We start from the raw sequence: 128286 nt of genomic DNA on the forward strand, positions 1-128286 counted from the left end.
TTATTTTAATAACTTTATTATATTTTATCTTACTTTATTTTATCTTACTTTATCTCCTTTCTTTTTTTCCTTCCTTCCCTCCTTCCTTCCTTCCTCCCTCCCCCCTCCCTCCCTTCTTTCTTTCTTTCTCTCTTTCTACTTCTACTAATTCTTTCTTTCTACTTTTTCTCCCTTTTATTATGAGCCATGTGGATGAAAGGCTCTTGGTGCAGCAGCCAGGAGTCAGTGCTGTGCCTCTGAGGAGGGAGAGCCAACTTCAGGACACTGGTCCACAAGAGACCTCCCAGCTCCACATAATATCAAACGGCGAAAATCTCCCAGAGATCTCCATCTCAACACCAGCACCCAGCTTCACTCAACGACCAGCAAGCTACACTGCTGGACATCCTATGCCAAACAACTAGCAAAACAGGAACACAACCCCACCCATTAGCAGAGAGGCTGCCTAAAATCATAATAAGTCCACAGACACCCCAAAACACACCACCAGACGTGGACCTGCCCACCAGAAAGACAAGATCAAGCCTCATCCACCGGAACACAGGCACTAGTCCCCTCCACCAGGAAGCCTACACAACCCACTGAACCAACCTTAGCCACTGGGGACAGACACCAAAAACAACGGGAACTGCGAACCTGTAGCCTGCAAAAAGGAGACCCCAAACACAGTAAGATAAGCAAAATGAGAAGACAGAAAAACACACAGCAGATGAAGGAGCAAGGTAAACACCCACCAGACATAACAAATGAAGAGGAAATAGGCAGTCTACCTGAAAAAGAATTCAAAATAATGATAGTAAAGATGATCCAAAATCTTGGAAATAGAATAGACAAGATGCAAGAAACATTAAACAAGGACCTAGAAGACCTAAAGATGAAACAAACAACGATGAACAACACAATAAATGAAATGAAAAATACTCTAGATGGGATCAATAGCAGAATAACTGAGGCAGAAGAACGGATAAGTGACCTGGAAGATAAAATAATGGAAATAACTACTGCAGAGCAGAATAAAGAAAAAAGAATGAAAAGAACTGAGGACAGCCTCAGAGACCTCGGGACAACATCAAACCCACCAACATTTGAATTATAGGGGTTCCAGAAGAAGAAGAGAAAAAGAAAGGGACTGAGAAAATATTTGAAGAGATTATAGTTGAAAACTTCCCTAATATGGGAAAGGAAATAGTTAGTCAAGTCCAGGAAGCACAGAGAGTCCCATACAGGATAAATCGAACGAGAAATATGCCAAGACACATATTAATCAAACTGTCAAAAATTAAATACAAAGAAAGCATATTAAAAGCAGCAAGGGAAAAACAACAAATAACACACAAGGGAATCCCCATACGGTTAACAGCTGATCTTTCAGCAGAAACTCTGCAAGCCAGAAGGGAGTGGCAGGACATATTTAAAGTGATGAAGGAGAAAAACCTGCAACCAAGGTGACTCTACCCAGCAAGGATCTCATTCAGATTTGATGGAGAAATTAAAACCTTTACAGACAAGCAAAAGCTGAGAGAGTTCAGCACCACCAAACCAGCTCTACAACAACTGCTAAAGGAACTTCTCCAGGCAAGAAACACAAGAGAAGGAAAAGACCTACAATAATGAACCCAAAACAATTAAGAAAATGGGAATAGGAACATACATGTCGATAATTACCTTAAATGTAAATGGACTAAATGCTCCTACCAAAAGACACAGATTGGCTGAATGGATACAAAAACAAGACCCATATATTTGCTGTCTATAGAGACCCACTTCAGACCTAGAGACACACACAGACTGAAAGTGAGGGGATGGAAAAAGATATTTCATGCAAATGGAAACCAAGAGAAAACTGGAGTAGCAATTCTCATATCAGAAAAAATAGACTTTAAAATAAAGCCTATTAGAAGAGACAAAGAAGGACACTACATAATGATCAAGGGATCGATCCAAGAAGAAGATATAACAATTGTAAATATTTATGCACCCAACATAGGAGCACCTCAATACATAAGGCAAGTACTAACAGCCATAAAAGGGGAAATTGACAGTAACACATTCATAGTAGGGGACTTTAACACCCCACTTTCACCAATGGACAGATCATCCAAAATGAAAATAATTAAGGGGACATAAGCTTTAAATGATACATTAAACAAGATGGACTTAATTGATATTTATAGGACATTCCATCCCAAAACAACAGAATACACACTTTTCTCAAGTGCTCATGGAACATTCTCCAGGATAGATCATATCATGGGTCACAAATCAAGCCTTAGTAAATTTAAGAAAATTGAAATTGTATCAAGTATCCTTTACGACCACAATGCTTTGAGACTAGATACCAATTACAGGAAAAGATCTGTAAAAAATACAAACACATGGAGGCTAAACAATACACTACCTAATAACGAAGTGATCACTGAAGAAATCAAAGAGGAAATTTTAAAATACCTAGAAACAAATGACAATGGAGACACAATGACCCAAAATCTATGGGATGCAGCAAAAGCAGTTCTAAGAGGGAAGTTTATAGCAATACAATCCTACCTCAAGAAACAGGAAACATCTTGAATAAACAACCTAACCTTGCACCTAAAGCAATTAGAGAAAGAAGAACAAAAATCCCCAAAGTTAGCAGAAGGAAAGAAATCATAAAAATCAGATCAGAAATAAATGAATAAGAAATGAAGAAAATGATAGCAAAGATCAATAAAACTAAAAACTGGTTCTTTAAGAAGATAAACAAAATAGATAAACCATTAGCCAGACTCATCAAGAAAAAAAGGGAGAAGACTCAAATCAATAGAATTAGAAATGAAAAAGGAGAAGTAACAACTGACACTGCAGAAATACAAAAGATCATGAGAGATTACTACAAGCAACTCTATGCCAATAAAATGGACAACCTGGAAGAAATGGACAAATTCTTAGAAAGGCACAACCTGCCAAGACTGAATCAGGAAGAAATAGAAAATATGAACAGACCAATCACAAGCACTGAAATTGAAACTGTGATTAAAAATCTTCCAACAAACAAAAGCCCAGGACCAGATGCCTTCACAGGCGAATTCTATCAAACATTTAGAGAAGAGTTAACACCTATCCTTCTCAAACTCTTCCAAAATATAGCAGAGGGAGGAACATTCTTAAACTCATTCTACGAGGCCACCATCACCCTAATACCAAAACCAGACAAGGATGTCACAAAGAAAGAAAACTACAGCCCAATATTACTGATGAACATAGATGTAAAAATCCTCAACAAAATACTAGCAAACAGAATCCAACAGCACATTAAACGGATCATACACCATGATCAAGTGGGTTTTATTCCAGGAATGCAAGGATTCTTCAGTATACGCAAATCAATCAATGTGATACACCATATTAACAAATTGAAGGAGAAAAACCGTATGAGAAAAACCATATGATCATCTCAATAGATGCAGAGAGAGCTTTCAACAAAATTGAACACCCATTTATGATAAAAACCCTGCAGAGGGTAGGTATAGAGGGAACTGTCCTCAACATAATAAAGGCCATATATGACAAACACACAGCCAACATTGTCCTCAATGGTGAAAAACTGTAAGCATTTCCACTAAGATCAGGAACAAGACAAAGTTACCCACTGTCACCACTCTTATTCAACATAGTTTTGGAAGTTTTAGCCACAGCAATCAAAGGATAAAAGGAAATAAAATGTATCGAAATCAGAAAAGAAGGAGTAAAGCTGTCACTGTTTGCAGATGACATGATACTATACATAGAGAATCCTAAAGATGCTACCAGAAAACTACTAGAGCTAATCAATGTATTTAGTAAAGTTGCAGGATACAAAATTAATGCACAGAAATCTCCGGCATTCCTATACACTAATGATGAAAAATCTGAAAGTGAAATCAAGAAAACACTCCCATTTACCATTGCAACAAAAAGAATAAAATATCTAGGAATAAACCTACCTAAGGAGACAAAAGACCTGTATACCAAAAATTATAAGATACTGATGAAAGAAATTGAAGATGATACAAATAGATGGAGAGATATACCATGTTCTTGGATTGGAAGACTCAACATTGTGAAAATGACTCTACTACCCAAAGCAATCTACAGATTCAATGCAATCCCTATCAAACTACCACTGGCATTTTTCACAGAACTAGAACAAAAACTTTCACAATTTGTATGGAAACACAAAAGACCCCAAATAGCCAAAGCAATCTTGAGAACGAAAAACGGAGCTGGAGGAATCAGGGCCCTGACTTCAGACTATACTACAAAGCTACAGTAATCAAGACAGTATGGTACTGGCACAAAAACAGAAAGATAGATCAATGGAACAGGATAGAAAGCCCAGAGATAAACCCACGCACATATGGTCACCTTATCTTTGATAAAGGAGGCAGGAATGTACAGTGGAGAAAGGACAGCCTCTTCAATAAGTGGTGCTGGGAAAACTGGACAGGTACATGTAAATGTATGAGATTAGATCACTCCCTAACACCATACACAAAAATAAGCTCAAAATGGATTAAAGACCTAAATGTAAGGCCAGAAACTATCAAACTCTTAGAGGAAAACATAGGCAGAACACTCTATGACATAAATCACAGCAAGATCCTTTCTGACCCACCTCCCAGAGAAATGGAAATAAAAACAAAAATAAACAAATAGGACCTAATGAAACTTCAAAGCTTTTGCACAGCAAAGGAAACCATAAACAAGACCAAAAGACAACCCTCAGAATGGGAGAAAATATTTGCAAATGAATCAACGGACAAAGGATTAATCTCCAAAATTTATAAGCAGCTCATGCAGCTCAATAACAAAAAACCAAACAACCCAATCCAAAAATGGGCAGAAGACCTAAATAGACATTTCTCCAAAGAAGATATACAGACTGCCAACAAACACATGAAAGAATGCTCAACATCATTAATCATTATAGAAATGCAAATCAAAACTACAATGAGATATCATCTCACACCAGTCAGAATGGCCATCATCAAAAAATCTACAAACAATAAATGCTGGAGAGGGTGTGGAGAAAAGGGAACCCTCTTGCACTGCTGGTGGGAATGTAAATTGATACAGCCACTGTGGAGAACAGTATGGATGTTCCTTAAAAAACTACAAATAGAACTACCATATGACCCAGCAATCCCACTACTGGGCATATACCCTGAGAAAACCATAATTCAAAAAGAGTCATGTACCAAAATGTTCATTGCAGCTCTATTTACAGTATCCCGGAGATGGAAACAACCTAAGTGTCCATCATCGGATGAATGGATAAAGAAGATGTGGCACATATATACAATGGAATATTACTCAGTCATAAAAAGAAACGAAATTGAGCTATTTGTACTGAGGTGGATAGACCTAGAGTCTGTCATACAGAGTGAAGTAAGTCAGAAAGAGCAAGACAAATACCGTATGCTAACAGGTATATATGGAATTTAAGGAAAAAAATGTCATGAAAAACCTAGGGGTAAGACAGGAATAAAGACACAGACCTACTATAGAATGGACTTGAGGATATGGGGAGGGGGAAGGGTAAGCTGTGACAAAGCGAGAGAGAGGCATGGACATATATACACTACCAAACGTAAGGTAGATAGCTAGTGGGAAGCAGCCACATAGCACAGGGAGATCAGCTCGGTGCTTTGTGACCGCCTGGAGGGGTGGGATAGGGAGGGTGGGAGGGAGGGAGACACAAGAGGGAAGAGATATGGGAACATATGTATATGTATAACTGATTCACTTTGTTATAAAGCAGAAACTAACACACCATTGTAAAGCAATTATACTCCAATAAAGATGTAAAAATATAAAATAAATAAAATTATTATGCATAAATGAAAAAGAAATGAAAGGTGAGAAGGGGCTTCCTGAATCAGATATGTAAAAAGAGGTACTACAAAGCTATAATATTATAATAATATGGTACTGACATACCAATATGCAAGTAGACAATAGAACAAAATAAGTAGCTCAGAAGTAACAAGGTGTATGGGAACTTGATATTGATAAAGATGGCACTATAAAACAATATGGAAGGACAGGTTTTTTGTGGGTTTTTTTGCAGTATGTGGGCCTCTCACTGTTGTGGCCTCTCCCGTTGCAGAGCACAGGCTCCAGACACGCAGGCTCAGCGGCCATGGCTCACGGACACAGCCGCTCTGAGGCATGTGGGATATTCCCGGACCGGGGCACGAACCCGTGTCCCCTGCATCGGCAGGAGGACTCTCAACCACTGCGCCACCAGGGAAGCCCTATTTTTTAAAAAGCAATTGGTGGGACTTCCCTGGCGGTACAGTGGTTAAAACTGTGCTTGCACTGCAGGGAGCTCGGGTTCAATCCCTGGTTGAGGAACTAAGATCCCACATGCCATGCAGGTGCAGCCAAAAAAAAAAAAAGAGAGAGAGAGAGAGAGATTGGTGAAAAAATGGTTTCAAATATGAAGAAAAATAAAGCAGAATTCCTACCTTACAACTTAGAGAGGAACTCCACATGAATTCAAGATATAAGTATAAAAAAACTAGGAAGCTAATGAAAGAAAATATTGGGGAATAGTTGTGATATAGTGATGAGGAAAGGCTAAAACCCCACATATCAAAAGGTTAGAAAATGTGATGGATTTAAGTATATCAAAATGAAGAACTTCTGCTCAATGAAGGGCAGATTACAAACTTGAAAAACATAATTGCAATGTTTAAAGTTGACAAGGAACAAACATACAGAAGTCCTGAAAGCAATTAAATAATACAGGAAATCCAAAGAAAATTAGCAAAGTTTCTCGATAAGTAATAAGGGGAAATGTGAGTTGTTACCAAGTATTTACAGAGATGCTTCATTAGTAATCAGAGAGATGCAAATGAAACAATGAGTTACCACTTTAGCCTGATAAAGATGGAAAACATTAGAAAGTTAGGTAATACCAATTTTGGTGAGGATGTGGGGAAATGGGAACTATAGACTATAATCCATTACTGCTGGGGGTATAAAAGGCACAGCCATTCTAGGAAACAATAATGAAGTACATACAGTCAGTTCTCATTATTTGTGGTAGTTATGTTCTATAAAGTCCCTGTGAACACACTCACACTCACTCTTCTAGGGGGAGTACAAGATTAATTTCCTGTGAGCCTCTGGTCACAACATTTTCGTCAACTAATGTGATCAAATACATAACCTTGTTTTATGCGTGTTTCTGATCGACATATATACACTACTATATATAAAATAGATAATTAATAAGAACCTACTGTATAGCACAGGGAACTCTACTCAATACGCTGTAATGACCTATATGGGAAAAGAATCTACAAAAGAGTGGATATATGTATATGTATAACTGATTCACTTTGCTGTACAGCAGAAACTAATACAATATTGTAAATCAACTATGCTCCAATAAAAATTAATTTTAAAAATCCTCATTTAGTGTATATTGTTGATTCATTAACATTGAACTCATGGCCAACAGCACTGTAACTCATGCCTGAATGAAGCTTATCTAACACATGTATTTTCTCCAGAAGGCACATCACAGACTTTTCATGCCTAGGAGCCCTAGACACCACTTGAGCTCTATGCTTGGGTACCAACTTAAACAGGGAAATTACCAAAAACTAACAAAAATGCTAAAAACATGGCAAAAATAGATCATGGAAAGGACACCTGTCCACAGTATGAGTTGAAACAAGAGGGCAGAGTGTTGCCTTGTTAGACCTCAATTGGGAACATGCACATGGTGACTCAGATATTTTGCTGCTCTGGGCGTGTCCCTGAGTGATCCTGAAAGTGTCATGAGTATTGGTTTTAGGGTTAGTGAGTAAGCAAATATACAAATACAGAATCTGCAGATAATGAAGAGGGACTATGTTTAGGTAAAGTTAATGCACACCCATGACTAACCCGTTTGACTCCTTGTTCCATATTTCAGGGAGAATTCTCCATGGATTCATACAAGGACATACACAAGGACATTTATCAAGACAGTGATAGCAAAGAGTTGGTGGCAATTAGGTGTCCTCCACTAGAAAAGTGAAATGTAATGAAATCATACTATGGAATATCAGTAGGAACCAATGAAACTAGATCTATAAATAGCAACACAGACAGATCTAAAAAACAGAACTGAGTGAAAATGTAAGAAGTAACATAACTCTTTTTATGTCAATTAAACGTGTACATACATGCACACAACAACACTACCTACTTTTCAAAGATATGCTTATACTTAAGGACATACAGCAAACGCATCAGAGTGGGTGCTTAAGTGAGAAAGGGGAATGGAATGGGAATTGGGAGGTTGGAGCTAAAGGGGAAGATAAAACAAGCAAGGAGCCTACACAGACTAATAGATATAATGAGCTCAGAACTCTTTTCTCCTAATGTTCAAAAATTTAAAAAGTTCCATGATGGGGGAATTATAAAGTGCTAAGGGGACACATACAAAGGGCATCTACCTCACTTTTCAGGGTGAGTTACCAGGGCCAGCTCCCCTGAAAAAGTGATGTTTCAGGAGAAGCCTGACTAAGATTTCAGCTGAAATGGACAAAGAGGAAGAGGGCTTCAGGAAGAGAGAAGAGTGAGTTATTGGTGAGAATGAGAAGTTGGTGTGTTTGGGAAATTGAAGTTCAGAATTGCCATGAGGGTAGCAATGGTGAGATGTGAGGTCAAAGAAGTCATTTAGGGCCAGATCATTGAGAGCCTTTAAGTTATATTGAGGGTGGTAAGGTGACCAGGTTTGTATGTCAGAACACCCATTCTGGCCATTTATGAAATGGAGGGTGGGCAGAGGGATGAGGGGAGAGACTGTTGTGCTCATTCAGGAGACAGAAGGTGGTAACATCTGCACCAGGGTGGATGAAGTGTAATGGAGAGGAATGCCAACTGCACTGCCCTGGACATTTCTGCTCTCAGAGACGCAGTGGTAGCTGCCGGTCCCAGGTGAGGCAGAGCAGGGGATTTGAGGGGCAGAAACGTAGAGGGCTGAAGCCAGAGGGGTCCTAAGGGAGCCATCAAGTCTAACTCCCCTCTCCTCCATCCTCCACCCCACTGCTTTGCAGATGGAAAAAGGGATGCTGAGACCCCAGTGGAGAGGTGGCACATGGCTTTTCAAACCAACTGGTACTGGACTGTCCAACAGGCAGACCAGGCATGTGCTGGGTCACCAGCCAAGCAAGAGAACCAAAAATACTTTTTGAAAGAATTTAACATTTAATCTTTCAAAGCACCATTCAGTTGGCCCATCATAGGAAATACCCAGATTTGGCTGGACTGTCTTACACTATTTTACAGATTAGGATTACACACTACGTCTGAATGATGTAGACGTGCTTAGGGCCTAATGGGTGCTGTTTCCTAGGGCACAGAACTTGCCCCAACAGGTTCTCCCTGTTGGGATTGTCTACAGGCCAGTTATAGTGCTTGGTGGGGACAGGGAAGGACAGAAAATCACTGAGTGTCCAACCTGATGCTGCATTTTTTTTTTACTGGATGGTTTAATATACCCTTTTGAGAATGTAAGAAGCCAGTTACACAGAAAACCAAATATATAGCAATAACATAAAAGATTTAAATAATGCATCATCAAAAGCTTAAATGTTTGTGTGTAAAAATGTTACATGTATGTAATTTTCATCTCTATAGATAATGCACATTTTTCTTTTATCCATACTTCCCTTACAAATACCTATCATATACTTTATTACAATACTCTTATTTCGTTCCAAAGGGTAGATATTTTATGTTATAATTTAATGAAACTTAAAAATCAAGAATAGAAACATGATCAAAGGAGATATACACTTTCTTTTTTCAGAAAGGAAGAAATATTGTTCTTATTAAGTTATGATCACTTCTTTTTTTTCTTTTTTCTTATTAGTCATCAATTTAATACACATCAGTGAATACATGTCAATCCCAATCGCCCAATTCATCACCCCCCTCCCCCCGCCGCTTTCCCCCCTTGGTGTCCCTATGTTTGTTCTCCACATCTGTGTCTCAATTTCTGCCCTGCAAACCGGTTCATCGGTACCATTTTTCTAGGTTCCACATATATGCGTTAACATACAATATTTGTTTTTCTTTCTGACTTACTTCACTCTGTATGACAGTCTCTAGATCCATCCACGTCTCAACAAATGACCCAGTTTTGTTCCTTTTAATGGTTGAGTAATATTCCATTGTATGTATGTACCACATCTTCTTTATCCATTCGTCTGTCAGTGGATATTTAGGTTGCTTCCATGACCTGGCTGTTGTAAATAGTGCTGCAATGAACATTTTGGTACATGACTCTTTTTGAATTATGGTTTTCTCTGGGTATATGCCCAGTAGTGGGATTGCTGGGTCATATGGTAATTCTATTTTTAGTTCTTTAAAGAACCTCCATACTGTTCTCCATAGTCGCTGTATCCATTTACATTCCCACCACCAACAGTGCAAGAGGGTTCCGTTTTCTCCACACCCTCTCCAGCATTTGTTGTTTGTAGATTTTCTGATGATGCCCATTCTAACTGGTGTGAGGTGATACCTCATTGTAGTTCTGATTTGCATTTCTCTAATAATTAGTGATGTTGAGCAGCTTTTCATGTGCTTCTTGGCCATCTGTATGTCTTCTTTGGAGAAATGTCTATTTAGGTCTTCTGCCCATTTTTGGATTGGGTTGTTTGTTTTTTTGATATTGAGCTGCATGAGCTGTTTATATATTTTGGAGATTAATCCTTTGTCCATTGATTCGTTTGCAAATATTTTCTCCCATTCTGAGGGTTGTCTTTTCATCTTGTTTATGGTTTCCTTTGCTGTGCAAAAGCTTTGAAGTTTCATTAGATCCCATTTGTTTATTTTTGATTTTATTTCCATTACTCTAGGAGGTGGATCAAAAAAGATCTTGCTGTGATTTGTGTCAAAGAGTGTTCTTCCTATGTTTTCCTCAAAGAGTTTTATAGTGTCCGGTCTTACATTTAGGTCTCTAATCCATTTTGAGTTTATTTTTGTGTACGGTGTTAGGGAGTGTTCTAATTTCATTCTTTTACATGTAGCTGTCCAGTTTTCCCAGCACCACTTATTGAAGAGACTGTCTTTTCTCCATTGTATATTCTTGCCTCCTTTGTCATAGATTAGTTGACCATAGGTGCGTGGGTTTATCTCTGGGCTTTCTATCTTGTTCCATTGATCTATGTTTCTGTTTTTGTGCCAGTACCATATTGCCTTGATTAATGTAGCTTTATAGTATAGTCTGAAGTCAAGGAGTCTGATTCCTCCAGCTCCGTTTTTTTCCCTCAAGACTGCTTTGGCTATTCGGGGTCTTTTGTGTTTCCATACACATTTTAAGATTTTTTGTTCTAGTTCTGTAAAAAATGCCTTCGGTAATTTGATAAGGATTGCATTGAATCTGTAGATTGCTTTGGGTAGTGTAGTCATTTTCACAATATTGATTCTTCCAATCCAAGAACATGGAATATCTTTCCATCTGTTGGTTTCATCTTTAATTTCAGTGTCTTATAGTTTTCTGCATACAGGTCTTTTGTCTCCCTAGGTAGGTTTATTCCTAGGTATTTTATTCTTTTTGTTGCAGTGGTAAGTGGGAGTGTTTCCTTAATTTCTCTTTCTGATTTTTCATCATTAGTGTATAGGAATGCAAGAGATTCCTGTGCATTAATTTTGTATCCTGCAACTTTACCAAATTCATTAATTAGCTCTAGTAGTTTTCTGGTAGCATCTTTAGGATTCTCTATATACAGTATCATGTCATCTGCAAACAGTGACAGTTTTACTTCTTCTTTTCCAATTTGTATTCCTTTTATTTCTTTTTCTTCTCTGATTGCCATGGCTAGGACTTCCAAAACTATGTTGAATAATAGTGGTGAGAGGGCTTCCCTGGTGGCGCAGTGGTTGAGAGTCTGCCTGCCGATGCAGGGGACACGGGTTCATGCCCCAGTCCGGGAAGATCCCACTTGCCGCGGAGTGGCTGGGCCCGTGAGCCATGGCCGCTGGGCCTGCGCATCCGAAGCCTGTGCTCCGCAACGGGAGAGGCCACAACAGTGAGAGGCCCGTGTAACCACAAAAAAAAAAAAAAAAAAAAAAAAATAGTGGTGAGAGTGGACATCCTTGTCGTGTTCCTGATCTTTGAGGAAATGCTTTCAGTTTTTCACCATTGAGAATGATGTTTACTGTGTGTTTGTCGTATATGGCCTTTATTATGTTGAGGTAGGTTCCCTCTATGCCTACTTTCTGGAGAGTTTTCTTAATCATAAACAGGTGTTGAATTTTGTCATAAGCTTTTTCTGCATCTATTGAGATGATCATATGGTTTTTCTTCTTCAATTTGTTAATATGGTGTATCACATTGATTGATTTGCATATATTGAAGAATCCTGGCATCCCTGGGATAAATCCCACTTAATCATGGTGTATGATCCTTTTAATGTGTTGTTGGATTCCGTTTGCTAGTATTTTGTTGAGGATTTTTGCATCTATATTCATCAGTGATATTGGTCTGTAATTTTCTTTTTTTCTAGTGTCTTTGTCTGGTTTTGGTATCAGAGTGACGGTGGCCTCATAGAATGAGTTTGGGAGTGTTCCTTCCTCTGCAATTTCTTGGAAGAGTTTGAGAAGGATGGGTGTTAGCTCTTCTCTAAATGTTTGATAGAATTCATCTGTGAAGCCATCTGGTCCTGGACTTTTGTTTGTTGGAAGATTTTAAATCACAGTTTCAATTTCATTACTTGTGATTGGTCTGTTCATATTTTCTATCTCTTCCTGGTTCAGTCTTTGAAGGTTATACCTTTCTAAGAATTTGTCCATTTCTTCCAGGTTGTCCATTTTGTTGGCATAGAGTTGCTTGTAGTAGTCTCTTAGGATGTTTTGTATTTCTGCCGTGTCTGTTGTAACTTCTCCTCTTTCATTTCTAATTTTATTGGTTTGAGTCCTCTCCCTCTTTTTCGTGATGAGTCTGGCTAATGGTTAATCAATTTTGTTTATCTTCTCAAAGAACAAGCTTTTAGTTTTATTGATCTTTGCTATTGTTTTCTTTGTTTCTATTTCATTTATTTCTGCTCTGATCTTTATTTCTTTCCTTCTGGTAACTTTGGGTTTTGTTTGTTCTACTTTCTCTATGTCCTTTAGGTGTAAGGTTAGATTGTTTATTTGAGATTTTTCTTGTTTCTTGAGGTAGGGTTGTATAGCTATAAACTTCCCTCTTAGAACTGCTTTTGCTGCATCCCATAGGTTTTGGATTGTCGTGTTTTCATTGTCATTTGTCTGTAGGTTGTTTTTTTTTTTTTGATTCACAGGCCTCTCACTGTTGCAGCCTCTCCCGTTGCGGAGCACAGGCTCCGGATGCACAGGCTCAGTGGCCATGGCTCACGGGCCCAGCCACTCTGCGGTATGTGGGTTCTTCCCAGACTGGGGCACAAACCCGTGTCCCCTGCATTGGCAGGCAGACTCTCAACCACTGCACCACCAGGGAAGCCCTGTCTCTAGGTATTTTTTGGTTTCCTCTTTGATTTCTTCAATGATCTCTTGGTTTTTTAGTAACGTATTGTTTAGCCTCCATGTATTTGTGTTTTTTACGTTTTTTCCCCTGTAATTCATTTCTAATCTCATAGCATTGTCATCAGAAAAGATGCTTGATATGATTTTAATTTTCTTAAGTTTACTGAGGCTTGATTTGTGACCCAATATTTGACCTATCCTGGAGAATGATCCGTGTGCACTTGAGAAGAAAGTATAATCTGCTGTTGTTGGATGGAATGTACTATAAATATCAGTTAAATCTATCTGGTCTATTGTGTCATTTAAAGCTTCTGTTTCCTTATTTATTTTCATTTTGGATGATCTGTCCATTTGGTGTAAGTGAGGTGTTAAAGTCCCCACTATTATTGTGTTATGGTCGATTTCTTCTTTTAGAGCTGTTAGCAGTTGCCGTATGTATTAAGGTGCTCCTATGTTGGGTGCATATATATTTATAATTGTTATATCTTCTTCTTGGATTGATCCCTTGATCATTATGTAGTGTCCTTCCTTGTCTCTTGTAACATTCTTTATTTTAAAGCCTATTTTATCTGATATGAGTATTGCTACTCCAGCTTTCTTTTGATTTCCATTTGCATGGAATATCTTTTTCCATCCCCTCACTTTCAGTCTGTATGTGTCCCTAGGTCTGAAGTGGGTCTCTTGTAGACAGCATATATATGGGTCTTGTTTTGGTATCCATTCAGCAAGCCTGTGTCTTTTGGTTGGAGCATTTAATCCATTCACGTTTAAGGTAATTATCAATATGTATGTTCCTATGACAATTTTCTTAATTGTTATGGGTTTGTTTTTGTAGGCCCTTTTCTTCTCTTGTGTTTCCCACTTAGAGAAGTTCCTTTAGCTTTTGTTGTAGAGCTGGTTTTGTGGTGCTGAATTCTCTTAGCTTTTGCTTGTCTGTGAAGCTTTTGACTTCTCCATCGAATCTGAATGAGATTCTTGCTGGGTAGAGTAATCTTGGTTGTAGGTTCTTCCCTTTCATCACTTTAAGAATATCATGCCACTCCCTTCTGGCTTGTAGAGTTTCTGCTGAGAAATCAGCTGTTAACCTTATGGGAGTTCCCTTGTATGTTATTTGTCATTTTTCCCTTGCTGCTTTCAATAATTTTTCTTTGTCTTTAATTTTTTCCAGTTTGATTACTATGTGTCTTGGTGTGTTTCTCTTTGGGTTTATCCTGTATGGGACACTCTGCACTTCCCGGACTTGGGTGGCTATTTCCTTTCCCATGTTAGGGAAGTTTTCAATTATAATCTCTTCAAATATTTTCTCAGGTTCTTTCTCTCTCTCTTCTCCTTCTGGGACCCCTATAATGCGAATGTTGTTGTGTTTAATGTTGTCCCAGAGGTCTCTTAGGCTGTCTTCATTTCTTTTCATTCTTTTTTCTTTATTCTGTTCCGCAGCAGTGAATTCCACCATTCTGTCTTCCAGGTCACTTATCCGTTCTTCTGCCTCAGTTATTCTGCTATTGATTCCTTCTAGTGTAGTTTTCATTTCAGTTATTGTATTGTTCACCTCTGTTTGTTTGTTCTTTAATTCTTCTAAGTCTTTGTTAAACATTTCTTGCACCTTCTCGATCTTTGCCTCCATTCTTTTTCCAAGGTCCTGGATCATCTTCACTATCATTATCCTGAATTCTTTTTCTAGAAGATTGCCTCTCTCCACTTCATTTAGTTGTTTTTCTGGGGTTTTATCTTGTTCCTTCATCTGGTACATAGCCCTCTGCCTTTCACCTTGTCTATATTTCTGTGAATGTGGTTTTTGTTCCACAGACTGCAGGATTGTAGTTCTTCTTGCTTCTGCTGTCTGCCCTCTGGTAGATGAGGCTATCTAAGAGGCTTGTGCAAGTTTCCTGATTGGAGGGACTGGTGGTGGGTAGAGCTGACTGTTGCTCTGGTGGGCAGAGCTCAGTAAAACTTTAATCTGTTTGCCTGCTGATGAGTGGGGCTGGGTACCCTCCCTGTTGGTTGTTTGGCCTGAGCCAACCCAACACTGGAACCTACCTGGGCTCTTTGGTGGGACTAGTGACAGACTCTGAGAAGGCTCACCCAAGGAGTACTTCCCAGAACTTCTGCTGCCAGTGTCCTTGTCCCTGTGGTGAGCCACAGCCACCCCCGCCTCTGCAGGAGACCCTCCAATACTAGCAGGTAGGTCTGGTTCAGTCTCCCCTGGAGTCACTGCTCCTTCCCCTGGGTCCCGATGTGCACACTACTTAGTGTATGCCCTCCAAGAGTGGAGTCTCTGTTTCCCCCAGTCCTTTCAAAGTCTTGCAATCAAATCCCACTAGGCTTCAAAGTCTGATTCTCTAGGAATTCGTCCGTCCTCCCTTTGCCGGACCCCCAGGTTGGGAAGCCTGACATGGGTCTCAGAACCTTCACTCCAGTGGGTGGACTTCTGTGGTATAAGTGTTCTCCAGTCTGTGAGTCACCCACCCAGCAGTTATGGGATTTGATTTTACTGTGATTGCGCCCCTCCTACCATCTCATTGTGGCTTCTCCTTTGTCTTTGGATGTGGGATATAGTTTTTGATGAGTTCCAGTGTCTTCCTGTCAATGACTGTCCAGCAGCTAGTGGTGATTCTGGTGTTCTCGCGAGAGGGAGTGAGAGCACGTCCTTCTACTCCGCCATCTTGGTTCCGATCCCTGATGCTGCATTTGATGTGTATCATCTCCTCCCGTCATCCAACCCTGCCAGGGGGTGGTTATGCCTTTCAACATATGAGAAATTGAGGGTTGGAGAAGGACAGGCCTTTGTTCAAGGCCATGGCTGGAGGGGGGTGAGAGCAAAGTCATTCTGGAGCCAGTCTGCTGTAAAAGAATCTTGCCTGGCAACCAGAAGTCCTGGCTCCTGCAGCTCTGCCACTCGCTTACTTCCTGTGACTTTGGTGTATGGCTGTTAGCATAACTGACGCCATCTTGGCCCTTTTCAGTGTCTCCTGACCCTAATCAGGATTGTACTGTGTGCTGTCATCAAAGGCTTTGTAGTTAATAGATATTGTTTAATACTCATTAGGACCATGTGGCCTCTATGCTGTTAGTCCCCAAACAATGCTGAAAATCTTCTCTGATATATTCCTGGTGCCCATGAGACTGGTCACCCATTCATAAATCTTGACTTAGGAATGCACATGCTATCTCCAAGCACTTACCCCTATACACTAGGTTAACTATAAAATTGTCCCAGTGGCCCCTCTGTGGTGTGTAGTGCAGCTGCGAATGCTTCCTGATCATCATCCACCTGATCCCAATCCCACTCTGTGAGTAAGTTACCCTATAATAAACTGATCCATTGATTACATGGAGCTGCCTGCCTCATTTTTCGATCTCAAGATGCCTTCTCAATTTTAGTTCCCTCCATGAGAAAACACTTGGTTTTCTCACCTGCGCAGTGAAGGGTTTGGAGGAAAAGTTCTCTGAGGGGTTTCCAACCCAATGAACTGTTTCCTGTGTCCCCTCTGGGTCTGGCAGAGCACATGTCACATGGTCCATGCTCCAGAAGGAGAGGGCGAGGGCTTTCCCACCTAGCGAGTACCTGCTGCCAGTCAGGGGCTTTACCTCCATCATGTCCTGTGGACCTTAGTGGTCCAGTGTGTGCAACTATGAGTCAGAAAGGACTGGGTTCCAATCCCAGCTCCTACCTGCATCTCATTTCCTTCTGGGCTCATTTCCTTCATCTGTGACCCCCTGGGGTTGTTGTGAGTCCTTGCAGAGAGAATGCTTAAACAATGCTACACAAGAGCCTGGAACAGGTAGGAACTCGAAGTGTGCTAGTGTTTCCAATGTTTCTGCCACCATTAGCCTTGTTTTCCCATGGGAAGGATTTGGCCAAGATGACATGAATCCACCTCTGAGCACACAGACCTGCCAGGATATGTGGTCCAAGGTCCAGCAGCCCCACATACACACAGCCAACCTGGATCCTGGACGCCTGCCTCTTGTGCACACCCAACCAGTCTTCCTGACCCCTGGTCCTGGTTCTACCTTCCCCCCAAATCCTTGCCCTGTCTCCCCACTCTGGTCTTTGCTGAGCTTTGGCACTTCACCCCCAGCTCACTCACCTTCCAAGCCCTGTCTATCTTGGTGCCTCTTGTGGTGTCTCCTTTGCGTCTTCCAACCCGGCCAGGCAGAGAAGAGTCAGGTAGGTGCTGGGCTGTGGCTCATTAACCCCCTAACCACTCCTTTCAGTCAGGCCTGCGGGGGTCCTCTCTCTTTGGGGCTCCTTTGAGGCACTGAGCCTCCACCCCCCAGTCACCCAGGATCAACTTCTTGGTCCCTCCTAGAGCACGTGTTGGGAGGGGACTTGCCTCTGGGATTTGCTGATAATGAGAACAACATTGTTAAGAGCCCTCATGGGTTCCAGAACTTTCCAACCAACGGGGCAGCTTTTATTGACATTATTCCATCTGGTCCTCAGAACAGTCAGGGGAGACAGGCAGCCCAAGAAGAGGAAACTGAGGTCCAGAGAAGTGAAATGACTTACTGATGCTTATACTAATGTTTAGTATCAGAGCTGCAAGGCAGACCCAGAGCTTCATTCCCAGGCCTGTGCTCTGCATATGGGTAAGGGCATAGGGTCTGAAGAGACAAGTCCTGGGTATGAATACCAGTTCTAATATATTTTAGCTATGTCACCTTAGGCATGTTACTTAACCTCTCTGAATCTGAGTTTCTCCATCTGTAAAATGGAACATAACAATATTACCCATCTCATCGAGTTTTTGAGAGGATTTAGGACATAGTGAAACATGATTTTTTGAAAATGACTCCAGGGGTTTGGTTTGTATTATCTAGCAACAGCCAGAGGAGAGGCTGCCTGCATATATTCTATTTCCCAGGGGACTAGTGATGTTCATCTCCTGCAGGAGAAGATACAACTTTCATGGGCTCTCAGAGTCTCTAGATGCCAAACAGCTGGCTTCACCAGGTACTACTGTCAACAGCTGGCATCTAAGCTTAGACTGCTTAGTACCCAGTAGTTGGTTTTTTCTGCTTATAAAGTTACTCTCTTTCTCCCTTTCCCCCCGGAAGGAAAGCAACAAGGGTCAGGGCCATTATGCCTCTGTCTTAGGGTATACGTGTGTGAGTTATTAGCAGTCAACACTCAGCTGCCAGAGGGAAGACCACTAACTGTGTCTACTATAGTCTATCCCTTGAACCTCTCGGATTCATTCACTTTTCACAAGTTCACTCCATTTGGACATAGGGTTTCCAGGATTCTGATTAGTCACAGTTTCAAGGGAAATTTATAAGAGAAGGGTTAGTTGGATTAACGACTGCCCTCGCTGCTGCAGTCAGTCCCAAGGCTGCAAGTGACACTTCATCATCCCTCTCCTCTGCCACCCATTCTAGATTCCCTTCCCCTTTCCCTTCAGTGGGTCTAGATGGATTCCCTCCTAGCATGACCCAGACCCTCATCCCTGACAGTTCTGAGCCCCTGGTTACTCTGCCTCATCAAGCTATAGTTGCTTTAATTGTCCACTAAGAGTTAAAGCCAGAAACCAGAAATGCTCACTTGCCTGAATGCTGACCTCCCAGCCCCCATTATGTAAGAGTGGCTTTACTTCCTCCTGAAGATCACGGTCAATTGCCCTTCTAAATATGGTAACTCCTTTTTCTGACTGCTGATCTGCTTGCACAGTGGGCTTAAAATGACCAGGCAGAAGCTGTAGCTTTAAATTTAGTGAGATTTACTGTGTCTCCTGGTGAATCCGGACTGCTTAATCCACAGAGGCCAGAATCGTCAGGACTGCAAGTACAAATTCCCCCAAATAGGTCACTGTGGATAATGGTGGGTGGAACCACTGTAACTTCCACCCACTGGTTCTTGGCAGGAAGCATCACTTTTTAATGGGCATCCAAGCTGAAAATGGATCCATCACATTGGATGGGAACATGGACCTTATTACCGCTCCCGATTGGAGCAGCTAGTGGTTTTCTTATGCAATCATTTCCAGCCTTCCACCCATCTATATTGCTGATACATGAGTATTTGCTAACAAACAAGTGATACCAATGCCAAAAATATAAAAACTTACAGGAGAAAATTTTAACATTCAATCAAATGCTAACTTCGTGGCTCCCACAGCCCCCTTTGCTTCTCTCTGTCCTAGCACCTTATATTATCTCTCTGGGTCTGACTCCCCAGTTAAACTATGGATACCTGAGGGCAGCAACTATGTCTGCCTTATTTCTGTCTCTAGCAGTCCTAGGAAAGACTTTAAATATAAATGATTGGATGATCAAATTTTATTCATCACATTAATGACTGATGAAAACTGTGAAAACCAATCATTCTATAACACCAATGGGAAGACCTCTGGATCCGGTATTTGAGGACCGGGTTTTAGCTGTCTGCTCAACTGAATGAAGTCAATTTGGGTTGCTTTAATTCATTTAAAAATATTTATTGTGTTTATTCTGTGCTGGGTGCTGTCATTGGTGTCCAGGGAGCTGAATTATTTGCATCTAAGGATCAAGGGTCCCAGAATTCCCTGGGCCCTGGGGACATGCCATTTTGGTGATGGCTGCTTTGACAACCTTGTTCCTCAGCGTGTAGATGAGAGCGTTGAGGACAGGTGAGAGAATAGCATGCACCACGTTGCCCATGATGTGGAAGTCGAGGGGTAGGTCAGCCCTGTAGGCCACATAGGCTATGGCAATGGATGAGTAGTAGGTGCCAACCAGGAGGTGGGAGCTGCAGGTGGAGAAGGCTTTTGAGCGTCCTTCTCGGGAGCTGACGTGAAACACTGAGGCCAGGATGTGGGCATAGGAAAGAAGCACCAGGAGAAGGGGCAGGAAGGACACCACCATGGTGATGCAGAAGCCCATGAAAGTCTGGGGCATGGTGTCAGAGCAGGAGGCCTGGACCGCAGCCAAGAGGTCACAGAAGCAGTGGTAGATGTGAACAGTGTTGTCAAAAGCCATGTGGAAGGTCTGCAGCACTGCTGGGATGGGCAGAAGGAGGGCAGTGAGCCAGGCACTGGCTGCCAGTGCAGCATTGGTCTGTGGGGTCATGAGGACAAGGTAGTGCAGTGGGCGGCAGATAGCCACATAGCAGTCATAGGCCACGACCACCAGGATGAAGGCTTCAGGGCAGTTAAGGCCATGGAATAGGTACATCTGCAGGAAGCAAGCAGAGAAGCTGAGGTACTGGTCCCCAAGCAAGAATAGGGACAGCATCTTGGGGACAGTGGTGGTAGTAGAGAGGATGTCCAGGGCTGAGAGGTTGATCAGGAAGAAGTACATGGGCTTGTGGAGGCTGGGCTCTGCCACCACGGCCACCAGGATCAGGGTGTTACCCACCAGGATAAGCAGGTAGAAGGACAAGAAGATGAAGGAGACAGGGAGGAAGAGGAACTCCTGTAGAGAGGGGATGCCCACCAGGTAGAACACAGGTGAGGAGTCCTTTGATTCATTACAGGTAGCTTCCATAGTGGGTCAGGGCTGGTTATTTTGCAGACAGACACTGGAAACATCAGTACATATCTGGAAACCAGAACAACCAGGGAAACATTAACTAGAACATGCATCTTTTTGTTTCCAACCATGGATCTCAATCCTAACTGTTTCTTTGTGCCTGGAATTTCATTGCACAACTAAGATGCTCAGGATAGTGAGTTGTCTAATGAGCAATGGTTAAAAAGCTGGTCCTGTCTGGTGGGCAAGAGGGGTGAACATAAACACCTGAAGGGCTGTCATGGGACAGGTACAACACTTACAAAGAACTGGGGCCAGTATTAGCAGCTCCAGGGACACAGAGAGCCCCACATATGGAATAAGTTTCTTACAATTAGAACTATCCCATAAGGCAAAAGACTGGCTTGAGAATGCGTGAATTCCTTATATCTAGAGGTAGGCAAAGCTGGGGTCTTTTGAGCTGAAATGGTGCACAGGAGGTTTAATATTTAGATAGGAGCTAGATTAAAAACCCTTAAGCAAACTTCTGACCCTAGATCCATTGGTTCTTTTAAAAAAAAAAAAGTAACATAAATGAACTACATCAATCAGATTGTGGAGGATTCCCTTTCTATGATATCTTATTGATAGGAAGAGCTGCTTCCCCCCAAGGGCTGCTACAGAATGCAGTCTGCTTCAGACAAGAACAGCTCTCCTTTCTGTGCAGCTGCTGCTGGGACTCTGTCTCAGTCTAACCTGGGTCCTTGTATCCTGTCTATTTGTCATATCCAGAGACCAATCATCCTGATTTGCCCAGAACTGCCTGGTTTTAGCACTGCAAGTCCCATGTCCCAGGAAATCCCTTAGTCCCCGGCAAACTGAGATGTCAGTCACCTTGCGAGGGCAGAGGCATTGTATATGCCTTTGGTAGAAGGAGTCATTTCTCGAAAGGAATCCAAGTGGAAGATAGATTCTCCCCCCGGTGGGAAAAAACAAACTCCAGGGCACTTCCTGGGTCACTCCATGGTCTTCCCCCTCCTGGCTGCTGCAGCTCAGCAGGTGTCACTGTTAAGCCACTGCATGCCCAATGCTCTGGGCCCCAGCTCAGAGGGCATCACGGAGAACTGAAAAGTCTCAGAACCAGTGTCAGGAGAGAAGACCAAGCACTCTTCAGAGAGTAACTCCACTCCCAGAAGGCTGTTGAAGAAGGTTACTGTGCGTGCACGGCAGCCCAAGACCCCCGCAGTGAGACTTTCCAACCCCCAGAACTGAGCTGAGGGAAGTGTTGACTCGACCTTCACCTTGACTAAGTGATCCAGGGCCAGGTTACGTTGATGTTCAGATCACTGCCTCCCTGCCCCAGGGACCCCTGGAGCAGATCCACTTGGTTTTCCAGGACCACCTCCAGCTTCTCCCTCTTCTGACAAACCCTCTCACGCCACAGAATACGTAAGCGTGGAAATGGCCTGCAGATAGTTGAGTCCCTGACCCTTCCTTTCACAGACGAAAAGTCAGGCCGGGGAATTCCCTGGTGGTCCAGTGGTTAGGACTCTGAGCTTCCATTTCACGGGGCGCGGGTTCAATCCCTGGTTGAGGAACTAAGATCCTGGAAGCTGGGAGGCCAAAAAAAAAAAAAAAAAAAGACAAGTCAGGCCGGGGTGGGGATGGGCAGCTGTCCCCGGGTCAACAGCTGGTCTGTACCAGACTTGGTCCTGGAAACCAGGCCTCAGGCTCTGGTCTTGGACTCTTTCCACCAAGCCAGGCCACCTGGAGGATTTGGAAGCTCTGGTTTCCACCTGGGGAAAAAATAGGCCAAAAGTTTTACTTTCCTCTCTCCATTTCTTAGGCTAATGTCAGAGACAGTTATGGATTTCTGTTTGGTTCTGAGGGCGTTTTCAAACAGTTTCAGATGGTCTGGTTACTAAATAGAGGCACTACAAGGCTAGAAAAAAAATGCTCTTTTCAAGAAATGACTTAAGGAAGAGGTGGACTGGGCACATCTGCATGGAAAAAAGTCATGACAATCAGGTCCCGTGTCCTGAGCAGAGCGGTTGTATACCTGGTGCCTGGTAGCTGTGGCACATATACACAATGGAATACTACTCAGCCATAAAAAGAAACAAAATTGAATTATTTGTAGTGAGGTGGATGGACCTAGAGTCTGTCATACAGAGTGAAGTAAGTCAGAAAGAGAAAAACAAATACCGTATGCTAACACATATATATGGAATCTTAAAAAAAAAATGGTTCTGAAGAACCTAGGGGCAGAACAGGAATAAAAATGTAGACATAAAGAATGGACTTGAGGACACAGGGAGGGGGAAGGGTAAGCTGGGACAAAGTGAGAGAGTGGCAAAAAAAAAAAAAAACAAAAAAACCCTACAACTACAGTTTCAGTGGTTGTGGCTCACAGGCTCTAGAGCACAGGCACCAGGCACCTGGTACCTGGCTCATAATAAACCCTCAAAATATTTTTTTAATAAATGAATTAATTAATGAAAGGGTTAACCTGAGTTAAACTGAACTTTTCCCCATAATGGACTAGTCAGCAGGGATTTTTCTTCTCTTTTCTTTTAACATCTAAATTGACAGAATGCACATTTCCAGGGAAGCTGCTGCAATTCTGAGATGCTGTCCCCTCCACTGGCTGGGCCCATGTAAGCAGGTTTTCCAAGGTCTGCGGGGCAATCCCAGAACATCAGAGCCAGAAGCGTCCTGAAAAGCAAGCAACGTAGTCCAATCCCCACAGCCCTCCTCCCATTTTTCAAATAAAATAACTCAGAGAAGGGAGTGACTTGCTCAGTCAAGGTCACACAAGGAGCTGGAAGTCAGACTCCAGGCTCCCTGCCAGGTCTCCCAAGGGTCCACCACAGGAGCGGCGCTGAAGCTTCCCTGTCTGGCAGCCCACATCATTCTTGTATCCCTCACCAGCCTGAGGATTCCTTGGGGCTGGAGACTGACCCTGACTCCTTTCCTATAAAACGAGGATCTCAGTGTGGCTCAGCGCCTGGCTTCTTCGTGTTTCCACAGAGCTGTCCTGACGACCTCAGGGCTTTCCCTCCAGCATTCCTGCGGAATCACACACTTCACCCTGTGGAAAGCTTCTTGTCTTGCTCCCCTATTGTGGCTGATACGGAGGAAGAGGCTCAGAGAGGGGCTATGCCTGGCCAAAGTCACACAGTTAGTGAATCAGCAGCCAGCCTGCAATGCTGTAAATTGGGGCAGAAAGATTTTAGCCCATCTCCCTTCTCGTAGGGCCCCTCTCATAGTGGGGTGATGGTCCCTAATTGCCTGTCCCCTTAAACTGTGCCCTTCCAGAACCCTGTCCCTCCTTGGGCTCTGACAGGCTCTGGGCACTTCCTTTGCAGCCTTCATGCCTACATAAGGGGGGGCTCAGCTCACCTGCGACCCAGGCCACTCCAGCTGCCCCTTCTTCTCCCCAAGCCAGCGCTGCCTCAGTGGGGAGGACAGGTTGGGGCTGAGACTGGTTCCATTAAACCCCCAGGCCCTCCTGTCCCTAACCTGCTGGGTCCTTTCCCCTGAGGTCAGTTTCTAACAGGGCCCTGTGTAATGCTTTTCTGAGGACTCCCAAGTGGCTGGCTAGCAGCTACCACTGGGCTTGGCAGATAGTAGAACAACAAGATTAACAGTCTTCACTGGGGCACAGAACTCTGTGGTCTATGGAGGTTTTCCCACCTATTGAGCAACAGTTCACAGCCCCGCGTGACAGGTGAGGAAACCAAGGCTCAGAGGTGAAAGGAATTGCCCAGGTCACACAGCAGGCCGAGGACAAGGCAGGATGGAGGTCTCAGATTTGCTAACTCTCAGTCTAGCCTCTGAGCCAACCAACCACACAAATGAGACAAAGGTTGTGAAAAATCTCTATATAACTGTAAAGTGCTGTGCTGTTGGCCCGGGGATGGGGGTGTGGGGACACTTCAAGTGTTTTGAAGCTAGAGGAACAAGTGTGACAGAGCAGAGAGCCACTCAGGTTCCCAAATCTTCACTCCCTCTCACTCGCTTGCCCTCTCTTACTCTCACTGTTTCTTAGATGCCTTATAACTCCAAGTCCAACCTCCTCCAGGGAGCCTTCCGTGACTTATCTTCCTCCAGCTCCCAGGGCTGTTGCTCTCCTCTGGATTAACCAGGCTGACTGCCTATGCTGTCCACTTTAAAGATTAGGAGGGGACTTCCCTGGTGGCGCAATGGTTAAGAATCCGCCTGCCAATGCAGGCGACACAGATTCGAGCCCTGGTCCAGGAGGATCCCACATGCCGCAGAGCAACTAAGCCCTTGCGCCACAACTACTGAGCCTGTGTGCCACAACTACTGAAGCCCACGTGCCTAGAGCCCATGCTCCGCAACAAGAGAAGCCACTACAATGAGAAGCCCGTGAACCGCAACGAAGAGTCGCCCCTGCTCGCTACAACTAGAGAAAGCCTGCGCGCAGCAATGAAGACCCAATGCAACCAAAAATAAATATAAAATAATAAATGAATTTAAAAAAAAATAAAGATTAGGAGAACTGAGGTTCATCGTTCATTCCACATTGAATGAAGCTGGCTTCGTGCTGGGTGCCTGAACACAGTGAATTGACAGAGTCCAGTGGGGGGAGCCTATGGAAAAAATTGACCACCAATCATATCCAGTGTGATCCGTACTACTATAGAGTTGAACGGCTCAGAGGAGGGAACAAAGTAGGTTTGCATGATGGAAGACAACTTTCAGGTGGGTTGTGAATTATAAGCAGATGAGGAGAGCTCTCCAGGCCAATAAGGCAGGGACAAAGTGAGGAAAGTGTGGAAAAGTAGGTGTGTTAGAGGGGCAGATAGAAGTATGTTTGGGATGCAGTATAGAGGGAGAGACTGGGAGTCTCAAAAGATGAGGTCGACAGGGGCCAGAACCAGAAGGGTCTCGAATTCCAGGCCAAGGAATACGAAGCCAGCATGAGGACGTTGGAGAACCAGGGGGCCCTTCAGGCAGGGGGTTAACAGATGCTCGTTTCCGAAAGATCCCACGCATTGCCACGTGGAGAAGGGATTCAAGCGGGAGAGGCTAGAGGCAGGGAGGCCAACCAGGGAGATGGGTGGTGAGGAGAGAAAGAGGGAGAAGGAGCAATGATAATGATGACAGAAGCTGCTGCCCTTTAGTGAGTGCTTACTTGTACCAATGACTGTGCCCTGGTGGTTACATACTTGGTTTCAGTTCTTCTGATCAGTGGTTTTTATTACCCTCGATTTTATTATCCAAGTGTCTTCAAGGCCTACGCTTCTTAACTATCAAGAATCAGATAGATCTCCAAGAGGCAGCGTTGTCAGAATTTGATAACTGCATATGGAAGAGTGCGAGACGACGCTCGGCATTCTGGCTTGGGCGATGAGGCAGATGGCGGTGATGTTGGCTGAGCTGCAGAACATGGCGGTGGGCAACGGGCAGTGTAGGTGAGAAGATTTTGGAGGGAGATGATGAGTTTGGTTTTGGACATGTTGCATTAGAGGGACCCATGAGATATCCAAGTGGGGTTGTCCAGCAGGTATTGGAGGGTTTAAGTCTGGAGCTCAAGAGAGAGAGCTGAGTTGCTGACAAAGACTTGGGAGGGCTATGCTTTATGGAGCTAGGGAGAGTGTAGAGTGAGGACAGAACCTTGGAGGAAACCAGCATGAGACAGAGGCAGAACAAGAAACGTCTGCAAAAGATGCTGGGAAAAAAATGGCCAGAGAGAGTGAAGCAAAGCCAGGAGAGTATGATATCACAGAGGCTCTCTAAAGGGCACATGTGGCCAGCAGCAGTAAAAGCTGCTGGTGGGACAGGAAGGATGAGAAGTGAAGAGTGTCCAGGAGATCCAGCAAGGAGGAGGTCAATGGGGACCCCAGGGTGAACAGGTCCAGTGGAACGATGGGAGTGGAAGTTTGGTGGTGTGGACATTTGGGGGGTAAGTAGAGAGAGTGGATAACATTTTCAAGATGTGTGGCTGTGAAGAGATGTGGATGGTTGGAGGGCAAGGAGGGATCAGGGAGGATTTTGTTATATTTTTAAATTGGAAATATTTGAGCAGATGTCCCACCATTTGTTGGTAGGAGTTAGCCAGCAGAGAGGGAGAGGAGGAAGGAATGGTCAAAGAGGAGGAGAAGTGGATCTTCTGAGCCCAGTGTCTGGACTACTAGTAGGAGAGAAGGAGGTTTAAAAGAGAGAGAGAGAGAGAGAGAGAGAGAGAAAAGCAAGATTGCAGATTTAGTGGTGCAGGGGTAGGGGGGCAAATTTCACTTAAGACAAGAGTGGCGGGAGAATTTTGTGAAGAGGCTGAGATTGCAGGGGTGTTTTTTCTCCATCGAATGGGTCTGAGAGGCCATATAGTGGATATGTGCTCAGATCCTGGTGCCAGACCAGTCTGTGTTCAAGCCTGGCTGGGAGCTCTCTGAGACTCTGTTTCTGCTTCTGTAGAACGGGGGTTTGTTTACTGAGTGCAAGCTCTGTGCTAGTGCAGCGCAGGTTGAGAAGAGGTGAAGGGTGCCAGCAGGTGTCAGAAGCGTCTTCTACCCAGGTTACACAACCCTGTCCCTCTCTCCTGGGACCATGGGGAGGCCCATAACATTCCCAGTCCAGGTCTCACCCACCTGAGAAAGTGGGGAGGTCCAGAAATGTCTCTAGGAGGAGTCCGTGTATCTCAGGAACATTTTTGAGCTCAGAACAGAAGACAGCCTGGCCCTCTATATTCCGCCTGAGCACAGGCCGGCTGCCTAAGCCGCTCTGCCCTGGAAAGTCGTCAGTGACGCTCTGTCTCTCTCTGTCTCACCCCTGCTGCCCGTCACCTTCACAGGTGTCAGGCTCCCACAGATGCGAGAGGCTGGAAAAGGAAGGTGCCAAAGAGGAAAGGGAAGTTATAAATACGTCCAGGGAGAGACTGGGCTGCCTCCCGGTGTGGGCAGGAGGCTCCTGGAGCTCTGGGGAGGAGAGTCCAGAATCAGGGACCACTACAGGGGCCTCCAGCATGCTCATCACTGTCACCATCTTTCCTGCCACCAGGAGGCAGTGTGGCATCAGCTTTGGGGGCCAAACGCACTTGGGTTCAAATCCCAGCTCCTCCATTTGGGCAATGACGTCACTTCTCTCTGCCTTTGTCTCCCCTTTCTGAATCGGGGCAATAGTGCCAGCAATATTGGCTGGAATGAAGGTTTAGTGAAACACGCCAGGTGAGAGTTCTTTGCAAACTGTGAAGTGCTGTGAAGAAGTTTTCTATACCATCACCACCATAGCCACTGAGAAGTTACCCCCTGGATGTCTTCCCCTCTGAGATTTTTCATCCTGGAAGTCTGGAAGCAGAGGACCTGGCTGAGGAAAGTTCCCTGGGGGTATTAGCAGTCTGTTTAATACTCACTGACGAAGGTCATGTAGAGAACTAGGATATTATCCTGACCACATCCATGTTCTTTTGGGAACCCAGTCAAAGGTGCTATACTCAGAGCTCAACTCTATATAAAACCTCATGGCTTAGTGACTGATGGACAGATGACTGAGTCCTCAAACTAGTCCTTTGGGACAGTTAAGTGCCAAGGTTAGGGAGCTCTGGGACCATACAGTCTAGGTTAAAAACTAGTCTGCATTTTACCTGCTGTGTAACCTTGGGCAAGTCTCCTAACCTCTCTGTGCTACCGTTTTCTCCCCAGGTGCAGTGACTTGTGGTCATGCCTGGTGTACTTGTGCACTGCTGGGCCAGCCTCCTATGGTGAGGGGGCCCATGGTATCGGCCACGTCAGAGCTCAACGGGCACTGCTTTCACAGCCCCCTCAGGTAGGCCACTTGTGGTCAGTGGTCACGTCTGGGGTACATCTGCACTGCTGTCACAGCCTCCTCTGAGGGGGGGACTTATGGTGAGCGGTCAGGTCTTAAGTACAAGTGCACTGCTGTCACTGCCTCCTGAGGTGAGGGGACCTGTGGTGACCAGTCACCTCTGCGGTACCCCTGTACTGCTGAGACAGCCTCCTCTGGTGAAGGGGCTTGTGCTATTGGTCACAACTGAGGTACATGTGCACTGCTGTGACAGCCCCCTCGGGTGAGGGGAAGAGTGGTTAGCGGTCACGTCTGAGGTACACATGCACTGCTGTCACAGCCTCATCAGGTGAGGGGACATGTGCCCTGTGGTCAGGTCTTAGTTAGACGTGCACTGCTGTCACAGCCTCTTCAGGTGAGGGGGCTGTAGTATCTGTCACGTCAGAGGTACACGTGAAATGCTATGAAAGCTTCCTCAGGTGCCGGGAAGTGCAGTGACGGTTCATGTCTCACCACATGCCTCTGGCCTGTGGAGCTGTGACATCACTGCATGTGTATCTCAGACCTGTGGAGCTATGACATCACTGCATGTGTATCTCAGACCTGACCACTCACTGCACAACACTAACCTGCGCAGGGTAGGACATGTAAGGTTATCATGGGTAGTTGGGAACATTGACTAAGTTGATACAAGTAAAGTACTTTGAACGGTGCTTGGCCTGTAATGAATGTCAGTCATAATTATTGCATTCATTTTATAGTCAAGGACACTGAGGCTTAGAAAAATGAAGCAACTGTCCAGTGCCACGTAGCTCGTCGTTTGCTGAGCTCAGGCCCAAGGGACTCCAAAGGGTGGATTGGTTTGCTTATGCTGAACTGCCTTCTTCCCTTGTGGCTATTTCTAGAAGATAGTTGATATTTCTCACTCAAGAGAGAGGAGTCCCCAACCTAAGGACCCTTAGGAGGAGATTCTGTGGCCCTCTAGGGCCCCGGTCTGGGCCCACCTCTGATTCAGACACCACCGTGAAACCCGCCTGCTGGAGAGATCCACCCCTGCCCTTGCCAGAGACCAGGCCTGCCCCACATGGGACACCTCAGGCCTGGTCTCTCCCCTCCCCGAGGAAGACACGTCTATGTTCCACTCAGAGAACAGAAAGACAGAGCGGACAGGCATTCTAATAAGGACGGTACCACTTCAATGGTGAGAGAATTTTACACATGAGTGCCAGGAACAGTTGGAGTGAGTGAATCTAGGAAACATGTGTGCAGAGTGGAGGGAGTGGGTGTGCTTGGGGTGGAACATGAAAAGGAGAGAACCAAGCAAACTGTAAACTGACAGTGCTCCAAATAAACAGCCCTGAGGAAAATAGCTTAGCCTGTTCCAGCTCCTCCTGAGAGACTTAGAACAGAGAAAAGTTGGGTGTCCCACCCTGGCCCAGACTGGGCCCTACCACCAGTCAGAACCCTCCTTGCCTGTACAGTTGTCACTGGAGCATCTGTGGAGGACCAACCTGGTCAAGAAGCAGCTGCCCATGCTCAATCTGCTTCCTGCCTTCTCCATCTCCAGGCTCATAACCCCATCAGGTGAGGAAGTGACTCGTCTTCCTAGATGAAGCATGAAGCGTGCTTCCCCAGCAGCTGTCATAAACTCTGCCCGAGTCACAGAAATGAATCCCGGGCAGTGAAGGCCCTGGATGTCTACAGATAACCCCTGCAGTCCTGCCACACTTACTTTCCCCCAGAGAACAAAGTGGTAGTAATGTTTGTTGAGTACCTATTAACTACCTACCAGGCACTGTGCAAAGTACATCCACTCATTAGCCCCATCCTGCAGATGAGAAAACAGAGGCATGAAGAATTAAATAACACATGGGTATGAAGTTTCGCTTTGGGAAGATGAAGAAGTTCTGGAGATGGATGGTGGTGATGGTTCCACAACAATGCAAATGTACTTAATGTCACTGAACCATATGCTTAAGATGGTAAATTTCACGTTCTGGCTATTTCACACACACATTTCACGTGTGTATTTCACATACACACAAAACCCCTACAAACAAGCAAAGAATGAACACAGCTACCAAGTGGAGAAGCCTTGGTAGAAGTCCTGCCCCAAAGGTTTGTTCTTGTACCTTTTCCTCTCACTTGCAAGTGGAGATTCTGATCTCGCAGCAGACAGAGAGGTAGGGGGCACTCCACATCAGGCAGAGAGAGATGGGTTTATCCTGAGCGCTGGGGAGTGGGGTGGGAGCAGGGTTTGAAGAAGGGAGGGGCATGGTTAGATTTAAGGGCTGGAACGTTCCCTCTGGCTCACAGGAAGATGGAGACCGGAGGTGGGGAGGAGGCTGGGACACGGCCCGGACCAGAGCTGCTGGTGGCCAGGACCAGGGCAGTGACAGCAGCATAGGAAGAAGCGGGCCGGTTTGAGAGACGGGTGTGGAGGAGAGGGAGAGAGGGGAGCAGGCGGTGACTGCTCTCACTGGGCTCCTTCTGGCCTGTCCATTTCAGCCTCCTCTGACAGTCGTCCTTCCCGCCCCTCCTCCTGGACTGGAGTCTTAAAGGAAGAGCCTGGGGCACCGACCTCCTCTCTGGCCCCCAGGGGGCAGTGTTACAAAGTCTGCAGGGCGTTGGGGCCCTGGCAGCCAGAGGCAGATGCTTGCTCCCCTTGGTCTCCACTCCCGGCCTCTGCTGCCCCCCTTCCCCCATGTCCTCTCTCCCAGGAGCCAAATCATTAATAACCGTAATCCCTCATCTCCTGCACTTGACACTTCACTAAAGCAGTGGTATATCCATTAGCTCATGTTCCTTCCCCAAAGACGGGGGTGGGGGTGGGGGGGGCAGAGCAGAATGAGACCTACCCCCACCACTTTATAATAAGGAAACTGGGGACCAGACAGGACATAGGACCTGACCAACGCCAGTGTGCTGCTGGCAGAGGCAGGGCTGGGAGCCACCAGCCAGCCAGTGCCCGGTCTGGACCCTGTGAGAGGGGACAGCCTGCGGCACCCACAGAACAACAGCTGTTAACAACTTGAGTGCCCTCTCACCTCAGAGGGCCTTCCCAGTGATTGAGTCACATGGGGTCGTCAGTGAGGTCAGAATGATCTGGCCTCTGATTTACTTCTATCGCATCCTCTGCTTCTAGAATTACAAGAGTCATCGCCATTACCATCGACACCATATTAATAATAATGGCTCATGTCTGCTCAGCTCTCAGACTTAGTAAGCACTAATCCATCAACTCACCTGAGCCTTAGGACAGCCCTGGGAAGGTATTTCACAGACAAGGGCCCTGAGGATCAGAGACGGCAAGTGACCAGCCTCAGATCACCCAGCTAGGTCTCCAGGGAGTTTACAGTCTCCTGGGAGAGCTACGCACATACAGAGTGAGATGAGTGAGATGATTGGGTATAGCGCAGCCCTGCCAGGCGGTTTCCCATCATCTCTACGGATGAGGATACTGAGTCTCAGAGATCTTCTTACCGGGTCAGGATTGAACCATCTGATGCCCACACTCATGCCCTGTCTGGGCACAGGGCTGCCACTTTCAGGGAGGAATGTAGAGTTTCCAGCAGACACCCACCTGCCTGCAGACCCATGATTCTCCTCACCTAGTTGGGAAATTTGCTGCGTTCTGATCCAGGAGCCATGGCAACAAAGATGGGAAAGTCCTGAACCCTTGGCAGGAGGGAGTCTGTTTCTCATTCACCAGAGGGAGAAACTGAAGCCCACGGAGAGACTGGGACTTCCCCGCGGTCACGACCCAGCACGGCCTGCCTCTCTCCAGCCTCAGTCTCCCAATCTGCAAAAGGGAGGGGATGAATTAAGTGAGCTCCAGGTTCCTTCCTCCTCTGACCTTCTGAGTACCACGGGTCCATCCTTGCTGTCTTTGGCTCAGACCCCAGTCCCGGCTGTATCCTCCACATGTAGCCCTGGGCAAATCACATGGCCTCTCTGAGTGTCAGAGTCCTCATGGGTGAAGTAAGTATGCACTGCCCTCCTTGGGCAGATCTAAGGAGCCATGCATGAGAGCATGTCGGCACAGCTCGGGGTCTGACCCCCAGGCAGCATCTAGCGGTAGGGATGGCTGAGGCTCCGACCGAGGCCGTTACGTGTCTGCCTGGCCGAGGGCCCATTTATAGATATCTGCTCTCTGGCTGCCAGGCCAGAGGGAAGTAGGAGCAATGGCGCTGATGTGGCAGTTTAGAGCCTTTTTCAGGAAGGAGCCTCCGGCCCCCCCTTCCCCTTCCCCCACTGCCCTGCCCCCGGCATCTTCTGGGCATCCTCACAGTGACCCTCAGAACAGTCCTGAGGGTGGGCCATTTGATATCACCATCTCCATTTAACAGGTGAGAAGACTGAGGCCCAGAAAGGAGAAAGGATGTGCTCCAAGTCCCACAGCAAGGTAGTTACAGAGCTGGGACCAGAATTGAGGTCTCGAGGCTGGAGCCCAGGACTCTCCCCTTGTACCCAAATTCCTCTTTTGCCTGGCTTGCAAAAAGGCATTTCCCCACGTGGGATGACTTAAAGAGGTAAAGGCTTGGGTTCTGTGAACGGCTTGGGGTTTCAAAAGCAGCAACAGGCTCGACACAAGACACAGGAGTGTGCAAACATCATGGGGCCCTGGAAGCCGCAGAGCTCTGTAAACTGTACCAGGCTTTGCCAACGGTATGGGACTCTAAAAATTAGACATCAAGCTTTGCAAACTGTGGGAATCCACAGATGGTGCTGCGATCCACATACATCACGGGGCTCTGTAAAATGCACAGGGCTCAGCAAACATCACGCTGGCAAGTGGCAAAGGTGGGGTGGAAACCAGGTGGGTTGAACCTCAAGTTGGGGCCACCCAGAGTGGAACCTCACTGCAGGATTAACCCAAGAGCTATCTGAAGGCCTGTTAGCTTAACTCCCAGAGGTCCCAGGGATTGGACTTGTGCTCTAATTCCACAGCTGGGTTCGGGAATATTCTTGGACCTGTGTCAGCCTGGGGAGGCTGAGGGGATACATGAAGGCTGCTCATGCCTGAGGTTACTGTATGTTCTGTGCCCTGTGGGGTGCTGTGCATGCTTTTACTCAAAGATTGGTGAAATGAACTTAGCCAGCCAAGCTGGTCCTAGCATCTTCCCACGTGCAGAACTTCTGCAGCCTCTGGGGCCAAGAATGGGGCAAGTGAGCCTCCAGAAAGTCGAAAGGACCCTTCCCTCTCTCGACCATGCACTGTAATTTGCAGTCTGGAAGGCTGCACCTCTGCCAATCTCTGTGAGGACTCACAGTACCTGTCTGAAGGATTTAGAGAGAGAGAGAGCCAATTTGGTTTTCTCGAGCAGGATTGGGGTCTGGTTTTCTATCAACACAAGCCAACGGTTGACCTTTCCCTGGATGGTAGTCCTGCATTCCCATTTCTGGTCTCTCAGAGACTCACTCACACCACGAGTATCTAACAAGGGCCTACTATGTGTCAGGCCTATCTGCGATTATTTCAGATACTCCCCCTTCCTTCTAGCATCCCATACAGCCACTGGGAGCCAAGTGGGGCTGATGTGTGTCTCTCTGTCATTGCACCCCAAAAGCTGAACTCCACTCCCACATCCCTATATCATGCAAAAACTCTACTGGATCTGGGTCGGTTTCACTTCTGTATGTTGGATTTGGGGAAACCCAGAGGTTTTCCTCAGAAAATGCAGCCTGGGTAGAGGAAAAAGCCTGGTCCCTAGCATCAGAGGTTCAAGGCATGATCCCACAACCTACTAGCTAGGTGACTTCTGGGCGGTTACTGAGACTCAGTGCCTCATCTGTAAAATGGGAGAATAAGTACCTGGCCCACAAGGTCATTAGGAGGGCCAAATGGAAAGTGAAAGTGTGGAGCAAAGAGGAAGACCAGGTTCCTTGCCCTCTCACTGCCCAGCTCTGAGTCCCACCTCTGCCATTCCCTTCTCTGAGCTCCAGGCCTCAGGCTTGGATTCTTTTTCCGCTCACTGAACTTGCACAGTAGCCCTGTGAGTGAGGGCTATTGTCCCTTCTTGATAGATGAGGCAGCTGATGCTCAGAGAGGTGCAGGGACTTGCCTAAGGCCACTTGACTGGCGAAGGACAAAGCTGAGATGGGACTCAGGTCTGTCTGGCTCCGAGGCCTCCATCCTCAGTCTTCAGTGCAGAAAACCCTGGGAATCTCATATGTCCTCTTCTTCTCTCCACCCTCCCTCCACTGAGATGGCCATACTCTTTGGAGCTGCTACCACAAGTCCCTGCCCTCCCCCAGAGGCGCTGGCCACTGTGATTCCCAATGGATAGAGTCCCTCCTTGCTCTGGATCTGAGGAGCTCAGAGAGGAGATAGGGGATCAGTGAGAGAGGATGAGAGCTTGAGGGGGACAGAGGTTCAGTGAAGGAGGACAGTGGGGGAAAGTGGCTCTGTATGGGGTTCCTGGAGGGTGAAAAAAGTTCTGTAACTGGGACGAGAGCTCGGTGTGGGAAGAGGCTCAGAGCAGGAATGGGAATGCAGAGTGGAGACTGGAAAATCAGGACTGAATGACCCCAGGGCTGGGAGGGGCCACCCGTCCACATTCCCTCTGCCCCTCACCTCCCCACTGCTCGCAGGAGAAAATATCCAAGGGAAGTGCCAAGCCAAGAGGCTGTGAAGGAACAGGCTGAGGGGAGGCTAGTCAGCAGCCTCCTCCCATCAGCGGGGCTGGATCTAAACAAACACATCCTCCTCCACGACTCTGGCCCTGGGCTGCCCCAGCCAGAGATCAGAGGAATTCAGAGAAAGAGACGGAGAGAAGGAACTAGTGACTAAGGGAGATAGGCACTTGGAGGGGCAAGTTTGAGCAGGGCTTCCTAACCCACTTGGAAGAGGTGGCTGCTGTCCACCGTGGCCCAAAAAGCATCGATAGACCCGGTGCCTGGAGTCCCCACGTTGGCGCATCCCTGCTGTGGTTCCTTGGCTGCTGTCTACAGAAGCCCCAGATAAGTTCTTACTCCCTCTCTCCCACTAAGCTCCAGTCCTGAGATTGAAATAGGGGCTGAAGTTCACTGCGCCCACGAAATCATGGGACCCAGGATAGGTAAGTCTGGACAAAGTCAGAAAGGGGCATTGGGAGGGAGTCTGGGGCCCACGTTCCCAGGGCGAACGGTGAGGCTGTAGGGGTAACTTGTGCGCACTGGGGTGGGGCAGGGGTTCGCAGTTCCCTACACTGAGCCAGACACATGGCCAGACCTAGTGAGAGTGTGTTGAATGAATGAGTGAATGACGAGAGGGGCAGGAAGGGACACTGTTTACTCAGTTGGAGGCAGGGCACCCAGCTTAACCTCCCTGATGAGACAGAGAAACGGAAAGGGCAATGGGAAGGGAGGCCCCTGGATGCTCTCCAAGCCCTGTTCTCCCTTTGAAGTAGGCAAAGATAGAGACAGACAAAGCAGACAAAAACAGAGATAGAGAGAAGTATAGTCAGACCCAGAGCAAGTCCAGGGACACTCAGAGTCAGACAAAGCCTGAGACAGAAGGCCAGAGACAGCAGGAGAAAGCAAAGATCAAGAGGTGTCAGCTGGAGCAATGCAGGGACAGGGGCGACCAGCTCAGAGAGAGGGCTGTGGAAGAGACCAGGAGAAATCAAGAGAAGCAGAGACAGTGAGAGAGAGAGAGAGAGAGAATCAGACAGAGACAGATCAGGTGAGAGACGGGCCTGCAGACAAAGAATCCGAAAGATCACAGAAAAGAAACCGATTCAGAGAAAGACCTGCACAGACCTACGTGCGTTTGTTGGTGGTGGGGCGGGGAGGAAGCGGGAGGGGAGGTGTCTTGAAGCCTTGAGAAGCCAAGTCTGGAGCGTGCCCAAAGCACCATGTGGAGAGGGCGTTGGTTCTGGGAACAGAGCGTCCTGCTGAGCTTCTTGGGCAGGAGGAGGAAGGTGGAAGAAACAAAGGGTCTTCAGATAGGGTGGCCCTCGGGCTGGATGCCCTGCAGTGATCACCTCTGGCCTTCTCCCCTGTCTGTGTGCCTCACACCCACCCAGACAAGGCCGGACTTGCTTCGGGGAGTGAGGCATGAGGGCTTCCTGGGCCGAGCAGGCAGACGCAGCTGTGTTGCAGCCACGGCGTGGAAGGAAGGGTGGGGGTGGATGCTTCCTCTGAGGCCCTTGCAGGGAAGATGACAGTGAGAGTGAGTTGATTTGGAGACCGGCCACTGACAAACCAAATTTCCAGTCAGCCTTGGCCTGTTATGGGATCTGAGGGTTGGTGATCCTACGGGAAGAAACTAGTGACTTTGGCTGTACGACACCTGTCCCCCAACTGTGATTCTGACCCCTGCAGGGCTCAGCTCTGGAATATTCTCTAGCTGGCCCTCCGCTTCCCACACACACAGCAGGAGGCTGACCCCAGCTTCTGCCCACTGAGCCACCCGAAGCCACCTCTGGCCTTTCTTCCTGAGCCCCAGTCTGAGCTATGGCCAGGCTTCCCCCATGCTCTCTTTCTGGTCTGAGGGATGTGGGGATACAGCTGGGGCAGGACACAGAGCCTGGAGCCTGGTAAGAAACCCACACACAGCTGGCCCGAGGGAGAAGGGCCAGCAGTCCCAGCCAGGGGCAGACACCAGAGAAAACAGTCAGGGTCAGACCTGGCCATCAGCCAAGTCCCAGCACCAACTCGCCATGTGCTTTTAGGTAACAGGCAGAGCTTCCAGGTCTGTGGGGGAGGCGCTGAAGAAAATGATCTCCCCAGACCACGCCCATTTTGTGATTCAGGGAAGCTGCTTTCCCACCTCTGCACCTTTGCTCAGCTTTACCTCCACCCGGAAGGCACCTGCCCACATCCCATTCTCGTGAAATTTGTCCTGTTTTCTAAGTCCTCCAAACACCAACTCTTCCAGGAAGCCTTCCAGACTGATTCTCCCAGCTGGAAGTAATCTCTCTCCCATATGCTGTTTGACCCTCTCTTTGCAGTTCGTCCTTCCTTGTTCCTGGTATTGTCTCTGTTGTTCTCTCCAGTCCTAGGTTCACATGTGGGCCAACCCAGGGCAGGGAGGTGGGGCAAGGGAAAGAACCAGCTTCAAATTGTAGCTCTGCCTCACTAGCTTTAGGAGAATGCAGTGACATTCTCCCACCCTTTTTAATAAGTGAGGAAACACATGCTCAGAGAGGGCAAGTGACTCGTCCAAGGTCACCCAGCAAGCAAGCTGCAGAGTCGGGGCCAGAACCAGGCCTGCCCCATGCCAAAGCCCTTTCCGTTCTGTGCCATTGCCCTCGGGGCTTTCTCTTCCCTTCACACATCCCACGCTGCTGAGTCTCCACCCACCTTGGGCACTTCTCCACTGGTTCCAGACAAAGCAAGCTGTTCTCTGGGAGCTAGTGACTGGGGAGTGGGCAGGGGATTTATTCCTCCAGGCCGGGCCTGGTCCGATGCGCCAGATCTTGGGCAGCTGGGAACCACATGGCGAGCTTGCCTGGACTCCACGATCGGATGCCAGGTATCCACTGCCCAGTCTGCTTGTATCCCTCCCTGGGAGTCACTTTCTCCATCTGTGCAGTAGATGGTAGGGGTCGGCTGAGGTGGTCACTGGGTCCCTTCCAGTGCTGAGAAGCTCAGTTTTCTGCCTCTGGAGAGAGCAATGGAGCAGAGGCCTCTTGTATGGGGCAGGCTTGGCTATCTCCAGGGTGCAAGCCTGGGCCTAGCCACACCCTGGGGGTGGAGAGGAGGTAAACTTGGTTCCTGCTACCCCTCAATGGCTGCAGCCCAGAGCCCTAAGCACTGATGCTTGGAGTGATGGAGAACAATGCCCGTCTCCCCAGACTGGGAGCTCCCTGGAAATGGGGTCTGATTTGATCCGTTCCTGAGGCCCCAAAGCCTGGCCCAGGTGGGGCAGAGGTGGAGTATTGGGGAAGGCTCAGCGCAGAAGCTCTCCTCCATCCTCCTCATGCCCCCAGCAACCCCGGCCCCATGACGTTCCTTCCCTCCCTCCAATCTGCTTTGAAAGCCTGCTCTTATTGAGGACTGGAGACTCGTGATAAGGAGTGAGGTGTGGTACAATGGGGCCCTCGGGGAGTAAACAGGAAAGCACAGAGAGTGACAAGCTGGGACTCTTGGCTGGAGGAAGCAGTGTGGCCTGGGCCAATTGGCACATGTCTCTGAGCCTCAGGCTCTGTGTTTTAGGCCTAGGGAGGCCAGCCTGGATTCCCTGTGGGCTCAGGGCTCAGGACTCACCCTCCATCCCCCGGCCTTCATCACTATTTTTAGGGTCATCTCGGGTCTAGATGGGGTAGCCAGGGCTGGAATCGGGAATAGAAAGTCCCAGCACAGTGTCTCTGACCCAGCTTGGAAAATACCAGAAAGCAACAGCTGGAGGCCAGTAACATGCTATTGTCCTCCCAACAGACCACACAAGGGTCCTGCTAGGAGGAATTTCCCAAAGATGACAGCCAAGCCCAAGGCCCAAGACTGCCCCGCCCCAACTTCCTGTCTTTGATTCTTCCCCTGCGGAAGCCTTGTGGGACCACACGGGGAACTGAAGCCCTCAGGGGCCCCACACTCCCTCCACCCCACCCCAGGCTCATTCTGCAGCCCCCCGCTTCCCCAGACTCCCACACTCCACCCTTCTCCCTCACTCTGTTTAACTCAATTCAAGAATCGTGTTTTTAAGCCTGGCCTTGAAAGATGAGAAGTGGTTTGCTGGGGAGGCAGGACACTCCAGGCTGAGGGTACAGCATGTACAAAGGCTGAGAGGTGGAAAAGAACAGGATGAGTTTGGGGAATAGCAAGCATCTACTGGGGCCAGAGAAGAATGTTCACTAGGGGTGGCCCTGACTTCTTGGAGGCTGTGGCGTCTGTACTCACGTGCGCCAGATGGGGTCCTCAACTCACCATTGTTGAGGGTCACAGTGTACCAGGCAGGGCATTTTCCTTTAATCCTACCAAAACCGCTGTGTGCCAGAGAAGGCGGCTGAGGCTTAGAGAGGCTAAATAAACTGCCTAAGGTCACAGCCACAATGTGGCAAAACAAATATTTGAATTCAAAGTCTTCTGTCCCAAAGGGTTTCAACAGGGACCCGATATGGTCCATCACGACCCAGGAGAGGACAGCCTCTGCCCGGGGGAGTCCACTGGCTAATCTGGCAGATAAGAGGGGGACATAAGTGATGCAGGAGGGTGACCAGCCTGGCATCCCAGAGAAAGGGCTGAGGGAACTGGACCAGGAGGGGCAGGGGAGGTTTATGGAGGGAGAGAGAGCTGGCATGGGCTGCAGGAGCTAGGCCAGGGAGCCAGCAGGCTGAGGCAGCCCAGGGCAATCTAGGAGGTAGGAAGGGCTGGAGGCGAGGGTTAGCCACGAGGCTGGCCTCCTACACACACGCCTCCAGAGAGAGGTATCTGGACAAATGGATTGCCCAGTGTCTGTGGCTAGGAAGTCATCACAGCTCAGGCCGTGGCTGTGTGAGTGCTGGAGGTTGGTAGGTTTTCCAGAAACCTCCGGGCTCCTTTTGACCCTGCACCGTCCCCTCAACCTTGGCACCTGAACATGGTTCCAGGATGGGTGCCTCCTTTTGCTCTGCTCTCCTCAGTCAGGGCATATGGGGGAGGCTTCTCACTCTCAAAGGCAAGATTGCCCTCGTGTGGCTTCTGCTCCCTTCTCTCCACACATGCCTTCCAGACTAAGAACCAGACTGGCTCTGGCCCATGTCTTCTCATGGGCTGTCCTGGAGCCCACGATCTCCTAGGCATCTTCCCCTGGGAGCCCCCATGCCATCCCAAACTCACACATCCAATGCTGAGCTCACTATCACCCTACAATCCTGCCTTAAATGGTGGTACACCCAGACCAAAAGCCTTACCTCTCCCCACTCCCCTGCCCCCAGGACTTCTTGGCCTCCTGCACTCCCCATCCACCTGCTTTTCCATCCAGTCCTGTCCTTCCCATCTCCCCACTGTGGTCCATCAGCTCGTTACTCTATATCCCCACTGCCACCACTTGGCCCAGACCCCATCATCGCTCGCTCCCCTGGACCCCACTCCTGCATTCTCCCTGGTCCTGGCCCACAGCCTGACTTCTCCACTCTCTCCCAAGAGGCACGGAGGTCTTCACAGGAGGCCAAATGAGACCTCATCACTGGGCTCAGGACAAAACCCAGCCCTCCAGCCTGGCGTTCAAGGGTGGTCATAGCCTGGCCCCTCCAACCACTCCAGCCTCACCTGCCCACCTTGACCCCAGTGCTCCAGTCTTGCTGGACTTCCTTGCTGGATTTCCTCCCCCGGGAATCCTTCCAGAACCTTTAAATGTAGTCTAGGACCTCTTCACTATGTTTCTATAGTCTTGGAACTTCTTGTGTCACACAGTGAGCACATGTTGTGATTCTGTATTAGGTGTTTGCCCTGCCATCACACACACACACACACACACACCCTGGTAGCTCCCTGAGAGCGGGCACCTGGGCTGCTTGCTTCCAGGACCCCGGCCACCTGTCTTGTGGAGCTGACAGTATGTGTGGAAACAATCTTCATTCTTACTCCTAGAACAAGCAGAGACAAGGTCCATCCCCACCGTGGTGACCCTGGGCAAGTCATGGCCTTTTCTGGTCTTGCTGCCTCACCCTTCAAAGGGTTAACTCAGCCTTGGTTTCCTGTCCAGCAGACTCCTCAGGCCCAGGGTTGCTGTGGGTCACAGATGGGGAAGCCCACAGGCAGGTGAAAAGGGTCCTGAAGCAGGCCAGGTGGGCCCAAAGAGGCTCTAACAGGGCAAATTGCCACATGAAAGGCAAGCATCTTAGACCAGCTGAGTGTTTCCATATAGGAAGGTGGGCCCAGTGTTGCCAGATCTGCTAATCTTTCAAGAAAAAACAAAAATCGGGAGTTTTGTGTGAAATTTCCTAATTTTTAAAATGCTGGCAACTAACTTAAAAACACTCAGCGAGCCAGCATTGTACAAGCCAAATAAAAATGTCTAGGAGTCAGATGTGCCCCCAGGCAGGACTGCCGTCCGCCCCGCACAACTCCAGAGGGTGCCGTTCACTTCACGGCGCGCAGCTCACGCAGCTACACATGGGGCCTTTGGCCAGGGCCTTCCTGTTGTAACCTCTGCCCTGTATTATCTCTCTGCCAGTTCCTCTGACCACCCTGGCAAAGCGTGTGTGGTGGCAGGGGTAGGGGAGAGTCCTTTCCTTCTCTTGCACAAGGAAATTATCAGAAAAAAAAATAAAGGTAGGTCTTTCCTGGTGGCGCAGTGGTTGAGAGTCCACCTGCCGATGCAGGGGACACGGGTTCGTGCCCCAGTCCGGGAAGATCCCACATGCCGCGGAGCGGCTGGGCCCGTGAGCCATGGCCGCTGAGCCTGTGCGTCCGGAGCCTGTGCTCCGCAACAGGAGAGGCCACAACAGTGAGAGGCCCGTGTACCACACACAAAAAAAATAAATAAATAAAATAAATGTCTTGGAATGCAGCAGGTGAGGATGGAGAGGGGAGGGAAGACAAGGAGACAGCAGAGGGAGGCTTCCAGAGGGTTCTGTGCCTTTCAGGGAACAGGAGGAGGTGAGAGAGCACTGCTGGGCTGAGTGTCCCACTGCAGGACAGTAAGTTCTGAGGCCTGGTGGCCAGGCCTGGAGATAGCTCCCTGGTGAGTTTGGGGCAAACACTGACAAAACTGACACTGTGCAGCATCTTGGAGTTAAAGGATGTTATCTGTGTGACCCTCATGCAGGCTTGAGAGGTAAGGCTCATTATTCCTATTTTGCAGAGGCTCAGAGAGGTCTAATTGCTGGCTCGAGGCCACACTGGGTCTGAGTGACCCTAGATCGTGCTCTCTCTGCTGAGGGACAGGCTGGAATGTTCTGGAGAAAAAGTGCCCTTTCCTTGTCCCTCCTTGGTCCAAGCCCTCTTCCTCCATCCTCAGGATATGAGAATTCTCCCAGGCTCTCTCGGCATGTCTCAGCCCGTCCCTCCTCAAAGTTCAAATCTGGGCCTTGGTTATGAGTCCTGAACTTTCACCACACTCAGGTCCCCTGGACTGAGGGCCACATGTCCTTCTCACCATATTTCTCTGTCCAGCCTTGCCCTGACAGTGCTCTCTGAGACCCTCAGAAGAGGGTGTTGACTGACCAATGACATGACTAACTGACCAGCTAAAGAATCAGCTGGTAGAATGGCCGACTGTCCCCATACAACCACCTTTGACAATTAACTGGAGGGAAGCGAGGCCAGAATAAGAAATGGCTACATGGGGATTATTTTTCATAGGTTCTAAGGCCATCATTGGCAGCCACCGTCTCATGGTTGCTGTTAGGGGCCCAGGTGTCAGACAGACCTGAGTTCCAGTCCAGGCTTTGCCACTTACCAGCCCCAGGACCTGGATAAGCCCCTTCCCCTCTCTGTGCTTCAGTTTCCTCATCCGCATCATGGAGTCACAGTAGCTACCTCAACCGTTTGCTAGGAGGCTGGGTGAGTGTGGCCAGCCCAGCACATAGGGTGGCCCCAGGACAAACTCCTCCATCAGGCCACTTCCTGTAAGGGTAGAAGGTGAGCCAGAGATCTGGGTCTCCCAACCCCCCACCTCCCTGGCCCTTCAGGGCTGAACTTTCTCCTGGTTCCCAAGTTCTAGATGTGGCAATGCTCCCTGCTGTCCCAAAGCAAGTATGAAGGCAGGCGGGGGTGGGGGGGGGTTGTACCTGACAGGGAAGAAAACAATGTTCACTGAGAACCTGCTATGCACCGTGTCGGTGCTGGTTCCCCACATGTTAGTGACACAACCTGCCAGTAAGACAAAGTCTATTATTTACCCAGACAAGGGACAATACCACTTCTCAAAGCTTTGGCAGTATCTCGGAGTGGGGAGGAAAGGTCAATATTTGTTGAGAATTTGGAAGTTTGTTTTACAGCCAGTTCTTCAGAATGGGGAGAGAGGTGGGTGAGGGAGGGATGACCAGGATTGGGTAAGAATAGTGATACCACAGTCCAGGGTTTTCTGGTAGAAACAGCAAGGTGAGGATCTGGGGGGCAGAGATTCGAAGAATCTGAGGTGCACACCCTGTTGATGGTTTCCCTTGAAGAGTCGCTCTGTCTTTTCGGAAGTTCCTGTCATAAAAAATCAAGCCATTTGCTGGGGCTGCTCAGTCTAAGAAGAGTAAAAACTAAAAATGCTAATGAAGACAGTGGAATAGCAAAGTCAAGTTAATGTCATCGGTAAGGTGTGGTTTGGGGCCTCTAGTGTCCGGGCTGAACATGGCGGGAGGGTCTGATTCTCGGGGCGCTCTCGGCAGTGGGCAGTAGGGATTGCCGGCCCTGCGTTGAGGATGAGGAAGCAAAGGGGCCGCTGGTCTAAGGGATCAAAACCAGCTGGGGGATTAAAACCTGGGCAACTGCCTCCACAGCTAGGGAGTGTGCACGGCGGGAAGGGGTCCAGGTCCTCAGGTCTTGCGGTTGACTGGGGCTTGGATGGGAAAGAGAGAATTGATCCAGAGACGGAATGATTGGAGCTGTCGGAGGGAGGAACCAGGGCTGCGTGGAAGGAAATGGGTTCAGGTGGGCCTGTGGCCTGAGAGGTACTTGAAGATTATCAGGAGAGGGGAGAGCATTGGCCCTCAGGAGGCCTACTGTGTGCCAAGCCTGAGCCAGGTGCCCGAGATGCCTTACCTCCTTGAGTAGATGCTATATCCTCGCCTTACAGAGGAAACAGACTGAGAAAGATAAAGGGGCACATCCAGGCTCGCGGCCCCATATCTGCCTGAGATGTGCTGTTTATAGCTGGGAGGTGGCTGGAGTAGGCAGGCCCCTGAGCCTTTCCAGGAAAGAACGGGCAGGGAAAATCAGCCCCTCCTGTCAGGCTGCTCTCTGAACCTTGCCCCTCATCCCCCAGACTCAGACTCCTGGCCATGGAGGGGGTATGCCCACAGCCAGGACCCCGTGCCTTGCACACATCTGGAGTCTCTGACTGAACTGAAGGTCTCTGGCTGACAGACTTTCGGGGCAACTTTCTGACTGGCTTTCTGAGCAGCTGCTCTACAGTGAGTGGGCAATTGACAGCCCGAACAGACAGGTCTCCTGAAGGCCAGTGGGCTAGTGGACCAGTGACTTACCAGCTCTGGAGCCGCAGGCTGCCAGCCCTTGGAACCCCCTGGCATATCTGGGGCCCCCAAAACTGGCTACCCAACTAAGAGAGGAAGAGGCTGGAATTTTTTCCTGGGACCTGGTTCCCTGCCTCTCTCCTTATTTCTACAGACCAGCCCAGCTTAGCCCAGGTTCACTCCCTCAGCTGCCCTCTCTCCTGTCAGGGCTGGCCCTTGAAAAAGCCTTCAGAGGACAGGAAGGGCCTCAGAGACAGCAGGTGAGGTGAGGTGAGGTGGACACACAGCCCTGGATTCAGGACCCTCCTTCCAGGGGGAGTTCTATCTCTTATCAGGGAGTCAGACTGTCTGCTGCCAGCCCCCCTATAGAGGTGTCCAGCCCACGGGAAGGGGTCAAAGGGGACTGACAACCGATCTGACCAGCCCTGTTCAGTGACCGACTGGCCACCCAACACACTGACTGGTGGCTGCTCTCAGAACCCAGGGGGAGGGCCCAGGGCCAGGGCTTCCCTCCTCCACCCAGAGGCTCACGCTATAGACTGGGTCACAGGAGGGTGGAAGGTCCTGAGCTGGTCCATTGGCCTTTGCCCCCTCCCTCATCCATCCCCTGGGTTTCTTTCAGAGCTGGGGATCCAGGTCAGTGACTTCTGACCTTCCAGCTTCAGCTCCAGCCTCATCATCTGGTTGGCCTGGCCCCTTGGGGGCGGACACTGCTGCCTTCCAGGTGGCCTGGCTAGGTGTGGTTGGGCCAAGACAGAGAAGAACATTGTGCTTCTTGCCCTCTTCAAATCTGTGCAAGGAGCACAGAGTGACATTGAGATGAACACCTCAGCTCTTGTTCCTGCACCAACATGAGTCAGCAGAGCTAGTTACCTGTGAGCCTTGGTGTCCTCATCAGAAGCATAGAGATCATGAGGTCACCAAAGGCATGGAGTTGTGGAGATGCTTCACGAGCATGCAGAATGTGCGTGCAAGCCTTTACATACATGGACAGCATGTAGCACAGCCTCTGTGCTATAGTAGGTGACTGGTCTCTACTGGTGAGAGGAACTGGGGTTCAGAAATCATCCTGTCAACCTCCTCTGGATGAGTTTGCTTGGAACCCCCTCACCTTCTCTTCTCCTTCAAAGTGACCTCCACAGAGCCTCGCCCCAACTTCCCTTATCTAGACCAACCCCTTATCTCCTCCCTGTCAGGTGTCACTTTTGTTTCAGCATCTCCTTATTTCCTCTGAGTGTTCATACCCCACCAAAGGGACTCCTTCCCAACCACACACACTTCCATTTCCTCAACCAAATTCCTCAAGCTATTTGTTGTTTTTGTTTTTAATTAATTTATTTTTCAAAATTTATTTATTTTTGGCTGTGTTGGGTCTTCGTTGCTGCGCGCAGGCTTTCTCTCGCTGCGGCGAGCAGGGGCTACTCTTTGTTGCGGTGCGCAGGCTTCTCATTGCAGTGGCTTCTCTAGTTGCACAGCATGGACTCTAGGTGCACGGGCTTCAGTAGTTGTGGCACATGGGCTCAGTAGTTGTGGCTCGCGGGCTGTAGAGCGCAGGCTCAGTAATTGTGGCGCACGGGCTTAGTTGCTCCGTGGCATGTGGGATCTTCCTGGACCAGGGCTCAAACCCGTATCCTCTGCATTAGCAGGCGGATTCTCAACCACTGTGCCACCAAGGAAGTCCCTCCTCAAGCTATTTAAATAGACATTTTCCCAAAGATTTGGCCAATAAGCAATGAGAAGATGCTCAACATCATTAGTCATTAGGGAAAATCAAATCAAAACCACATGAGTGTTATTTGTAGTGAGGTGGATGGACCTAGAGTCTGTCATACAGAGTGAAGCTAAGTCAGAAAGAGAAAAACAAGTACCATATGCTAACACATATATATGGAATCTAAAAAAGAAAAAAAATGGTACTGATGAACCTAGTTGCAGGGCAGGAATAAAGAGGTAGACATAGAGAATGGACTTGATGACCCAGGGGTGGGTGGGGTGGGAGGGCGATGCTGGGGCGAAGTGAGAGTAGCATGGACATATATACACTTTCAAATGTAAAATAGTTGGCTGGTGGGAAGCAGCAGCGTAGCACAGGGAGATCAGCTTGGTGCTTTGTGATGACCTAGAGGAGTGAGATAGGGAGGATGGGAGGGAGGCTCAAGAGGGAGGGGATACGGGGACATGTGTATGCACGTGGCTGATTCGCTTTGTTGTGCAACAGAAACTAACTCAGTATTGTGAGGCAATAATACTCCAATAAAAGTCTATTAAAAAAAACCACATGAGATATCATTTCACACCCATGAGGATGGCTATAATCAAAGAGACAGACAATAATAAGTATTAGCAAGAATGTGGAGACGTTAGAACCATCATCCATTGCTAGCAGGAGTGTAAAATGGTGTTAGAAAACAGTCTGGCAGTTCCTCAAAAAGTTAAACATAGGGCTTCCTTGGTGGCGCAGCGGTTGGGAGACCGCCTGCCGACGTGGGAGGCGCGGGTTCGAGCCCCGGTCCGGGAGGATCCCGCATGCCGCGGAGCGGCTGGGCCCGTGGGCCATGGCCGCTGGGCCTGCGCGTCCGGAGCCTGTTGCTCTGTGGCGGGAGAGGTCACAGCGGTGAGAGGCCCGCGTACCGCAAAAAAAAAAAAAAAAAAAAAGTAAACATAGAGTTACCGTATGACCTAGGAATTCGACTCCTGGCTATATACCCAAGAGAACTGAGAAAAAAAATGAATAAATAAATAAATAAATACACACACACACACACACACACACACACACACACAAATTTGTATATGAATATTCACCGTACCTGAAACAAACGTCCATCAACAGATAAATGGTAAACAAAATGTGATTGATATGTAGCCATACCCTGCAATATGATTCAGCCATTAGAAGGAATGGAGCATAGACACATGCTACAACGTGGATGACCTTTGAAACATTATGCTAAGTGAAAGAAGCCAGTCACAAAAGACCACATATTGCATGATTCCATTTATATGAATGTATATGAAATGTCCAGAATAGGCAAACCCAGAGAGCCAGAAAATACATCAGTGGTTGTCAGGAAATGGGAGGAGGGAGGAATGGGTACAGGATTTCTTACTGGGGTGATGAAAATATTCTGGAATTAGATAGCAGTGGTAGAGTATGACTTTTTGAATGTACTAAAACTACTAAATTGTATACTCTGAAAGGGTAGGTTTTACGGTGTGTGAATTATATCTCAGTTTTGAAAAATTCCTTAGGCTCCCAGGTATCTTGTGTGAGGAGCACAAAACCCTCACTGGCGGTGGCAGGCCTCCGTAGTCCCTCCCTGAGTTTGCCTTCCATCTCCCTGGAGATGGGGTGAGAGGTCCCACACCCCCTCTCTGTGTCAGAAGTGTCCTCAGGGCAGTTTTCAGGCTCCAGCGGAGCTTGTTGAATGAGCGGAAACTCCTGCCAGATTGAGAGGCATCTGAGACAATGGAGTGGCTTCTGCAGGAAGCGGGACCCCAGAAGGGGAGGAAGGCCAAGGAGGCCTGGGCTGTGGGGGGGGGCGCAGGTGGTTTTCATCTAAATGGAGGGGTGAGGTCCCCCAAGGCCAGGCTTCCAGGCTTGTCACTGAGATTAAACGTCAAGAGACCCTGAGAGATGCCTCTGAAGGGACTGCAGTGAGTGGGAGACGGACATGGTTACCATGGTTACCATGGGAGAAAACCAGGCACACGTAATGGGGCCAAGAATCCAGGTTCTAACCTAGCTCTACCTTCTGAGTCATCTCCACACATGGGGCCTCAGTTTTTCAAGGGTTAAATGAGAGGGGTTAAATGGGATGACCTCTTAGTGCCCTTTCTGTGCAGACCAGCAACCTGGTTCATGTACGATTTGGGCATTGGGCTGGTTAGTTCTGTGATTATAGCCAGGGTGGTGCCCTGTGGAGGTGTTGGTATCTGTTCCAAACTACCCCCAGGAAAAGCCTTTATGTCCTGACTTTGGACCAAGACTTGACCATGCACTGGACCCCAGACCTCTGATCCTAGACTGAGTCAGACAGACACAGACCCAGACCCAAAGTCAGCCTCCAGGAACACTGGATGTCTCACAGATATAGGCCCCAGGGGGGCCAAGGCTGTGCATTTCTACACCAGGGCCACAGCTTAAAGGTTACGTGGCAGCATCAGAAACTTCTCCCTAGAAGGAAGCTTTACGCTGGGAATGGAATGAAGGTGTGAATAGGTGGTCCCAGTGGGATCTGACCAGCATGGGCACATGGAGCACACACACACCCTCTTAGGAACGGCTCTTTCAGCACCTGGGACGCAGGAAGGCTGATGGTGCTTTGACTCAGATTCTCACCAACCCCTGAAACACCTTGGGCTACCCAGTCAGGGCCATTCTCTGGGATTCCATCTCCACTCTCATGCCCTGGCTGTCTGTCCCACAGGGCCAATTGGTGAGGAGCTCCAGGTGCCAGACAAGGACACCAAGGCCATGGTGGGCACAGAAGACACACCTGGAGGCAAAGCCAGGCCAAATCCTCAAGATTTGCGGCCAAGTGTGTTTCACAGCATCAAGGTACCTCTCAGGGCCTGGCAGGAGCAGGGCCATCCAAGCCCAACAGAACAGGCTCTGCCACTTACAGGCTATAAAATGCCAAGCAAGTTGCTGCCTTTCCCTGAGCCTCAGCTTCCTCATCTGTAGAATGGGTAGCTGTGATCTACAGAAGCACTTAGCTTGGTTTCAGGCACATGTTCTCTCCTTCCAGAGAGGCTGCTCTGTGGGCAGTGGGTGACCAGTCTTCTTGGCTCCTGTTTTTCTAGCAGGAAAGAGAAGGACCCCAGGGATCCTGAACCTGTATGAATACTGGGAGTGCTGGCTCCAAAGGCAGCCCTAAACATCCAAGCCTCCACCAGCACCTACAGGGTGCCAGGCCCCGTGCCGGAAGCTGTCCCCGCATGGTCTTATTTAGTTCTCATAATAACTTGAGGAGGCAGGGGTGTCTTCCTTGTTGCACAGATGAGGAAACTGAAACTCAGAAGAACAGACACTCTATTTTTTAAGCTCTGGCATAAACACCCTATTTTTAATTCTTTGAAGCAAGCTTTTTCTTCTCTTAGGAATTCTGCCAGTTTTTCAGTAGGAGTACAGGCAGGGAGGGTGTTCGGGTGAGGCTGAGTGAGGTGGGGTGGGTAGCTTGGGGGTTTGCTGTGTGCAGGTGGTCTCCCAGGGGAGCTCCAGGGGAGGACTGGGTGGGGTGGGATCTGGGGAGCTTCCTGGGGAAAGGGGCAGGGTGGTGGAACACGGAGCGGGATCCAGTCCAGCCTGGGGGACCTCTGGGGGTCAGAGGGGCTCCTGTCATCCTTGGCCCCATGAAGACCCTACTCTCAGTCCTGTGGATTTCAGGTCGCCCCCGGGCTCCTGGGGTACCCAGGACAGCTTTCCTAGTTTTTAGGCCTGTGTGAGAATCCATGCATTACTCCAGTATCTCTCTCTCTCTAATTGTTCTGGACTCTTCTTCTCTTCCTCTCTCTCCTCCTGTGTGACTGTCTCCTCTGACTCTGGTTCTCTATCTCATGGCCTCACTCTCCCTCCCTCTCTCCAACCCCACCTCGTCTATCTACCACCCACCCGCCGCGATCTCCCCGGCCCTCCGCCCACCCGCTGCCATCACCACGGCCCCTCCGACAGTTCTTCGTGCTGTGCCACAGCCTGCTGCAGCTGGCGCAGCTCATGATCTCCGGCTACCTCAAGAGCTCCATCTCCACGGTGGAGAAGCGCTTCGGCTTCTCCAGTCAGACCTCGGGGCTGCTGGCCGCCTTCAACGAGGTACTGGCCCCGGCACAGCCGCAGGGGGGAACATTGAGGGAGGCTCACCCCCCTCCCCCTCCCTCACTGCCCCAACATAAACCCTTCCCCCCAGTGCCACATGCAATCCCATCTTAGCTCCTTCCTATCCCACCTTTGGGGGTCCCTCTTGGGGGACACGGAGGATTTTAGAGCTAGCCAGGGTCCCCATGTCCCCCCATTCTCCTTTTGGTTCCTTCACCTTTTCAGGCACCCGGCTATTGTCTGCCCCAGGAAGGAATCAGAGGAAGCCAATTCAACAGTAGTGAGAGAGGTTTAAATTAGATCAAAGGCAGAACTTTGGGACCTTGGCGTGGTTGGGGGAGGGGATGACTCCACAGCGTGGAGTTGCCCCGGGATCCACAGGCCTCTGCCTCTGGGATGACAGCCAGACAGCCAGGAGTGGACAATCCGCTTTGGGTGGACTGGGAGATCAGAGTCCAGCTGTGCCCAACCCCTTCCCCAACAGATGTTTTCATCCTCAGAAAAGGTCACAGTCCTGAGAACACTCTCTTTCTCCCTGACCCCCAGTAGATCTCTGTGAAATTCTCTCTCCCTTGGGTGATGTGTCACATTCCTCCCAACCCAAGGCCTGTGGTCTACACCGAGTCCCCAGGTGTTCCTTAGCACTCCATCCTCAGATCTCAGAGGTGGGAAGAGAACGTCATTACCTGGGGTCTTGGGCAAGTCACTCCCTGACTCTAGGCCTGTGTCCCATCTATAAAATGGAGAGTGACTGTCCTTCCCAGGATCAGTCCTCCCACTGACCTTCTGCTGATACTGCCCCCCTCCATCGGCAAGGAGGTGAGGGGTAAGTACCTCACCCGCGGTCACCAACCAGTGAGCCGCAGAGTGGAGTGCACATCCCAGCTTCTGACGGCAGAGCCGCCCTTCCCTGCAAACTCTTACGTCCCCTTCAGCACCCACATCCGGGGGTTTTGATTCTAAGGCTCAAAATCCAAGCCTTAGCCCTTTGGCTTTAGACTTTATTTGTTTCTCATTCATGACTTCCCAGAAGTTCTAACACGGGGCCCAACCCACATTCTAGAATAAAATTGAACTTCTAGCCCTGTCCACGCTGCTCTAATTTCTCTCCTCGAATGGGACACTAGGGACCTTCCTAGGAGGACCCAGAATCTGTATTTTTAAGACGGACCCAAATGATTCTTATTCAACCAGCTAGTCCGTTCTACAGAAGGGAACACTGAGATTGGCGATGGCGACAAGGCCGGCCCTCTGGCCCACTTGAATGGGTCCTCTCATCCCTTTGCAGGTGGGGAACACGGCCCTGATCGTGTTTGTGAGCTATTTTGGCAGCCGGGTACATCGGCCCCGCCTGATCGGCTATGGAGCTGTCCTCGTGACCCTGGCGGGCGTGCTCATGGCTGTCCCACACTTCATCTCAGAGCCGTACCACTACGACCACACCAGCCCCGGTAAGAGCAGGAGGGGCTGGGCTGAGGGTATATCTGAGCTGCTGCATTACTGTGCACAGGGCCCCGCCCCAGGTCTCCAGCGGTTAGGATGGGCCCAGCTTCCCAGAACACCTACTTGTCCTCCCCACACCCCCCACTGCCTCCTTCAGCCCGGGTGGGTCCCTCAGGCAGCCCTGGGCAGTGGGGTAGTGGGTAGTCCTGGGGCAGAGGTGAGGCCCTCTGCGCATCGCTTGGTGAGGGCCTGCTTTTATTTTTGAGGTGAGGGTGGGTTTACAATGCAGCCCACTTTAGGGCCTGGCCTGTGTGGGTCCTCAGGAAATATTTATGGATAATAATATATAACAATTTGTATATAATAATAACAGTATCACACACCACTTACTAGGCACCGCTGTTCTAAGCCCTTGATGTGTATTGAAGCATTTAATCTTCACAAGAAGCCAAGACATTGATGAAAGAAAGAATGAATGAGTGAATGAACAAATAAAACCATGAAAGAATTTGGGACAGGAATAGGGAAGCCCCTGTTGAGCCCAGTGGGATTTTGTTGAGAGTCAACTTGACAGATGGATGCCTGTCCCTTGGAGAACGACTCAGGCAGCCTTCCCTGTCCCATCCACCTCTCCACCCATTCACCCATCTACCCATCCATCCACCTACCCATCTACCCATCCACCCATCCATCCACCAACCCCTCAACAATCCATCTGGTGGTCCACCCGAGAAACCCTTAGTGCTGCCTATTTTGTGCTGGACCCTCTCAGGGGACTCAGTCCTTGCCTACTGGGAGCTCCCAGTCTGGGAGAGGAAACAAACAATACCTCCCCTTCCCCCACGCATTGTATCAACTGTGTGAGGAAGGAAGAACAGGACCGAAGGAGCCCAGGGAAGGAGCCCACGGCCCAGCCTCCATCATGGAAGGCTTCCCAGGGGAGGAGCGCTGTCAGAAAGCATCCTTCCTCCCTTGTCCTCCCATCAGCTCAGACCCCGGAGCTCCTACTCTGTGCCAGGCCCAGGGGTGGAAAGATGGAGCAGGTACAACCAGCCCCGAGAAGCTGCGAGGGAGCGTGGGTTGGCGTGAGCATGGGCAGCTCTGCCTCAGGCCAGAACGTCCAGCACCAGACAGCCAGGGGGAGCTGGTAGAGCCCAGAGTAGGGGAAGGATACTGGAGGCTGGAGTGAGCTGGAGGAGGTGGCAGTTGAGAGAAGGTGGGCATTTCAGGTGGAGGGAACTGCACAGGCAATGGCTGGGAAGTGGGGAAAGTCCAGGAGGAAAGCAGAGTGGTTATCTAGGCCTGAGTGGAGAACTGTCAAGAGACCTGACTAGGATGCTGAAAAATTACACTTCCTCACATTCCTCCGTCCAGAATCTTCACTTTAACAGGGATTTTCCTGTGCAGGGTCACACACATTCTTCACCCTCACTGCCATACAACACCCTTCTGCTCCCCATGAAACCCCAAGCAGACCTCTTCTCCTGCCTGAGCCTCAGTCTCCACATCTATACAATGGGTGGACTGGACTTGGTGACCACCAAACACCCACGCTGCTCTGACATACAAGGCTATTTCATTCACTCGTTCCTCCTCATTAATGAATTACTTATCATTAGTATTTATGTGCCAGGCCCTCTGCTAGGTACTGGGGACCCAGGGGTGGAAAAAAAAAGATCTTATTAAAGGTCCCCATAATAATCCTCATATCTAATGTCTTGTAGGCACTGTGCACAGGCACCAATCACCACTCCTAACGCTTACAACCCTTTGAGCAGGTGTTATCATTATCCTATTTTATAAGTGAGGAAACTGAGGCACAGAGAAGGAGGTACTTCCCCAAGGCCCACAGCTAGTCGACGTGCCCTGGTAGCCTGGCCCTAGAGCCTCTGCTCTGAACTACTGAATTATTCTGCTTCTGAATTCCATATTTGTGTAGAGCTTCCATCCTAGGGGGCTTGTTCAACAGATGACGGACGAAGCCGAGCCCAGAGGGGCTGAGGGCCTCTCTGCCAAAGTCTCACCGTCTTCAACCCAGGCAGTCTTGGTTGAGGGTCCAGGTCCTCGACCTTGGCTCACATGGCTTGTTCCAGCCCTAAAGAGTGGCTCTCTGGGCTGGGTGGGCATGGCTCAGAGTTCCCAGAAAGGGCTGGGCCAGCCGCAGAGAGAAGGCCACTTCTACACCCGCATTCGGGATAATAATAGTATGAGGGTCTTCTTAAGTTTGCTCAGCAAATATTGGTGAGCTACAGGAAACAAATGTCTGGTACTAATTTAAGAAATTTCCCTTTATTGCACTCTGCATCTGTGTCCCGAGCTGACACCGAGCCTCCCCATAAGGAAGGTCAAGGGCGCCAGAGCCCTCCACAGCCCAGGCCCAGTGTCCCCGCTCTTGCCTGGCCCTGCTTTCAGCCCTGGCCTCGACCTTTACACTCTGTGAGCCAGCCGTGCTGAACTTCTCAAGCTCTTGGTTTTGCATGTGCTGTGACCTCTTTCTGGAACACCCTCCCCCACCTTCCCTTTCTGGAAAATCTTTTTTTTCTTCTCCACCCAGTTCAAACTCCACACCTCCTCCGACCGCCCCACCCCTTCCACCTAAGAGTCACTGTTGCCATGGCACTTCCACATACCTCTGGTTTAAGAGCATGGACTCAAAGCTGGACTGCCTGGGTTCCAATCCTGGCTCTAACCCTTGCTAGTTGCTGTCTGAGCGTCAGTTTTCTCATCTGTAAAATGGGAATAATGAGAGCATCCCTTCCCTGGGTTTGTTGTAGGGGTCAGATGATTTATATACAGGGCATTTAGAACAGTACCTTGCATCAGTGAGTGCTATATAAGTCTTAGGTATTGTCCTAATATTTTTTATCATCTCTCAGCAGACATGCCACAGGACTTTGAGGCCTCCCTGTGCGTGCCCACCACTGAGGCCCCAACCTCAGCCCCAACCCCATCCAACAGCAGCTGCTCAGGCTACACAGAAGTCCAGCATCTGGCCGTGGTGGGGATCATGTTCACGGCCCAGACCCTGCTCGGTGTGGGCGGGGTGCCCATTCAGCCCTTTGGCATCTCCTACATTGATGACTTTGCCCACAACAGCAACTCACCCCTCTACCTCGGTGAGGACCTGTCCCACCCCTCGGGCTCTGAGGGAGGGCACGGCCCAGGTCAGGCTAAGTATGAGTCCCTGACCTCTGCCCCATGTGGCTGGTAAAGGGCCTGAGAGGCCCTGGAGAGCTCTCCGTCCCTGACCAGGGGAGATGGGCTGCTCTTGCCAGTTGGAGGCTGGGCAGGCACTAACCTGCAGAGGGAAGCCGGGCTAGAGGGGTCTAACCTAGGCTTCCTGTTACAGGGATCCTGTTTGCAGTGACCATGATGGGGCCAGGCATGGCCTATGGGCTGGGCAGCCTCATGCTGCGCCTTTACGTGGACATTGATCGAATGCCGGAAGGTGAGCCTCAGAGCACACAGTTGTCCCCGGGGGCACATAGACACAGCTGACTGACCACTGGTCTCATAGGAGACACTGAGCCAGGGGACCCATGTTCAAATCCCAGCAACCCCATGACCTTGGACATGCCTCTTTCTTTCTTTTTTTTTTTTTTTTGCGGTACGCGGGCCTCTCACTGTTGTGGCCTCTCCCGTTGCGGAGCACAGGCTCCGGACACGCAGGCTCAGCGGCCATGGCTCACGGGCCCAGCCGCTCCGCGGCATGTGGGATCTTCCCGGACCGGGGCACGGATCCGCGTCCCCTGCATCGGCAGACGGACTCCCAACCACTGAGCCACCAGGGAAGCCCTGGACATGCCTCTTAACCTCTCTGAGCCTCAGCTTTCCCATCTTTGAGATGCTCTCTGTCCCGCCCACCTCCCAAAGCTGTAATCACAATGCAGTGAGAATGTGGAGATAAGCTACAAGGAGCCGTCAGATGGCGAGGTATAAGTGTTGTCACTATTGTTACGTGTCTTCACCTAGTTCCACCCCTGAGCTCCCCCAGGCCCCCAGCCCCCTGCTCAGATACCCCGTGGAGCAGACAGGGCCACATACTCTTCTTGGCCTGTGGGGCACTCCCATCTGTCGGGGGACAAGCCTCAGGACACAGAGAGGACACTGGCGTGCCGGAGAGAACTTTGGAGCAGGACTCCGCTACATTGGCCATCTCAGATGGGAAATCCACTGGGTGACCTCTAAGGACCGTTCCAGCTCTGACCACTCAGAGCCTGACAACCTGTGCTGAGGACACCGTTTGGGGAATAGCGGTCTCTGATCCAGGTAGTGGTCAGTGTGGGCCAAGGAGTGGAACTGAAGCTGGGTCCGAAGGCAGCCAGGAGGGAGGAGTGTTGGGGATCCCAGAGTCCTGGCACTCTGTGAGGAGTGGGAGTGGAATTTTTTTAGAAAAGGTCACTCTGGCATCTCAGCTGCCTCTGGTCACACCAAGTAGCTCTGAGCTCCCAGCTCTGCCTTCTGCCTCGTGGTGCTCAGATGTCCCATCCCTCACCTGGAGATTTTCCAGCAAGCCCTAGAGGCCTCAGGTGACACATGTACAGGTAGATGGACAGGCAGATTCTGTTTCTTGTTCTCTGGCTTTTGCCCACGGGTGCCTCCAGTCAGGACAGGCCTGGGCAGCTCTGAACAAGAGTCGCTAGGGATAACCCTGCCCCACCTCCCTTCCTTCTAGAAAGCTGGGCCAGGAGCCAAATGTGGACTCTGGTTGTAACTCCTCTCTCCCTATGGAACAGTCTTAGGAGTCAGGAGTCAGTTTCCCAGACACACCCCAGCACAGGGGATGGGGGGATGTTTCTGACTCTGTTGACATCATCCTGGCAGCTATGCCACCTTCACAGGCAGATGTGGCATTCCTGTGGACCAATGTGCCACCTCCCTAATCCTTCTTTCTCTCTGGGGCATTGCATGGGTTGGGCGGGTCATATCCACTGCAGGCACAGACTGGTATGGGAGAAGCGGATCTGAGCTGTGTGTGTGAGTTCCCACCAGCCTGGCACAGAAGCCAGGGGAATAGTAAGTGGAAGAGGGAATCAGTGCAGACGCCAACTTTGCCCCCATTTTTACAGATGCATTTGCTGAGTGCTGACTGTGTACTCTGGCCCCTGTCCAGGAGGAGCTCAGGATCAAGCCCCTGGGAATCAGCCCCACTCCTGGGGTTGGTGTCATCATGCATCTGTATTGTTAGAAAGTGTTTGCAGACGCTCTTGAAGGAGGAGGTACCCAACTCAGCCTTGGGGTCAAGAGGTCTGTTGGGAGAGGGGGGCACTTCAGTCAGGAGGTACACCTGGGATAATCTTGCCCTAATTACACCTGGAGGGGGATCAAAATCACCTGGGGAATTTTTTTTTAATGTTTTTTTATTGTGGCAAAAGTCACATAATATAAAACATACTATTTTAACCATATTTAACTGCATAGTTCAGTGGCATTAAGTACGTTCACATTGTTATGCAACTCTCACCATCCTCCATCTCCCGAATTTTTCACCTTCCTAAACTGAGGCTCTGTCCCCATTAAACACTAACTCCCCATTCCCCCTCCTCACCTCCCACTCCCACCCTCACCCTTACCCCCCTGGCCCCTGGCATCTACCAATGTACTTTCTGACTCTATGAATTTGACTTTTCTAGGTACCAAGTATAAGTGGAATCAAACAGTATTTGTCTACACCTAATGTATATTGGAATGCATTTTTAAGATTAACTTAATATATGTCTTGCAAAGATTGTACCTTCTTTTTTTCCTCCCTGTGCTATACAGTTGGTGGGGAACTTGTTAAAGGCACAGATTCCTTGGTCACCTTCCCACCCCATCCTGTGGCAGTTCTAAGCTGGTCATGGGTAAGGCCAGGTGTTTTTGACAAGCACCCCTTGTGATTTTGATCATCGTGCAGGTCTGAGAACCACAAAAGTCATCCTAGCCATCAGTTTCCTAATAATAATCACAGTAGTAACAGTGAGCAAAGAGAAAACACCCATGTAGACATTCTATGTGCCAGCACTATTCTAAGTGCTTTACACGTATTAGTTTCTATGATTCTCACATCAGCCCTATGATGTAAGTGCTACTAATATCTGAACTTTACAGAGGAGGAAACCGAGGCACCAAGAGGTTAAATAACTTGCCCAAGGTTACGTTAGCAATGGAATTCAGACCCAGCGGTCCATTTCCAAAGTCCATGACCTTGACCACGACACACATTGCCTTAATAGTTGAAAAAGCTGAGGCCCAGGAAGGGTCAGGGACTTGCCCATGGTCACACAGGTATACTAACTGGCACAACTGGAACCCAGATCTCCTGACTCCCAGCACAGGCCACTTCATGTCTCAAGAGGCCAGTCCCAGGGTGGTGGCCAAGAAGTGACAGCCCACCTTGACCCTAATATCGCATGGTCTTCTCTTCCAGGTGGCATCAGCCTGACCTCAAAGGACCCCCGATGGGTGGGTGCCTGGTGGTTGGGCTTTCTCATCTCCGCTGGCACCGTGGCCCTGGCTGCCACCCCCTACTTCTTCTTCCCCAAGGAGATGCCCAAGGAGAAACGTGAGCTTCGCTTCCGGCGAAAGGTCTTGGCAGTTTCAGACCCACCTGTCAGCAAAGTAAGCCCCCTCCACGCCCCACTCTAGTCCAGGCTCCACCCCCAACCCACTTGTCCTCCTTGATAACTTTAAACTCCATCCCTCCTGGGCACTGCACATCACAGCTTGCAAAGCCCTCTCCCCGACGTCCCTGCACAGTGTGTATTTCCTGCCCCTCCACGGCTGAGGAGCTCGAGGGCCAGAGATGGAAGTGACCTACCCAAGATCACGAGACCAGCAAGGACAGTGCTGGAAGCAGAGCCCAATCCTGTCTGAGCCTACTCCCCTCATTCTAACCACTACCCTACTGCCTCTCTGCTTGTTGCTTAAAGTGTTTGGTAGATTCTGAACGTGCTATAGCAATGTTAGAACTGGGAGGAGGTGGAGGGTTTGCAGGAGGGTCTGGGAAGGCTTCTCTAAAGAGAGGGGAGTCGAACTGGACAATGAAGGACGTGCAGAAGCATGGAAAGGAAAGGGAGGGGCATTCTCGGTGTGGAAACAGCCTGGGCAAAGGATTTGGCTATAGAAATGAACCTGGCCTTTTCAGGGACAGTGAGGGGACAGACATGTACTGAGTGCCTCCTTGAGGCCAGGCGTCAGGCTGGACCCTGGGGCTCAGCACATGGTCTCCACCCTTACTTAAACCAGGCATAGCCTAGACTCTGAGGACGGAGTCTCTTTAAGAGACAGATAAGTTGTTAAGTAACTGGCGACGTACTGCAGGGGTATCTCACTGAACTCTTCTGCACGGCTCATGGTCTTTCCTCAGAGGACGGCACAGGCCCAGGAGGTGCAAGGATGTGCTCAAGGTCACAGGTAGTTGGAGAAGGCAGGACCATGTGAGGCCACTGGGCAGGAGAGATGATTCTGGGCCAGGGACCTCTAAGTTTTCCAGGGACCCACAAAAACACGAGGCCTGAAAAACAATAAATTGGCTCTAAAATACAAAAGAAGACAAAATAGAAATGTCTTATAAAAGCTCAATTGTATGTCACTAGCGTCAGCTTCAGAACACTCATACACATTTCGTTACATTCTGAAAATTTGTGCATTAGACTTTCTTTTTTCCCAAGTCTGGGAGTATAAAAGAAAAACAGTCCTGTTTTACCTGTCCCCACGTAAGATTTCTGTGGATTTGATTGTTTGCTGGAGTGGCTCACAGAACTCAGCAAAACACTGACTTATGTTCACCAGTTTATTACATAATAAAGGATATGGTAAATGATACAGATGAACAGCCAGATAAAGAGATACACAGGGCGAGGTCTGGGAGTGTGCCGAGCACAGGAGCTCTGTCCCTGTGGAGTTGGGTACATCACCCACCTGGCTGTGTTCACCAACCTAGAAGCTCCCTGAACCCTATACTACTGGCATTTTTTATGGAGGCTTCATCACGTAGGCATGATTGATGATTAACTCCCTTTTAGCCTCTCTCTCCTCTCTGCAGAATTAGGGGGCTGTGGTGGGCTGCAAGTTCCAAGCTTCCAATCATGGCTTGATCTTTCTGGTGACCAGCCCTCATCCAGGAGCCCACCAGAGTCACCTCATTAAAACAAAAGACGTTCCTATCACCAGGAAATTCCAAGAGATTTCGGGGCTCGGTGTCAGATGCTCTTACCACTCAGGAAATTACGAAGATCTTAGGAGCTCTGTGTCAGGAACCGGGATCAAAGACTAAATATTAGATCAAAAGATTCTCCTAACACCCTTATTTACAAGAGTTTTAGGACCTCTGTGCCAGGATTTTGAGAAATCACAGTCATAAATTAAGGAAGTTAGTTGTTGCTAAGTAGTTCAATTTCAAAGGGACAATTTATAAAAATCCTGTCAAATATTTTGCAGCAAGAATAATTCAATTTCATGTTGCAGGTTGGTGCATTTGAATGTTTGCTGTAATGTGAGATTGTGCCTCATCCTTAGAGCAAGAAAATTTAGGCCTAAGAGGAAGGGCTGAAAATGTCTCTGCCTGGAAAAGCTGGGACTTGACCCCAAGTCATTCTGACACCACACCTGGCTGCCTTCACCAGCCCATCTCCCACCCGCTGCTGCAGCAGAGGCTATAATATACATGGGGTTGCGGGGGACCAAAGAAAATTGATGTTGGGACAGCCAGCAGAGGCCAGAACACGAAAAGGCTTGCCTTCCAGCTTCAAGAGCAGTGGGTAGCCCTGGAGGGAGTCCTACGGCTTTAGCACCAGGTGCTAAGAACAGAAGGGATTGGTAGGGACAGGGGAGTGTGCAGAGAGCAGCTGGGGGCAGGGAGATCGATGTGACAGCTGTGGTGTTGGTCCAGGCAGGAACCAGTGCATTGGCAGTAAGGCAGGGCGTGAGGATGAGTCCAAAGGGCCACGCAGGAGGGGGACCACACAGACCTGGATCTTGCTCTATGGGATGGGCATCCAGAGGCAGTGAAGGGCTGATGCTGGCTCAGAGGCGGGCAAGGCAGGCGTTGGAGAGAGACCAGTTTCAGGGGAAGAAGACAGCTTGGAACCACAGATGGTCCTTCCTGGTTCTGCCTAGCTCACGCCAAAATATGAATGAGAAGAAATTCCTGGAACTTGGGGAAGAGTTCTTAGAAGCAAGGGTGATCCCAGAGGAAGGAAGGGAAGAGACTGGGTTGCCAGTTACGGACAGTCTCCAAGCTGGGTCTTGCCACAGAGAAGCGGCACTTCTCTGTTCTGAATTTGAACAGAGAAGAAGTTCATGGGGCCATGGGGTGGAAGAGGTGGAAGAAACAAGGCTGAGCCTCGGCTGTGCTGGGCTCGGTCATGTGACCTTGAGCAAGTCACTTCCCCATTCTGTTCTGTTGTGTACGATGCTGAGTTGAGATTCCTGGAGCAGTATTCTGTGTGCCTCAGATTCGGAGAGTGCACTATTCCTTGAGCGGGAGCTGCTGTGATGCAGAGATTCGGATTTTTAGAGCTGTGTCTCTGTGATGACTTGAAACCCTGGCTCCCTCGCTGTGAACCTGTCTGGCTGTTTGGATTCATTCTCTCAGCACATCGGGGATGGGGAGTGAGGAGGGAAGGCGGTGAGAGGTTCTTAAAAAAGAACCGAAGGCTGAGAACATGATGATCTGCTTCCAGGCAATAAATATTGATGTGGGAGGAACTGTTCCCCCGCCTCCTGAGGCTGCCTAGGCTGGGTCTGCTTGCAGTTGCTTGGGCTGGCCCAGCCCACTCAGGCCACTGGTGGGGAGGGAGATGGACCAGGAGGAAGGGCCCAATTAGGCAAAACTGGCAGCCAGAAAGCCCAGGTCCTCATACATGGGATGTGTATCTTCCATGGGGAGTTGGAACAGGCAAGGGGAGAAAGTGAAGTGGGGGACTATTTCTGAAGTCCCTTCAAGCACCCCCTCCCAGGCTCAGGGGTCCTCTAAATACCCCCCTAGAAGTAAATGCAGCTTTTACTGGTATCCAGGAGATAGTGGTAGATTATATAAGGATTGCGTGACCCAGAGGAGGTCTCTGGCCTCAGTCTCCCTGTCTGTACAATACGCAGAAGACTGGACAAAGTCTGCTATCTCTGGCAGGCTCATTGGTGTCTCCTTTAAGTGGCTCCCTGCCTATGGGGCAGTACATGAGCACTTTTACAGGAGGACCGAGGGGTGTATCCCACAGCCCTTGCCCCAGGGAGCTCTCAGGTAGTGAAAGAAGCCCAGGAGCAGGCAGACGGAGGATGACTGAATGACAGCTCAGGTTTCTCCCATGGCCTGTGCTTAGAGTTCTCTGCCAGGGGGGAGGGGATTAATAGTCTCCACAGAAAAGACTATGGGATGGGGGATGGGGGAGGCCATATCGGCATGGGAGGGGCAGGAGCTCTGCTTCCCTGCCTTTGTCTCTGTCCACGTGTCTGTGACCTCAGAGCTCAGGTGGCCACCCAGACGTCTTTCTAGAAGTGAACCAGGGCAGGCCTCACCTCTCTCAGGCCTCAGTCTCCCTGTCTACGATTAGCCAGTTTCTAAGGTCCTGTCAAGCCGCCGGGCTCCTGGCACATGGCTCTGCAGAGCCCATAGAGTAAAGATGGTCTCTTAGGGGCTCCCTAGCAGGTCAACTGGGCCCATACAGCTTTGTGGCTGTAAGATCCCATTCAGCCAGCAGCCCTCCTGTGCTCTCCTTAGGCCCTTCTGAGCTACCCTTCAGGCTGGACCAGGGGCTGAGAAGAGATCCCCTGGAGATCCTGTGTCCCCACTCAGACTCTGAACACCACTGGCCTCTGTCATATTTCCCAGCAGCCTCAGTGTCTGTTATTCTGGGGTATCTCCCAGAGTCTGGGATTAGAATATTACCTGGTTTTAAAGTTCTATGTTTCTAGTAGTTGAAGATTCTCGAGTATTTATGTTCTATTATTCTAAGATTCTGCGCCTCAAATGCTGTGTGACTCCCAAAATTCACATTTCTAAATAGCTACAATTTTGGCCTGAGTCTATGAAATCCATTGTCTCCTAGTCATTAACCTCGATGTGCTTCTTTGGGAAAATGTTCAGGGATGGGGACAAGAGTGGGCAGCGGCAATGGCCTTGAAAACCTAGGACTTAGGGCCCGTCTGTTGGGGTCTGCCCAGGCGGAAGGCCCCTGTTCCCCTGGGACTTTGTGCTGCCACTGCAGCCCCTGTGAGATTCGGGGTGACACAGGTCTTCCCTCTGCCTGGAGTCTCTCCCTTGCTGGCATTGCCTCCAGAGCCCTCCCAGCCAGCTTGGGAGCCCTCTTGTTTCCTTCCCCATCCCAGGTGACCCAAGCCTGTGACTCCACCCTCACCCCACCTCAGCTCTCTAAGGTAGAAGGACCTGTGTGATCGTCCACTTCAACGCCCACTGCCTCTTACAGACAGAGGGACTGAGGCCCAGAGAGGGTCAAGGCTGTGCCCAGAGCTTGGCCATCACCACCTCCCCCTGCACCCGTCTGTACAAGGCCAGGTCTTGGCCCCAAAGGTCTGAAGAGAGCCTTCCTCTCCCTGGCCTGGTATAGATCAGAGCTTCCTCATACACTGGGGCTGGAAGGTCCTTTGGAGTGATCTGCTCAAGTGGTTTTCAAACTGCACCCCACAGAACCCAAAGGATGCCACCATAGGGAGACTGAAGAAGGGGGTTCCCCAGCAGGGCTAAGGACCTTCCTCTCCTACACACACACGCGCGCGCACACACACACACACACACACACACACACACACTTCAATCAGACCAGTTCTACTTTTCGGTGTTTTTCTACCAGTCTTTTGAGTGAGATTTCACTTGGGAAAAGGGTTCTGTTGCAAAAACCAGTTTTAAAAACATTGGTCTAGTCCAATACCACCAAATGATAGAGGAGGAGACTGAGGCTAAAGGAGAGAGGTGTTTGGTAGCCTATCTGGCCCGTGAGGCACCGTGGAAGCGTTTCCTTAGTGTCTGCGCTGGAGGCATCGCTTAGTGGCAGGGAGGAAGGCCAACAGCAGCTTTGTCTGCACCGTCCTGACCTGGGTATGAATTCTGACTCTGTCACTTACTAAGTCTGAAATCTATAAAATGGGTATAACCATACAATCTATATTTTGGGGGGTTTGTAAGAAGGAAATGGGGCAAAGTGTTGAGGTGGATGGTTCAATACCTGACATGCGGGTTCAGCAACCAGGAGTGCTTGTTCTTAGCATGGATTAGGCCAGCTTTAAAAGGAAAAATTACCTTTTTTTCCAATTTTCTTCTTAGATGCTTTTCTATATCCTACTTCTACTATATTCCATAGGGCTCACACCAAATACATGTACAGTACTAGTAAGAGAGTGAGAAATTAGGCCAACATGTACTGCCTACTCTGTACCATCCACTGTTCTAAGCCCTTTGTATTAATAGCCCATTTAATCCCTGTAACCCACCTATGAAATAGCTGTTACCCCCATTTTACTCCCGAGGGACCGAGTTACAGAGAGATTAAATAACCTGGTGGAATGGCTAGTGAAAGGTGGAGCTGGGATTCAGGCCCAGGAAGAACCATCGCAGGGCCTGTGCTGAGTCACTCAATCAAGACCAAGACCACTCATTGAAACACTTATTGGGTCCTGAGCTTTCTGGTAGCCACAGGTAAAAGAGGTGTGGCCAGTTGCAAGAATCCCATTGTAAGAGAGCCAGGAGCACACCGTTCCCTCAGAGAAGCTCAGATGTCCAGGACCTCTGCTAGAAGACACGATCTCCCTCCCATAGAGGGTAGGAAGTTAAGCAGATAACCCCATCCCTGTGGCTGCTTCCTGGGGCCAGATGTGACGGAAGCCGAGGGCTGGCAGAGAGTTCCACATGACCCATCAGGGTCAGCGCTGGCTCTGTGGGGCTGGGATCACAGCCCCGGCCCAGAGCCTTCAAGGAACACAGCTTCCTTTAAGGACAGCTCCTGGGTCCCCTGAGGCCCCACAGGCAGTGGGACCTTCCTCGTGCTGGACCACACAGCGTCCCGGGTCCCACGGGCTGCAGCATTCAGCACACAGCCCGAGAGGGGAAGTTCTGGCCAGCTCCCTCAGGCCAGACATGCTGACCTGGGGAAACAGCTCAGATTGGTCATACTCTGAGCCCCACTCTGAGCAGAGGCTCGATGATTCCTGTTTCTGGAGCCCACTATTAGTCAGGAGTCCTCAAAACAGATGTGGAGAGAGAGGCGGAAACTTCTGGAGGGAACAGAGACAGGGGCTGGAGGTCAGTGTACCCAGCACCCACAGAAGAAAGCCCAAGTCCCTCAGCCTGGCCCTCTGAACCGCCATGCTCCTCTCCCGAGAGGTTCTTGGCTGTCGTCAGTTGGCTCCTCCCACCTCCCAGACACCTCTCTTCCCACCCCTGCCCTTCTGCTAGTATGTGTCCCTGTTTCAAATAACCGTTCCCTTCCTATCTCTCCAATCCCAGAGCTCACCTCTGCCTGGATGCCCTCCTGACCCCGCAACCCCTGAAGGTCTGTCCCTCCCCTCCCGTCCCCAAAGCCCAGAGGTCAATATGGGCACAGGGGGTGGTAATAAAGCCTAGTCTGCCAATTACTCCCTGGGTGACACTTGCCCTTTGGGGGCCTCCACTTCCTCTTCTGTGAAATAGCTGCAGTAATCGTCCCCACACCAGACTGTTGTGGGAATTAAATGACAGGGTGGATGTGAAAGTGCAGTGTAGACCACGTAGGGTTATACATGCGGCAGCAGCTGACACTGTGGTTGTTTTTACTGTTTACTTGGGGACAAGGAACCCCAGGCAAGGAACTCACAAGATGTTGCCTGTCTGAAGGGCAAGACTGCCTCTCCCTGATAGGAAACCTAGGAGGTTGTCAATCTATCCCCCACCCTTCTTACTTCCATTCCTGGGGCAGCACCCCTCTCGCTCCGGGACCCTGGACCTTCCCACACGCTCTCTCACAGCTTGGCTAGGACTCAGAACAGAGTAAGGAGATTCTCTAGCTCTCCTTAAGGCAGCATATCCAAAAGAAATACCACGTGAGCCACAAATGTTGTTCTAAATGGTCTAGTAGCCACATTCAAAAGGAAAAGAAATTAATTTTAAGAAGAATTTTCTTTAATCCGCTATATTTAAAACATTCTCATTTTAGCATATCATAACTATGAAAAACTAATTGTGAGATATTTTCCGTTCCATTTTTTATACCGAGTCTTTGAAATGCAATGTGTATTTTACACTTACGGCCCGTCTCAATTTGGACCGGCCATTGTTCCAGTGTTCAGTGGCCACGTGCGGCTGGTGGCTGCAACAGACAGCACAGCTCTGAGATATAAATGAATAATAGACCCACAGTGCCTCATCCAGAGAAGCAAGACTCAGATGTCAGGCCCCTTCACATCACCCCACGAAGGTGCCTCCTGATTCCGCCAGTCCTGCACCAGACTTCTGATTCACAGGGCTTGGTGCATAAAGTGTAAGTGTTCGACTCGGGCAGGCTTGAGCTCAGATCTTAGTTCTGCCACTTGCTAGTTGTGTGATGTTGTGCAAGTTACTGTCGACTGAAAAAAAGAAAAAGCACAACATGAGAGTTGTGTATTAAGTTTTATTTGGAGCAAAATGAGGACTATAGCCTGGGAGACAGCATTTCAAATAGCTCTGAGAAACTGCTCCAAAGAGGTAGGGGGGAAGGTCAGTATGTATGTGATTTTGGTGAAGCTGGGGGAGGAGGTGTGGTACCTGCAGTCAAGCACACATTTCTGTAGAAGGTTGCTGCTAGGAGCAGACGTCACCATGAAGGATTTTAGTGCTTTTCTAGGTATGAGGAGATGCACAAACTGGGCTCATAAAATCTTCTCCTGAAAATATCTAACTGTCTGAAGGCCTGTTCTGCCAGTTTTTCCCAGAGCACAGCGTGTCTTATTCCTGGTCTCCACCCTGAACTCCTTTCAGGGGATGTTGAAGGTCGGCGGTCACAGCGGCTTGTGATTTAATCCTTGTAGAGGCAGACGGCAAGTACCAGGTTTTAGTCAGCATTACCTAACCTCACAACTTATTTGCTCCTGTGTGGCGTGTAAGTCTCCTTCCCTTGCAGGTCCCAGTGAGGCTGGAGCAGGGGCCACCAGCCCACATACCAGTGGCCTGGCATGCCTGGAGTCTCCGTTCTGCTAGGCCCTGGGGGCTCAGTGTGGACCCTTTGCCCTCCCTTGAACCAGCAGCCATCTCTGAGCTTGCTGCCAGCACTATAGCATCTCCCGTTGATGTTCTTCTCATTTTCCTTCCAAGAGCCTGGCGTTGCCTGCACCCACTGCCTGTGGGAGCCATCTCTTGCACTCCTTCTTTTCATAGATGTTTCACAGACATGCACTATTTCACTCCAGGCCCTGTGCTAGGCATCAGAGTTTCAACAGAGAACAAGGTAAATGTGGTCCCTCCTCTTGCAGAGCTCAGAGTTCAGCAAGGGAGAGACACTGAACAAGGTTTTACTCAGACCCTAAGTGTGTATAAGATGGATAGTTATTTTCTCTGAAAATCAACTTAACTTCTACTCTGAATGCCCATCCTCCTGGCTCAGTAGGAAACTCAACTTCAGCCTTTCTCAGGGCTCCCCCACCAAGGTGAAGCAAAGGTCCTGAGGTCTTACAGGGTGTCCAGGCACCAGGGAGGTCCTATCCTCAGCCCCACCGCACCCCTAGCAGGTATCAGCCTCAATCCATCCTGGCCCATGTGGCCCGCCCTTAACCTGCTAGGAGTTGAGAAGCTCCATGTGGCTGGGAACATGGGGACCCAGCCTCCTTAAGTCCTTCTGCAGCCTGCCCCTCAGAAGTGAACTTCTTCCTTGGGTACTGTCGCAGAGGCTATGTGGCTTCCTGCTTCTCAGGGAACCCCTCTCTCCTCTCCCTCTCCAAACAGCCCCCCTCCCCATCCCCCAAAACACCCAGATTAATCTTCTCAATGGCATCAGGCTTTGGAAACAAAAGCCAGAAAGGAAAATCTTGCAACCATGACTTTCTGCCCTGCCACGAACTTCCCCTGAGGCCAGGAAACCCAGAGCCCAATACCTGCTGGAATAAAAAGTAGAGACGAGGAAGGGAGAAGCCCACGGGGGACAAACACACTTGAACGGATGTTTGAATGAATTTCCCTGCTGGGGCAGGGCCAGCCTTGAGCCAGCCAACACCTGCAAGTGAGGTGGAAGAGGCTTGGAACAGGGCACTCCCAGGGTGGGGGCCCTCGTGGAGGTCCTGAAATGTGGGGAGATCCAGTATTTGCTCCCTTAAAAAAAAAAAAGATGAGAGACAGAAGAGAAGGTGTCAGACACCAGCCAGAGGATGAAGCTTATGGGGACCTCACAGAGGCTCTGTGGGGAGAGAAGAGGCAGAACCAGAGACCTCAGATGAGCTCTCCAACCCAACCCACCCTTCCCCATGGTATATAGCACCCCAGACCAGGGCGAAGTCAGTTTGTGCTTGCATGCTCCTAATGATGGGGAACTCACTTCCTCCCAGGGCAGGCTCATCCAAGCTGCTCGTCACATTGGGCTTCAGTCTTTCTCCATGGAACTTGTTGCTTCTAATCTTGGTCTCGGGCTGCACAGAAAAATGTAGTAAAATCAGACCCCACTTGATCACTTATACTTGAATGACCCTGTGCCAGAAGCAACTTCTCTAAGACTTAGTTCCTCATATAAAAAATGGGTACAGTAATAGTACCTGCCTGAAAGCACTGCTGTATTGGAGTAAGGCAGGCAGAATACCCAGCACTTAGTGTGGTTCCCTCAGGGCCTTGGTTCCCCCTGCCCTTAGGGTGAACCAGCCAAATGCACACAGGCCCTGGAGTCAAGCTGTCGGGGTTCAAATCCTAGCCAAACCACTTACTAGTTGTGTGACCAGGCAGGTTACTTCATCTGTCTGTGTCCCAGTTCTATCTCCTGAAAAATAAGGATCACAATGGTACCTACTTCAGAAAGTTGCTGTGAGGTTTCCATGAGTTAATGGATTTGTCATTGGAACAGCACTGGGATGGTAGTAAGTGCTTAGTAACCATTAACCATTATCTATCTTTATTTCCTTCCCTCTTTGGCGCAATCAGAAGACCATAATTGTATCACCCCTAGCCTTCTCTTTTCTGGGATCAGAGACCTTTTTTTCAGGAGTTGCACAGAGGCCATCCTCACCTAGGTGGAGGGGCACACTACAGGGTAGCCATGAGCTTCCTCAGTCGCAGGGCTGAGCAATCCCCTCTGGGTGTGGCCTGACTCATCCAAAAGGAGGAGGGGGCTGTTGCCTCTTGGCTCTCCCAACCCACTTCCCTTCCTGGCGCAGCAGACAGGATGGAACAGGATGGGCACTGGAGGCCCCTGCTCATGGTGACTCTCCAGGTGATGACAGCCATGAGGGATACGGAACTGAAGATAGCGGGATGGCGATAACCTTGGATAGAAGTTGGTGATGCTGCTGATGGTGGTGAAGACAGTGGTAGGGAGAACAGTGATGTGAGAGACGGCGATGATGATATTAGTGATTCCGATAATGATGTTGTTGCTGGTGATTCTGAAGGGTCAGGTGACAGTGATGATGTGATAATGATTGTGAGATTGCGCAGACAATTAGTGACCTTGACAGAGACAATGACAATAGTAAGGACTACATTGGTTGTTTACTTATGATGATATTGGCGATGTGAATGGGGGTGATATTTAAGGTGATGGGAATAACGATGATGGTGGTGGTTACGGTGGGAATTTTCACGGTAGTGTCGGTTATTACGATGTTAATAATGGTGATGACAGAGTTCAACCATTGGAATTTCATCCATTTTTTCAAAAACTACTTAAGTATCTATGGGGCCAAGAACAAATGGGTCACTGCTGGCAGTGACAGACCCCCGCCCTCTCCTCTCCCAGAGCCCCCTTCCCCAGCCCAGAGCATCTTTGAGCAGAATGCCTGGCCTCCAGCTGACTGCCCTTGGCCATGTGTCTTTCCAGGGTGAGGACGCCTCCTCTGAGCGGAGCCCTGGGGAGTCCCCAGAGAAGAAGGATGGCCTAGCCCAGATTGCCCCAGACTTGACTGTCATCCAGTTTATCAAAGGTGAGTGAGCTGAGGCCAGAGGTGGGGCCAGAGGGGCACATGGGACTGTACAGAATCCAGCCCTTCCAGCCTTTGTTGATTCACCTTCCACAGCTACAGGCCCTTCATGAGCACCATATATTCCTGGTCAGTCTTTGCTCAAAGGGTCCCCTTTGCCTGGAACATCATTTTTTTTTTATCGCCACCTATTAAAATCTTTCTTGTCCCTCTAGGTCAAACCACTCTGTCCTTCCCCCAGCCTGGCTCTCTCTCCTCTAGGCTCTCCGAACCTCAGGACTCCTGTGTCAGCTCAGATCTGGACTGTCCAACCCTTCTACCAAGCAGTGAGCTCCTGAGGCTCAGGGCCTGTGCTGGCTCATCTGTGACCCTTCTTCTCCTCCCACCATGGAGCCTGCAAACAGGAGGCTCTCAGTAAATATTTATTTTTATTAAAGTTCTTGGCTGTGGCATGGGCCAAAGGAGCTCTGGGCTGAAGTCCAGAGATCTGGGCTTTTGTCCTGGGCCCTTGCTCCTCTCTGGGCCTCAGTTTCTCCATCTGTACAGTGAGAGGTGAGATCCATGTCACTCTGACCCTGAGACTACGAACTCAATTGATCAATAACCAGGGTCCATGTTGTGACCACACCATCCTTTCTAAACAGTCTGATCCCACAAACACTGAGTGCCTGTGGTGCACCAGAGCACTGGACAGCGAGTCAGAAGACCCGGTTCAGAGGCTGCCCCTGACACTGACCCGCGTACGATCTTTTACAAGTTACTTTCCTCCTCTAACCAGAGTTTCCTCATCTGAAAGATTGGGTCAGTAATCCTTGCTCTGCCCCTCTCAAGGACGGTTAGGAGACTCAAATGGGAGGATGAATGGAAGGTCCTTCATATGGATTAAAAAAGTGTGCTTATATTGATACGATACAATTATTCTTTCAGTCATCACCCCTGCCCTCCTGTTATAATTCTGACCATATCCCAGGACAGTAAGTTGAGTTGCCTGTGGTTTAGGAGGGCGATAACCACAGAGTTTGCTTGAACCACCCCCCATCCCCAAGGAATTCTGCAATAGGAAGTTAATTAGGCCCACTTCTTGGGGCCTAAGTTTTGATGCTGAGGTGCCAGTGATCTAGCCCCTGGTTCTCCAGTACTCTCAGGGAAAGGGGGGCCTGGAACCCAAGAGGCTGGGCCTAGAGGCAAGGGCTTAGACTCCCTAACCTCAGGTCACCCCCAGCTGCTAGAAGGCCCTAGTGTGCTGTTCCATGGAAGAGCTTGTTAATCATTGCTTTGGCTTCAGCCCAGAGGAAAGCTGGGGCAAGTTGCTGAAACTGGATCCTGGAGCAGGTGTCCTGGGCCAGATTATCTCTGATGGTTTCAGCTCCTGCATGATCCTAGGGGAGACCACGGCATGGCTGGCACAGGCCCTGTGGCTGGTCAGCCACCCTGGCTTCTGGGCTTTCTGCTGAGCTCCAGAGGTGCCAGTCTGATCCAAAGGCTTGGCCTTGACCACCTAGGACCAGTGGGGAGGCAGAGGGAGGAGGAAACATGGTCCTTCTGCTGGAGGAGTCCTAAACTCAGGGGAAGACAGTCTCTGAGCTAAGGAAAGGCTATCTGATGGGGGAGACATAGTCCCTGAGCTGGGAGAGGCCCTGTTTGATGGGAGAGACACAGGTCCCTGTCTGATGGAGGGTACATAGTCCCTGAATGGAGGGAGAACTTGTCTTGTCTAATGGAGGAGACCTGTCTGATAAGGGAGACATAGGCTCTCAGTGGACAGAGGCCCTGGCTTGTCTGATGGGAGGAGACATTGTGCTGACTTAAGGGAAGCCCCTGTCTAGTGGGAAAGAAAGTCTCTGAGCTAGAGACAGCCCTGGAGTTCCCCTTCAGGCATCCTTATCTAAACTAAAGGCATAGCCCTGCCCTCCAGAAATTTTCCATCTGTTCTAGGGACAGGTTGCAGATGCTGAAGAGAGATAGAGGATGGGGACAAAGTGTACTCTGCACGGGAGAATGGGATGGAAACAGTCCATGAGATGGAGCCCTCTGGAGTCAGGCAGCCAGAGGCACGAGAACGCAGGACGGGGTGGGAGTGGAGGGATAGAAGGGACAACGACCCTTACACGAGGAGCCAGGAAGCTCCCAGCAACTCCTGGCCTGGCCCAGACCTTCCTAGACGAACTTGGGCGAGTCCCTGCCCTCTCTTGGCCCTACTTGCACCATGAGGTCACCCATACAGCTTGGGCCAAGCCCAGGCTGCTCCTGGCCAGGACAGCTCAAGGAGGGAGGCAAGCTGGGGCAGCTCACTGGGGTGAAGGCCCAGCGTCACTCCCTCCCCGCTCCAAGTGCCGCTGAGTGCACTGCGTGTGTGGCAAGGAACCGAGGACGGGAGGAAGGCCTGGGACAGGAAGAGGGGGAATTCCACAGCCCCAGCTCCCAGCCACCCTGCCCAAGAAAACAGTTCTTGGCCAGGCCCAGGGGGCTAGGGAACCAGCTGGCTTGGCTGGCCATGCTCTGAGGACAGAAACTCCCTGGCCCTGAAGCTGCAGGAACTGAAGGGAGCCCCGCTTTCACCCCCACTCGGCCCAGAGGAGCCCATGGCCATCTCCCCCCACCAGCCCAGCCTGGCAAGTGTTTAAAGCTCCTCTGGTGCCTCTTCTTCTTTTTTTTAATTTAAAAAATTTTTTTTTATTTTTTTATTGTCTGTGTTGAGTCTTTGCTGCTGCACTCGGGCTTTTGTCTATCTGCAGTGAGCGGGGGCTACTCTTCGTTGTGGTGCCCGGGCTTCTCATTGCGGTGGCTTCTCTTGTTGCAGAGCACTGGTTCTAGGCATGCGGGCTTCAGTAGTTGTGGCACGTGGGCTCAGTAGTTATGGCTCGTGGGCTCCAGAGCGCAGGCTCAGCGGCTGAGTCACACGGGCTCAGTTGCTCCACGGAATGTGGGATCTTCCCGGAGCAGGGATCGAACCACTGTCAGGTGGATTCTTAACCACTGCACGACAGGGAAGCCCCGATGCCTCTTCTTAGAAAGGCCTTTTCTCCTCTCTCCCTCATACCTTATGTCTAACTTCATCTCGCCTCCTGAGGGCAGAAACACATCTTTCTCTTTTGTTGTTGGTGGAGAGAAAATCCCACAAAGCCTTCTGGTCCAGTCACCTCGGCTACCGCTGCTGATGAAGGCCCTGAAGCTCAGAGTTCAAGACCAACCCAATGTCATGTGCCCTTCAGTTTAGCAGACTTGCAGCGAGGGAGACCTGTACACAGGCATTGGTTTAGGAGGCAGCATGGGAGCGGAGGGCTTCAAAGCCAGAGCCGTCTCGTCTGTTCTTGTTTCCATGCTTTTGCCCCGCTGTGCCCCTATAGGAATTCGTTCCCCTCCACCTCTCCAGATCCTCTCATTCTTCAGACCCTACGTCTGTCCTACCTGCAAGAAGCTGCCCAGCACCAGGCCTGCTGAGCTTCCACCTTCTCTAGAGGTCTTAGGTTCTGCTCTAACATTTTGCTATTTGATCACCTATTAGTCTGTATGTCCATTCATCCATTCTCTCGTTCATTCATTCTCTCACTCATTCCATAAGTATACTACTATATACCCTGGGCTGTGGAGATGCAACGATGGACACAACAGATAAAAATCCCTGCTCTAAATGAAGCTTACATTCTGCTGGGGTGACAGTAGAATGGCTAAATGAATAAAATGTATAGTATATTAGGTAAAGTGCTGTGGAGAAACATAAACTAGGAATGGGGAAATCAGGGGAGTGGGCGCTGTCCCATGTTGGGGACACAGAAGGGAAAACAAAGGCCTGGGTTGGCTTGGAAAGAGCTATTGCAGGACAGGATGGAAAGGACTGAGTGGAGGTAAAAATGAGATGAATAAGTAGAACAGAAGATATGAGATGGGATGAGATGAATGAGACAGAATCAAATAGGATGGTGTAGAAGGGAACTACATGGAATTGCATTTTGAGTAGAACTGAGTGGAAAGAAGTGCGATTGAATAAAATGCAGTCTAACTCAGTGGAATGGAAAGCAACCGAATTTCAAAGATGGAATATTATTACATGGAAAGGAGTCAAATGTAATGCGATGGAACTGAATGCAACAGAATTAAGTGGAATGAGATGGGATGGAAGGAATGGAACAAATTGAACAGGCAGGATGGGACGGAAACACGTGGCGTGGACAGTCCACTCTGACCTTCCCTCCCCTCACCCCAACAGTCTTTCCCAGGGTGATGCTGCGGACCCTGCGCCACCCCATCTTCCTGCTGGTGGTCCTGTCCCAGGTGTGCATGTCGTCCATGGTGGCAGGCATGGCCACCTTCCTGCCCAAGTTCCTGGAGCGCCAGTTCTCCGTCACAGCATCCTATGCCAACCTGCTCATAGGCTGCCTCACCATCCCGTTGGCCATCGTGGGCATCGTGGTGGGGGGCATCCTGGTCAAGCGCCTCCGCCTGGGCCCCATGCACTGCAGCACCCTTTGCCTGCTGGGGGCTCTGTTCTGCCTGCTTCTCAGCACGCCCCTCTTCTTCATGGGCTGCTCTACCCACCAGATTGCAGGCATCAACCACCAGCCTGGGTGAGTACGTGCAAGAGCCTGTGAGTAAAAGCTGCAGGAGGGTGCCAGGGACACGGGAGGGGGTGGCCCGGATAAGGCCAGATCAGCGGGGCGCCCCCCACCTCAAATCTCCCCTCCCCTCCCCTCCCCGCTTGGCTCAGCTGTGAACAGTGGGACTTGTCTCCTGAATGCTCCAGGGAAGGTGTCAGGCACCCCTAGGTAGGGACGGGACTTCGTGGGCAGGACAGCTCAGGCCTGGGGCGGGGTGGAAGATGAGGCAGGACAAGGCCACTTATGTGGACGGCACAGGTAAGAAGGCCCCTATCAGGAGTGCTGCAGAGGGGACTTATGCCCTAGGAAGGAGTTGGCCTGGAGACTTCAGAGATCCTTGGTCCTTAGAGGCTGGGAGCTAAAATTCTGCTGTTCCATGAGAGTTCTTTTCCACATCTGTGGGGCAGCACCTGCCTCTACCCTCCAGGGGGGAAGCCTCTGATGCCTATCTCCCTTCTCCTTCCCCCACCCCGCCCACAGCCCTCCATAGACACAGACTCTCTCCCCCGGGAACTGTCTTGGAGAGAGTGTTGGAAGTTCCATTGCTGCCTCTTCTCCGGAATGATTTTGTTTTTCCTGGGAAACTGCTCCAGGCTTAGGTTGGTCCAACACCCAGCTAGAATCCCCCAACTTGCTCTGTTCTCTCCTCTCCCTTGGCATCTCCTCCCTCCACCCAGGGGCCAACTTTCCACACCTGGGGCTCCTTCTGTGTGACTGCGGGGGCCTCAGCCCAGGAATGCTCAGCCCTTGCCCCTTCTGTCCCAGCTCCCACCTTGACGACCTCTCCCCCATCTCCCTTCCCTCTCCCCTCCTTCCCTGTCCCTTCTCCTTTTCCCAAAGGTCCAGGGTGGGTCCTTCTGTCTGCAGAGCCTTGTTCTAGGCACCGAGGTGGGGCTTCAGCCAGGCCCTCGTGAAGCCCCTGGTCTGACGAGGGAGCCAGGACATTTTCATGATTTTTAGAGTAAAAAGTAAATGAATATTTCACCACAATTTTTTAAAAAAGCAAATGGGGAAAAGTGAGCCTACCTCACATGCCTCATTTGTCTCTTCTTCTGAAGCCTCTCACCCTGACCCTGACATCTCATCTCATCCAGGTTCTCATCTATATTCTTGCAATTTATTCAGCTTTGGGTTATAATTCATTGAAGAAGCCTTTGGGGACCAACTGAACAAACTGAGAATTTCTCAAACTCCAGAACAACTAATGGTACCAACAGCTGCTGAGAACTGAGGGTCTCCTACACGTCCAGCTCCTCCCATATTCCGTATTATTAAACCCTCACGGGATCTCCGGGATGGGTCTTACCATTATCCCCATTTCACAGATGAGGATAGCAAGGCTCAGAGAGGTGGAGTCACCTCCCTTCTGATCTCCTGCCCCTGGGCATCCCTGTCCCCGGTCAGACTAGAGCGGAGTGACTCCTGGGACTTGGGGGCAGGCCCCCAGAAGGGAGTCAGGTGGGTCTAAAATGTGCCCTAGACAGTGAACAGGGCAGTGAGAGTGAGGGAAAGGTCGTGAGACTGCAGGATGGCGATGGGAAGGGGAACCTGCAGAGCTGACAGAGAAACTGAGGCCAGAGAGAGGCAGGAACAGGTCGGAGATCCCACAACTACTCAGGTACTCTGACTGGGCCCCTTACATACAGTTCTAATTTTCCCAGAAAAGGAAGCAGTCCAGCTCGTTGAGATAAAGGCACTTTTCATCTGAGACTAAATTCTGAGAAGAATTTACCTCATGTTCCCTAAAAGAAAGGGTCATTGAGGAGCAGAGATGTTTGCAGAAGCAGCTCAAAGACTTGTAGGGTCTTGGGGCTGGAAGGGGGTCTCAGAGCCTCTGGTCCAGACTCTGCTCCCCCCTTCTCCCATTGGAGGCCTCTTGCAGCTTCCACTGCAAGGGGCTCACAATTGCCTGTCATGGAGCAGCTCTGACAGTGAAAAACTGTGTGGAGCTGAAATCTCTGACCATGGCCGTCAGGGGAGGTTTCAGGGCTGAGGGAGCCCTGGCTCGTGGCCTGAGGGAGGGAGAGCCAGGCCAACCTTGCCGGCCTTCTCTCCCACCAGTGCCCAGCCTGGGCTGGAGCTGTTTCCAGGCTGCACGGAGCCCTGCTCCTGCCCGTCAGACGACTTTAACCCTGTCTGTGACTCCAGCGCTCGGGTGGAGTACCTCACGCCCTGCCACGCAGGCTGCAGGAGCCGGGTGGTCCACGAGGCTCCGGACAAAGGCCAGGTGGGTCAGGCCTCTGGCCGCTCCCTCTGCCTCCCATGGGCTCTGCCCTCCCCACCTCTGTGCGCCTGCCCCGCTCCCAGCTCTGAATGGTCTCACTCTGGCTCGTCTCTCTGTCTGTGTCATCTGTCTCCTGCTGGCAGATGTAGAACTTTATTCTTTCAATAAGCTTTCATTGCCAGCCTGGGCCCAGCCGTGTGCCAGGGCTCAGAGCACAGAGGTGAACCAAATCTGGCCCCGGCTGTCTATGCAGGGGATGGGCAGAAGGAAGTAACTCAGGAATTCCAGGGGTGGTGATAGGCGGGAGAGGTGGTCCCCACAAGTACAGACAAGGATGCAAGGAGATACATCCCACCTGGGAGGGTCCCAAAAGGCCTCACGGGACGTGGCAGGTGTGTTGGATCTTCAAGCATGGGCAGGCAAACTAGGGAAGGGCTTTCTAGGCAGGGAGGGCACATCACATGGTACACACACACACACACACACACACACACACACACACACACACAAATACAATGTTTCAAGAAACTGCAAAGAAATTATCGGAGCAGAAGCATAAGGGTTCATGGAGGGAAAGCAAAGCCCAGACTAGGAAGGGCCTTGAATGCCAGGCCACGAGTGGGGCCTTCATCTGGAGAGCAGTGCGGAGACTTGGGTGGGTTTTAAGCAGGGAAGTGACAGGGTCAGACCTGTGTCTGATCACATTTGAGGCCATAGTGCAGCGGAAGGTGAACAGAATGCAGGCCAGGAGACAGGGAGACCAGTGGGGAGGCTGGAGCAATGAGCCCATTCAGTCAGTCAGTCAGTCAGTCAACAAACCTTCGTGGAGCCTCTCCTTTGTGCCAGGCCCTGTGTTGGGGGCTGAGGACAGAGCCAGAGCCAAGGGTCCCTGCTGTCAAGGAACTCCCGGGGATGCGTTTGTGGGAGAGAGGAGGAGTGGAGAGCGTAACCAGCAGCAGTGCGTTCTACGTGAATCTTAGAAGGACCACCAAGACCAGCTGGTTCCTCCTCTCCTTTCCTCTCATTGCCCCCAAAGGACAAGTGGGGACAATGCTCACCTTCCTCAGGCCACCCCCCACCAGCTGGAATAAAGCATGTGTGTGTGTGTGTGGTGTCAGGCTGGTTGTTATGACAACGCCTCCCTCTCTCCGGAGACCCCCACTCCCATCATGCAGAACCCCTGCCATTGTGTGCTGCTGGGCATCCGCATCTAAGCCCAAGACTCCTACAGGGAGAGACCTGGGCCCCACGGGCTGGCGCAGAGTAAAGCACCTGGTTGACGTTATTTCAGAAACCAGCCAGGCACCACCTGAGCTGTGTAAACTGTTCGCATTTGGAATAATCGCAATCCAGGCTTTCGAGCCTCCTAGCACTTACTGTCCTGACTTGGTTTGATCTCCCTGAGACCCTTCCAAAGTCCCCCAGGTCCTGGCAGCTGGGGTTGGATCCCCGAGGCAACAGTGAACTCCTGCGGATAGGGGCCTGTGAGCACTGCGGCCAGGCCACCTGATTCAAATCCCTGTTCCGCCTCTAACTGGCTCTGTTACCTTAGGCAAATTTTTTAATCTGTGCCTCAGTTTCCTTGTCTGTGAAATGGAGGTGATAGTATTGAGTGCCTACTATATACCAGGCACTGTGCTAATGTTTTACCCGGATAAATTCATTAAGTGAAGAGCCACATGACATAATCCATGAAAAGCACTCAGCACGGTGCCTGAGGAATTTTAAGCATGCAGTAATACACACTTCTATTATGCCCATTATACAGATGGGGAATGGAGGCCCAGGAAAGGACCAGGCATTGCCCAAAGTTTTAATGCCAGAGCTGGGACTAGAGCTGAGGGCTCTGGCCTCTGAGCCCAGCCCCCTCTCCAGTGCATCCTCAGAGGTTGTGTTGGGTATAGTATTTGGAGGAAGGTGTAGCTGAGTCCTGGTCAGCACTCACGAACTGTCACCCTGGCCTGGAATTGTCTGTTGGTGAGCCTGCCTCCTCAGGCCAACCTGAGCTACTCAGCCCAGAGGTGGATCAGTCAGTGTCCAGCACAGCTGCACTCAGTAGCAATTTATGAATGAATAAATGTGAGATTGGAAGGCTGGCAGCATCTAGGGCTCAGGGGCTGGGGTCCTAGGGAGTGAGAATCAGAGGCAGCTGGAGAGATTAAAGTCATTCATAAGACGAACTTCCTGCCATGGAATTAGATGAATATGAATGAAGGGCTGGGAAAACTCCAAGAGAAAGGCCTCTAGCTGTTTTATCTCTCCCAGCAACCTTCTGCCTCCAGAAAAAAGAACAGGATAATTCTCTTCCGATAACCTGGCCTTGGCATATTTCTCCACTTACCTGTGCCTTTATTGTATCTCCGACCCAGTGGCTTCCTCAGCCCGTGGTGAAGGTCCAGACAGTGTGTGCTCAGGGGGGCAGGCCCACATGGCAGCATAGCCTTGGCGTGCAATGCCAAGCGCCCAAACACCCAAGCTGGAATCCTAGGTCTCCAATCTCCCCTCTCTCTCTCTGTCTCTGTCTCTCTCTCTCCCTGTCTCTTTCTCTCTCACCTTGCCCTAATTCCACCTTCTAAATATCTCTCAAATCAGAATCCTTTTCTCCTTCCCTCCCCCTCCCTCCTGCCTCTCTACTAGCCTCCCCAGTCAGGTCCCTCCTCTTGCATCAGCCAGCGCAGCTTTTGTGCCATCAGGTCTTATCTCTCCCGTGCTTCAAATCTTTCCAAGGCTCCCAGCTTCCATCTCAGGGCTTCCCAGCCCTTTTCACATTGGGAAGAGTCTCAAGCTGCCAAAGCTGGAGGTGAGAGGCCCAGAGAGTTCCAGCTGCCTGGAGTTCACCAGGTCACCCTGAGGGCTGATGTGTTCCCTGCACGCCTGTTGCTCAGCTGAGGCCGAGGTCTCTGGGGCACACTGGTTGGGAAACTGTGATCTAGGGGCAGAAAAGAAAAGCCAGGTCTTCCTGGCTCAGCTTTGCTCCCGTTGAGGCATCTGAGGACACTGGTGGTCTAGACCAATTCTGAAAGAATCTGAAAAAAGGTGGTTTTCCAGGCCACCTTGGGGCTGGGAACGAGGGTTGCAATCAAACGCGAGCCTGAGGACATTTCATTGCACTTTAGAAAAGGGTCAGCTTTTCCTCATTCTTCAGCCTTTGGTGGGGCCCCAGTTTTCCGGGCGTCTCCTATTAGACTTTTCACCTGACAGGAAGGAGGGCTAGGACTTGTCCTCTGGCCCTGTAGCCCCCAACCTCAGAAAGCTGTGCTCCATTGCACAAGGTTCTGCAAACACCTGGCGGCCAAACCTTGTTTCAGGCCTCTGCTCACCTCTCTGGGTTTGCCTCACTTAGTACTGAACCTGAGTATTTTTTCCTTCCTGCCAGCTCATAGATGCTCTCAGGACATTGTTTTCATTATTTTATTTTATCCAGCATTTTAGATTGCTGTCAGCAGGATGACTGACAGGGCACCTAGTCCACCCTGCTTCTGGAAACAGCAGTCAGGTTCTCTTTCGTGTCCAGGGTTCTTCACAGTGTGGCCCCAGCACACACACACCCCACACCCCATGCAAAGAGAAGGCAGAGAAGGCCTCCCCTCTGCCTTCTCTTTGCATGCATTCTGCTCCCGACAGAAGGAAGGATTTGCTGGCTCCTTTCATGCCACTGTGATTTTACACTTAGCTTTCCCTCTACTCATTCCAATTTTCCTCTTGGTGAACTCCTATTCATTCCTCAAGACCCGAATCCAACACCCCTCTTTGGCGAAGCCTTCCTTGCGCCTCCTTTACCTGCTGAACCAAGACTCCCACTGATGCTATCTGCCCCTCTCCATCCTGTGCTTGAATCTCTCCTTGAGAATCCACTCTAGGATCCAGTGCCCTGGAAGACCTCAGTAAAGCGGGAAGGGGGAACACTGAACTGGAAAATCTGAATTCCTTCCTCAAAGTACTTTGTTGCTTTAATTCCTTGCACAGAAAGTCAGGAATTTGGAACATTCTGACATCACCAGGTGAAAGAATGAGTGAGTGTATGTGGTGTATGAGTGTGTGTGAGCATATAAGTGTGTGAGTACGTGTGTGGGGTGTGAGTGTATGTTTGACAGTATGTGTGTGTATATGTAGTGAGTATGTGTATGTATGTGTATGAGAGTGTGAGTACATAGGTATGTGTGTGAGTGTGTATGTGTGTGTGCTGTGTTGGGGGTGACTCTCTTCTAGTTCCCTCTCCCTGTCCTCTTCTCCACGTCCCCTCTCCCCACAGCCCCAGCCTGGGCTCAGCCCATTTGTGTGCAAACAGCCTGTGTACCTGTCAGGCTGCTCAAGCCATCCTGACTGAGCCAAGGGGTCAGAAATCCCAGCATCCAGCCAGCTCTGCCCCAGTTTGTGTGTGTCCACGGGTCTCTCATAAGCCTCCTGGGGCCTCACCCCTTGGCCAGCTGCTTGTCCTTAGAGGTTCCTGAAGGCTCTTCTTCCCCCCTCCCCACCCTAGGTCTTCTACACCAACTGCAGCTGCGTGGTAGGAGGCGGCCCTGTGCCAGCGGGCTCCTGCGACTCGGCCTGCAGCCACCTCGTGCTGCCCTTCATGATCCTGGTCAGCCTGGCTGCCGCACTGGCTAGTGTCACCCACACACCGTCCTTCATGCTCATCCTAAGGTGAAAGCAGGGGCGTGCTGGAACCAGTGCATACCAAGGGGTTCTTAACCACAGGCAGGATAAGGGATCCTGAGGGAGGTGTTCAAAGAAGGAGGTGTCCTGGCCCCCAAAGCAGACCAGCCTCTCACTGTCCTGTCTACATCCTCATGGCAACTGCTGAGATGAAGTTTTCTCCCCATCTTACAGATAAGAAAACTGAGGCTCAGAGAAATTCAGAGCTAGCCCCGGGTCATGTAGCAAGTTTTGGGTGGAATAGTACTGATGCCAAGGCCCAGAGCCCAGACCCCTACTTTCCCCAGAGGAGGAGAGGCCACACCTAAGCCCCTGCCCTGGCCTCCAGTCACAGTGAGGAGGAAGTGGGGGAGCGTCACCTGACTCTCCGCCCCACCCGACCTGCAGTGAGCTGGTCACAGGTGGTGCACCTAGAAATCCAAACCCCATCAGTGTGGTCTACGACTCTTCCACTTCAAGTCAACAAGCACTAGGTGCCCACTGTGGACCCAGTCTGTGCTGAGCACTGCCTCTTGGTCCAAGATCTTTCTGGCCCTTGTCCTGAGGGGCCTGCTGGGACTGACAAACTGTTGCCTGAAGCCATAAGAGGACCTCAGAGCAGGATAATTCCAAATTTTCATTATGCTGGGATTATTTTATTCCCCATCTGTTTTCTAGAAAATTAGAAGGGGGATGGAGCCCCTTACAATATTAGAAGGCATGTAGATCCGTAAACCAGGCTGGCTGCAAGAGCAAAAGTAGAGGAGTCAGATGCCCCAGCAGGCAGGCTGGTTAAGAGAAGTTCATGCAGGCAGTGTACGGCACAAATTCCAACCCTTGACAGCCATCAGCCGTGGGGTCTTGGCCAAGTCACTCAACCTGTCTAACTATCTGTCAGTTTCCTCACCTGTAAAATGGGCCTCATGCTATACCTACCACATGCGGGGGATGTGGGGGGCGCAGTACAGAATAACTGAGCCATGGTAAGCACTCCACAAATGCCAGCTGCTGGGATGACTTAGGAAGAGGAGCCAGTGATTGCCAGGCACCCCAGGCTGAGACATCATAGTGATCAGGGAAGTTACACGGCGTGTCTGGCTGCCCAGCTCCAGGTTTTGCCAAGTGTAGGAGGAAGGGGAGAATTTGGTGGGACCGGGGGGTGGGGAGAGAGGGGTGTCTGTGACCAGCAACACAGGGAGGTCAGCACAGGGCCCTGACGGTCAGCGGGTATAGCTGGGACCCGGCTCTGCAGGTTGAAGGGAAGCCACTTCAGAACCTCTGGGGGCAGGCTGGTGCTGGGGGTGGGAGAGAAGGGGATGGTGAGAGCCCCTTGGAGGCTGGAACCCTCTCAATCCTCATGTCACCCTGTCCCTGCTTGTTAGGGGAGTGAAGAAAGAAGACAAGACTCTGGCTGTGGGGATCCAGTTCATGCTCCTGAGAGTTTTGGGTAAAGAATGTGCTGGGGACTGCTGGTCCAAGGCCCGGGGGGCACAGGGATGAGTGGGGCCCGCTCCCTGACCTTAAGGGTTCACTGGCCCACAGGGTCACAGATCCGACCTAGGTACCCTGGAGGTGGGTGCGCAAGCAGCTAGACGGCCCATCAGGGAGCCAGCATCCAATACCAGGGTAAGGGGTGGGCTTGAAGGCTGAAGACTTAATGGCCCTGAAGAGTTATATATACCAGGGAGTGGCAGGGGAGGTACCGGGATGCCAGCTTCCATTGTCCCCTGAACACCTCCTCCTCCAGCCTGGATGCCCAGCCCCGTGATCCACGGCAGTGCCATTGACACCACCTGTGTGTACTGGGCCCAGAGTTGTGGGCGTCGGGCCGTCTGCCACTACTACGACCACGACCTGCTTCGAAACCGGTGAGACCGGGGATAGGGGCTACCAGGGGGCTGTGAGAAAGCTTCTAGAAACACTCTTGGGGTCCCAGGCAGGCCACCAGCAGGGAGGGGAGGTCCACTGGCATCCACCTGCAAGGTGACCGGCGCTCCATGCAGTGCTGATCTCACCAGTCCTGCAAGCTAGACATTGTCTCCCCTTTTGATGGATGAGGAAAGTGAGATTTAAGTAAGTGGCCCAAAGTCACACAGCTGATAACTGGCAAAGCTGGGCCTCACCAGTCTGTGCTGGCTGAGTGAGGGGAGAATCAGGGGAGCAGCCCAGGTGTGAGAAAAACAGAGAGTTGGGGTGGGTCAGGAAGATGGCTCTATCTAGGACACAGGAGGCCTAGGATGCAGGCCCCGCTCTGCCTCCCTCATTGCGAGACCTGCCTTTTGGGGACTTAATCTTCCCATCCATACAATGGGGAGCCCAAAGGAACCTGAAGGCAGAGAGGCTACAGGCCCTGGGATGGATGGGCACCTGGGGGGAGGGACTTACTAGCAGAGCTGGGAGTAGGGAGCTGTTCACTTCCAGCTCTGAGGAGTGCATGGTTCCAGGAGGGCTTCCTAGAGGAGGAGAAGACAAGAAGAGTCTTGGTGAATTAGACAAACAGGAGAGGGGATCCTCCTTTTCTTGCGGCAAGTGATGTGATCCAGAGTTGCAACTGTCAGGCCCGCTGAGTCCTTAGAGAGACCCAGAGAGAGGCAGGGCCAGCCCAGGCCATGAGGCAGTCAGCACAGGGCAGGCAGGCTTCTTTGGAGCTTTTCCCCCTTCCAAGGAAGGACCCCCATGGGGGTCAATTCTAGGGGCTCCCAGCCAAAGCCATGGTGACAGGGTCCACTGCCCTGGGGCTGGAGGCCTATCCCCCCCCCAAGGCCTCAACGTCTCCAACTACATAATGGGTGATGATTGCTGATGCCACTCTGCTTCCAGCCCAAACACATCCAAGCCCTGAATGGGGAGGTCCTGAGTTCAAGGGTCACTTGCTCTTTCCCAGGTTCATCGGCCTCCAGTTCTTCTTCAAGACAGGCTCTCTGGCCTGTTTCGCCTTGATTTTGGCCATCCTAAGGCAGCAGGACAAAGAGGAGGGGACCAAGGCGACCATACCCAACCCTGGCCTACAGCAGCAGCTGTTAGCGTCGGGGGCAAAGAAGGAGCCTGAGGAATCCAGAGTGTGAGCTGTCCCAGGGCCCCATTCTGGCCGGGAGTAGCAGCCATGGCGAGTACCTCCTCTGGGCCCTTTGCCTGAGATTGGGGGTTGGGAGCCCTGTTTTCCAGTTATGAGTCCTCCACTAACTTGCTGTGTGGCTTTGAGCAAGCCACTGACCCTTTCTGGGCCTTTGTTTGCTCACCTGAACCAAAGAGTTACTTGCGGGTTTGTTGTTTTGGCCACTTCTGAAGCTTGAGGGTCTTCCCCCTCTTCTCCCCCAGCCACACGGGCTGACCTGAAACCAGGCTTTCCTGGGTGGAAGGACTGCATATCTTTCCCCCAGGGCCCGAGGATAGAGAAGTGGACAATAGTAGGCCAGGCTGCCCCGCCTACTGGGTCCTGGCCCTGCTCTACTGCTCACCTGGAACACCCTCTCTGAGCCTCAGCCTCCCAGCCTCCATCTCTGTCAGGTGGAAATGAACTTGTCAGCTTTCAGGCCTCTTCAGCTGTGACCATCTGTGTGGCCAGGACAGACTCAGGTCTCCTCCCCAGCCCCGCTCAGCCTGGACTTGGGGCCAGTACAGCCTCTGTTGAGAAGTGTCCATTTGGCGCCCCCTGGAGGCAAAGCCCTGAGCTTTGGGGAGCCGCCCTGGGGAGGGAACTGGTCCCACTCACGACATCCAAGCTAGGCAGGCCTTCAGGAAACCTGGTGTGAGGTCCCCAGGGGCCTTGGCTGTGCGGGGAGCCTCACTCTCTGGAGTCAGGAAATCCCAGCCCTTGCCCTCAGGCAGGCACAGTCTGGGTGAGGCCTATTCTCTGCCTGGTGGAGAGGGGGACCCAGCTCCCACATTGGGGCATTTTCTAATTTCAAAGACCAAACAAACTCAGCATAGACTCACTGGTACCCACGCATTGCCAAGATTTCACACACTTGACCTGGGTCCACCAAAGCCACTTTGACTTTTGTGACTAGCATCCTAATTTCACCATTTCCTCCCAGGCGCCTGATTCTATGTCACCTGGGGTTGTGTAGACAATGTCTGGTTCTGTGACACCCACATTTTGGGGTAACATCTGGTTCTCTGTGATGCCTGGGTTGGCGTAAGAACCTGTTCTTTGTGATGCCTGGGCTTGTGATCTAGAAGCACTAATGCGTGGCTCTGTGTAATAAGTGGGTCTGTGGGATGCTTGGGTCTGAACAGACAAGTCCTTGTCTGTGTCAGGCCTTGTCTTGCCTTGTCTTGTTTTATGGCTAGTCTTATCTGGCCTGATGATCTCTCTGGGACGGGGAGAGAGTTTCCCAATCTGCTTCCAGCCCAATCTAGTTGCTTGGGAGGCAAGAGACAGGGAGTCAGAAGCAGGAGCTTCCCAAATCCATGTCCAGCCCTGTGCTGTGGGCCAGGGCGGAAGCTGGGGGTTTGGGGGCACACGTGGCTCTGGCCCTCTGCGCAGCTCTCAGCGGCAGGGCTTTGAGGCTATGCCACATGAAAGAAGAGGGAGGTACAGAAGTTCTAATTCCCATTTTTGTTCTGCTGGTTGATACCTTTAAATGTCTAACAGATATCTGAGCCTGTATTTATCAGTGCCAAGAATTTCAGAGTCTCTTCCAACAAGATGAGGCTGTTTGTATGTTCATATTCCTCCTCCTTCCCTCTTGTTTCCCAGGTTTTGCAGAAATAATCTGGAATTATAGATATAGCTTATTATTAAATTTGTTCTTGCATAATGTGTCTTCCGTTACAAAAATCCTTTCTTCCAAACTGCATTAAGGTTTGCAACAACCAGATTATTTCCAGTTATTTAGATTTAAGGTTTGCTGGATTCATTGCTCACCGTTACTTCTCGTAGATTACATCTTCCCCTACCTGTATATTCTGGTCTAATTTTTGTTCGGCTCGACTACTTTCTCTAGTAATGGTTTCAGAAGTGGAATAATGTCGCAAGGCTTTCCCAGTCCTCACCTGTCCAAACTGTCATTCAGGTTTTACAGAAGAGGAGATGGTTCAGAAAGGATAAGCAACTTGCCCAAGATCACACAAAATAAATGTCAGAGCCAGGATTAGATCTAGATTTTGTGGGAACTGACGCTTCCACAATTTGGGGAGTCCTCTTTAAGAAAAAGAGCACAAAATTAGGTAAGAAGGTGAATATTTACTTAGAATGAAAAAAGAAGTCAAAACAAATACATCTCACAATTCAGAAAAAGAGCATAAGATTTTTTACTAACTGCTGTGCATACCTCCAAAATTCTCCCCCTAACGGTTGGAAATAGTTTCTATAGACTAGCTTCTGGTTCCATACATTTTAAACCTGTTTCTCCTCTGTTGTCCATATACTTCCAGGGCCAGGCAGGAGAAAACACTTTCATGTCACAAGATGACCTCTGGATATGACACCTTGATGTCACAATGCCAAATGAGTTGGACTGTGGGTAGGAAGAATCCTAGAAGCCATTCTCTATACAGAGGTAGCTAGCAATGATTTATCTATTCATAGAGGTGACTGAGAACCACGTAAATATATCCCAATGAATCCAAATTAAATTGATCCCCAACTCCACTCCCCCTTAGCATTATTCCAGAAATGTCCATGCCAACTGCTTCACATAAAGGGAAACTGGGACACAAGGACACTTGGAGTGGAAAGAACTAGCCATCTTGACCCATTGTGGTGAAAGTGTCTACCTTTGGAAATTTCCTGAGAACTTGACAACAGGAACATATTGATGAAGACTCTCCCAGGGCCTGGGTAGAGGCCGTGGTGCTCAAGCAGTCTTAGCTTCATGCTGAGTCTACCTCTGGGTTGAGCTGAGATTTGAAGAAGATGAGCTGCTTGTGCTTAAAATCATCCAGGCTGGTCAGGGAGGAGACTCCAGGAGTAATCACAAGAGAGACATGGGGCTGAGAGCCAGGGGTGGAACAGGTAAGGGCCAGCGACTTCCCAGGGATTCAGGGGGTCCAGGGAGCAGCCCTCTTCCCTGACATGGCCTCTGGCCAATGAGAAGCCGCAAGCAATTACACCTGTGAGTTCACTTTCTTCTCACCCTGTCCCTGAGAGTTGGAGGAGAAGGCATTAAGTCTCCTACTAGATTCTATGGTGGTAAAATCCAGCAGAGAACAGGACTGGAACCAGAATGAAGATCCTGACACCTGGTCCGGAGTTCCTTTAGGCTGTAGACTCATGCTGGGAAGTTGCAGGGCAGGCAGATACCAGGGAGCCAGGAGCCATGATTGGAGCACAAATAAAGGAGGAGCAAGAACTGGGACTTCCCTGGTGGCGCAGCGGTTGAGAATCCGCCTGCCAGTGCAGGGAACACGGGTTCAATCCCTGGTCCGGGAAGATCCCACATGCCGTGGAGCAACTAAGCCCGTGCGCCACAACTACTGAGCCTGTGCTCTAGAGCCAGTGAGCCACAACTACTGAGGCTGCATGCTGCAACTACTGAAGCCCACGCACCTAGAGCCCGTACCCTGCAGCAAGAGAAGCCACCGCAATGAGAAGCCTGCTCACTGCAATGAAGAGTAGTCCCCGCTTGCCGCAAGTAGAGAAAGCCCGCGCGCAGCAACGAAGACCCAACACAGCCAAAATAAATAAATAAAATACATAAATAAATTAAAAAAAAAAGAATCTGCCTGCCAAGGCAGGGGATACGGGTTCGAGCCCTGGTCTGGAAAGATCCCACATGCCGCGGAGCAATTAAGCCCGTGCGCCACAACTACTGAAGCCCGCATGCCTAGAGCCCGTGCTCCGCAACGAGAAGCTACTGCAATGAGAAGCCTGTGCACTGCAACGAAGAGTAGCCCCGGCTCACCGCAACTAGAGAAAGCCCGCACGCAGCAACGAAGACCCAACACAGCCAAAAATAAATAAATAAATTTATTAAAAAAAGAAAGAACCCACAGCACCCTCGACATTCTTTAGACATGTTGAATTCTTTCCCCCTAACAAGCCCCTACATGTGCTCCTCCCTCTACCCAGCTGGCCTTCTTCACATCCCCACCCCATTGTTTGCCTCTCCATCCCGCTTCATGAAGCCCTGTCCAAACTTCCAGACCCAGCTCAAAGGCCACCACCTCCAGGGATGCAGCATGGTATAGGCAACGGGAGTGGGTGGCAACCACCTCAGGGAATCCATTAAAAGGTATAGACTCTCCATTAAAAATGCACACAAACTTATACACAATTGTGCCCCTGATTTCAGAGGTTGGGGATCATTTGAAGCCTAGCTGTAGACCTCCAGTGGAGTGGAGTGAAAAGAACAGAGTTTTAGAGTCAGTCAGATTTGGGTTCAAATCTAGACTCTGCCACTGATTCACGGTGTGACCCCAAACAAGATTTAACTTCTTTGCCTCTCAGTTTCTTCACCTGTAAGGTGAGATTGATCATTCCTGTCTCTCAGAAGGTATGAAGACAAAATAATGATAACATACTCATTCACAGGCAGTGTACCTAATGATCAATATTTGTAAGTTTCCTTCCCCTTCCCTTGTTCCTGAAAGGAGAACATGGGGGTGGAGGTGGGAGTGGGCAGTAAGGACAGGGAGAGGCACCACTGAGGGGAGGCACCACCCTCGCTCTGCCCTGCCCTGGCTGCAGCTCTGCTTGTCCCCTAATCTTTCTTCCACTGTCAGCCAGGGCTCAGCCTGCCCAGTCTTATCTCTCCCCACAGCCAGCCTGGGACAGCTTTTCTCAGCCAGATTTACATTTTTATTGATTTTCTTTCTCCCTTCCAGAGCAGTCCCTTCCTTCTGTTTCCCCTTTTGCTATAAAATGGGCTAACCCTGGAAGCAGCAGTTCTGGTGCTGGCCAAGAAGTGATGGTTCAAGGATAGATTCATTCACCATACATTCATTTATTTATTCAAACACCCAATCAACCAACAAACCACATGGCTGCTCTATGCCCCTGTGCTGGCACTGCTGGGGGGACACAGCCATGGGTCCAGTACAGGAAACTCCCGGTATAAGCAGACAAGCTGACACATAGTAATAAAAGCATGATTAGTCATATAGGAGGGGGAAGAAGAGGAAGCCACGTATTCTTCCTGGGGTCACCATGGAAGGCTCTCCAGAAAAGGTTAAATCAGAGCTGGCCTTAGAGATTAGGCAGGAAATTCCCAGGTAGAAAAGATGCAAATAGACATGAGAAACAATGGTATGAGCAAAGATAGGAAGGCACAAGAGGGCAGAGTGTGTCTGAGATGTGGTACAAGAGCGATGTGGTTGGGATGTACTGCACGTGCAAGGCCATCAGGAGAGAGAGGAGAGCTGAGGCTGGATGTACCAGTGAGGACCAAGCCTTGAGTTCCAGCTGAAGGCTTTGGATGTCTTCCTGAGGACAAAGAGGCGCCCTTGAAGCATTGACTGATGGATTATTCAATTGACTGGTTATTTTAAGCAGGGAGTGACATGACAAGATTTGTGTTTTAGAAAGGCTGCAGGCCGTACCCTGGGGGCTTTGAATGGAAAAGGGAAGCTGGAGGCCAAGAGCTCAGGCTGGACACTGGTGCTTAATCAAGAGAAGAAGTAGGAGGCCTTGAACCAGGTCATCCTTGAAGTGGGGACATCTAAGATGAGTCTTGAAAGATGAGTAGGACCATACCAGGTGGAGAAGTTGGGAACAGCGTCCAGGGAGAAGAAACTACACAGATAAAAACTCAGCATACAGAGAGCTCCTGGCAAGCTTGGGGAATTTTCCACTAGTTCGGCAGGGCTACAGTGTGGTCTAAGAGAAAGGTCATGGTGAGGGATGTAGCTGAAGAAATGGGTCAGGGCCCTCAGTTTCTCTCAGTATTCTCTGTCTCCTGAACCTAGACTCAGGTGGGAGAGGAGAGGGAACACTGGCCACTTGTGCAGAGGTGACAGTGTGGAGCTGCCTCCCCTGAAGACTGCGAGAGGCTTTCCATGGTCACAGCACTACATTTTACAAAGTCCCTTCACACTTGATCCTCATGGCTTCCTGACGAGGAATGTAGAACAAGGACTATTGGCCCCGTATAGTGGATAAATTATCTGAAGCCTAGAAAACTACAGGAACTTGTCCAACGTTGCTCAAGAGCTCAGGTATCCCCCTTTTAAAGTCCAATGTTTTTTCTAATAAACTTACTTGTCCCTGAATCACATACACACAATAGATGTCGTAGCTACTAACTAATGTGATTGGAATGGGGAAAAGCATAAAAAAAACACATCAGAGTAAGAGATCTCCTCCTGTCCTCAATTCCTCAACCTTCACCCTGGAGCTGGAGACATTCCAGCCGAGAAAACCAGGTTCCCTCTGCTTTGGAATCCAATAGACATGAGGACAAATCGCAGCTGTGTCACTTTCCACCTGTGAGAAGTCAACTGCATTCATCTCAGCCTTAATTTTCTCATCTGAAAAACGGGAGAAACAAACCCTATCTTTCATAGAGTTGTCATGAGGACTTAATGTGATAATGTAAGACTATAGTAGTTAACTATTGCTGAGTAACAAATTACCCCAAAACTTAGCAGCTTAAAACAACAAATATTTATGATCTCGCACAATTTCTGAGGATCAAGAACCCAGAATCGGGCTAACTGAGAGATTGTGGCTCAGGATGTCTCATGAGGTTGCAGTCAAGTCTCAGCCAGGGCTGCAGTCATCAGAACGTTCAATGGGGCTGGAGGATCCACTTCCAAGCTCCCTCTGTGGTTGCTGTCAGGCTTCCATTCTTTGGGGGCAGTTGGTCAAAAGTTTCAGTTCCTTTTTACACAAACTTCTCCACAAGACTGCTCATGACATGGTGGCTAACTTTCCCTAAATGAATGATCCAAGAAAGAGAATCTACCAAGATGGAAGCCACAGTATCTTTTATAACCTAACCTTGGAAGTGACAAACCTTTATTTTTACCATATTCTTTTGGTCACACAGACTAACTTGGTACAGTGTGGGGCAGGAACATAAAAGGGTGTGGATACCAGGAGGTGTGGCTCTTTGGGAACCATCTGGAAGCAGGCTACCACAAGTGTCCAGAACAATGCCTGGCACCCAATAGGTACTTATTCATTTGCAGCTGCCATTATTCTCCCTGTGCTCACAGACTAGCTGGGAAGACAAGATTTGGACATGAAAAGAGAGAGCTTGGCAAAGTAGACTGCAACTTGAATTGGGCAATGCTCAGTCGCCTGATGGAAGAGGGTCTGCAGGACCAAGGGGTGGAAATAAGGGAAGGCCGCCTGGCAGAGGTGGAGCTGAGAGGCCAATTCAGCGAGGAGACAGAGGGTGAGTGTGGCACACACTATCTGTTGCCTTCCCGCAGCCAATCTCCTTTTCCTCTTTCCAGTAGCAAGGTGCCCAGCCACAAGGACGATCCAAGCCCTTCATGGAAAAGCCTTCCTCTTTGCCAGTGAATAGTCTAAGAGTAGACATGTGACTTTATTTTGGTCAGTGAGATATAAGGGAATGGTCTTCTTGGAAAGCTCCCCTCTTGGATAAGAGAGGCATGAGAGAAGATCCTTTGTCTCCCGTGCCCTTTCTTCCTGCTTGGGAGGACATGGTACTTGGTGTCACATCAGCCATTTTGTGATCACAAGGGGAGTCTCTCTCAGGGCTTAGAATGGGAAAAACCTGGGTCGTCAGAGACATAACCAGACATATTCTGGTTGAGTAACCAGACCAACCCTGGCTCCACCTTCCTCTGGCTTCCTCGTTAAGGAAATAAAAGGTTTAAGCCATCAGGTGTTTTCTTACTTGCATTCTAACTGATTCAGTGAGCAAAGCATTCCAGTTCCCTCTGGGGTTTTTTCCTTTTCCGCAGGAAGGTAGAGTGAAACTGTGGAACAGGAAAGGGTCCTTGGCTGGGAGGCAGGAGTCCTTGGTCTAACCCCAGCTCTGCCTCTGAGTTGCTCTGTGATCTTGAGCAACTCCCTGCCCCTCTGGGCCTCCAATAATCACAGGTAATATTTATTGACTGCTTGCTGTGTGCCAAGCACTCTGCTAAGAGCTTCCCTTGCATTATCTTATTCAATCCTCACATCAACTCTGCTATGTCAATATTATTATTCTCTTTATTTTATAGATAAGGAGACTGAGGCCCAGAGATATGAGGGAATTTGCCCAAGCTTACATAGCAAGTTAGTGCTGGATCTCTGGACTCTGAATTCATGCTCATCTTTCTCTAAAGCCAGGCTCCTGACCATAATGCTATACTGCTTGGTGGTAAAAGGATGTCTCTGGACAAAATGACCTCTAAGGGCCTTTCCAGCTCCAATATTCTTTGACTTGCTGCCCCATTTCTAGCTACATGATGAACAAAACAGCTTATCCTAGAGAAGAAAGAAATAAGGACTGTCTTTAGCCATCTGAAAAGCTGTCATATGAGTGGGAGATTAGACATACTCAGTGTAGCTCAGAGGACATGAACTGGACAAGTGCGGGGACACTACCGGGAGAGAGAATGCAGCTTATATAAGGGAGAGCTTTCTAGCTTCCATTCAGCAGGGGTAGGGGTATGCACAAAGGCAATGGCTCTCCTGTCATGACATTTACACAAGCCTGTGTTAGATAAACATTTGTCAGAAGTACTGCATTAAGTAGGAACAGGATTGAACAGCTTAAAACTTGTGGTAGGAATTAAAGAGGATAATGTACTCTAGTACATTCTAATACTCCTAGCACCATAACTGATACAAATAGAGGGAGTCAATAAATTGCTGTTTCTTTTCTTTTTTGACACTGAGATTCTTGGATTTTAAGATTCTCTAATATGGATTTTTGGCCCTTTGGCTCTAATATGCCACAGTTCTATAATTTCAACACATTGTGATTCTGCCCTGCTAAGATGCTATGATTTTAATACTCTAACTTTCCATGATTGTGTGGCTCTGGAAGCTGAGCAGTCTATGATTTTGTAATTTAATAGGCTCTAGCTTTAACAATCCAAGATTCAATAAAGTGTCTCTCACCAGCTCTAGAAATATGAGGGAGTGGCTCTATGCTGTGCTTCACTGGCCTGGACACACATTGGACTACTACCTCTGCTCATGTTATCATTCCACTGCCTTCCCCCACCCCAGCCTCAGGCTCTCCATACCAAAAAACCCTCCTCCCTGATTCCTACCCCTTCTTCACTCCACACCTACAACATAGGTATATTCACTCTCTATCTGCTGGTGACTTTTCATTAACTAAGAACCTTCTCTGTGTCCAGGCTTGTGCTTATTCCAAAAGGGATATAAGAGAATGAGAAGGTATGGTTGTAATTCTCAGGGGGCCTAGGATCTAAGGACTCAAATCCCTTGCTTTTGTTTAAGTTCAACTCAAACTTACCTCTACCAGGAAACCTTCCTTGACTGACACTAAATATCTAGCACCAGTAACCTTAATCACAAACGTGAAGATCTGACTTCTTTGGTTGATTATAGTGCACATTTTAATTTATCTGTTTATCATGTTTTCCAGATTATAACTGAGATTCCCCCATAAATTAAGAGCATGTCTCTTCAACCAAACTGAGAGTTTTGTAGAGGAAGACCATGTCTTCCCCATCAGACTGGAAGCTCCATGGAGACATGGTCCATGCCTCCCTTATATCATACTTGAGCTAGAGTTAAAAGCAGAGTGATGTTTCTCCACCAGATTAATAAATACCCAACGGTAAGTTCATTTTTCTGCCAATGGACTGAGCATTTTATAGAAGCAGAGGCTACATCTCCCCTTAATATGGGGAATCTCCAAAGGCCAAGGGCTGAGCTTCCACTCATGCTGGGGGCATCTCCCTGAGATCAAAGGGTCTAGGGTTCTCCCTTCTCTTTCTATTTCTTTAATCCTAGCTCAGGACTCTAGCCTGAAGAAGAGATATTTTCTCTAAATCAGATAGACAAATGAAAAAGAGGAGATTAAGGACTCAAGCCTCTCCCCCAACAAGTCCAGGGCCTTTCTTGCTCTATCCTGGGCCATCTCCTAACAGCTGCCATCCCTCTGCCCAAACTGGGCCCTTCCCAGCCACTCGAGCAGCAAGTGAAGATGTCAGCACCTTGGACAGCACCCAACCCATTACAGGACTTGGAGCCAGCGGAAGCCAAGCTCTCCAACTCCCTTAGCCTCTGGGTGATGAATTTCCTTGTTTCTCAATTTGATTAAAGCCCAGTAGATAACCAGAGTCCCTTGTTTCTTTCTCTTTTCTCTTCCGGATGAACATAATCAACTCCATCAGGCTTGGAATACTTGCTCTTAAATACTACCTACCCAGCCCCGGCCTAGGCATGAATCAGGGACACACTGCTAAAACACTTGGAAGACTCACACGTTTATTCCTGGAGAATGGAGGTGGGAGAGGAAGCGCTCCCTGAGATGTATAGGGGCTGTGAATGGACGTGAAATGTGTTTGGGTAAAGAAAATCCTGAACTGAAACTCAGGAAATTTGAAGCTTAGTTCTGGATAAGCTTTACCACTAATCTAGATATGATCTAGAGCAAGTGGCACACCCTTTATGAGCCTGTTTTTCCATTTGTAAGATGAGGATGTCGGATTAGACAATCTCAAATGTTGTGTTCAGTGCTAACATTCTATAGGAACATTTAAAACAGATAAGGAAAGAGATTTGCCCAAGGTCATATGGCAAGCTCATGGCAAATGTGTGTCTGAATTCATGGCTCCTGGTTTCTACTTCAGTGTTATTTCACTCGCACAGTACTTCCCCCTTAGTTCACATCGCAGACTTTTTGCCTGGGGACAGAGCTGAAGAAGTTGGAGACAGGTGGGATAGAGTTCATTGGTGCCAACAAAAGGAAATAAAATTTTAAGATATGTGGAAATGCTGATCTCTATGCAGAGAGCATAGTAGAAATAACTAAGATTAGGGGGAAAGGACCACCTCATAGAGACAGAAATTCAACCCTAAACTCAGAGAAACCCCGGAAAGGTTTTGTGACTTGCCCAAGGCCATCCAGCAAGGCAACTGTAGAATCCTCTTAAAGAAAAAGAGTGAACTCTTATCCTGATCAGGTGTTGGGAGGTGCCCATGTCAGAGAAGAGAAGAAAAAATATAAATCAGGAAGTATGTATTAGGTACTAAAGTGTGCCCAGGTCTGCACTAAACATCTTGGCAGGAACATACAGAATAAGACATGAATTCTGCTTTCTCCATCTCTGATGTGCTGCTTCTTCTGCTTGGAATTACTTCCAATGCATCTACGTATGTCCAAGTACTGCTGTTCCATCAAGGCTCAACCCAAAAGTCTCCCCTGGTGGGAAAGCATCCATAGCCTTATCCAGATGCCACTTCTCTCTCCTCTGAATCCCCAAAGCATTTCCTTTGTTCCTGTTTTATAGTACTCAGCATCGTCTGCCTTATCTGCTCCCATCCTCTCCCATAATGAGTGAAGAGAGACAGCGAGCCTGCATTTTATTCAGCTTTGAATCACTCAGAATACTCAACACAAGATCTGAAATATAATAGAATCTCAGAAAGTATTGGACGGCTGAATAGATAGATGGATGGATGATGAATATAGATGTATGGGTGACTCAGAGAGAGAGAAGATGAAGGGATGGGTGTGTGGATGGGTGAGTGGGTACACGGGTGGATGGTGGGTGAATGTATGGATGGACAGATAAGTATATGACCATATAGGTGGGAAGAAAATGGATAAATGGGCACCTGGGTTGGTAGGTAGGCGGGAAGATGGAAAGGTGAATGAGTACAAGAATGATTCTATGGACGGCTGAATGCAAATGTATGTAGGTGGATAATGTGGTTGGTGAATGGATGGATTAATATATAGTTAGATAGCTGTGTGGGTGAATGAGTGGATGTATAATTACATGATTATATGGAAAGATAAATGTCAGGATATGTAGAAAGAAGAATTAGGGGAAACATGGAGGTATTCCTAATATCACAAAGGTCATTTTCATGGAGACTTTCCATTGCTAATGTCAGAAAAATGACTATGGGGGTGAGCTGACTCTGTGCTTAAGCTGAGTCAAAAGTGTGCTAAGGTTGCAAAAGATCTCAGCCTGGTATCAATGAAAGTCTAATATCATGATCCAAAAAGGTGGTGGTCCTGCCTTGGCCTGAGCTGTTCACACTACCCTGGAGCCTGTGTTCTGCTCTGTGCATCTGGAGGGATGATGACAGCCATGGCTTGTCCACATAGGCGATACAGCGAGGAGTAATCTGTAAAGCCTACCAAATGAGGAAATGGTGAAAGAACCAGGAGTGTTCAGCTTGGAGAAGAGAAAAGTCAGGGGTGATAATCATCATGGCTCAGGATCTTGCTGGCTATCCTGGGGCATGCCCTGTGGCCCCAGAGGCAAATCTAGCTCCCAGAGGAAGTCACAAGGCTGAGGTCTCAGCCTCATGCGAGAAAGGCCATCATACAAGAGAAGGACTTTCTTCGGGGAGTGAGCTTCCCATCTCTGGGGCTTCACAAGTAAGATCTGGACATCTTCTATGAGAGAAGCTACAAAGTGGAGACTTGCTTGATGTGGAAAGTAAATAAGGGCAACTCTGAAATCTCTTCCCACCCCCAAATTAAAACATCTGTTCAGGGCTTCCCTGGCGGCGCAGTGGATGAGAGTCCGCCTGCCGATGCAGGGGACACGGGTTCATGCCCCGGTCCGGGAAGATCCCACATGCCGCGGAGCGGCTAGGCCTGTGAGCCATGGCCGCTGAGCCTGCGCGTCCGGAGCCTGTGCTCCACAACGGGAGAGGCCACAACAGTGAGAGGCCCGCATACCACAAAAAAAAAAAAAAAAAAAAAAAAACCAAAAAAACCATCTGTTCATCTCTTCGATCCTCAACAATTAGGTTCAGCTGTGCCCTGAGTTCATATTGGAAGGTAGGGAATTTCCATCCAGAGCTGAGGGTTTGGAGAGACTTGGGAGACAGAAATGGGGTCTAATGGGACCCTCAACTTTCTGTGGAGGTCTGGGGTTGAGTAATCAAGAGAAACTGAAAATGTCCTTTCAGAGGCCCAAATGACAGAGGAGGGAGAGAGTCAGAGCCACCCAGAGCCAATCCGTGACCTAGATTCTCTGTAATTAACAAGCCTACGTCACTGACTTAGGCTTCTGTTGGCTTCTGATCAACACTGTCTCCCCAACCCCGCCCAGCTCTCTGGTATGAGAAGATTAAATCAATTAGGAGGAGGAGGAGATCTGGCTGGCTCTGGTTGGGAACAGTGGATAATTCACTTACATAACAGAGTACTGAGGTTTGGACTTGGCCTTTGAGTAGTGGCAGTGGATCCCAGATCCCAGCTTTTGGGAAGAGACTTCAGGAGTCGGGAGTAAAGGCAGAGGGAAATAAAGGGGGTCCAGGGGGAGGGGCAGCCATGACCCCAGGCGGAGGCCCATATTCCATCTTCTTGCTGAGAATACCCTGTTCTCTGGGCTGAGAGAGGGACAAATTGAAAAATCACTCTTCCTTCCCCCAAGTGAGGGGGGCCCAGCCACCAAGATTATTCATAAATGAAAATCTGACAAAGCCTCTCTCCTTAGCCTGGCATTTAAGGCCCTGCAAACTTTCCTGGGGCATCTCCTGCCTCCAAGGGGTGCGGGTGGGTAGAGAGGCAACAAACACCTCCTGGTTTTCCCTCTGTGCCAGGTCCTGGCTAGGCACTGGAAGTACAGAGAGAAACAGACGTAGTTCCCTCAGAAGCACGGCCTAGTGGGGGGACACATACCCACAATGCTGTGTGCCAAGTGGTAAAACAGAGGCCCGCATGGGCAGGACCCAGAGGGGTCACAAATCAGGGAGGCCTCCTGGTGCCAGTTCCAGAAGGCTCCCCAGGGAAGGCAGTCTCACTGAGCCTTAAAGGAAGGATGGATTAGTGGGAGTTCATTGGGCTGACCTGGTTGAGGGAGGGCCTTGGGTGGAGGGAACAGCATGTTCAAAGGCATGGCAGTAAAACAGCTTGGCACACATTCAGGGAACTAGTTGATGTGGCTGGAGCTTAGAGCATGAGTTAGGAACGGGGGAAATGAGCAGGAGAGGTAGCCAGTCCAGGTCTCGCTTCTGATGGCGTGCCAAGAAGGCACTGAGGCAAGGACCCCAGAGTCTCTGATCAACCTATGCTTCCTGAGCACGGACAATATGCCAGGCCCTGTGCTGGGACTGGGGGCGGATGGAAGTGGGGAATAAAGAGATGAATGAGACTCAGGCCCTGTCCTCCAGGAGTTCTAGAAGGGCACACAAATATCTTCCGTTACCAAGCTGATAGTCCCAGCTTGGCTCTGGGTGGGATTCAGGCCTGGCTGGTGTCTCTGGAGCTCTGCTATTGGCTGGGTCTACCCGCAGCCCCTTGCCTAAGGACTGAGATGCCCAGGCAAGCAGTCTTGTTGGTCAAACGTGACCTGGCCTTGGGACTTCCCTGGTGATCCAGAGGTTAAGACTCCGTGCTCCCAATGCAGGGTCCCCAGGTTCGATCCCTGATCAGGAACGAAGATCCCACATATGGCAACTAGAGAGCCCGTGTGCCACAACAAAGACCCAGTGCAGCCTAAATAAATAAATAAAAATTAAAAAAAAAAAGTGACCTGGCCTCTGGGGTCCTGCTCCTGCCACCTAACTCCTGAAGACCAGTCCTGTGGCAAACAAGGTCCCCATGAGCAAATCCAGATAGATGGAAGAAAGTGACGCCCTGAGCTGGTAGCGAGGGAGGCAAGGTATGGGTCGAGAAATGCTTAGGAGTTATACTGGAAGGGTCTTGGGAGACACTCAGGGTTGTTATCTCGGGTCATGCCATCCTATGGGAAACAGGAGGATGTAAGGTCAGGAGGAGAACAAGAGGAGTTGCAATGGTTTCAGGCTCCTCAAGTTACAGGATTCGTCAGGCGGAGGCCCATGGAAGCGTAGGAATTCAAGTGGACCACACACAAGCTCCCTGTAGGAAGCAGGCATGTGGAAATCCCTCCCTCACCTGTTCTCTCCCTTCCTTCATACTTTCCTTCGGCAGCTCTCAGTACCTCTTCTATCCAAGCGGGCTCTGGGCTGAGCAACGAGGCACAGATCTAGGGTCCCCCTGTTCTTTGTCCAAAGGACCAGGATTAAGCACAACATTCTAGCATATCCTGGACTTGCCTGCATTAAAATGTTGGCTGGGAATTGAAGCTAGGGCCTGAAATGTATTCTACTGTTGGAAAGATTTAGGAAGTAACCTTTGTGATTGCAAGCAACAGAAACTGACACAGACTAAGCAAAACGGAAAAAAAAAAATTACTAGCAGTTCCACTGGGCAGCTCGGAATGGATGGGAAAACTGGAGAACCACCTGAGTGGGCAGCTGGATTCACAGCCAAGGTCATACCATAGGAATAGCTGGCCCCAATGTCTCCACTAGCGCGAACTTTGAACATCTCCACCATACTGCCCACCCAGACGTGGCACTGCTACATGATGTAAACACAAACGAATGCTAACGAATCTTCTTCCCAGCCTCCTCACTAATTGTCACGTCAAGGTCCTGAGCCAGGTACAACTGGCCAAATTGGCAGGGGGTGGTGGTGGTAGAGTATCTGGCCCCTTTTGGCTTTGAAATGGAAGATTGGGTCCTCGTTTCCATAAGGACTCCCATAGTGGGGGATTTACTCAAAATACAAAGCAACGGACTGGTTTTAGGCAGCAAAAACTGTGACAAATGTCCACTACACTTTTACTGAGGAGTCACTAAATGCTGGGTGCATTCCAGGAGTTTTATATAAACAAACCAGCAAAGCAGGCTCTCTTTTATAACTGGATAATGGTTGATCCCATTTTATAGCTGAGGAAATTGAGATTCCAGAGGTCAAGTAATTTTCCCAGAGTCACTCAGCTGGTAAGTGATGGAGCCAGGATTCCAATACAGGTGGGTGGTTTTGTTGTTACAAATACATTATGCTGTCTCCCAAATTGTAAACACAGAGAATTTGTACTTACCATTACTAACATTTTATGTAAAGTGTGGGGCACAGAAAAATGGCTCGAAGTAAATGTTCCAATATCTTCACACTATGATTGATGGGATAATAGGATTATGAGTAAATTTTTCCTGCTTTTTTATGTTCTTCTGTACTTTCCTTTAAAAAGAAAAAAGAGTATGTGTTACCTTAATAATTATAAGAAAAAATAAAATAAAAAAACAGTTTTAAAGATTATGACAGTGTTAACCCAATCATGGAGAAAATATGCATAGAAAAAAGACTGGAAGGAAATTTGTCCAAAAAGTCTCTGGCTAGTGGAATTATGGGTCTGCTTATTTTTCTTTCAACTTCTACTTTCCAAATTTTCTATAGTGAGCACTCTGAAACAAATGTAAAATAAGTTTTATTTTTAAAACCAAGCATAAAAATGATATTAACAAAGAGACGCATGTCTTAGTCCTTTTAAGTTCCCATAGTCACGTCCTATAGTGGTTTGGAAACCAAGGTGGTTCTGGGTTTTCTGGGGCAGCCTGGTGGTCCCTTGCAGTGTTTGCTACCAGAGCTGGCATAGCTGGTGTGCATCACAGTCACCAGTTATCTCAGGCTGAACACTCTGAGCCAGGGTGGGAATAACCCAGCATTCCCACCTCTTGTAACAATGTACATGTTATCAGGCTCTGCTAAACTGTGAGGATTCAGCTCCGGAGGCTGGAATCTTCCTCTCTGCTGGTTTTATCTCTCATTTCCCAGGCTTCAAGTTTCGCCTTCCCTCCTACAAATGGGGCGGGGCTGCTCAGTCCTGTGAAGTTTAGGCCCCTCTGAGGTGCCTTCTGTGTCTTCTTGTCCAAGCTGCAGGTGCCCCATCACCTCTCCTCCCTGCCCTGCCCAATGCCAAGTGCTGTGGATGGACAGAGGCTGGAGGTTTGGTCCTGTCTGGTGGAGGAGTCAGTCTTCCAATCTCAGGGAGACTCTAGATTATTCACTGCCTTAGGAATGTCCCAATCAGATGGAAGATGCAGTTCCTATTTTCCAGGAGTTCCCAGTGTAACGCAGCGACAAGACAGGAGAGAGCAGGGGTTGATTCATATGGGAAGACATCCGTCTCAGCCAACCCTGACTCCTAAAGCTTCTGCCCTAGGACACCGCTACCTCCCTACCCCCTCCTCCAGGTGGGACAGTCACGGTCATAGCCTCCTGGGCCCTCTGGTCCCTCCCCTCCTCCACCTCCCCAAGCACAGGGAGGTTTCTTGTGCCCAGTGCATCCTCTGGCATCCTCCACCCCCCACCGCTCCCCTCCACTCCCACTTCTCCCTTCCTGCTCCTCAGTTTCTCCCCAGGCAAAGCAGGGAGCTAGATAACCTTACAGGCCCTTCATCTCAGTGGGGACATTCTGTGCCTCACTGCCCCTTCCAAGACCCCTCCCATTCCTTCCTCCTTCTCAGCTTCTTCACCAGTCTGCTCCCTCTCCTCCTCCGTTCATGTACACCCCCTTCCTGCCAAGCCCCCAGAATCTCCAGGTGGAGGCCCACTTTGGCTGCTGCAGTAAGGGATGCAGTGGGGTAGAGTGGAGGTGGCCAGGAGAGAGAAGGGCCCAGGCCAAGGCTGAGGTCAAAGAGGATGGGCAGGGCAGGCAGCCAGCCCTAGCAGCCCAGGCCAAAGCTAGCTCAGCAGCTTCAGCTAAACTCTAGCAAGGCATCTAGGCTTGGGTGGCAGCCCCAGAGCTGAGAGGCTCATGGGGGAGGAGAGCATCTGCTGAGGTCGGCACAGCCTCCAGAAACCTCTCCAGAGGATGACTGAGGCCACAGAGAGTCCCAGCCCAAACTCTGGACTCAGCGATGAGAGGAAATGACACTTCCTCCTCCCTAGGGAATGTGACTTAGGTCCTGGAAATCTAGAATCCAGGGCTGAGAGGGTCCCCAGAGGACACCTGCTGGGTATAGGCATCTCCTCTACTCCCTGATGGGCTGTAGAGCCCTACCAACGAGCCTTCTGGGGCGGGAAGCTCATTCCCTTCTATGGCAGCCCATTCCACTGAGAGCTGGTTCACGCTCAGTTATCAAACTGCCACCAGTGACTCCTCTGTGCCAGGACCTGGGCTGGACCGTGAGGATGCAGAGATGAATGTGGTCCCTGCCTTCAAGGAGCTCTCCATATGAGAAGGGAGACAGACACTGACCACACACAGTGATGGGGGAGTTGAGGGAGCCCAGAGGCAGCCCAGAGCCAGCGTCAGGGCAGGGTGGGGGTCAGGAACTGCTTCCCAGGGCAGGCAACGGATCCCAGGGGCCCTTGAATAAGCAGCTTCAATTACCACCTAAATGCCAACAAGTCCCAGCTCTGCAGCTCCAGCCTTGGCATGGCTCCTGAATTCCAGACTTAAATATCCAACTGCCCATTCAGCCTCTCCACTTGGATGTCTTGGCATCTCAAACTCACTGGGATCGAGGCAGAGTTCACCCTCTCTGCCCACCCCGGACCCGGTCTTCCCTCTCTCAATGAATGATCCCATCATTCACAAGCCAGACACTCCAGAGCCATCCCTCCCCCTCACCCCATATCCAGCCTGTCACCAGGCCCCGAGTGACAAACCCACCACTTTTCCCCACCTCCACGCCACCACCCAGCCCAAGCACTGGCCTCTTCTATCTGCACTCCTCCTTCCAGCATCTCCTCAGTTGTCTTCTTCACTCAGCCCCCTTCAATCCTGCAGTGACAGCGATCTTTCCAAAAAGCACATAAAATTGTCACCTCTCTGCTTAAAAGCCTTCAGTGGCTTCTCCTTGCCTTTGGCATAAAGTTTAAGACCTTGAACAAGGCCCGCAAGGCCCACCTGGCCTGGCCTTTGCAGACCTCACCAATTGTGTCTCAGCAACGCCCTCCTCCGTCTCTTGACCTCTTGTCTCTGGCCCACCTAGCTTATCCCTGCACCACAGAGACCTCTGTACATGTTATTCACATTGTCTCCCCCCTGAGCACAAAGACGTGGTCTGCCCTCCTTTCCTCTTCCAAATTGACTCCCAGGATGTCTGTTCTTTGCATGTTCACTGCCCCTGAACACCAGTCTCTGGAATCTTCTCACTTGAAAGAACAGCTTCAGGACACAGCCGATGGTTACAAAGTAACCGGCAGACTTGGAGCCCAAGGTCTCAGAACCTCACAGCATTCCCAGAAGCGCAGCCCTGACTCTGGCTCCCAGATGCCTTCCAGAACCCCTACTCTGCCCCTGCTCTCTTCTTTCATTTCTGGGCTGGGGGCTGGGAGTGGAAGGTTGGCAAACCTCCCCATCCCCTCAGCCCTGACACTTCCTGGGCCTTATAGTGAGCCCAGAGGGGCAGAAATGAAGTGCCTGGCCTGGCGCCCTCTGCCTGGACCTGCACCCCGTGTGCTCCCTGGGCTCCCAGATCAGGCAGCCGTACTCAGGCCTCAGGCCACGTACTGCCTCCTGTGCAGTTGGCCAGGACTTCCCAAGGCAGGGGGCCTGTCTTCACTGGGCTTCCGCAGCACGCAGTATGCCCAGGACTGTCAATTTGCCTGTGGTTGTGTTGGTTTCTCTGCCCAGACCAGGTGCTCAGCTTGCTCAGGGGCTGGGTGTTTTCATCTCTGCACCCTGAGCCTAACTCCAAGGTGGTCTCAAACGAGAGGCTCAGAAAAGCCTCAGCATTAGAATTTGGGACTAACACCACATAAATGTGTGTTTTTGTCTTCTTCTCACGTAAACTGCTGTTAAGCAGTCCTTCATCCTAAACACTTTGTGAGAAGGTGGACCTAGGCGTCTGACCAGCCTTGGTTTTGATGCCAGCTCCATCTGTTTCTAGCCGTGACCTAGAGCAAGTGCTTAGCTTCTCAGGGCCTCAGTTCCTCCCCCTATAAAATGAGAGCGGGGCTTCCCTGGTGGCGCAGTGGTTGAGAGTCCGCCTGCCGATGCAGGGGACGCGGGTTCGTTCCCCGGTCTCGGAAGATCCCACATGCCGCGGAGCGGCTGGGCCCGTGAGCCATGGCCGCTGAGCCTGCGCGTCCGGAGCCTGTGCTCCGCAGCAGGAGAAGCCACAACAGTGAGAGGCCCGCATACCGCAAAAAAAAAAAAAAAAAAAAAAAAAAAATGAGAGCAACATCCCCCTCTTAGGGGTTCATAATTAAGTGAGTGAGCTTATGCAGAGGGTATGGCAGATAACGTGTGCTCAATAATTCCTTCCCCTCTCCCTCACCCAAACTTTTCCCCGATAGGGACCTGGCATTTACCTGGATGAACTTGAACCTATGGTTGTCACCTATAGGTCAAGTCAATTCAGATCATTTTGAAACCCAGTCTGGCCATATGACACAGTCACTGTCCCGCCCCAGATTAGATACACATTTTATTTGGCCTCGTCCAAGTCCTTCCAAAAATATATCAGACCCACAAGTCAGCATGGAGGACAGAGCCTGAGCAGGGCTCTAGTCTGCCCTGCAGGCTGCCATTGATCCACTAATCCACTCTCCTCCACCAGCTAGCCAGGCAGCTAGGCATTCCCCTAGAGCATCACTATTTGATCCTGCCCCTCATCTTGCCATAAAAATACCTTGGGGTGTGTGGTGGGGAGGGCTTCCCTGGTGGCGCAGTGGTTGAGGGTCCACCTGCCGATGCAGGGGACGCGGGTTCGTGCCCCGGTCCGGGAAGATCCCACGTGTCGCGGAGCGGCTGGGCCCGTGAGCCATGGCCGCTGAGCCTGTGCATCCGGAGCCTGTGCTCTGCAACGGGAGAGGCCACAACAGTGAGAGGCCTGCGTACTGCAAAAAAAAAAACAAAAAACCTTGGGAGATGTTCCAAATGCCTTTTGGGGTTTTTTTGCTTTGTTTTGTTTTTTCAATTTTAATATTTTTTTATTGAAGTCTAGCTGATTTACAAAGTTGTGTCAATTTCTGCTGTACAGCAAAGTAATTCAGTTATGCATATATATATACATGCTTTTTTATATACTCTTTTCTATATGTTTTATCATAGGGTATTGAATCTAGTTCTCTGTGCTATACAGTAGGACCTTGCTGTTTATCCACTCTCTGTATAAAAGCTCACATCTGCTGACCCCAACCTCCCACTCCATCCCTCCCCCAAACCCCTCCCCTTTGGCAACCACCAGTCTGCTCTCTATGTCCATGATTCTCTTTCTGTTTCATAGGTAGGTTCATTTGTGTCATATTTTAGACTCCACATATAAGTGACATCATATAGTCAAATGCCTTTTTGAAATCAAGATTTTCAAGACTCTGACCGACCCCTGATCTCAGGTTCTCCCAAAGGAGGAGATAGGAGATTAGCCTGACTTCCTTTAAGTAAAACCTGTGCTGGGTCCTGATGACCACTGCATTTTCTTCTTCATTTTTTAATGACATAAAGCATTCTTTTTCTGCTGTCTCTGTTAGTGTTGTTAAATCTGAAGAATTTTCAGTCCTCAGTGAAAAGTCTCACTTAGAAATGATCAAATTAACCCAGGCTACTTGCCTACAACGGTTGACCGTTGGCTGAAAACAGCTCAAAACACTTAAATGAGAACTTCCCTCTGCCACGAGAAATTTGCTTTCTGAATGAATGAAGGTTTTCTACAGGAAGGTAAATTTCCGTCCTGCTCTTCTGACTCATTATAAATGTGGAATGGTAAAATTCAAATAATCACCGTCTTCTTGTAATATTGAGTCAAACATTCACTTGTTAAAACTGTAACAACATTGTGCCTTAATAAAAGCTTAGCTGTATAGTTTAAGTCCTAGAAAAAAAAGCTGGGCTGACTATGGTTTTCAAAGTTTTGTAAGATTATTGAGAACACAAAAAACCAGTACAAGAGGGAGCGTAATGAAATCCAGCAGGAATAATTTGTAATTAGAAAACCCCACGCAATTCTTCAGCCAAGGATAATGGCGAGCCATCTAGAAAACACATGTGTCCCATGCTGGGCACTGAGGAGGCTAATCAGACACACTCCACTGACACTTTTCACAATACTGAGGGGCCCCTAATTGCTGGTGGGTGCAGACAACCTTCTTGCTGCTCCTCTCAGGAGATCATGACGATTAAGAGCAGGCCTGGAGTCAAAGAGCTTGGGGTGGAATCCCAGCCCTTCGCCTACTCACTCTGTGACCTTAGGCAAGTTACTTGCCCTCTCTGTGCCTCAACTCCTCATCTTTAAAATCAGGATTGAGAATCACTACCTTTCAGGGTGGTGGTTGTGAAGACTGAACCAGCTGCTATGTGAAGTCAGCCTGACCTAAAATATATCTCTCCTATTCCTCAGTTGCTACTGGGGTGCTCAGAGGCAGTGCCAAAGGAGGATCCCCATCCCCTTCCCCATCCTGCCGCCTCTCTCGGCCCCTGCCAGAAGATGCAGCCTGCACGGAGGGGCGCCGTGCCCACAGTGGCCCTGCCCCGAGGCCCAATGTTCCCCCTACCCCCCACTCTGGACCACGGCCTGGCCCTGGCCCAGTTGGCCTGCTGGTGATCTGCCCTGGCTAAGCAGGGGTGGCTTGGCTCCAACAAGGGCTAAAGGTTCCTCATTTTGTCTCCTGCTTCAGCTTAACCATCTGGGGTGGGCTGCGGGGTAGGAGGAGTGGCGAAGTGGGGAGAAGAAATGCACTTCTTCCTCCCCGTCTCCCCCTTGGCAGGGTACAAGCTGTGCTCAGTCCAGCACTGTCCTCAGCCCCAGGAAAGCCCCCCACCCCGAGGGTCCCCTGCATGGTATCCCAGGGCACGGAAGTCATCTGCCTCTCTGTCTCTGCAGCACCTCCGCCATCCCTCCATCTGTCCCTCCCTTTTTATGTCCTTCCCTGGTTCAGCCTGTCCTGCCTGTTGAGTTCCACCGCTCTTCTCAGCACTTGCCACTTGCCTGCCCCTCCCCAGGCTGGGCGCTGGGGGCACAGAGATGACGCAGACCAGGGCTCTGCCCTCTGAGTGCTCATTTTATAGCACCCAGAGCACAGGCTGCAGAGCCCACAGCCTGAGCTGGACTCTCCACTCAGCCCCTTTTAAGTTGTGTGATCTTGGGTCAACTACTTAACCTGAGTGTCCACTTCTTTATTTAACAATTGGGGCCAAAGTACCTTCACTTCAGGGCCACTGTGAGAATTAAATACAACCAAGTATGTAAAGCTCTCAACTTAGTGCACTGGGTACAGCGGGCCCTCAATCAAGTTAGCCTGCCTTCCCTCCCTCCCTCAACCCAGCTGCCTCTTCCAGAGGAGAGGGCCACGATGGAGCCTGTGCGCAGATGTGGAGCCCTTCCCCAGCTGGGGAGCCGAAGACTCCAGGGTCAGATGGGCCCCTGCATGCAGGGCCCAGCCCTGTGCCGGGTGGTGTGGAGCACAGACCAGCCAGAGCTCTGCCTGCCAGGTGCTTTCTTTCAGAAGTAGACTCAGTCCTCTGACCTCTTTTTCTCTCTCCCAGTGGCTAATTAGGGCCGATTGTGGGCTCCTTTTTAGCCTTTCTTTTTCTGAACTTCCAACTGGCTTCTTTTTTCCTTCCCCAGGGCAGGGCTGGAGACACACTGGCAGGGCCAAGCTGCATCCCCGCCACAGCCGGGCCCTGTGCTAAGGAGGGGGGAGAGATGTCTACCGTGGGTGTGCCACGGGGGCTGCCGAGGTACAGAGTGCCGGGTTGCCTCAACAGGGAACAGCTTCTTGACTGCTCGGGCTGCTGTCCATTGTCCCGAGGTCCCTGACCTAAGTCCAGGTACATGTGGGGTAGCCAATTATCAATGTTCTGGCCAGCCTTCAAGGTCTTCCTGCCCACCTGCAGCCTTCCATAAAGTGATGAGCTCATAGAGATCCCCAGGGAAATCAGGCCTTTATTAGGGTTGGGGAAAACGACCGCAACCACACCTGAGGCTGAATGCTTTCTCTACCATTTTGGGATACAGTTGGGGAAGTCTAAGGACATTGAACGTGACCCACTGGGGGAAACTAGCACTAAGTCATCCTGGTAAATGGCCAACATGAAGCTGGAAAGGTAGCAGAGGCCCTGGGGCAGCAGGAAACAACCAGGCCTAGGCTGGTGTGGCAACTGATGATCTGTCTGCAAAGAGCGGCGCTCTCTGGGGGCTCCTTCGGGAGCTGGGAGCTCCAGCACTCCAGTGGTGAGAAATGAGTCAGCCATGAGTCCCAGGGCCAAGGATCGGCAGCAAAGGGGGCTGAGAGCCAAGGTGGGACCCAAACATCTTCAGTCACTAAGAAAGAACTGAAACTGCAGTGAAATAAACCTGCTCCAGCTGGTTAGAGAGGAGGAGGGAGGCAGGGGCTGGAGCCAGGAAGGGCTGTCACTTACCAAGAAGCACAGATCAATGGAAAGGGTAGGCAGGTCAGGACAATGTCATATAGGAGCTCTGAGCAGAAGCAGAGAAAGAGACAGGGGTGGGGTGATGGGTAAGGGGGGCAGTGGAGTCATCAGGAAGGTTACCTAGAAGAAGAAGGTCACTATGAAGGTCAGGAAATCTGATGTCAGAAAAGTTTGAGAGGGGCTTCCCTGGTGGCGCAGTGGTTGAGAGTCTGCCTGCTGATGCAGGGGACACGGGTTCGTGCCCCAGTCCGGGAGGATCCAACATGCCGCGGAGTGGCTGGGCCCGTGAGCCATGGCCACTGAGCCTGCGCGTCCGGAGCCTGTGCTCCGCAACGGGAGAGGCCACAGCAGTGAGAGGCCCACGTACCACAAAAAAAAAAAAAAAAAAAAAAAAAAAGTTTGGGAGGTAAACTGGAGGTGGGCTCACCAACAATCTTGAGTGTCAGAGCCTGTGCTGTGGTTACCTCTGCATTCCAGGTGGGTGCTGGGGGAGTGATGCTGGAGCCGCTCAGACCAAGGTGTCCTCCATGCTCCAGCTCCAGCTGGTGGAGGCTGCCACATGTTCTCATCACGCCTTCTCACCTGGAGCCGGAGCCTGCTGCCTGACGGTTCCTCTGCTAATGGCCTCCAGGTGTGTCCTTGGGCCCCTGGGGGGAGACATCATGGAGGACACAACCCCTCCTACCCAGTTCCCACTCCTCTGGTCACCTTCAGCCACAGAACCTGGGCTGGCCTGGGGCAGGCCATGGTGCACTGGTGCACTCTCACCCCAGGTGGGAGGGGTATCAAAGGTCAGACTGCCTCCTTCTCTGATTGGCTACTGATTTCTGAGCCCCCCTCTTCATTGTCACTTCTGGCTCCTTGGTGCCTTCAGTGCACGGGACCCAGGCGTAACGTGAAAGTGGTCCTATGGAATAAGATGGCTGCATGGGCTGCATCTCTCTGGGGAAAGGGGTTGGCCTGGTGCCTCCTTGTGAGACTAAGTGTGTCTGTGCCTATGGGTCTCCATGACTATGGGCCTGTTTCTGCACATCTGTAACTCTCTTTGCATGTCTGTCTTTGTAACCATTTGTCTCTATGTCTGAGGCTGTGTCTGTGTGTTTCTCTGTGTATTTCACAGCAAAGATTTCCTTGAGTGAAATAAATTCCATCAACGTTTATTGTCTAGTAAATGGAAGTCCAATATCATCCTTCCTGCTTCACCTCCCTAAGGCCTTAAATTTTCATTCCAGAGTTATTTCCAGCCTAAATGGGGTGTGGGGGAAAACCTGATCCATGCTCTTCTGGGGGTTATTTGGACTCAGGAAGGTAAGAGGCTCACGACTGATGAACTGCAAAGCAGCAAGGGTGCCAGAAATCACTCCCCTGTGGCTTGGAGCAGACCCCAAGCTCCAGACACCTTGTAGTCACTGGGTCTATCTTCTGGTATTCTGCTGGTCCAGGCTGATGCTTGAGCGAGTCTGTGCTCCTGGACCAGAGCTGATATTGACCACCAGCTTTATCATCACCCTCCTCACCATTACCTCCTTCTTCATCACCACCACTACTATCAACACCACCATTACCACTATCACCCCCTCTGCCATCACCACCACCATTACCATTGCTGTCATCATCCACACAGGTAGTATACCACAGTCACTGTCACCATCAACAACACTGTTCCATTACTAATGTCAGAGGTTTCTAGTTACATTTCAATAACTATTTCTCCTTCTTCCTCAGCAGTAAGGACCACAACTTTTTGTTGGAAAAATTGTCCCCCAGTTAAAAGACTATAGTTCCCAGGCACCTTGAAGCTAGTTAGATGTGACCATGCAAGTGAACGTGTTGGATGAAATTACGGGAAGTGCCCATAAAGGGAAGGGGCACCCTTATTTATCTTTTGCCTCCATCTGCTACCTGATGTGATGGCTGGTACCCTAGCAGCTATTTTGTACCACAAAAATGAGGACTACACCCTGGGGAAGGCAATGTGGGAGGCTGGAAGGACTGTTGGTTTTCTATAACTGTGGAGAAGCCATTCAGACTCTGGACTGCTATGTCTGGACTTTCTTTTATGAAAGAAAAGAAAATGAACTTCTACTTCTGTATCATTTAAGAGATTATTGTTTTGGGCATTCTGATACATACAGCTAAACCTAATCCTAATTAGTACACATCACCTCATATCGGTTTGCATTAAATAGTTCAGGCCAATGATCTGTATATGGAGGATGGGGTGGGGGGTGAGGGAGCTAGGCCATGAGGGGTGGGGCAAAGAGAGAGAAGGAGAAAGGAAGAAAGAGGGAGAGAGGAGGAAGAGAGGGAAGGAGGGAGGGAGGGAGGGAGACTGAGTGAATTCCCGGACACGGGACTGATTCCTACCCTTGGGAAGTAGCCATTCTAAGGCAGACAGTAGCAAGGATAGGCATTCAGCACCATGGACAGATCACAGAACTCAGTAATGAGGGGACAGAGCAGGAAAAGATGAGAAGAGTTTTGTGGTGGTGGTAATGGTTGTTTTCCCTCAAGGTATGTTCATTAATACCCACTCTGCACCAGGCACTGTGCCACGAACGGTTCCAGGACAAATTTCCACCAAGGCCACATTTAGCTCCCCAGACCAGAGCAAGTATATCAACACGGAAGGCTTGCTAAAGAAGGAAGAACTGAGAAACCAGTTGAGGGGTGGAACAAGAAGACTGCATGACAGGATGGACAGATACTGAAGGATCGGGGACCCTCGAGCAGGGGGTTCCAGGTTGGAAAAGAGTGAGTAGGTCAATTGTTCTGTGAATTAAAGGAGAATTCAGCATTGGGTTAGAGTTAAAGAAGTGAGTTCTCAGGACCCTTCAATTCCTCGGGTACTGCATCAAAGATTCCAGTTTCTGGTCTGAGAAATCTATGATACTGTGATTGAGGGGTATGTGGAATCTATGATTAAGATGCTACAATTCTAATTCTAAGGCTCTGAGTCAGTTATCTACTGCTGTGTAACAAACTACCCCCCAAAACTTAATGGCTTAAAACAGCAACCACTTTATCTGTTCACAATTCTGTGAGTCAGCAATTTGGGCTCGGGCCAGCTAGTTCTCTTGGTCTTATCTAGGGTCACTCAGGCAGCTGGAATCAGCTGGAAGATCATCTGGGAGCTGGTTGGTCTAGAGGGCTTCAGCAGGATGGCTCATTGCTGGTCTCTTCCTCTAAGAGGCTTACTTTGGTTTCTATACATGGACATCTCAGGGGAGCAGGAAGAGGGGAGCCCCCAGGCACAATCCCTTTTTAACCCTCTGCTTGCATTACATTTGCTGATGTCTCCATAGCCAAAGGAATTCACATGGCCAAACCAAAGTCAGTGTGGGAAGGGACAGCATAAAAGTGTGGATACAGATAGGCAGGTTTCATTGGGAAACATTAATATAACAACCTACCGCAGGCTCTAAGTGCTTCACCACCATTCATATTACCAACACCATGTCTTATGTTCTGATTCAAACAGACCATGGCTCTGTGGCTCTCGGAGTCTGTGGTTCTTAGAATTCAACGTTTTGATTCTAAGATTCTGTAATTTTAGAAGTAGAAGGCTTGGTACAGCTCAAGAGGCTCATGAGGACCCAAGAGGATGCTAGGGAAGTCGAGCAAAGTAAGACTAAGCAGGAACCCACATGCCTCTTCCATTCCCGTCCCTCAGCCCCCAATTTCCTGCTACAGCAGGCAGTGGGATGAAATGGGAATCAGAAATCCTAGATTATAGACCTTGTTCCATCATTAGTCTGAGGTGACCCCAAGCACAGCTCTTAACCTCCCAGTGTTCTCATATAACCAATGGAGATATCAATCCCTGTCTTCCAAATGACACAGAACAGTGGTGAAGCCAGGAGACCTGGGCCCACTAACTTCCATTATCAGGAGCCTGACCCTGACACAGCTTAGGAAGACGGTTTTGCTCCCAACTTCTCAAATTATATCTGCAGCTGCTGAGACCCTGAGTTTTAAGGAAGCCAAGCTTTAAATATGTTATTGCCCTTTGTCTGTCCTAACCTCTACCTGCAAAAGAAAGGAAGGGGGTTGGGGAGGAGGGGAAAAAAGAATCCAGCTCTGCTCCTTTCCCTTTCCCCCACCCACTCCTGTCCCTGACTTACACTGGAATCCTGGGGCCAGACCCTGCCCGGCCTTGAGCCTCCGTCTGCTCTGCCCGTTAGCTTCCCCAAGAGGATGGAGGCAAAAAGCAGCTCCATGAGAGGAGACCTAGACCTAGACCAGGGCAGCAGCTCGTGAAATGTAACAGCTAGAGGGACTAGCGGCAACCCAGAGGCTGAACCACCTTGTAGCACAGGTGAGGAAATAGAAGCCCAGAGAGGGATAGGGACCTGATCAAAGTCCCACAGCCAGCCAGCAGCAGACGAAGACCAGAAGCCAGATGGGGTCGTCCTCTTTTCTAAACTTCAGTTTCCAATTCTAAACTGGGGATGACAAACCCAGCCTGGGGCACCACTTAGAAACTGTAAAGCACAGTGCAAAGGTAGTAAGAAATTGGTATTTTTCCCCATGGCCTGGAAGTCTGGGTGGAGGAGGGTGGGTTGAGGCGCAGGCAGGAGCACTTATGACTTTCAGAGGATTCATCCAACCCATTTATTCTAGCCTTTCCCCAGAGGCCCAGGCCACAGAGTGGAGGAGGAGGGTATTAAATATCGGAGAGTTATTTAAAAGCTGGTTGCCCGCCCCTCAGAAGCAGAGTGTGGCCTCTGCTGACTCAATGGAGAAAATGAATCTTGGGTCTATGGATTTTCCTGTGTCTCATGGCAGTGGGGGGAGGGGGGAATGAGAAACGGGAACAGCAAAGCCTGCAGTGGAGTTTTCCCCTCCCCACCAGCGCAGATGCTACGCAAGAGAACCTGGGGCCTCCCCCGCTACCTAATGACTGAGCTTCATCATGTCAGGCCTGCCGGGCTGCTCCTCCACTTGTCTCAGAGAAAGGGGGGGGCAGAGGGAAAGGGAGGCCAGCGTGAGGGCCGCCAGGATAAAGGGAGCCTGGATTGCAGGCTGCTACAGCATCAGACTTAGGAGGACCCCCAGACTATCCTACCACTGCTCTATAATTGGGGGGCAAGTTCAAGGTCACATGTTAAAAAGGTGGGGGCACCAACTTGGGCAAGTCACAGCATTACCTTCCCCTCCAGGACCCTCATCCCTAAAAGGCCAAGGGGCACAGGATTCAAAAGCCCTCCGAGATCAGCCCGTGCACACACACACCTTTGAAGAGAGGGAAACAGAGCTGGAAAGGCAGACTTATCTACAGGCTCCAGTAACACTGAGTTGCCCCTAATGGACAGAATGGAGCTGGAGGCAGATGGGGAAGGGCTACCTGCTGGGTGACCTCAGGGAAGTTGAAAACCTCTCCAGGCTCCCTACCAAGGCTTCGTGGAGCTTATAAAGGGTAAGGCCTTTTCAGGGAGAAAAGGGTATAGGAGGTTTAGGGGAAGGAACAGCTCCTTGAAAGGCTGAGAGGGGCTCTGGGACCTAGTGGGGTAATAAACTCAAGAACTGGGGTCCAGCGTGGCTGACACGGGGGATTCTCAACCTGGCACACGGCAGACAGGATCATTCTGCCTGGGTGGGGCTGGGTGATTCATTTGCTGAGTCCTAAGGAAATCCTGAGTGCCTGTGCTCTTTGCCCACAGGCTCCCCTGGGATCCGACCCAGTCACACTCCCTAGAGAGATAACCTAGGATGGGGAGGGCTGCGGCAAAGGAGATGAGCAGGAAACCTGAGCTCCTGTCAGGCGGGTCCCAGTTAGCTGTGCAACCTTGAGGAAAGCACTTGACCTTTCTGGGAGGCCGTCTCCTGGTGTAAAATGTAGATGGAGGATCTTCACCTAGCTTGCTTCACAAGGGTGGATCGAGCCAGAGATTTTTAAATCATTATTTCATTTTGTAAATGTTCCCTGGTGCCTTCTCCATGCTGAAACTCTGAGCTGTGGGCTGACAACACAAGAAATCAGACAGTTCTGAGCCCCAATTGCTGACAGTCAGGGGGCTCAGGAGAGCTCTAGCCCTCTGATCACTCAGTGAAGTTCAAAGGAGAGAGAAGGAAGCCATGAAGGCTTCCTGGAGGGGACAGAACTCAAGCTGAGCCCTGAGGGACAGTAGGCTGGACTGGAGAAATAGAATCAAGGGGAGAGAGCACCTCAGGTGGGGCAAACAGCGAGCAATCCACTCGATGCATCAGAGAATAAACACACAGCCTCAGACACAACTGGACATACATTTATTGAACACCTACTGCATACTGAACACTGACAACCCCAAGACGGAGAGGGCTATTCCTCCAGAGAACAGAGAGCCCCAAATGGCTCACAGACTTGGTTCTGGGGGAACCTGGACAGAGAAAAGGAACACCTGCACAAAGAGGAGGGTGGGGAGAAGGCAGGGTAGAGGCATATACGGAGACAGCAAGTGGAGACTCACTCCTTTTACTATCTACCAAGAATTTGAGGTATTGAGAGATGAAGGAACATGGAACAGAGCAAAACGACATGGGAACTAATTAGTCCCAGAAAAGGGCAATGCCTCATCTAGAGTCACAAGGATGCTAGGTGGCCAGACCCTAATGATATGGCTTTTCTTGTTTCAAAACCTTTTCCCTTCACGTTATCACAATAGCTCTGAAAGGACCAGGAATGACAGGAATTCAAAAGCCCACCTACTTTGCAGAAGTAGAAGCTGACAGCCCAGAGGTGGAGAGAGGTCCAAGGTGACACCAGACCCACCCTGGCATCTGTTCTTGACCTCAGGTTCCTGGGGTCAGGATGAAATTTCCCTGTGGTGCTGGCCCCTCTCAGTTGCAGCTGCTACCTTCGACAAAGCCCTGGGCAAGGACCCTGGGGCCAGGTTTCTAGGCAAAGCCCTGAGGACCATAGGCTTTGTGGCAAGTCCCTGGCCCTCTGGCCTCACCTCCCCATTTATAAAACACAGTCATTGCCTTGTTCTCTGCCACCTGATGGTCCTAGGTTCCCTCTGGTCCTCCTTTCCCCAACTGAGGTGTCTAGCACCTGCACACACACCCCAACCCCCTACCACCAAAGCTGCCTGCTACTCAGCAGGCATCAGCCCATCAGAAACCAGCCGCCATGGGACCTGGGGAGGGAGATCTGGCCTTGGCAGTTGGTCTGTGATTTCTTAGTGGCCGGAGGCAGAAGGGGCTCTATGCAGCAGGACAGAAAAGCAAAGACCTTTTCATTCATTCATTCATTTACGACCATTTACTGCACAGTCTCCTGTGCTAGTCCCTGTACCGGAAACACAATAGTGAAGAAGAGCCAGTGTCTCCCACTGGGGGAGATGTCATGGCTGGGGCTTGGAGCTGACGTGGACCTGGACTGGGGTGAGTGCAAGAGCTGAGGGCTCCACCTCAGTGGCATCTGTTTGAGCTCTTGTGCCCATATAAGAAAAGACACCACACCCTGTTAATTCCACAGACCGAGGGCAGGCGTGGGCTCAGGGTGTGTTGGCCGACCTCTGGATACATGTGCTTGCACGCAGTCTGTAAGCTTGCCCCTCTGAGAACACACCCAGGCACTTGCATGGCCCCAGAGGTAGGAAGGTTCAAATATGCATGTGCTTATGAATCTACGGACACATGCCAGGATGCGCTCAAATCTATGTTTCTATGCGCACGCGTACGAATGGGCCTGCATGTACTTGCAAGAGGCACATCTGAGGCTGCCTGGAACTGTGCACAAGCTTATGCAAGCCTTCCTATGCATGTGTATGCACACCCAAGTGAGCATGAGTGTGTGTGTGCTTACGCATGAACACACCTAGGTCTGTTTACGTGCTAAGCTTGCTTCTATGTGTACACGTGCATGTACAATCGCACATGTACATCTGTACAGACATGGCCAACATGCCTGTGCAAGTTACTATTCTCATCTGCCAATACTTGGGAGTGACAATGGGGACAGGGGAGAGAAAGGGGAAGGGGAAGGGGAGGCCACCCCCCCACCCCCAGCATCCACAGCCCTGGGCCTTAACAATGGCCCTTGTCTGAGACCCAGGCCACTGCAGGGTCTACATCTTTTCCTACCTCTTCTCCTTAAGTGGTGTTGATCTGTTGGTTGATCAGTTAAATATAACCTCAGGGAAGGAGTCAACCCAACAATCCCTAATTCAGATGAAAGAGAATGACTCTTAGGTTGGGGGAAGCCTCTATCCCAACCAGCTCTGCTGATACCAGAAGGGCTTTCGGATCAAGCGTCAGCCTCTCCAGCCTGAATAATTCATGCCAAGGCAAGGAGTGCTCCCTTCTCAGGAGTCTGTCCCTTTAAATCAGGTCTGGAGCTTCCCAGTTCTGGAAAAAAAAAAAAAAAAAAAAAAATCCAGAACAAAACAAACCTATAAACAGCTCAGCCCTGGCCCCTTCTGAGACCCCCACTCCCTGCTGCAAAATCTGCTCCCGGTCTCACAAACCCTCCTAACCCATTCAACATTTACAGGTGAGGTACCCTGGAGGGGAGGAGGGGCAGCTGATGGTATCCAACAACCCTAAGGTCCTGAGACCCAGAACAGCCTAGCGGGGGTACCAAGGTGCTGGGGCAGGGAGGGGACAGCAAAGAGCTGAATCACCACACCCACTGGGTCCCCGGGCCTAGGAGAGTGCTTGGGGGAAGAGTCCAGCCTGGTGAAGGAAATCAGATGGAAGAACTCCCGGCGGAGCAGCCAGTGACTTGGGGGGAGGAGGGGTGGAAGGAGGAGGGGATGTCGCTGACTTCCTCGGGGTGGATGGGGTGGGGTGGAGAAGACGTTGATCTCCCGGGACTCACAGGGTTGTTGACCGAGCCAGGCCTGATGTAACTGGGGTGGCAGAGGAGGGGGCTGAGGCTGGGGATTTCCCTCACTCCTAGCACAGCCCTCTCCTTGATCTCAAGGATAAGGTAGAGGCTGAAAAATGAGGAACTTTCCCAGCCCACCCCTCATCCCTGCCTGCGCTGGTAGGAGGAGCCCTAAAGTCCTTCCCCCAAATTCTCGGCCGGCCGGTGATGCTGACCCACCTGCCTGCTCTCCCTAGCCCGGCCCCACCCCACCCCACACATCCCAGAGAGGGAGGGGGAAGGTACCAGCCTAAGCGCGGGGGCTAGGGAGGAGATGAGGGGGAAATAAGTCAGAACCTCGGAGAGCCAAACTTCTCAGCAGTCCGGGAGCCCAGAGCGGGGAAGAGAAAGAGCAGCAGCCGAAAGCCCTGGTTCTCGGGAGCCTCCCACCCCGCCTCTCCGCAAGGAGGGCGCGGAGACACCGCCGGGGGCGGAGGAGGAGGCCGGGAGGCGGGGAGGGGGGAGGCAAACCCTGCCCACTCGGCTCCGAGCCCAGAACGGCCGCAGAAGTCGGAGGCCGGTGCGCAGGGCGAAGAGGGCACCGGGGGCGGGGGGCTCCGCTCCCCGCCTGACCCCTCTCGCCCCAGCCAGGAAAGTGAAGGCTCCTCGGACTGTAGAGCCAGCGGAAGAACAGACCACAACCGCCGGGCGCTCCCGATCGAAGACTTGCCCCACCCGCCCCCCTCCCCGCCCCCACGGGGCTCCGAACTCACTGGTGAGCGCGGCGGCCCGGGCGCTGGATGCGGGGGCAGCCGTGATGGCCCCGCGCGCGGGACAGCCGGAGCACAGGGGCCCGCTGCTGCCGGGGCTGCTGCTCCTGGCGGCGGCGCTGAGCCGACCCGCCGCACCCTGTCCCTTCCAGTGCTACTGCTTCGGCGGCCCTAAGCTGATGTTGCGCTGCGCGTCGGGCGCCGAGCTCCGGCAGCCGCCGCGGGACGTGCCACCCGACGCGCGCAATCTCACCATCGTGGGCGCCAACCTGACTGTGCTGCGCGCGGCCGCCTTCGCCGGCGGGGACGCGGACGGGGAGGAGGCGGAGGCGGAGGCGGCGGCGGCGGGTGGCGTGCGCCTGCCGCTCCTGACCGCTCTGCGCCTCACGCACAACAACATCGAGATGGTGGAGGACGGCGCCTTCGACGGGCTGCCCAGCCTGGCGGCGCTCGACCTGAGCCACAACCCGCTGCGCGCCCTGGGCGGCGACGCCTTCCGCGGGCTGCCCGCGCTGCGCTCCCTGCAGCTCAACCACGCGCTGGCGCGGGGCGGCCCCGCGCTGCTGGCCGCGCTGGACGCCGCGCTCGCCCCGCTCGACGAGCTGCGCCTCCTGGGCCTGTCGGGCAACGCGCTTAGCCACCTGCCGTCCGCCGCGCTGCGCCGGCCGCGCCTGGAGCAGCTGGACGCGCGCCTCAACGCGCTGGCCGGCCTGGGCCCCGACGAGCTGCGCGCGCTAGAGCGCGATGGCGGCCTCCCCGCGCCGCGCCTGCTGCTCGCCGACAACCCCCTGCGTTGCGGCTGCGCTGCGCGCCCCCTGCTGGCCTGGATGCGCAACGCCACGGAGCGCGTACCCGACGCGCGGCGCCTGCGCTGCGCCTCCCCGCGGGCGCTGTACGACCGGCCTTTCCTGGACCTGGACGAGGCGGGGCTGCGCTGCGCCGAAGGCGACGCCGACGGTCGCGGGGAAGAAGTGGAACTTGCCGGCCCGGAGCTGGAAGCCTCCTACGTCTTCTTCGGGCTGGTTCTGGCGCTCATCGGCCTCATCTTCCTAATGGTGCTCTACCTAAACCGCCGTGGCATCCAGCGCTGGATGCGCAACTTGCGCGAGGCGTGCCGGGACCAGATGGAGGGCTACCACTACCGCTACGAGCAGGACGCAGACCCGCGCCGCGCGCCCGCCTCGGCCGCCCCCGCCGGTTCTGGGGCCACTTCCCCCGGTTCGGGCCTCTGAGCTTCGCTTGTTGGGACTTGGGGGCTCCCCCTGATGACCTGTCCCGAGGCCGTGGGTATGAGAGACCCCCGAACTTGGGGCTTTGAGACCTACGCCTGACCGGTCTGAGACCTTTGGATTATGGCATCTCCCCCACCTGGAGGCCCCAAGCTCTACCCCCCTCCCCAGCCTCTGAGAGCTGTCACCATCAAAGATCCAGAGACACTCTCTTCTGATTCCAGAAACCCCATCCACCCATCCCAAGCTCTGACAGCCCTCCTGAACCACCAGAAGCCCCCTCCCCCTTTCAGCACTCACCCAGAGACCCTGTCCTTCAATCCGAAGGCCCTGGAACTGCTTCCACTACCCTGTGCTTTGAACCCAGACCTCTCAGCAGGAAACATCCCCCTAGACTACACTCCAGCTTGCAGCCCTCAGCTCCCTTCGAGGGCTCAGGGACCCTCACATCCCATTCTGGTCTCAGAAGCAGAGCAACCCCACCAGAAGGTTTCTGTGGACTTTGAGCCTTTCTTCTCGTTTGGGAGCTCTTAACTCTCCATCCTGCGTAGAACCTACATCCCGGGAGTCTGAGGGTTGGGCACCCTCCCCCAATCTGAGGATGTATTTCATACCACCTACCACCCCAGCTCTTGCTCAGGCCCCTCCCTTCCTTGGCCCAGGCTTGGGGTTCAGCTCTTCTCTCTCTCTCCCATCCGAGGGACAGGCACACCCCTTTATAGCCTTAGCGTGGAGCTGATCCTCAGCCTTTCCCACTTTTGGCTCTGATACCCTAATACTCAGTCCTTGTCCCCGATCTCAAACTCTCAGCTCTTCACCCCGATCTGAGTTTCTTCCCCCTGCCCAAGTCTTAGGCTCTCAATTCCTCCTACATCCGTCGCTTGCACTCAGTACCCACACTGCCACTCACTGGCTCAGGGTCCAGTGAGGAATCCATCCCTGGGATATGCCCAGCCCCCTTTCCTCTTAAGGATGAGCTCTCTAGCCCTGCAAAACAGGCGCAGATGTGAAGCACCCCGCAGCCATACTAGCAGATCCCCATGGGAGATCCTGGAGGAGAGAGTCCTGGGGGTGCAAAGTAGATGGTCTGGCCTCACAACCAGGGTCACCTGACCATTGTGCCACAGAGAGGGGTGGGGGAGGGGCTCTGAAGGGCTGGGAGCTGCTGGCCACATTCTCTTTCCCACCCACGTGACCCTTCTCCCTTGGAGAGTCCTCTCTGCCACCTCCCCACCGCTGTCCCCCCGTATGCCTTCTGGAAGAGGAAGGGAAAAGCCCTCCGGTCCAGGGTCAGAGCCTCAGCGCCCTGCCTTCTTCATGATCCCAAAGCACAACTGGTGAGTGGGAGGGGCCGCCTCTCCCTGACTCCCACCCCCTGGGTCAGGCAGAATGGCTGGCCTGTGCTGCCTCTGCACGCAGGAAGTCACCCTCCTTCAACATATTGCCTGAGGCCTGCCTTCCCACCCCACCCTGGAAATCTGGATCTCCCTTGGGCAGTTTTCTATAAAGTCTGCAATAATCTCAGATACTCTGCTCTTGTAAACGGTGCCATGTCATTCCTGCTGACCTTGGGTCATTAAAGGGGGTGGGAGGGGACACTTAGAGCAGTTTAGACCTTCCTGAGGTGAAGCAGGGACTCTTGATGTCTTCTCCCGGACTGTGGGAGAAGAAAAGGGCTCTGACTGTACATAGTAAGCTTGAGGCTAGACACATGGAGGGACTTCCCACTGGGATGGCATTGCTCTCCAAACCAGTTCGCTTTTTATGCTGAGACAGTGTTATCCGCAGCCAGGGTAGGGTCCTGCACTTTCTCTACATCTTACCTTCGGTTCCTCATCACTGCGGTGAGGTGGAGGGTCACGGGGGAGATGTAGTTGGACTGACAGACACTAGCATCAGATGAGGCTATCAGGGAACAAATCCAGCTGCAGACAATCAGAGGCAGTTAATTCAGACAGAAAAGAGGAGGAATCATTATTTGCTGCTTTGACATCGTCCCCTCTGTTGAGGGGACATCGTCCCCCCCTTATGTCCTGTGTCACGCCACGCTCTCCTGGCTAGAGGGTTAAGACCTGCACCTTGGATATGTGAGAGGCTGAGAAGAGAGGTGGCCTAGCAGTGGGGGACGTGGATAAAATAGCCCCTTGAGATATGTGGAACAAGGAGACAGGTGGGTTCTGGGCCAGTAGGGCCAGGATAAGAGGCTGTCTCCTACCTCAAGGTCCCCAGGCTGGATTATTTTACATTCAGGGTCTCAGAGCCCTAGAACCACATGGCAGAAGCCTAGAATTCTGGCATTTTAGAATCTTAGGGTTGTGTAATTCTAGAATTTTTTTTTTTTTTTGGTGCGGGCCTCTCACTGTTGTAGCCCCTCCCGTTGTGGAGCACAGGCTCCGGACGCACAGGCTCTGCGGCCATGGCTCACGGGCCCAGCCGCTCCGCGGCATGTGGGATCTTCCCGGACCGGGGCACGAACCCGTGTCCCCTGCATCAGCAGGCGGACTCTCAACCACTGCGCCACCGGGGAAGCCCTAATTCTAGAATTTGTGTCTTCTAAACATTGAAAGGGACCTCAGAGGTAACGTGGGAAGGCTCATAAACTGTATAAGTGAGGAGCACCCTCTCTCGAGGAGCTTACTCCCTCCCCTCCTGGGAGCATCCCTTCGGTGCCGGTGCCGGAGAAATCTGCCTGGGACTCCCTGACAGTCCCAACTCTGCGCTGAGGCCAGGAGCACACCTCACCCCAGGACAGCTCTTCACAGAGTGGTTGGCAGGGCACGAGCCTCCTCATCTTCTCCCAGCAAATTCCCTACCCGTTCTCCCAGTCATTCCTCGTGAGAAGGGGTTAAATTCTCTTGAAGCATTCCCATCCATCAGTGACCTTCAAAGGGTGCTTTGCCAGTCCCGTAGGGGGAAATGGTGATGTTCTCTCTAACACAGGTTAGAGAACTGTGTCTCTAACAGGTCACCCTGCCCACCACCCCACCCCACCCCCTGCCCCCGCCGCCCAATTCCAAAGACGTAATGTAATTTAGCCTAAGACTACATTAAGTCCTGGCAAATAAAACATGCTGCTAGCTGTGGTACACTGTCAGCAAAAATCTTTGAGGGTTTTAGATGAGAGCTGATGCTAAGCTAAATATCAAACCAATAGTTGTCAAAAATCAACTAATTGAGTACCTAATGTATGCCAATTGACATTTAACCTTAGTGCCATTCACTGACTCCCATTAAATGTTGCCTCTGAGCAGCTTCCCTTCTTGCAGCCTGTCAGTGGCCTTTGGCTTTATGGAACTATCAGCAGGGCCCCAGGGCCCCAGCCTCCTCTGCAAATCCAGCCATTTTCTTAGTCTCTACTAAATACAACTTTGTCAGTCCTAGAAAAGCTAATGACCCAGAGGAGAAATTCTGTTCAATCAAGTTCTAGAGAAAAGAAGTCCCAGGAAACCATGAGAACTCAGAGTAAGGGCCCCTGTACCCAGCCTAGGGAAATTTCTTAAAGTCACATTTGAGCAGTGTTTTGAGGGATGAGTAGGAGTTGCAGAACAGAGAAAGATCAGAAGTATCAGCTTGTACAAAGGCCTAGATGCAGGACGATCTGTTAGTCTGATAATTCAAGAAGACCATTAATGGCTGGGGGTAGCTAGGATGATGTGTGTGGGTAAGATGGTTCTGCGTTCCCTTCATTCTCCACTGGGAGGAACTAGAGGGACTTCCACCCTCAGAGAAGTCAGGGAAGTGGGGAGGTGTGCTATGTGGGCCGGGAGAACTGCGTGGTGCTCTTACTTGTTCCTTCCTTCTGCCCATCCTTTTTGTGCCAGGCCTTATGCTGGGCACAGGAGACAGAGAGAGGAGTCAGCTAAGCCGTGCCCATGGGAAGCCAGAGGGGCAGGGGGGTAAGGGAAGGGGCCACAAAGAGGTCTTGCAGGAAAAGGTGAGATGGAGGGGTCTGGCTGGCCCTCCCCTGACACCCTGACGTCACCCACTCAATGCAGACCCTCTTTCAGCAGTGCCAGGGACTCACCGAATGGTTAACCTCCCCCTCTAATCAGATGCTGTGAATGCTGCTGGAAGTTTGAGGTGGGCAGGTGACTGCAGGGGCCAAGTGCCAGGGGGGAAGCTCCATCCAGGATGTGCCCTTAAAGAGCAGGTGGGCTAGAGAGCAGGTAGAGGAGAGAGAAAACGTGTGTGACTGTCAGAAGTGTGAAACACATCAAGGCAGCTCTGCACCGAGAAACACGTCAGACTTCCTGGGCTTCTGTGACCCTGTAAAAACTGAAATTTCCTCTCAAACACAAAGGGGAGCCACGATCACCATCTCCTTGAGAAGCCTTTTACTTCTGCGACCCCTTTCCTACCCAGGCCCCTCAGGTCTGGGGTGGGAATAAGTGAGGGCCCAGCTGGAGTCCAGAGGACTGGGTTTCAGTCTGAGCTCAGCATGACTTGCCACGTCGCCTGGACCCCAGTCAGTCAGAAGCATTGGTTAGGCCCTACTGTGTGCTGTGTGCTGGGGATTCAGCAGTGAACACAGCAGGGCCGGCTCGTGCCTTTCTGGTTCAGTCCGACCCCGACTGTGGACACCCCCTGCCCGTCCCTGGCTCCAGGTTCCTTCTGTCAGGCCAGGGCTGGACTTGTGACCTCCAGAGGCACTCCCTGCTCTCACTGAAGTCCATCTCCTTCTTCATTAAGTCTCTGCCTGGCAGACTCATGGCCCTAATTTACCGGCATGGCCTTTCCCGGACTGGGAGAAGTTACAGGGGCAGTTAATATTCCTGTGGTAATGAACTTGGCTGCCTTCAGAGTCCCCGCCTTTGCCCCCTACCCCTCCCTCTCCACCTCCACCCTCTTCCCTCAGCCCTGCCTCACAGCGATTTGCCCGGGGATGGCCAGTCCCATGGAGACCCCCTCAACTAACCCTTCAGTGTACTAGTGGGGAAGTTGTGGCCCAGCGAGTGCAGGAGCCCATCCAGGTCACACAGGGTGTCAGGAGCAGAGCAGATCCAGAGCTCAGGGTGCCCCCTGGGGCCATCCCTGCCCTGCTCTGGGTCTGAGTATCTGGCAGTTCTGCCCCATCTCCAAACTCTGTATCTCCACCCCTGTGGTCATTGCCTCCTGCGGCCAGGCCTGTGGTGCCCTGGAGATGAGCAAAAAGCCAGCAAGGAAAGGGTGGAGAGCTCTCTTCAGCCTCCATCAGCAGCTTCCAGGAGGCCTCAGAAACCTGCCCCAGCCTCTTGCAGGCAGACACTCTGATGGGGGCTCCTTCTCAAGGGAAGGGGCATCTCTACCCTCTCTGAGAGGAGAAAGGGGCTTGTTCTGGACCCGCAGGCTCTGAGGTCCCCCTGCATGAAACTCATCCTTCCTGAGCCTCTCCTCTCTGCCAAGCACCTGCTGAGATGGACCATACCTGGCTCCTGTGCTCAGTAAAGATGGGGTCACTGTGATAACGGAGGCATGGGGGTCCCCAAACTAAGGTGACCATCCAAACTAGGAAACTTTGGAGAGTGAAAGAGACCTCTATTAATAATTACACTGGGGGGCTTCCCTGGTGGCGCAGTGGTTGAGAGTCCGCCTGCCGATGCAGGGGACACGGGTTCGTGCCCCGGTCTGGGAAGATCCCACATGCCGCGGAGCGGCTGGGACCGTGAGCCATGGCCGCTGAGCCTGCGCGTCCGGAGCCTGTGCTCCGCAACGGGAGAGGCCACAACAGTGAGAGGCCCGAATACCGCAAAAAAAAAAAATAATAATAATAATAATAATTACACTGGGACAAGAATAAACTAGGACTGTACCAGGCTGTTGGGCCCTGGGCTACAATGACTTTTGACAAGACTTGGAGGGGAAAAGAAAAAGTGCCAGACTGCTAGACTAGCTAGTCTGCCAGCTCTAGATAACTGATACACCCCCTGTCCTTGCCCCTGTCCTCCAGCCATGCTAAACAACTTCCTGAATGCTACTCTCTAGCCACACCAGACTACTCAGATTTTAGTAACAGAGCCCAGCTAGCTATTCCAGTCTCCATGCCTTGCTCACACAGTACCCTCTGCCTGGGATGCCTTACCCCCAACAGAGAGCAGCAGGACAGCTCAATGGTCCCCTCTGCTTTCCTGACCTCACCCTCTTCTTCCTGTCTCTGGACACCCCCAGACCTTCATTTGGACTGATTTGTTTTCTGGCCCATTGTCTGCACCAGACCAGACACTCCCTGCAGGGGCTGGGCCCAGTTCCCTTTTGGGTGCCTGACCCTGGCGCACAGAGATTTCTGAGCACTGCACCCCACAGAAGACCAAAGCACAGAGGAAGAGGCATCACGCAGGGCTCGCTCTGGCTTCCTTCTGCTGTATGTCTGATGCCCACTCCCTTTAAGTCCCACAACCTCTCACCTTGTTGAACTGAGGCTGCAGTTATAGAAGATGCCTGCATGGTCAGCTCCTTGTTACTATTCAATAAAGTGAGAGAACAGAAAGAAAATGCAGCTTTAGAATATGTAATCATGTAAAACATAATTTAGCTTTAGCTTTTAGACTTTGACTTTTTAATACAATTATAGCTTTCTGGCCCTCCATTTGAAATTCTTGTCCAGCGTCCTATCTGGGCAACATCTACCACTGACAGCCTGTCTCAGCCTTGGTTCCTTGACCCAGGGAGCTATAGTGACATCTATTGGCCAATTTGTGAGAGTGGCCGCAGTTTTAACTTTTTTTCCGTACATGCGCCATCTGCTGGTGAACATGGGAATGTTCCTTCTTTCATTTAGTCAAATCCATTCAGCAAATATTTTATAAAGTGCCTACTATGCGCCAAGCACTATGCTAGGAAGAAGCTGGCAGTTGTTCTAGGCACTTTACATATATTAACCGATTTTAGCCTGATGACAATTCTATGAAGTAGGTGTTACTATTCCTACTTTACAAATGAACAAACTAAGACAAAGATGAATAATTTGCTTACTGCTAATAAAGGGGTCAAGTTGGGGTTAGAACTCAGAGCCCATGTGCTTCCACCAAGAACAATAAACAAGTAAGATACCTCTTATGAGGGAAATAAACAGAGTGTTGTAAGAGTGATGGGAAAGGTTGTCCTTTGAATGGGGTAGTCAGGCAGGCTCCTCTGAGAAGGTGGCTTACCCTGAACAACAGGAAGGAAGGAGCTCTGCAAACTGCCTAGGAAAGATCAATCCAGGCAGAAGAAACAGCGAGTGCAAAGGTTCTGAGACTGAATATTCAAATATTGAGTGGGAGGCCAGTTATGACCATTCTACCTTCCAATAGTCCTTCTGCTTCCCCACCTGGCCCCAACCTCTACATCTCTCAGCCGGATCCCTGTCCCAGCTTTCTTCTTGATCCCTTTGCCTCCAGCCTTCCCCTCTGGTCCATCCTCTGCAATGCAGCCAGAGTGATCCTAAAAGTGCATGAAGCTGATGCATCTCACTGCCCTGCTTAAAACCTGTCCCACCGTCTTCTGGATAAAAAGCTCTTTGGACAGATTATCTTTAACCTTCCTCCCCATGGCTATGGTCTGCTCCTATCTCCTGTTAGCTCTTCTGCTTCCCTTCATTCTAGCCAAACTGAAGTCCTTACAATTCCTTGAAGGTCCCAGGTTGTCTCACCACCTGGGGCTTCCCGTGGGCCACCCCTTCTATCTGGAATGCCCATAGCCTCTCCTCACCTGCTTAACTGCTTCTCATCCTTCAAAACTCAGTTGAAGCAATTCCCTTTCTAGGAAGCTTGCCTTATTTCCTATCCCACCCGCCCCTCTTTAGTGCTCCCATGGCACACCATGAGTATGTGTCAGCCCCCATCTACAATATCCCTCAACATCAAGTCCAAATCTTTTTCGTCACGCCTTACATTCCTGTGAATTCGTGAACTCATTGAAGAAAGGGACTGTCTTATTAATCTTTGTGTCTTCAAGGTCCAGCATAAGCCCCAGCAAATGGTACATGCCCAGTAAATAGTTTGCGGTTTGTGAGCTATAGATTGTTTAGTTTCTTTTTTTTTTTTTTTTTTGCTTTTTAACGAGATACATATTTGCATAGAGTAAAAACCCACTCTTTTTTGGCATACAGTTTATTTTGACAATCAAGATATGGAACAGTTCCATCACCCCCCCAAATACCTCCTGCTGCCCCTCTGTAGCCAACCCTTCCTCAACTCCAGCCACTGGCAACTAGTGGTCTGTTTTCCATCCCCATAGTTTTGCCTTTTCCAGAATGTCCTATAAATAGATGCATACATATTTATCCTTTTAAGTCTAGCTTCTTTCACTTAGCATGATGCGTTTGAGATTCATCCTTGTTGTTGTACCACTAGTTTGTTCATTTTTATGGCTGAGTAGTATCCCATTGTATGGCTGTACAAGAGTTTATCCATTCACACTAGTTGAAGAGCATTTGGGTTGTTTCCAGTTTTTGAGTTATGAATGCATCCATTATTAACGTTCACAGACAGGTTTTTGTGGGGACATAACTTTTCATTTATTTGGGGAGTGGAACTTCTAAGTCTTACAGTAAGTATCTTTAAACTTATAAGAAACTCTGCCAAACTGTTTTCCAAAGTGTCTGTACCATTTGGTATGCCCACCAGCCATGTGTGTGTTCCAGTTCCTCCACACCCTCGCCAGCACTATTTATTGAGAAGAACAATTGGATAGCCTTTGCACCTTTTTGGAAAATCAGTTGATATATACAGGTCTATTTCTGGATTCTGGAGTTCATTCCATTGATATAGGTGTCTATTCTTTCACCACTACCACACTGTCTTCATTACTGTAGCTTCATCGTAAGTCT

General features: G+C 50.4%; 3 protein-coding genes and 1 long non-coding RNA gene across 8 annotated transcripts; 2 read left to right on the forward strand and 2 right to left on the reverse strand.

Annotated features, from left to right (window-relative positions):
• Window positions 1-20007: 20007 nt before the first annotated feature.
• OR2AT4 (olfactory receptor family 2 subfamily AT member 4) lies at window positions 20008-20973 on the reverse strand (the record flags this gene model as incomplete). Its single annotated transcript, XM_079929570.1, has 1 exon — window positions 20008-20973. The coding sequence occupies one exon, from the start codon at window positions 20971-20973 to the stop codon at window positions 20008-20010; it is 966 nt and encodes a 321-aa protein (XP_079785696.1).
• A 14365-nt stretch (window positions 20974-35338) lies between these two features.
• On the forward strand, window positions 35339-96389 carry SLCO2B1 (solute carrier organic anion transporter family member 2B1). Of its 5 annotated transcripts, XM_079928542.1 has the most exons (15): window positions 35349-35765; window positions 49169-49299; window positions 50413-50550; window positions 51842-52004; window positions 54873-55112; window positions 55346-55444; window positions 58406-58596; window positions 69954-70056; window positions 74261-74618; window positions 76710-76875; window positions 81353-81516; window positions 82890-82954; window positions 83255-83375; window positions 84392-84613; window positions 86887-91601. In XM_079928542.1, exons 1-14 carry the CDS (start codon window positions 35750-35752, stop codon window positions 84570-84572), a joined length of 2136 nt encoding a protein of 711 aa, XP_079784668.1. In that variant the 5' UTR covers window positions 35349-35749; the 3' UTR covers window positions 84573-84613; window positions 86887-91601. The 5 variants fall into 5 exon arrangements, with proteins under 5 accessions (XP_079784670.1, XP_079784671.1, XP_079784668.1 ...); XM_079928541.1 differs by lacking the exon at window positions 86887-91601 and having other exon boundaries at window positions 35351-35765; window positions 84392-86876; XM_079928543.1 differs by lacking the exon at window positions 86887-91601 and having other exon boundaries at window positions 35354-35765; window positions 54876-55112; window positions 84392-86875.
• A 149-nt stretch (window positions 96390-96538) lies between these two features.
• On the reverse strand, window positions 96539-117700 carry LOC307189948. The gene is made up of 4 exons (XR_013829326.1): window positions 116779-117700; window positions 109176-109358; window positions 104972-105179; window positions 96539-100568 (listed from the first exon to the last, which is right to left on the reverse strand). It is a non-coding gene; the product is annotated as an uncharacterized lncRNA (long non-coding RNA).
• A 190-nt stretch (window positions 117701-117890) lies between these two features.
• TPBGL (trophoblast glycoprotein like) lies at window positions 117891-121028 on the forward strand. Its single transcript, XM_079928546.1, has one exon. It carries the CDS (start codon window positions 118320-118322, stop codon window positions 119502-119504), a length of 1185 nt encoding a protein of 394 aa, XP_079784672.1. The 5' UTR covers window positions 117891-118319; the 3' UTR covers window positions 119505-121028.
• Window positions 121029-128286: the final 7258 nt, after the last annotated feature.

This window comes from Stenella coeruleoalba, assembly GCF_951394435.1.
Source record: "Stenella coeruleoalba genome assembly, chromosome: 8".
NCBI classification, from domain to species: Eukaryota; Metazoa; Chordata; class Mammalia; order Artiodactyla; family Delphinidae; genus Stenella; species Stenella coeruleoalba.

What these genes read in the sequence shown, in the direction of transcription:
- SLCO2B1 (XM_079928542.1), top strand. An exon ending in GTGTGTTTCACAGCATCAAG is followed by an intron (nt 49,300 to 50,412) that starts GTACCTCTCAGG and finishes CCCCTCCGACAG; the next exon opens with TTCTTCGTGCTGTGCCACAG. An exon ending in AGGCTCCGGACAAAGGCCAG is followed by an intron (nt 76,876 to 81,352) that starts GTGGGTCAGGCC and finishes TCCCCACCCTAG; the next exon opens with GTCTTCTACACCAACTGCAG.
- TPBGL (XM_079928546.1), top strand. Translation starts at nt 118,320, where the DNA reads ATGGCCCCGCGCGCGGGACAGCCGGAGCACAGGGGCCCGCTGCTGCCG.